This window comes from Balaenoptera physalus (genome assembly GCF_965194825.1).
Source record: "Balaenoptera physalus genome assembly, chromosome: Y".
Lineage (NCBI taxonomy): Eukaryota > Metazoa > Chordata > Mammalia > Artiodactyla > Balaenopteridae > Balaenoptera > Balaenoptera physalus.
In genome coordinates, this window is record NC_138904.1 from 17474626 (window position 1) to 17618804 (window position 144179).

Here is a 144179-nt window from a genome sequence, read left to right on the forward strand (position 1 = left end):
GGTTTTCTGCAGTGTATTATTGGTTATGTAACAGCGTTTTGTTTAACTTCCATGTGTGTGTATTATTTTCAGTTTTTTTTCTTTTAATTCCTATCTAGTTTCACAGCACTGTAGGTGGAAATTATACCTGATGCTATTCCAATTTTTTTAGTTTTCTAAGGCTTTATTTGTGTCCCTACATATGATATATCTTGATGAGTGTTTCATGAGTACCTGAGGAGAAAGTGTTTTCTGTTGTTTTGCAATAGAATGTGGTATACATATGAATGAAGTCCCTCCTGTTCAATGTGTCATTTAAAACTTATGTTTCCTGATTTTTTTTGTTTTTGGATCACCTGTCCATTGGTGGAAGTTGTTTGGTAATGTCCCCTACTCTTTTGGTGGTAGTGTCAAGTTCCCCTTTATGGCTGTTAGGATACATGTTATGTATTGAAGTGCTCCTCGGTTGGTTTCATAAGTATTCGCCTTTGCCATATCCTCTCCTTGGTTTGATCCCTTGATCAGTATGTAGTGTCCTTGTTTGTTTCTTGTAATAGTCTTTATCTTAAAGTCTATTTCGTCTGATATGAGAATTGTTACTCCAGGTTTCCCATGATTTCCATCTGCATGGAAAGTCTCTTGCCATCTCCTCACTTTCTGTCTGTATGTCTCCCTAGGTCTAAAGTGGGTGTCTTCTAGGCAGCACATATAATGGTCTTGATGTTGTTTTCCTTCACCGAGTCTATCTGTTGTAGTTGGAGCAATGAATCCATTTACATGTAAAGTTATTATTAATATGGATGTCCCCCTTACCGTTTTGTTAATTGTTTTTGGTTTGTTCTAGGAGGTCTTTTCTTTTCTTTGTGATTCCTGCCTAGAGAAGTTCTTTATCCTTTGTTATAAAGCTGTTGCGTGGTGCTGAATTCTCTTTCCGTATGTTTTTCTGTAAAGTTTTTCGTTTCTCCGTCCAATCTCAATGAGATTCTTGCTGAGAACGGTAACATCGGTAGTAGGTTTTTTTCCTTTCATCTCTTTAAATACGTATACTGCCACTACCTTCTCTCTGGCAGAATTTCTGCTGAAAGGTCAGCTGTTAACTTACGTGGATTCCCTTTTATGGTATATGCTGCTTTTCCCATGCTGCTTTTTACATGCTTTCTATGTATTTAGTTTCTAATAGTTTGATGAATATGTGTCTTGGCGTCTTTCTCCTTGGATTTATCCTGTATGGGACTCTCTGTGCCTCCTTGACTTGATTAACTCTTTCCTTTTCCATACTAGGGATGTTTTCAACTATAATCCCTTCAAATATATTCTCACGCCTTTTCTATTTTTCTTCTTCTTCTGAGACCCATATAATTCGAATGTTGGTGCATTTAATGTTGTCCCAAGGGTCGCTGAGACAGTCCTCCGTTCCTTTCTTTCTTTGTTCTTTATTTTGATCCGCAGTATTTATTTGAACTATTTTATCTTCCAGGCCACTTAACCGTTCTTCTGCCTCAGTTATTGTGCTAGTGATCCATGCTAGAGAATAATTATTTTCATATATTTTGTTCTTCATCATTGTTTGTTTGCTCTTCAGTTCTTGTCGACCCTTGTGAAACGTTTCTTGTATTTTCTCTGTCCTATTTCTACGATGTTGAATCGTCTTTCCTATCCCGATTCTGAATTCTTTTTCAGGTAGACTGCCTATTTCGTCTTCATTTGTTAGGTCTTGTGCGTTTTGACTTTGCTGCTTCGTCTGCTGTGTGTTTTTTGGTCTCCTCATTTTGCTTAACTTACTGTGCTTGGGGTTCCTTTTCACAGGCGTCATGCCCGTAGTTACTGTCGTTTTTGGTGTCTGCCTCAGCGGCTAAGGTTTGTTCAGTGGGTTCTGTATGCTTCTTGGTTGAGGGGAGTTGTGCTTGTGTTCTGGAAAATGAGGCTGGATCTTTTCTTTCTGGTGGGCACTTCCACGTCTGATGGTGTGTAGTTTGGTGCCTCCGTCCTTATTATGATTTAAGGCATCCTCTCTGATAACGGATGGGGCTGTTTCTCTCTTGCTCATTGTTTGGCATACGGTGTCCAGCACTGTAGCTTGCTGGTCACTGAATGAATGTGGGTCTTGTCCTTGAGAAGGAAATCTCTGGGAGATTTTCTCCGTTTGATATTATGTGGAGCTGTCAGGTCTCCTGTGGACCAGTGTCCTGAAGTTGGTTTTCCCACCTCAGATGCAGAGCACTGACTCCTGGTTATAGCACCTAGAGACTTTCATCCTCACAGCTCAGAATAAGTGGGAGAAGAAAGAGAAGGAAACAAAGAATGAGGATAAAGTAAAACAAAATAAAGTAAAATCAAATAAAATGAAGTTATTAAAATAAAAAATATTTATTATGAGAAAATTTTAAAAAGTAAAAAGAAAAACCAGCCACACAGAACTCTAGCACAAATGGTTAAAGCTAAGCTATACAGACAAAATCGCACACAGCAGCATACACCTCCACAGACACAAAAAGTGTAAAACTAGAAAGAATAATATATCTTTGCTCACAAAGTCCACCTCGTCAATTTTGGGCTGATTCATTGTGTATTCAGGTGTTCCACAGATGCGGGGTAGTTCACGTTGAATGTGCAGATTTCATCCACTCTTCCTGCGGCTGCTGGGAGAGATTTCCCTTTGGCTTCTTTTTTCACACAGCTGTCCTTTTACAGTTGCATTTGCTTCATCCAATAGTTTTGTGTGGTCGTATTTTCTTTGTCACTTTTTCCCAGTTATTTTTGATCCCATTGGGTTTTCTGCAGTGAATTCTTGGTTATGTAACAGGGTTTTCTTTAGCTTCCCCGTGTTTGTATTATTTACAGGGTTTTTTTCCTTTTAATTCCTATCTAGTTTCATAGCACTGTGGGCGGAAAGTATACCTAGTACTGTTTTAATTTTCTTAATTTTCTAAGGCTTTATTTGTGGTCCTACATATAATATATCTTGGAGAATGTTCCATGAATACCTGAGAAAAAAGTGTTTTCTGTTGTTTTGCAATAGAATGTAGTATACATATGAATGAAGTCCCTCCTGTTCAATGTGTCATTTAAAACTTATGTTTCCTGATTTTTTTTCAGTTTGGATGATCCGTCCATTGGTGGAAGTGGGGTGATAATGTCCCCTAGTCTTTTGGTGGTACTGTCAAGTTCCGCTTTATGGCTGTTAGGATACATGTTATGTATTGAAGTGCTCCTCGGTTGGGTTCATAAGTATTCGCATTTGTCATATCCTCTCCTTGGTTTGATCCCTTGATCAGTATGTAGTGTCCTTGTTTGTTTCTTGTAATAGTGTGTATCTTAAAGTCTATTTCGTCTGATATGAGAATTGTTACTCCAGGTTTCCCATGATTTCCATCTGCATGGAATGTCTCTTGCCATTTCCGCACGTACTGTCTGTATGTCTCCCTAGGTCTAAAGTGGTCTCTTCTAGGCAGCACATATAATGGTCTTGATGTTGTTTTCCTTCAGCGAGTCTATCTGTTGTAGTTGGAGCAATGAATCCATTTACATGTAAGGTTATTATTAATATGGATGTCCCCCTTACCGTTTTGTTAATTGTTTTTGGTTTGTTCTAGGAGGTCTTTTCTTTTCTTTGTGATTGCTGCCTAGAGAAGTTCTTTATCCTTTGTTATAAAGCTGTTGCGTGGTGCTGAATTCTCTTTCCGTATGTTTTTCTGTAAAGTTTTTCATTCCTCCGTCCAATCTCAATGAGATTCTTGCTGAGAACGGTAACATCGGTTGTAGGTTTTTTTTCCTTTCATCTCTTTAAATACGTATACTGCCACTCCCTTCTCTCTGGCAGAATTTCTGCTGAAAGGTCAGCTGTTAACTTACGTGGATTCCCTTGTATGGTATATGCTGCTTTTCCCATGCTGCTTTTTACATGCTTTCTATGTAGTTAGTTTCTTATAGTTTGATGAATATGTGTCTTGGCGTGTTTCTCCTTGGATTTATCCTGTATGGGACTCTCTGTGCTTCCTGGACTTGATTAACTCTTTCCTTTCCCATACTAGGGATGTTTTCAACTATAATCTCTACAAATATATTCTCACGCCTTTTCTATTTCTCTTCTTCTTCTGAGACCCATATAATTCGAATGTTGGTGCATTTAATGTTGTCCCAAGGGTCGCTGAGACGGTCCTCCGTTCCTTTCTTTATTGTTCTTTATTTTGATCCGCAGTATTTATTTGAACTATTTTATCTTCCAGGCCACTCAACCGTTCTTCTGCCTCAGTTATTGTGCTAGTGATCCATGCTAGAGAATAATTATTTTCATTTATTGTGTTCTTCATCATTGTTTGTTTGCTCTTCAGTTCTTGTCGACCCTTGTGAAACGTTTCTTCTATTTTCTCTCTCCTATTTCTAGGATGTTGAATCGTCTTTCCTATCATGATTCTGAATTCTTTTTCGGGTAGACTGCTTATTTCCTCTTCATTTGTTAGGTCTGGTGCGTTTTGACCTTGCTGCTTCGTCTGCTGTGTGTTTTTTGGTCTCCTCATTTTGCTTAACTTACTGTGCTTGGTGTTCCTTTTCACAGGCGTCATGCCCGTAGTTACTGTTGTTTTTGGTGTCTGCCTCAGCGGCTAAGGTTTGTTCAGGGGGTTCTGTATGCTTCTTGGTTGAGGGGAGTTGTGCTTGTGTTCTGGAAGATGAGGCTGGATCTTTTCTTTCTGGTGGGCACTTCCACGTCTGGTGGTGTGTATTTTGGTGCCTCCGTCCTTATTATGATTTAAGGCATCCTCTCTGATAACGGATGGGGCTGTGTCTGTCTTGCTCATTGTTTTGGCATACGGTGTCCAGCACTGTAGCTTGCTGGTCACTGAATGAATGTGGGTCTTGTCCTTGAGAAGGAAATCTCTGGGAGATTTTCTCCGTTTGATATTTTGTGGAGCTGTCAGGTCTCCTGTGGACCAGTGTCCTGAAGTTGGTTTTCCCACCTCAGATGCAGAGCACTGACTCCAGGTTAGAGCGCCTAGACACTTTCATCCTCACAGCTCAGAATAAGTGGGAGAAGAAAGAGAAGGAAACAAAGAATAAGGATAAAGTAAAACAAAATAAAGTAAAATCAAATAAAATGAAGTGATTAAAATAAAAAATATTTACTACGAGAAAATTTTAAAAAGTAAATAGAAAAACCAGCCACACAGAACTCTAGCACAAATGGTTAAAGCTAAGCTATACTGACAAAATCGCAAACAGCAGCATACACCTCCACAGTCACAAAAAGTGAAAAACTAAAAAGAATAATATATCTTTGCTCACAAAGTCCACCTCGTCAATTTTGGGCTGATTCATTGTGTATTCAGGTGTTCCACAGATGCGGGGTACTTCACGTTGAATGTGCAGATTTCATCCACTCTTCCTGCGGCTGCTGGGAGAGATTTCCCTTTGGCTTCTTTTTTCGCACAGCTGTCCTTTTACAGTTGCATTTGCTTCATCCCATAGTTTTGGGTGGTCGTATTTTCTTTGTCACTTTTTCCCAGGTATTTTTGATCCCATCTTGGTTTTCTGCAGTGAATTCTTGGTTATGTAACAGCGTTTTCTTTAGCTTCCTTGTGTTTGTATTATTTACAGGTTTTTTTACCTTTTAATTCCTATCTAGTTTCATAGCACTGTGGGTGGAAAGTATACCTGATACTGTTTCAATTTTCTTAATTTTCTAAGGCTTTATTTGTGGTCCTACATATAATATATCTTGGAGAATGTTCCATGAGCACCTAAGGAAGAAGTGTTTTCTGTAGTTTTGCAATAGAATGTGGTATACATATGAATGAAGTCCCTCCTGTTCAATGTGTCATTTAAAACTTATGTTTCCTGATTTTTTTTTCATTTTGGATGATCCGTCCATTGGTGGAAGTGGGGTGGTAATGTCCCCTAGTCTTTTGGTGGTACTGTGAAGTTCCGCTTTATGGCTGTTAGGATACATGTTATGTATTGAGGTGCTCCTCGGTTGGGTTCATAAGTATTCGCATTTGTCATATCCTCTCTTTGGTTTGATCCCTTGATCAGTATGTAGTGTCCTTGTTTGTTTCTTGTAATAGTCTTTATCTTAAAGTCTATTTCGTTTGATATGAGAATTGTAACTCCAGGTTTCCTATGATTTCCATCTGCATGGAATGTCTCTTGCCATCTCCTCACTTTCTGTCTGTATGTCTCCCTAGGTCTAAAGTGGGTCTCTTCTAGGCAGCACATATAATGGTCTTTATGTTGTTTCCCTTCAGCGAGTCTATCTGTTGTAGTTGGGGCAATGAATCAATTTACATGTAAAGTTATTATTAATATGGATGTCCCCCTTACCGTTTTGTTAATTGTTTTTGGTTTGTTCTTGGAGGTCTTTTCTTTTCTTTGTGATTCCTGCCTAGAGAAGTTCTTTATCCTTTGTTATAAAGCTGTTGCGTGGTGCTGAATTCTCTTTCCTTATGTTTTTCGGTAAAGTTTTTCGTTTCTCCGTCCAATCTCAATGAGATTCTTGCTGAGAACAGTAACATCTGTTGTAGGTTTTTTTCCTTTCATCTCTTTAAATACGTATACTGCCACTCCCTTCTCTCTGGCAGAATTTCTGCTGAAAGGTCTGCTGTTAACTTACGTGGATTCCCTTGTATGGTATATGCTGCTTTTCCCATGCTGCTTTTTACATGCTTTCTATGTATTTAGTTTCTAATAGTTTGATGAATATGTGTCTTGGCGTGTTTCTCCTTGGATTTATCCTGTATGGGACTCTCTGTGCTTCCTTGACTTGATTAACTCTTTCCTTTCCCATACTAGGGATGTTTTCAACTATAATCCCATTAAATATATTCTCACGCCTTTTCTATTTCTCTTCTTCTTCTCAGACCCATATAATTCGAATGTTGGTGCATTTAATGTTGTCCCAAGGGTCGCTGAGACCGTCCTCCATTCCTTTCTTTCTTTGTTCTTTGTTTTGATCCGCAGTATTTATTTGAACTATTTTATCTTCCAGGCCACTTAACCGTTCTTCTGCCTCAGTTATTGTGCTAGTGATCCATGCTAGAGAATAATTATTTTCATTTATTGTGTTCTTCATCATTGTTTGTTTGCTCCTCAGTTCTTGTCGACCCTTGTGAAACGTTTCTTGTATTTTCTCTCTCCTATTTCTAAGATGTTGAATCGTCTTTCCTATCATGATTCTGAATTCTTTTTCGGGTAGACTGCCTATTTCATCTTCATTTTTAGGTCTGGTGCGTTTTAACCTTGCTGTTTCGTCTGCTGTGTGTTTTTTGGTCTCCTCATTTTGCTTAAATTACTGTGCTTGGTGTTCCTTTTCACAGGCGTCATGCCCTTAGTTACTGTTGTTTTTGGTGTCTGCCTCAGCAGCTAAGGTTTGTTCAGTGGGTTCTGTATGCTTCTTGGTTGAGGGGAGCTGTGCTTGTGTTCTGGAAGATGAGGCTGGATCTTTTCTTTCTGGTGGGCACTTCCACGTCTGGTGGTGTGTATTTTGCTGCCTCCGTCCTTATTATGATTTAAGGGATCCTCTCTGATAACGGATTGGGCTGTTTCTGTCTTGCTCATTGTTTGGCATACGGTGTCCAGCACTGTAGCTTGCTGGTCACTGAATGAATGAGGGTCTTGGCCTTGAGAAGGAAATCTCTGGGAGATTTTCTCCGTTTGATATTATGTGGAGCTGTCAGGTCTCCTGTGGATCAATGTCCTGAAGTTGGTTTTCCCACCTCTGATGCAGAGAACTAACACCTGGTTAGAGCACCTGGAGACTTTCATCCTCACAGCTCAGAATAAGTGGGAGAAGTAAGAGAAGGAAACAAAGAATGAGGATAAAGTAAAACAAAATAAAGTAAAATCAAATAAAATGAAGTTATTAAAATAAAAAATATTTATTACGAGAAAATTTTAAAAAGTAAAAAGAAAAACCAGCCACACAGAACTCTAGCACAAATTGTTAAAGCTAAGCTATACAGACAAAATCGAAAACAGCAGCATACACCTCCACAGTCACAAAAAGTTAAAAACTAGAAAGAATAATATATCTTTGCTCACAAAGTCCACCTCGTCAATTTTGGGCTGATTCATTGTGTATTCTGGTGTTCCACAGATGCGGGGTTCTTCACGTTGAATGTGCAGATTTCATCCACTCTTCCTGCGGCTGCTGGGAGAGATTTCCCTTTGGCTTCTTTTTTCGCACAGCTGTCCTTTTACAGTTGCATTTGCTTCATCCCATAGTTTTGGGTGGTCGTATTTTCTTTGTCACTTTTTCCCAGGTATTTTTGATCCCATCTTGGTTTTCTGCAGTGAATTCTTGGTTATGTAAAAGCGTTTTCTTTAGCTTCCTTGTGTTTGTATTATTTACAGGTTTTTTTTCCTTTTAATTCCTATCTAGTTTCATAGCACTGTGGGTGGAAAGTATACCTGATACTGTTCAATTTTCTTACTTTTCTAAGACTTTATTTGTGGTCCTACATATAATATATCTTGGAGAATGTTCCATGAGCACCTGAGGAAGAAGTGTTTTCTGTTGCTTAGCAATAGAATGTGGTATACATATGAATGAAGTCCCTCCTGTTCAATGTGGCATTTAAAACTTATGTTTCCTGATTTTTTTTCAGTTTGGATGATCCGTCCATTGGTGGAAGTGGGGTGGTAATGTCCGCTAGTCTTTGGTGGTACTGTGAAGTTCCGCTTAATGGCTGTTAGGATACATGTTATGTATTGAAGTGCTCCTCCGTTGGGTTCATAAGTATTCGCATTTGTCATATCCTCTTCTTGGTTTGATCCCTTGATCAGTATGTAGTGTCCTTGTTTGTTTCTTGTAATAGTCTTTATCTTAAAGTCTATTTCGTCTGATATGAGAATTGTAACTCCAGGTTTCCTCTGATTTCCATCTGCATGGAATGTCTCTTGCCATCTCCTCACTTTCTGTCTGTATGTCTCCGTAGGTCTAAAGTGGGTCTCTTCTAGGCAGCACAGATAATATTCTTGATGTTGTTTTCCTTCAGCGAGTCTATCTGTTGTAGTTGGAGCAATGAATCCATTTACATGTAAGGTTATTATTAATATGGATGTCCCCCTTACCGTTTTGTTAATTGTTTTTGGTTTGTTCTAGGAGGTCTTTTCTTTTCTTTTTGATTCCTGCCTAGACATGTGCTTTATCCTTTGTTATAAAGCTGTTGCGTGGTGCTGAATTCTCTTTCCGTATGTTTTTCTGTACAGTTTTTCGTTTCTCCGTCCAATCTCAATGAGATTCTTGCTGAGAACGTTAACATCGGCTGTAGGTTTTTTTCCTTTCATCTCTTTAAATACGTATACTGCCACTCCCTTCTCTCTGGCAGAATTTCTGCTGAAAGGTCAGCTGTTATCTTACGTGGATTCCCTTGTATGGTATATGCTGCTTTTCCCATGCTGCTTTTTACATGCTTTCTATGTATTTAGTTTTTAATAGTTTGATGAATATGTGTCTTGGCGTGTTTCTCCTTGGATTTATCCTGTATGGGACTCTCTGTGCTTCCTTGACTTGATTAACTCTTTCCTTTCCCATACTAGGGATGTTTTCAACTATAATCCCTTCAAATATATTCTCACGCCTTTTCTATTTCTCTTCTTCTTCTGAGACCCATAAAATTCGAATGTTGGTGCATTTAATGTTGTCCCAAGGGTCGCTGAGACGGTCCTCCGTTAATTTCTTTCTTTGTTCTTTATTTTGATCCGCAGTATTTATTTGAACTATTTTATCTTCCAGGCCACTTAACCGTTCTTCTGCCTCAGTTATTGCGCTAGTCATCCATGCTAGACAATAATTATTTTCATTTATTGTGTTCTTGATCATTGTTTATTTGCTCTTCAGTTCTTGTCGACCCTTGTGAAACGTTTCTTGTATTTTCTCTCTCCTATTTCTACGATGTTGAATCGTCTTTCCTATCATGATTCTGAATTCTTTTTCGGGTAGACTGCCTATTTCCTCTTCATTTGTTAGGTCTGGTGCGTTTTGACCTTGCTGCTTCGTCTGCTGTGTGTTTTTTGGTCTCCTCATTTTGCTTAAGTTACTGTGCTTGCGGTTCCTTTTCACAGGCGTCATGCCCGTAGTTATTGTTGTTTTTGGTGTCTGCCTCAGCGGCTAAGGTTTGTTCAGTGGGTTCTGTATGCTTCTTGGATGAGGGGAGTTGTGCTTGTGTTCTGGAAGATGAGGCTTGATCTTTTCTTTCTGGTGGGCACTTCCACGTCTGGTGGTGTGTATTTTGGTGCTTCCGTCCTTATTATGATTTAAGGCATCCTCTCTGATAACGGATGGGGCTGTTTCTGTCTTGCTCATTGTTTTGGCATACGGTGTCCAGCACTGTAGCTTGCTGGTCACTGAATGAATGTGGGTCTTGTCCTTGAGAAGGAAATCTCTGGGAGATTTTCTCCGTTTGATATTATGTGGAGCTGTCAGGTCTCCTCTGGACCAGTGTCCTGAAGTTGGTTTTCCCACCTCAGATGCAGAGCACAGACTCCAGGTTAGAGCGCCTAGACACTTTCATCCTCACAGCTCAGAATAAGTGGGAGAAGAAAGAGAAGGAAACAAAGTATGAGGATAAAGTAAAACAAAATAAAGTAAAATCAAATAAAATGAAGTTATTAAAATAAAAAATACTTATTACGAGAAAATTTTAAAAAGTAAAAAGAAAAACCAGCCACACAGAACTCTAGCACAAATGGTTAAAGCTAAGCTATACAGACAAAATCGCACACAGCAGCATACACCTACACAGACACAAAAAGTGAAAAACTAGAAAGAATAATATATCTTTGCTCACAAAGATCACCTCGTCATTTTTGGGCTGATTCATTGTGTATTCAGGTGTTCCAGAGATGCGGGGTACTTCACATTGAATGTGCAGATTTCATCCACTCTTCCTGCGGCTGCTGGGAGAGATTTCCCTTTGGCTTCTTTTTTCGCACAGCTGTCCTTTTACAGTTGCATTTGCTTCATCCCATAAATTTGGGTGGTGGTATTTTCATTGTCACCTTTTCCCAGGTATTTTTGATCCCATCTCGGTTTTCTGCAGTGAATTCTTGGTTATGTAACAGCGTTTTCTTTAGCTTCCCCGTGTTTGTATTATTTACAGGGTTTTTTTCCTTTTAATTCCTATCTAGTTTCATAGCACTGTGGGCGGAAAGTATACCTAGTACTGTTTCAATTTTCTTAATTTTCTAAGGCTTTATTTGTGGTCCTACATATAATATATCTTAGAGAATGTTCCATTAATACCTGAGAAAAAAGTGTTTTCTGTTGTTTTGCAATAGAATGTGGTATACATATGAATGAAGACCCTCCTGTTCAATGTGGCATTTAAAACTTATGTTTCCTGATTTTTTTTCAGTTTGGATGATCCTTCCTTTGGTGGAAGTGGGGTGGTAATGTCCCCTAGTCTTTTGGTGGTACTGTGAAGTTCCGCTTTATGGCTGTTAGGATACATGTTATGTATTGAGGTGCTCCTCGGTTGGGTTCATAAGTATTCGCATTTGTCATATCCTCTCCTTGGTTTGATCCCTTGATCAGTATGTAGTTTCCTTGTTTGTTTCTTGTAATAGTCTTTATCTTAAAGTCTATTTCGTCTGATATGAGAATTGTAACTCCAGGTTTCCTCTGATTTCCATCTGCATGGAATGTCTCTTGCCATCTCCTCACTTTCTGTCTGTATGTCTCCGTAGGTCTAAAGTGGGTCTCTTCTAGGCAGCACATATAATGGTCTTGATGTTGTTTTCCTTCAGCGAGTCTATCTGTTGTAGTTGGAGCAATGAATCCATTTACATGTAAGGTTATTATTAATATGGATGTCCCCCTTACCAGTTTGTTAATTGTTTTTGGTTTGTTCTAGGAGGTCTTTTCTTTTCTTTGTGATTCCTGCCTAGAGAAGTTCTTTATCCTTTGTTATAAAGCTGTTGCGTGGTGCTGAATTCTCTTTCCGTATGTTTTTCTGTAAAGTTTTTCCTTTCTCCGTCCAATCTCAATGACATTCTTGCAGAGAACAGTAACATCGGTTGTAGGTTTTTTTCCTTTCATCTCTTTAAATACGTATACTGCCACTCCCTTCTCTCTGGCAGAATTTCTGCTGAAAGGTCAGCTGTTAACTTACGTGGATTCCCTTTTATGGTATATGCTGCTTTTCCCATGCTGCTTTTTACATGCTTTCTATGTATTTAGTTTCTAATAGTTTGAAGAATATGTGTCTTGGTGTGTTTCTCCTTGGATTTATCCTGTATGGGACTCTCTGTGCTTCCTTGACTTGATTAACTCTTTCCTTTCCCATACTAGGGATGTTTTCAACTATAATCCCTTCCAATATATTCTCACGCCTTTTCTATTTCTCTTCTTCTTCTGAGACCCATATAATTCGAATGTTGGTGCATTTAATGTTGTCCCAAGGGTCGCTGAGACGGTCCTCCGTTAATTTCTTTCTTTGTTCTTTATTTTGATCCGCAGTATTTATTTGAACTATTTTATCTTCCAGGCCACTTAACCGTTCTTCTGCCTCAGTTATTGCGCTAGTGATCCATGCTAGACAATAATTATTTTCATTTATTGTGTTCTTCATCATTGTTTGTTTGCTCTTCAGTTCTTGTCGACCCTTGTGAAACGTTTCTTGTATTTTCTCTGTCCTATTTCTATGATGTTGAATCGTCTTTCCTATCATGATTCTGAATTCTTTTTCGGGTAGACTGCCTATTTCCTCTTCATTTGTTAAGTCTGGCGCGTTTTGACCTTGCTGCTTCGTCTGCTGTGTGTTTTTTGGTCTCCTCATTTTGCTTAACTTACTGTGCTTGGTGTTCCTTTTCACAGGCGTCATGCCCGTAGTTACTGTTGTTTTTGGTGTCTGCCTCAGTGGCTAAGGTTTGTTCAGTGGGTTCTGTATGCTTCTTGGTTGAGGGGAGTTGTGCTTGTGTTCTGGAAGATGAGGCTTGATCTTTTCTTTCTGGTGGGCACTTCCACGTCTGGTGGTGTGTATTTTGGTGCCTCCGTCCTTATTATGATTTAAGGCATCCTCTCTGATAACGGATGGGGCTGTTTCTGTCTTGCTCATTGTTTGGCATACGGTGTCCAGCACTGTAGCTTGCTGGTCACTGAATGAATGTGGGTCTTGTCCTAGAGAAGCAAATCTCTGGGAGATTTTCTCCGTTTGATATTATGTGGAGCTGTCAGGTCTCCTGTGGATCAATGTCCTGAAGTTGGCTTTCCCACCTCAGATGCAGAGCACTAACTCCTGGTTGGAGCACCTAGAGTCTTTCATCCTCACAGCTCAGAATAAGTGGGAGAAGAAAGAGAAGGAAACAAAGAATGAGGATAAAATAAAACAAAATAAAGTAAAATCAAATAAAATGAAGTGATTAAAATAAAAAATATTTATTATGAGAAAATTTTAAAAAGTAAAAAGAAAAACCAGCCACACAAAACTCTAGCACAAATTGTTAAAGCTAAGCTATACAGACAAAATCGCAAACAGCAGCATACACCTCCACAGTCACAAAAAGTGAAAAACTAGAAAGAATAATATATCTTTGCTCACAAAGTCCACCTCGTCAATTTTGGGCTGATTCATTGTGTATTCAGGTGTTCCACAGATGCGGGGTACTTCACGTTGAATGTGCAGATTTCATCCACTCTTCCTGCGGCTGCTGGGAGAGATTTCCCTTTGGCTTCTTTTTTCGCACAGCTGTCCTTTTACAGTTGCATTTGCTTCATCCCATAGTTTTGGGTGGTCGTATTTTCTTTGTCACTTTTTCCGAGGTATTTTTGATCCCATCTTGGTTTTCTGCAGTGAATTCTTGGTTATGTAAAAGCGTTTTCTTTAGCTTCCCCATGTTTGTTTTATTTACAGGTTTTTTTTACCTTTTAATTCCTATCTAGTTTCATAGCACTGTGGGTGGAAAGTATACCTGATACTGTTTCAATTTTCTTAATTTTCTAAGGCTTTATTTGTGGTCCTACACATAATATATCTTGGAGAATGTTCCATGAGCACCTAAGGAAGAAGTGTTTTCTGTTGTTTTGCAATAGAATGTGGTATACATATGAATGAAGTCCCTCCTGTTCAATGTGTCATTTAAAACTTATGTTTCCTGAATTTTTTTCAGTTTGGATGATCCGTCCTTTGGTGGAAGTGGGGTGATAATGTCCCCTAGGCTTTTGGTGGTACTGTGAAGTTCTGCTATATGGCTGTTAGGATACATGTTATGTATTGAAGTGCTCCTCGGTTGGGTTCATAAGTATTCGCATTTGTCATATCCTCTCCTTGGTTTGATCCCTTGATTAGTATGTAGTGTCCTTGTTTGTTTCTTGTAATAGTGTGTATCTTAAAGTCTATTTCGTGTGATATGAGAATTGTTACTCCAGGTTTCCCATGATTTCCATCTGCATGGAATGTCTCTTGCCATCTCCGCACTTTCTGTCTGTATGTCTCCCTAGGTCTAAAGTGGTCTCTTCTAGGCAGCACATATAATGGTCTTGATGTTGTTTTCCTTCAGCGAGTCTATCTGTTGTAGTTGGAGCAATGAATCCTTTTACATGTAAGGTTATTATTAATATGGATGTCCCCCTTACCGTTTTGTTAATTGTTTTTGGTTTGTTCTAGGAGGTCTTTTCTTTTCTTTGTGATTCCTGCCTAGAGAAGTTCTTTATCCTTTGTTATAAAGCTGTTGCGTGGTGCTGAATTCTCTTTCCGTTTGTTTTTCTGTAAAGTTTTTCGTTTCTCCGTCCAATCTCAATGAGATTCTTGCTGAGAACAGTAACATCGGTTGTAGGTTTTTTTCCTTTCATCTCTTTAAATATGTATACTGCCACTCCCTTCTCTCTGGCAGAATTTCTGCTGAAAGGTCAGCTGTTAACTTACGTGGATTCCCTTGTATGGTATAAACTGCTTTTCTCATGCTGCTTTTTACATGCTTTCTAAGTATTTAGTTTCTAATAGTTTGATGAATATGTGTCTTGGCGTGTTTCTCCTTGGATTTATCCTGTATGGGACTCTCTGTGCTTCCTTGACTTGATTAACTCTTTCCTTTCCCATACTAGGGATGTTTTCAACTATAATCCCTTCCAATATATTCTCACGCCTTTTCTATTTCTCTTCTTCTTCTGAGACCCATATAATTCGAATGTTGGTGCATTTAATGTTGTCCCAAGGGTCGCTGAGACGGTCCTCCGTTCCTTTCTTTCTTTGTTCTTTATTTTGATCCGCAGTATTTATTTGAACTATTTTATCTTCCAGGCCACTTAACCGTTCTTCTGCCTCAGTTATTGTGCTAGTGATCCATGCTAGAGAATAATTATTTTCCTTTATTGTGTTCTTCATCATTGTTTGTTTGCTCTTCAGTTCTTGTCGACCCTTGTGAAACGTATCTTGTATTTTCTCTCTCCTATTTCTACGATGTTGAATCGTCTTTCCTATCATGATTCTGAATTCTTTTTTGGGTTGACTGCCTATTTCCTCTTCATTTGTTAGGTCTGGTGCGTTTTGACCTTGCTGCTTCGTCTGCTGTGTGTTTTTTGGTCTCCTCATTTTGCTTAAGTTTCTGTGCTTGGGGTTCCTTTTCACAGGCGTCATGCCCGTAGTTATTGTTGTTTTTGGTGTCTGCCTCAGCGGCTAAGGTTTGTTCAGTGGGTTCTGTATGCTTCTTGGATGAGGGGAGTTGTGCTTGTGTTCTGGAAGTTGAGGCTTGATCTTTTCTTTCTGGTGGGCACTTCCACGTCTGGTGGTGTGTATTTTGGTGCTTCCGTCCTTATTATGATTTAAGGCATCCTCTCTGATAACGGATGGGGCTGTTTCTGTCTTGCTCATTGTTTGGCATACGGTGTCCAGCACTGTAGCTTGCTGGTCACTGAATGAATGTGGGTCTTGGCCTTGAGAATGAAATCTCTGGGAGATTTTCTCCGTTTGATATTATGTGGAGCTGTCAGGTCTCCTGTGGACTTGTGTCCTGAAGTTGGTTTTCGCACCTCAGATGCAGAGCACTGACTCCAGGTTAGAGCGCCTAGAAACTTTCATCCTCACAGCTCAGTATAAGTGGGAGAAGAAAGAGAAGGAAACAAAGAATGTGGATAATGTAAAACAAAATAATGTAAAATCAAATAAAATGAAGTTATTAAAATAAAAAAATATTTACTACGAGAAAATTTTAAAAAGTAAATAGAAAAACCAGCCACACAGAACTCTAGCACAAATGGTTAAAGCTAAGCTATACAGACAAAATCGCAAACAGCAGCATACACCTCCACAGTCACAAAAAGTGAAAAACTAGGAAGAATAGTATATCTTTGCTCACAAAGTCCACTTCGTCAATTTTGGGCTGATTCATTGTGTATTCAGGTGTTCCACAGATGCGGGGTACTTCACGTTGAATGTGCAAATTTCATCCACTCTTCCTGCGGCTGCTGGGAGAGATTTCCCTTTGGCTTCTTTTTTCGCACAGCTGTCCTTTTACAGTTGCATTTGCTTCATCCCATAGTTTTGGGTGGTCGTATTTTCTTTGTCACTTTTTCCCAGGTATTTTTGATCCCATCTTGGTTTTCTGCAGTGAATTCTTGGTTATGTAACAGCGTTTTCTTTAGCTTCCCCGTGTTTGTATTATTTACAGGTTTTTTTCCCTTTTAATTCCTATCTAGTTTCATAGCACTGTGGGTGGAAAATATACCTGATACTGTTTCAACTTCCTTAATTTTCTAAGGCTGTATTTGTAGTCCTACATATAATATTTCTTGGAGAATGGTCCATGAGCACCTGCGGCAGAAGTGTTTTCTGTTGTTTTGCAATAGAATGTGGTATACATATGAATGAAGTCCCTCCTGTTCAATGTGTCATTTAAAACTTATGTTTCCTGATTGTTTTTCAGTTTGGATGATCCGTCCATTGGTGGAAGTGGGGTGGTAATTTCCCCTAGTCTTTTGGTGGTACTGTGAAGTTCTGCTTTATGTCTGTTAGGATACATGTTATGTATTGAAGTGCTCCTCGGTTGGGTTCATAAGTGTTCGCATTTGTCATAGCCTCTCTTTGGTTTGATCCCTTGATCAGTATGTAGTGTCCTTGTTTGTTTCTTGTAATAGTGTGTATCTTAAAGTCTATTTCGTCTTATATGAGAATTGTTACTCAGGTTTCCCATGATTTCCATCTGCATGGAATGTCTCTTGCTATCTCCGCACTTTCTGTCTGTATGTCTCCCGAGGTCTAAAGTGGGTCTCTTCTAGGCAGCACATATAATAGTCTTGATGTTGTTTTCCTTCAGCGAGTCTATCTGTTGTAGTTGGAGCAATGAATCCATTTACATGTAAGGTTATTATTAATATCGATGTCCCCCTTACCGTATTGTTAATTGTTTTTGGTTTGTTCTAGGAGGTCTTTTGTTTTCTTTGTGATTCCTGCCTGGAGAAGTTCTTTATCCTTTGTTATAAAGCTGTTGCGTGGTGCTGAATTCTCTTTCCATATGTTTTTCTGTAAAGTTTTTCGTTTCTCCGTCCAATCTCAATGAGATTCTTGCTGAGAACGGTAACATCGGCTGTAGGTTTTTTTTCCTTTCATCTCTTTAAATTCGTACACTGCCACTCCCTTCTCTCTGGCAGAATTTCTGCTGAAAGGTCAGCTGTTAACTTACGTGGATTCCCTTGTATGGTATATGCTGCTTTTCCCATGCTGCTTTTTACATGCTTTCTATGTATTTAGTTTCCAATAGTTTGATGAATATGTGTCTTGGCGTGTTTCTCCTTGGATTTATCCTGTATGGGACTCTATGTGCTTCCTTGACTTGATTAACTCTTTCCTTTCCCATACTAGGGATGTTTTCAACTATAATCCCTTCAAATATATTCTCACGCCTTTTCTATTTCTCTTCTTCTTCTGAGACCCATATAATTCGAATGTTGGTGCATTTAATGTTGTCCCAAGGGTCGCTGAGACGGTCTTCCGTTCTTTTCTTTCTTTGTTCTTTATTTTGATCCGCAGTATTTATTTGAACTATTTTATCTTCCAGGCCAATTAACCGTTCTTCTGCCTCAGTTATTGTGCTAGTGATCCATGCTAGAGAATAATTATTTTCATTTATTGTGTTCTTCATCATTGTTTGTTTGTTCTTCAGTTCTTGTCGACCCTTGTGAAACGTTTCTTGTATTTTCTCTCTCCTATTTCCACGACGTTCAATCGTCTTTCCTATCATTATTTTGAATTCTTCTTCGGGTAGACTGCCTATTTCCTCTTCATTTGTTAGGTCTGGTGCGTTTTGACCTTGCTTCTTCGTCTGCTGTGTGTGTTTTGGTCTCCTCATTTTGCTTAACTTACTGTGCTTGGGCTTCCTTTTCACAGGCGGCATGCCCGTAGTTATTGTTGTTTTTGGTGTCTCTCCCCAGCGGCTAAGGTTTGTTCAGTGGGTTCTGTATGCTTCTTGGTTGAGGGGAGTTGTGCTTGTGTTCTGGAAGATGAGGCTGGTTCTTTTCTTTCTGGTGGGCACTTCTACGTCTGCTGGTGTGTATTTTGGTGCCTCCGTCCTTAGTATGATTTAAGGCATCCTCTCTGATAACGATTGGGGCTGTTTCTGTCTTGCTCATTGTTTGGCATACGGTGTCCAGCACTGTAGCTTGCTGGTCACTGAATGAATGTGGGTCTTGGCCTTGAGAAGGAAATCTCTGGGAGATTTTCTGCATTTGATATTATGTGGAGCTGTCAGGTCTCCTGTTGACCAGTGTCCTGAAGTTGGTTTTCCCACCTCAGATGCAGAGCACTGACTCCTGGTTAGAGCACCTAGAGACTTTCATCCTCACAGCTCAGAATAAGTGGGAGAAGAAAGAGAAGGAAACAAAGAATGAGGATAAAATAAAACAAAATAAAGTAAAATCAAATAAAATGAAGTTATTAAAATAAAAAATATTTATTACAAGAAAATTTTAAAACGTAAAAAAGAAACAGCCACACAGAACTCTAGCACAAATTGATAAAGCTTAGCTATACAGACAAAATGACTCACAGTAGCATACACCTACACACTCACAAAAAGTGAAAAAGTGGAAAAAACTAATATATCTATGCTCACAAAGTCCACCTCCTCAATTTTGGACTGATTCATTGTTCTATTCAGGTGTTCCAGAGATGCGGGGTACTTGACGTTGAATGTCGAGATTTCATCCACTCTTCGTGGGCGTGCTGGGAGAGATAATCTTTTCGCTTCTTTGCTCACACAGCTCTGCTTTTAGAGTTGCATTTGTTTCATTCCATAGATTTGGGTGGTGCTACTTTGATTTTCAATTTTTCCCAGGTATTTGTGACCCCATCTTTGTTTTGTGCTGTGTATTCTTTGTTATGTAACAGCGTTTTGTTTAGCTTCTATGTGTTTGTATTGTTTATAGTTTTTTTTTCTTTTAATTCCTATCTAGTTTCATAGCACTGTAGGCGGAAATTATACCTGATGCTATTTCAATTTTCTTAGTTTTCTAAGGCTTTATTTGTGACCCTACATATGATATATCTTGGAGAGTGTTTCATTAGTACCCGAGGAGAAAGTGTTTTCTGTAGTTTTGCAATAGAATGCTGTATACATATGAATGAATTCCCTCTTGTTCAAAGAGTCATTGAAAGCTTATGTTTCCTGATTTAGTTTCATTTCAGATGATCTATCCTTTGGTGATTGTGGGGTGGTAATGTCCCCTACTCTTATGGTTTTACTGTGAAGTTCCGCTTTATGGTTGTTAGGATATACCTTATGTATTGAAGTGCTCCTCGGTTGGGTTCATAAGTAAATGCATTTCTTATATCCTCTCCTTGATTTGATCCTTTGATCAGTGTGTAGTGTCCTTGTTTGTTTCTTGAAATAGTCTTTATCTTAAAGTCTATTTCTTGTGATATGAGAATTGTAACTCCAGGTTTCCTTTGATTTCCATTTGTATGGAATGTCTCTTGCCATTTCCTCACTTTCAGTCTGTATGTCTCCCTAGGTCTAAAGTGGTTCTCTTCTAGGCAGCATATATAATGGGTTTGTTGTTTTATCCCTTCAACCAGTTTATCTGTTGTGGTTGGAGCAATGAATCCATTTACATGTAAGGTAATGATCAATATGGATGTTCCTCTTACCGTTTTGTTAATTGTTTTTGGTTTGTTCTGGGAGGCCTTTTTTTCCCTTGTGATTCCTGCCTAGAGAAGTTCCTTTATACTTTGTTATAAATTTGTTGTTGGTGCTGTACTCTTTTTCCGTTTGTTTTTCTGTAAAGTTTTTAGTTTCTCCTTCCAATCTCAATGAGATTCTTGCTGAAAAAGTAACATCGGTAGTAGGTTTTTTCCTTTCATCTCTTGAAATACGTATACTGGCACTCCCTTCTCTCTTGCAGAATTTCTGCTGAAAGGTCAGCTGTTAACTTACGTGGATTCCCTTGTATGGTATATGCTGCTTTTCCCATGCTGCTTTTTACATGTTTCCCATGCATTTAGTTTGTAATACTTTGATGAATACGTGTCTTGGCGTGTTTCTCCTTGGATTTATCCTGTATGGGACTCTCTGTGCTTCCTGGACTTGATTAACTCTTTCCTTTACCTTACTAGGGAAGTTTTCAACGATAATCTCTTCAAATATATTCTCACGCCTTTTCTATTTCTCTTCGTCTTCTGAGACCCATATAATTCGAATGTTGGTGCGTTTAATGTTGTCCCAAGTGTCGCTGAGACTGTCCTCCGTTCCTTTCTTTCTTTTTTCTTATTTTTCCTGCAGTATTTATTTGAACTATTTTATCTTCCAGGCCACTTAACCATTCTTCTGCCCCAGTTATTGTGTTAGTGATCCTTGCTAGAGAATAATTATTTTCATTTATTTTGTTCTTCATCATTGTTTGTTTGCTCTTCAGTTCTTGTCGTCCCTTGTGAAACCTTTCTTGTATATACTCTCTTCTATCTCCACGATGTTGAATCGCCTTTCCTATCATTATTCTGAATTCTTTTTCGGGTAGCCTGACTATTTCCTCTTCATTTGTTAGGTCTGGTGCATTTTGACCTTGCTATTTCGTCTCCTGTGTGTTTTTTGGCCACCTCATTTTGCTTACCTTACTGTGCTTGGGGTTCCTTTTCACAGGCGGCATGCCCATAGTTATTGCTGTTTGGTGTCTGTCCCCAGGGGCTAAGGTTTGTTCAGTGGGTTCTGAATGCCTCTTGGTTGAGGGGAGTTGTGCTTGTGTTCTGGAAATTGAGGCTGGATCTTTTCTTTCTGGTGGGCACTTCCACGTCTGATGGTGTTTATTTTGGTGTCTCCGTCCTTATTATGATTTAAGGCATCCTCTCTGATAAAAGATGGGGCTGTGTTTCTGTCTTGCTCATTGTTTGGCATAAGGTGTCCAGCACTGTAGACTTCTGGTCACGGAGTGAATGTGCCTCTTGCCGTTAAGAAATAAATCTCTGGGAATTTATCTCCCTTTGATATTATGTGGAGCTGTCAGGTCTTCTGTGCACCAGTGTCTTGAAGTTTTCTCTTCCACCTCAGATGCACAACACCGACTCCTGGCTGGAGCACCAAGAGACATGCATCCTCCCGGCTCAGAAAAAGTGGGAGAGGAAAGAGAAGGAAACAAAGAATGCAGATAAAATAAAAAAAAAAGTAAAATAAAATAAAATGATGTTATTAAAATAAAAAATATGTATCAAGAGAAAATTTTAAAAACTAAAGAAACATAAGAGACGGACAGAACTCCAGCACAAATGGTTAAAGCTACGCTATACAGACAAAATCGCAAACAGCAGCATACACCTCCACAGTCACAAAAAGTGAAAAACGGGAAAGAATAATATATCTTTGCTCACAAAGTCCACCTCGTCAATTTTGGGCTGATTCATTGTGGATTCAGGTGTTCCACAGATGCGGGGTACTTCACGTTGAATGTGCAGATTTCATCCACTCTTCCTGCGGCTGCTGAGAGAGATTTCCCTTTGGCTTCTTTTTTTGCACAGCTCTCCTTTTACAGTTGCATTTGCTTCATTCCATAGTTTTGGGTGGTCGTATTTTCATTGTCACTTTTTCCCAGGTATTTTTGATCCCATCTTGGTTTTCTGCAGTGAATTCTTGGTTATGTAACAGCCTTTTCTTTACCTTCCCCGTGTTTGTATTATTTACAGGTTTTTTTTTCCTTTTAATTCCTATCTAGCTTCATAGCACTGTGGGCGGAAAGTATACCTGATACTGTTTCAATTTTCTTAATTTTCTAAGGCTTTATTTGTGGTCCTACATATAATATATCTTGGAGAATGTTCCATGAGCACCTGAGGAAAGAGTGTTTTCTGTTGTTTTGCAAGAGAATGTGGTATACATATGAATGAAGTCCCTCTTTTTCAATGTTTCATTTAAAACTTATTTTTCCTGATTTTTATTCATTTTGGATGATCTGTCTATTGGTGGAAGAGGGGTGGTAAAGTCCCCTACTCTTTTGGTGGTACTGTCAAGTTCCCCTTTATGACTGTTAGGATACATATTATGTATTGAAGCGCTCCTCGGTTGGGTTCATAAATATTCACATTTGTCATATCCTCTCCTTGGTTTGATCCCTTGATCAGTATGTAGTGTCCTTGTTTGTTTCTTGTAATAGTCTTTATCTTAAAGTCTATTTCGTCTGATATGAGAATTGTAACTCCAGGTTTCCTTTGATTTCCATTTGCATGGAATGTCTCTTGCCATCTCCTCACTTTCAGTCTGTATATCTCCTTAGGTCTAAAGTGGGTCTCTTCTAGGCAGCACATATAATGGTCTTGATGTTGTATCCCTTCAGCGAGTCTATCTTTTGTAGTTGGAGCAATGAATCCATTTACATGTAAGGTTATTATTAATATGAATGTTCCTCTTACCGTTTTGTTAATTGTTTTTGGTTTGTTGTAGGAGGTCTTTTATTTTCTTTGTGATTCCTGCCTAGAGAAGTTCCATTATCCTTTGTTATAAAGCTGTTGCGTGGTGCTGAATTCTCTTGCCGTTTCTTTTTCTGTAAAGTTTTTAGTTTCTCCGTCCAATCTCAGTGAGATTCTTGCTGAGAACAGTAACATTGGTTGTAGGTTTTTTTCCTTTCATCTCTTTAAATACGTATACTGCCACTCCCTTCTCTCTGGCATAATTTCTGCTGAAAGGTCAGCTGTTAACTTACGTGGTTTCCCTTGTGTGGTATATTCTGCTTGTCCCATGCTTTCTAGGTATTTAGTTTCTAATAGTTTGATGAATACGTGTCTTGCCGTGTTTCTCCTTGGATTTATCCTGTATGGGACTCTCTGTGCTTCCTTGACTTGATTAACTCTTTCCTTTCCCAAAGTGGGAAGTTTTCAACTATAGTCTCTTCAAATATATTCTCATGCCTTTCGGATTTCAATTCTTCTTCTGAGGCCCATATAATTCGAATGTCGGTTCGTTTAATGTTGTCCCAAGTGTCGCTGAGACTGTCCTCCGTTCCTTTCTTTGTTTTATCTTAGTTTGCCCCACAGTATTTATTTGAACTATTTAATTTCCAAGCCAGTTAACCGTTCTTCTGCCTCAGTTATTGTGCTAGTGATCTATGCTAGAGAATAATTATTTCCATTTATTGGGTTCTTCCTCATTGTTTCTTTGCTCTTCAGTTCTTGTCGACCCTTGTGAAACGTTTGTTGTATTTTCTCTCTCCTATTTGCAAGATGTGGAGTCGTCTTTTCTACCATTATTCTCAACACTTTTTCAGGTAGACTGCCTATTTCCTCTTCATTTGTTAGGTCTGGTGCGTTTTGACCTTGCTGCTTTGTCTGTTGTGTGTGTTTTGGTCTCCTCATTTTGCTTAACTTACTGTGCTTGGGGTTCCTTTTCACAGGCGTCACGCCAGTAGTCATTGTTGTTTTTGGTGTCTGTCCCCAGCAGCTACGGTTTGTTCAGTGGGTTCTGAATGCTTCTTGGTTGAGGGGAGTTGTGCTTGTGTTCTGGAAGATGAGGCTGGATCTTTTCTTTCTGGTGGGTACTTCAACGTCTGGTGGTGTGTATTTTGGTGCCTCCGTCCTTATTATGATTTAAGGCATCCTCTCTGATAACGGATGGGGCTGTTTCTGTCTTGCTCATTGTTTGGCATACGGTGTCCAGCACTGTAGCTTGCTGGTCACTAAGTGAATGTAGGTCTTGGCCTTGAGAAGGATATCTCTGGGAGATTTTCTCCATTTGATATTATGTGGAGCTGTCAGGTCTCCTGTGGACCAGTGTCCTGAAGTTGGTTTTCCCACCTCAGATGCAGAGCACTGACTCCTGGTTAGAGCACCTAGAGACGTTCATCCTCACAGCTCAGAATAAGTGGAAGAAGAAAGAGAAGGATACAAAGAATGAGGATAATATAAACAAAATAAAATAAAATCAAATAAAATGAAGTTATTAAAATAAAAAATATTTATTACGAGAAAATTTTAAAAAGTAAAAAAAAAAACAGCCATACAGAACTCTAGCACAAATGGTTAAAGCTTAGCTATACAGACAAAATGACTCACAGCGGCATACACCTACACATTCACAAAAAGTGAAAAAGTGGAAAAACTAATATATCTATGCTCACAAAGTCCACCTCCTCAATTTGGGACTGATTCATTGTTCTATTCAGGTGTTCCAGAGATGTGGGATACTTCACGTTGAATGTGGAGATTTCATCCACTCTTCCTGCGGGTGCTTGGAGAGATTACCTTTTCACTTCTTTGCTCGCACAGCTCTGCTTTTAGAGTTGCATTTGTTTCATTCCATAGATTTGGGTGGTCCTATTTTCATTTTCAATTTTTCCCAGGTATTTGTGATCCCATCTTGGTTGTCTGCAGTGTATTCTTGGTTATGTAACAGCATTTTGTTTAGCTTCCATGTGTTTATATTATTTACAGTTATTTTTCTTTTAATTGCTATCTAGTTTCATAGCATTGTAGATGGAAATTATACCTGATGTTATTTAAATTTTCTTAGTTTTCTAAGGCTTTATTTGTGACCCTACATATGATATGTCTTGGAGAGTGTTTCATGAGTACCTGAGGAGAAAGTGTTTTCCGTTGTTTTGCAATAGAATGTTGTATACATATGAATGAATTCCCTCTTGTTCAACGCGTCATTGAAAGCTTATGTTTCCTGATTTAGTTTCATTTCAGATGATCTATCCTTTGGTGATTGTGGGGTGGTAATGTCCCCTACTCTTATGGTTTTACTGTCAAGTTCCGCTTTATGGCTGTTAGGATATACCTTATATATTGAAGTGCTCCTCGGTTGGGTTCATAAGTAAATGCATTTCTTATATCCTCTCCTTGCTTTGATCCCTTGATCAGTGTGTAGTGTCCTTGTTTGTTTTTTGAAATAGTCTTTATCTTAAAGTTTATTTCTTCTGATATGAGAATTGTAACTTCAGGTTTCCTTTGATTTCCATTTGCATGGAATGTCTCTTGCCATCTCCTCACTTTCAGTCTGTATGTCTCCCTAGGTCTAAAGTGGATCTCTTCTAGGCAGCATGTATAATGGGCTTGTTGTTGTATCCCTTCAAAAAGTTTATCTGTTGTGGTTGGAGCAATGAATCCATTTACATGTAAGGTAATGATCAATATGGATGTTCCTCTTACCGTTTTGTTAATTGTTTTTGGTTTGTTCTGGGAGGTCTTTTTTTCCCTTGTGATTCCTGCCTAGGGAAGTTCCTTTATACTTTGTTATAAATTTGTTGTTGGTGCTGAACTCTTTTTCCGTTTGTTTTTCTGTAAAGTTTTTAGTTTCTCCTTCCAATCTCAATGAGATTCTTGCTGAAAAAGTAACATCGGTAGTAGGTTTTTCCTTTCATCTCTTGAAATACGTATACTGGCACTCCCTTCTCTCTTGCAGAATTTCTGCTGAAAGGTCAGCTGTTAACTTACGTGGATTCCCTTGTATGGTATATGCTGCTTTTCCCATGCTGCTTTTTACATGTTTCCTATGCATTTAGTTTTTAATAGTTTGATGAATACGTGTCTTGGCGTGTTTCTCCTTGGTTTTATCCTGTATGGGACTCTCTGTGCTTCCTGGATTTGATTAACTCTTTCCTTTCCCTTACTAGGGAAGTTTTCAACGATAATCTCTTCAAATATATTCTCACGCCTTTTCTATTTCTCTTCTTCTTCTGAGACCCATATAATTCGAATGTTGGTGCGTTTAATGTTGTCCCAAGGGTCGCTGAGACTGTCCTCCGTTCCTTTCTTTCTTTTTTCTTATTTTTCCTGCAGTATTTATTTGAACTATTTTATCTTCCAGGCCACTTAACCGTTCTTCTGCCCCAGTTATTGTGTTAGTGATCCTTGCTAGAGAATAATTATTTTCATTTATTTTGTTCTTCATCATTGTTTGTTTGCTCTTCAGTTCTTGTCGTCCCTTGTGAAACCTTTCTTGTATATACTCTCTTCTATCTCCACGATGTTGAATCGCCTTTCCTATCATTATTCTGAATTATTTTTCGAGTAGCCTGACTATTTCCTCTTCATTTGTTAGGTCTGGTGCATTTTGACCTTGCTATTTCTCGTCCTGTGTGTTTTTTGGCCACCTCATTTTGCTTACCTTACTGTGCTTGGGGTTCCTTTTCACAGGCGGCATGCCCATAGTTATTGCTGTTTGGTGTCTGTCCCCAGGGGCTAAGGTTTGTTCAGTGGGTTCTGAATGCTCCTTGGTTGAGGGGAGTTGTGCTTGTGTTCTGGAAAATGAGGCTGGATCTTTTCTTTCTGGTGGGCACTTCCACGTCTGGTGGTGTTTATTTTGGTGTCTCCGTCCTTATTATGATTTAAGGCATCCTCTCTGATAACAGATGGGGCTGTGTTTCTGTCTTGCTCATTGTTTGGCATACGGTGTCCAGCACTGTAGACTTCTGGTCAAGGAGTGAATGTGCCTCTTGCCGTTAAGAAAGAAATCTCTGGGAATTTTTCTCCCTTTGATATTATGTGGAGCTGTCAGGTCTTCTGTGCACCAGTGTCTTGAAGTTTTCTCTTCCACCTCAGATGCACAACACCGACTCCTCGCCGGAGCACCAAGAGACATGCATCCGCCCGGCTCAGAAAAAGTGGGAAAGGAAAGAGAAGGAAACAAAGAATGCAGATAAAATAGAAAAAATAAAGTAAAATAAAATAAAATGAAGTTATTAAAATAAAAAATATGTATCAAGAGAAAATTTTAAAAACTAAAGAAACATAAGAGACGGACAGAACTCCTGCACAAATGGTTAAAGCTATTCTATACAGACAAAATCGCAAACAGCAGCATACACCTCCACAGTCACAAAAAGTGAAAAACGGGAAAGAATAATATATCTTTGCTCACAAAGTCCACCTCGTCAATTTTGGGCTGATTCATTGTGGATTCAGGTGTTCCACAGATGCGGGGTACTTCACGTTGAATGTGCAGATTTCATCCATTCTTCCTGCGGCTGCTGAGAGAGATTTCCCTTTGGCTTCTTTTTTCGCACAGCTCTCCTTTTACAGTTGCATTTGCTTCATTCCATAGTTTTGGGTGGTCGTATTTTCATTGTCACTTTTTCCCAGGTATTTTTGATCCCATCTTGGTTTTCTGCAGTGAATTCTTGGTTATGTAACAGCCTTTTCTTTACCTTCCCCGTATTTGTATTATTTACAGTTTTTTTTCCTTTTAATTCCTATCTAGCTTCATAGCACTGTGGGCGGAAAGTATACCTGATACTGTTTCAATTTTCTTAATTTTCTAAGGCTTTATTTGTGGTCCTACATATAATATAACTTGGAGAATGTTCCATGAGCACCTGAGGAAAAAGTGTTTTCTGTTGTTTTGCAAGAGAATGTGGTATACATATGAATGAAGTCCCTCTTTTTCAATGTTTCATTTAAAACTTATGTTTCCTGATTTTTATTCATTTTGGATGATCTGTCTATTGGTGGAAGAGGGGTGGTAAAGTCCCCTACTCTTTTGGTGGTACTGTCAAGTTCCCCTTTATGACTGTTAGGATACATGTTATGTATTGAAGCGCTCCTCGGTTGGGTTCATAAATATTCACATTTGTCATATCCTCTCCTTGGTTTGATCCCTTGATCAGTATGTAGTGTCCTTGTTTGTTTCTTGTAATAGTCTTTATCTTAAAGTCTATTTCGTCTGATATGAGAATTGTAACTCCAGGTTTCCTTTGATTTTCATTTGCATGGAATGTCTCTTGCCATCTCCTCACTTTCAGTCTGTATGTCTCCTTAGGTCTAAAGTGGGTCTCTTCTAGGCAGCACATATAATGGTCTTGATGTTGTATCCCTTCAGTGATTCTATCTTTTGTAGTTGGGGCAATGAATCCATTTACATGTAAGGTTATTATTAATATGAATGTTTCTCTTACCGTTTTGTTAATTGTTTTTGGTTCGTTCTAGGAGGTCTTTTCTTTCCTTTGTGATTCCTGCCTAGAGAAGTTCCTTTATCCTTTGTTATAAAGCTGTTGCGTGGTGCTGAATTCTCTTGCCGTTTCTTTTTCTGTAAAGTTTTTAGTTTCTCCGTCCAATCTCAGTGAGATTCTTGCTAAGAACAGTAACATTGGTTGTAGGTTTTTTTTCCTTTCATCTCTTTAAATACGTATACTGCCACTCCCTTTTCTCTGGCATAATTTCTGCTGAAAGGTCAGCTGTTAACTTACGTGGGTTCCCTTGTGTGGTATATGCTGCTTTTCCCATGCTTTCTAGGTATTTAGTTTCTAATAGTTTGATGAATACGTTTCTTGCCGTGTTTCTCCTTGGATTTATCCTGTATGGGACTTTCTGTGCTTCCTGGACTTGATTAACTCTTTCCTTTCCCAAAGTGGGAAGTTTTCAACTATAATCTCTTCAAATATATTCTCACGCCTTTCGGATTTCAATTCTCCTTCTGAGACCCATATAATTCGAATGTTGGTTCGTTTAATGTTGTCCCAAGTGTCGCTGAGACTGTCCTCCGTTCCTTTCTTTGTTTTTTCTTATTTTGCCCCACAGTATTTATTTGAACTATTTAATTTCCAAGCCAGTTAACCGTTCTTCTGCCTCAGTTATTGTGCTAGGGATCCATGATAGAGAATAATTATTTCCATTTATTGTGTTCTTCCTCGTTATTTCTTTGCTCTTCAGTTCTTGTCGACCCTTGTGAAACGTTTCTTGTATTTTCTCTCTCCTATTTGCAAGATGTTGAGTCGTCTTTTCTACCATTATTCTCAACACTTTTTCAGGTAGACTGCCTATTTCCTCTTCATTTGTTAAGTCTGGTGCGTTTTGACCTTGCTGCTTCGTCTGTTGTGTGTGTTTTGGTCTCCTCATTTTGCTTAAATTACTGTGCTTGGGGTTCCTTTTCACAGGCGTCATGCCAGTAGTCATTGTTGTTTTTGATGTCTGTCCCCAGCAGCTACGGTTTGTTCAGTGGGTTCTGAATGCTTCTTGGTTGAGGGGAGTTGTGCTTGTGTTCTGGAAGATGAGGCTGGATCTTTTCTTTCTGGTGGGCAAGTCCACGTCTGGTGGTGTGTATTTTGGTGCCTCCGTCCTTATTATGATTTAAGGCATCCTCTCTGATAACGGATGGGGCTGTTTCTGTCTTGCTCATTGTTTGGCATACGGTGTCCAGCACTGTACCTTGCTGGTCACTGAGTGAATGTAGGTCTTGGCCTTGAGAAGGAAATCTCTGGGAGATTTTCTCCATTTGATATTATGTGGAGCTGTCAGGTCTCCTGTGGACCAGTGTCCTGCAGTTGGTTTTCCCACCTCAGATGCAGAGCTCTGACTCCTGGTTAGAGCACCTAGAGACGTTCATCCTCACAGCTCAGAATAAGTGGGAGAAGAAAGAGAAGGAAACAAAGTAGGAGGATAAAATAAAACAAAATAAAGTAAAATCAAATAAAATGAACTTATTAAAATAAACATATTTATTATGAGATAATTTTAAAAACTAAAAACAAAAACAGCCACACAAAACTCTAGAAAAAATGCTTAAAGCTTATGTATACAGACAAAATGACTCACAGCGGCATACCCCTACACATTCACAAAAAGTGAAAAAGTGGAAAAACTAATATATCTATGCTCACAAGTCCACCTCCTCAATTTTAGACTGATTCATTGTTCTATTCAGGTGTTCCAGAGATGCGGGGTACTTGAAGTTGAATGTGGAGATTTCATCCACTCTTCGTGCGGGTCCTGGGAGAGATTACCTTTTCGCTTCTTTGCTCGCAGAGGTCTGCTTTTTGTTTCATTCCACAGATTTGGTTGATCCTATTTTCATTTTCAATTTTTCCCAGGTATTTGTGATCCCATCTTGGTTTTCTGCAGTGTATTCTTGGTTATATAACAGCGTTTTGTTCAGCTTCCATGTGTTTGTATTATTTACAGTTTTTTTTTTTAATTCCTATCTACTTTCATAGCACAGTAGGCGGAAATTATACCTGATGCTATTTCAATTTTCTTAGTTTTCTAAGGCTTTATGTGTGATCCTACATATGATATAATTTGGAGAATGTTTCATGAGCACCTGAGGAGAAAGTGTTTTTTGTTGTTTTGTAATAGAATGTTGTATACTTATGAATGAATTCCCTCTTTTTCAACGTGTCATTGAAAGCTTATATTTCCTGGTTTAGTTTCATTTTGGATGATCTATCCATTGGTGATTGTGGGGTGGTAATGTGTCCTTCACTTATGGTTTTACTGTCAAGTGCCGCTTTATGGCTGTTAGGATATACCTTATTTATTGAAGTGCTCCTCGGTTGGGTTCATAAGTATTTGCATTTCTGATATCCCCACCTTGGTTTGTTCCCTTGATCAGTGTGTAATGTCCTTGTTTGTTTCTTGTAATAGTGTTTATCTTAAAGTCTATTTCTTCTGATATAAGAATTGTAATTCCAGGTTTCATTTGATTTCCATTTTAATGGAATGTCTCTTGCCATATCCTCTTTCAGTGTGTATGTCTCCCTAGGTCTAAAGTGGATCTCTTGTAGGCAACATATATAAGGGGCTTGTTGTTTTATCCCTTCAGCCAGTTTATCGGTTGTGGTTGGAGCAATGAATCCATTTACATGTAAGGTAATTATCAATATGGATGTTCATCTTCCCGTTTTGTTAATTGTTTTTGGTTTTTTCTAGGAGGTCTTTTCTTTTCTTTGTGATTCCTGCCTAGAGAAGTTCCTGTACCCTTTGTTATAAAGCTGTTGTTGGTGGTGAATTCTTTTTCCGTTTGTTTTTCTGTAAAGTTTTTAGTTTCTCCATCCAATCTTAATGAGATTGTTGCTGAAAATAGTAACAGTGGTAATAGGTTTTTTCCTTTCATCTCTTTAAATACGTATAGTGCCACTCCCTTCTCTCTTGCAGAATTTGTGCTGAAAGATCAGCTGTTAACTTACGTGGATACCTTTGAATGGTATATGGTGCCTTTCCCATGCTGCTTTTTACATGTTTCCTATACATTTAGATTGTAATAGTTTGATGAATACATGTCTTGGCGTGTTTCTCCTTGGATTTATCCTGCAGGGGACTCTCTGTGCTTCCTGGACTTGATTAACTCTTTCCTTTCCCATACTAGGGAAGTTTTCAACTATAATCTCTTCAAATATATTCTCACGCCTTTTCTATTTCTCTTCTTCTTCTGAGATCCACATAATTCGAATGCTGGTGCATTTAATGTTGTCCCAAGGATCGCTGAGACTGTCCTCCTTTCCTTTCTTTGTTTTTTTTCTTATTTTGACCCGCAGTATTTATTTGAACTATTTTATCTTCCAGGCCACTTAACTGTTCTTCTGCCTCAGTTATTGTGCTAGTGATCCATGCTAGAGGATAATTATTTTCATTTATTGTGTTCTTCATCACTGTTTGTTTGTTCTTCAGTTCTTGTCGACCCTTGTGAAACGTTTCTTGTATTTTCTCTCTGCTATTTCCACGATGTTGAATCGTCTTTCCTATCATTATTCAGAATTCTTTTTCGGGTAGACTGCCTACTTCCTCTTCATTTGTTAGGTCTGGTGCGTTTTGACCTTGCTGCTTCGTCGACGTGTCTTTTTTGATCTCCTCATTTTGCTTAACTTACTGGGCTTGTGGTTCCTTTTCACAGGCGTCATGCCCGTAGTTATTGTTGTTTTTGGTGTCTGTCCCAAGCGGCTTAGGTTTGTTTAGTGGGTTGTGTAGGCTTCTTCGTGGAGGGGAGTTATGCTTGTGTTCTTTTGAATGAGGTTGGATCCTGTCTTTGTGGTGGGCATTTCCACAACTGCTGGTGTGTATTTTGGTGCCTCCGTCCTTATGATGATTTAAGGCATCCTCTCTGATAACGGATGGAACTGTTTCTGTCTTGCTCATTGTTTGGCATACGGTGTCCAGCACTGTTGCTTACTGGTCACTGAGTGAATGTGGATTTTGGCGTTGAGAAAGAAATCTCTGGGAGATTTTCTCCATTTGATATTATGTGAAGCTGTCAGGTCTCCTGTGCCCCAGTGTCCTGAACTTGGTTTTCCCTCCTCAGATGCAGAGCTCTGACACCTGTTTAGAACACCTAGAGACATTCATCCTCACAGCTCAGAAAAAGTGGGAGAGAAAAGAGAAGGAAACAAAGAATGAGGATAAAATAAAACAAAATAAAGTAAAATCAAATAAAATGAAGTTATTAAAATGAAAAATATGTATTAAGAGAAAATTTTAAAAATTAAAAAGAAAAGCAGTCACACAGAACTCTAGCACAAATGGTTAAAGCTTAGCTCTACAGACAAAATGACTCACGGCGGCATACACCTACACATTCACAAAAAGTGAAAAAGTGGAAAAACTAATATATGTATGCTCACAAAGTCCACCTCCTCAATTTTGGACTGATTCATTGTTCTATTCAGGTGTTCCAGAGATGCGGGGTACTTCACGTTGAATGTGGAGATTTCATCCACTCTTCGTGCGGGTGCTGGGAGAGATTACTTTTTCGCTTCTTTGCTCGCACAGCTCTGCTTTTAGAGTTGCATTTGTTTCATTCCATAGATTTGGGTGTTCCTATTTAATTTTCAATTTTTCCCAGGTATTTGTGATTCCATCTTAGTTTTCTACAGTGTGTTCTTGGTTATGTAACAGCGTTTTGTTTAGCTTCCATGTGTTTGTATTATTTACCGTTTTTTTTCTTTTAATTCCTATCTAGTTTCATAGCACTGTAGGCGGAAATTATACCAGATGCTATTTCAATTTTCTTAGATTTCTAAGGCTTTATGTGTGACCCTACATATGATATATCTTGGAGAGTGTTTCATGAGTACCTGAGGAGAGAGTGTTTTCTGTTGTTTTGCAATAGAATGTTGTATATTTATGAATGAATTCCCTCTTGTACAACGTGTCTTTGAAAGCTTATGTTTCCTAATTTAGTTTCATTTTGGATGATCTATCCATTGGTGATTGTGGGGTGGTAATGTCCCCTACTCTTATGGTTTTACTGTCAAGTTCCGATTTATGGCTGTTAGGATATACCTTATGTATTGAAGTGCTCCTCGGTTGGGTACATAAGTATTTGCATTTCTTAGATTCTCTCCTTGGTTTGATCCCTTGATCAGTGTGTAGTGTCCTTGTTTGTTTCTTGAAATAGTCTTTATCTTAAAGTCTATTTCTTCTGATATGAGAATTGTAACTCCAGGTTTCCTTTGATTTCCATGTGCATGGAAAGTCTCTTGCCATATCCTCAGTTTCAGCCTGTATCTATCCCTAGGTCTAAAATGGGTCTCTTCTAGGCAGCATATATAATGGGCTTGTTGTTGTATCCCTTCAGCCAGTTTATCTGTTGTGGTTGGAGCAATGAATCCATTTACATGTAAGGTAATTGCCAATATGGATGTTCCTCTTCCCATTTTGTTAATTGTTTTTGGTTTGTTCTAGGAGGTCTTTTCATGTCTTTGTGATTCCTGCCTAGAGAAGTTCCTTTATCCTTTGGTATAAAGCTGTTGCGTGGTGCTGAATTCTCTTTCCGTTTTTTTTTCTGTAAAGTTTTTAGTTTCTCTGTCCAATCTCAATGAGATTCTTGCTGAAAACAGTAACATTGGTTGTAGGTTTTTTTCCTTTCATCTCTTTCAATACGTATACTGCCACTTCCTTCTCTCTTGCAGAATTTCTGCTGAAAGGTCGGCTGTTAACTTACGTGGATTCCCTTGAATGGTAAATGGTGCTTTTCCCATGCTGCTTTTTACATGTTTCCTATACATTTAGAGTTTAATAGTTTGATGAATACGTGTCTTGGCGTGTTTCTCCTTGGAATTATCCTGTATGAGACTCTCTGTGCTTCCTGGACTTGATTACCTCTTTCCTTTCCCATACTAGGGAAGTTTTCAACTATAATCTCTTCAAATATATTCTCACGCCTTTTCTCTTTCTCTTCTTCTTCTGAGAGCCATATAATTCGAATGTTGGTGCATTTAATGTGGTCCCAAGGGTCGCTGAGACTGTCCTCCGTTCATTTCATTCTTTGTTCTTTATTTTGATCTGCAGTATTTATTTGAACTATTTTATCTTCCAGGCCACTTAACCGTTCTTGTGCCTCAGTTATTGTGCTAGTGATCCATGCTAGAGAATAATTATTTTCATTTATTGTGTTCTTCATCACTGTTTGTTTGCTCTTCAGTTCTTGTCGACCACTGTGAAACGTTTCCTGTATTTTTTCTCTCCTATTTCCACGAGGTTGAATCGTTTTTCCTATCATTATTCTGAATTCTTTTTCGGGTAGACTGCCTATTTCCTCTTCATTTGTTAGGTCTGGTGCGTTTTGACCTTGCTGCTTCGTCAGCTGTGTGTGTTTTGGTCTCCTAATTTTGGTTAACTTACTGTGCTTGGGGTTCCTTTTCACAGGCGTCATGCCCGTAGTTATTGTTGTTTTTGGTGTCTGTCCCAAGCGGCTTAGGTTTGTTAAGTGGGTTGTGTAGGCTTCTTCGTGGAGGGGAGTTATGCTTGTGTTCTTTTGAATGAGGCTGGATCCTGTCTTTCTGGTGGGCATTTCCACAACTGTTGGTGTGTATTTTGGTGCCTCCGTCCTTATGATGATTTAAGGCATCCTCTCTGATAACGGATGGGACTGTTTCTGTCTTGCTCATTGTTTGGCATACGGTGTCCTGCACTGTTGCTTACTGGTCACTGAGTGAATGTGGGTCTTGGCGTTGAGAAAGAAATCTCTGGGAGATTTTCTCCATTTGTTATTATGTGAAGCTGTCAGGTCTCCTGTGCCCTAGAGTCCTGAACTTGGTTTTCCCTCCTCAGATGCAGAGCTCTGACTCCTGGTTAGAGCACCTAGAGACATTCATCCTCACAGCTCAGAAAAAGTGGGAGAGAAAAGAGAAGGAAACAAAGAATGAGGATAAAATAAAACAAAATAAAGTAAAATCAAATAAAATGAAGTTATTAAAATGAAAAATATGTATTAAGAGAAAATTTTAAAAATTAAAAAGAAAAGCAGTCACACAGAACTCTAGCACAAATGGTTAAAGCTTAGCTCTACAGACAAAATGACTCACAGCGGCATACACCTACACATTCACAAAAAGTGAAAAAGTGGAAAAACTAATATATCTATGCTCACAAAGTCCACCTCCTCAATTTTGGACTGATTCATTGTTCTATTCAGGTGTTCCAGAGATGCGGGGTACTTCACGTTGAATGTGGAGATTTCATCCACTCTTCGTGCGGGTGCTGGGAGAGATTACTTTTTCGCTTCTTTGCTCGCACAGCTCTGCTTTTAGAGTTGCATTTGTTTCATTCCATAGATTTGGGTGTTCCTATTTACATTTTCAGTTTTTCCCAGGTATTTGTGATCCCATCTTAGTTTTCTACAGTGTATTCTTGGTTATGTAACAGCGTTTTGTTTAGCTTCCATGTGTTTGTATTATTTACAGTTTTTTTTCTTTTAATTCCTATCTACTTTCATAGCACTCTAGGCGGAAATTATACCTGATGCTATTTCAATTTTCTTAGATTTCTAAGGCTTTACGTGTGACCCTACATATGATATAACTTGGAGAGTGTTTCATGAGTACCTGAGGAGAGAGTGTTTTCTGTTGTTTTGCAATAGAAGGTTGTATATTTATGAATGAATTCCCTCTTGTCCAACGTGTCATTGAAAGCTTATGTTTCCTAATTTAGTTTCATTTTGGATGATCTATCCATTGGTGATTGTGGGGTGGTAATGTCCCCTACTCTTATGGTTTTACTGTCAAGTTCCGCTTTATGGCTGTTAGGATATACCTTATGTATTAAAGTGCTCCTCGGTTGGGTTCATAAGTTTTTGCATTTCTTATATCCTCTCCTTGGTTTGATCCCTTGATCAGTGTGTAGTGTCCTTGTTTGTTTCTTGAAATAGTCTTTATCTTAAAGTCTGTTTCTTCTGATATGAGAATTGTACCTCCAGGTTTCCTTTGATTTCCATGTGCATGGGATGTCTCTTGCCATAGCCTCAGTTTCAGTCTGTATCTATCCCTAGGTCTAAAATGGGTCTCTTCTAGGCAGCATATATAATGGGCTTGTTGTTGTATACCTTCAGCCAGTTTATCTGTTGTGGTTGGAGCAATGAATCCATTTACATGTAAGGTAATTGTCAATATGGATGTTCCTCTTCCCGTTTTGTTAATTGTTTTTGGTTTGTTCTAGGAGGTCTTTTCTTCTCTTTGTGTTTCCTGCCTAGAGAAGTTCCTTTATCCTTTGGTATAAAGCTGTTGCGTGGTGCTGAATTCTCTTTCCGTTTGTTTTTCTGTAAAGTTTTTAGTTTCTCTGTCCAATCTCAATGAGATTCTTGCGAAAACAGTAACATTGGTTGTAGGTTTTTTTCCTTTCATCTCTTTCAATACGTATACTGCCACTTCCTTCTCTCTTGCAGAATTTCTGCTGAAAGGTCGGCTGTTAACTTACGTGGATTCCCTTGAATGGTAAATGGTGCTTTTCCCATGCTGCTTTTTACATGATTCCTATACATTTAGAGTTTAATAGTTTGATGAATACGTGTCTTGGCGTGTTTCTCCTTGGAATTATCCTGTATGAGACTCTCTGTGCTTCCTGGACTTGATTACCTCTTTCCTTTCCCATACTAGGGAAGTTTTCAACTATAATCTCTTCAAATATATTCTCACGCCTTTTCTCTTTCTCTTCTTCTTCTGAGAGCCATATAATTCGAATGTTGGTGCATTTAATGTTGTCCCAAGGGTCGCTGAGACTGTCCTCCGTTCCTTTCATTCTTTGTTCTTTATTTTGATCCGCAGTATTTATTTGAAGTATTTTATCTTCCAGGCCACTTAACCGTTCTTGTGCCTCAGTTATTGTGCTAGTGATCCATGCTAGAGAATAATTATTTTCATTTATTGTGTTCTTCATCACTGTTTGTTTGCTCTTCAGTTCTTGTCGAACCTTGTGAAACGTTTCCTGTATTTTCTCTCTCCTATTTCCACGAGGTTGAATCGTTTTTCCTATCATTATTCTGAATTCTTTTTCGGGTAGACTGCCTATTTCCTCTTCATTTGTTAGGTCTGGTGCGTTTTGACCTTGCTGCTTCGTCAGCTGTGTGTTTTTTGGTCTCCTAATTTTGGTTAACTTACTGTGCTTGGGGTTCCTTTTCACAGGCGTCATGCCCGTAGTTATTGTTGTTTTTGGTGTCTGTCCCAAGCGGCTTAGGTTTGTTAAGTGGGTTGTGTAGGCTTCTTCGTGGAGGGGAGTTATGCTTGTGTTCTTTTGAATGAGGCTGGATCCTGTCTTTCTGGTGGGCATTTCCACAACTGCTGGTGTGTATTTTGGTGCCTCCGTCCTTATGATGATTTAAGGCATCCTCTCTGATAACGGATGGGACTGTTTCTGTCTTGCTCATTGTTTGGCATACGGTGTCCAGCACTGTTGCTTACTGGTCACTGAGTGAATGTGGGTCTTGGCGTTGAGAAAGAAATCTCTGGGAGATTTTCTCCATTTGATATTATGTGAAGCTGTCAGGTCTCCTGTGCCCCAGTGTCCTGAACTTGGTTTTCCCTCCTCAGATGCAGAGCTCTGACTCCTGGTTAGAGCACCTAGAGACATTCATCCTCACAGCTCAGAAAAAGTGGGAGAGAAAAGAGAAGGAAACAAAGAATGAGGAAAAAATAAAACAAAATAAAGTAAAATCAAATAAAATGAAGTTATTAAAATGAAAAATATGTATTAAGAGAAAATTTTAAAAATTAAAAAGAAAAGCAGTCACACAGAACTCTAGCACAAATGGTTAAAGCTTAGCTCTACAGACAAAATGACTCACAGCGGCATACACCTACACATTCACAAAAAGTGAAAAAGTGGAAAAACTAATATATCTATGCTCACAAAGTCCACCTCCTCAATTTTGGACTGATTCATTGTTCTATTCAGGTGTTCCAGAGATGCGGGGTACTTCACGTTGAATGTGGAGATTTCATCCACTCTTCGTGCGGGTGCTGGGAGAGATTACTTTTTCGCTTCTTTGCTCGCACAGCTCTGCTTTTAGAGTTGCATTTGTTTCATTCCATAGATTTGGGTGTTCCTATTTACATTTTCAATTTTTCCCAGGTATTTGTGATCCCATCTTAGTTTTCTACAGTGTATTCTTGGTTATGTAACAGCGTTTTGTTTAGCTTCCATGTGTTTGTATTATTTACAGTTTTTTTTCTTTTAATTCCTATCTACTTTCATAGCACTCTAGGCGGAAATTATACCTGATGCTATTTCAATTTTCTTAGATTTCTAAGGCTTTACGTGTGACCCTACATATGATATAACTTGGAGAGTGTTTCATGAGTACCTGAGGAGAGAGTGTTTTCTGTTGTTTTGCAATAGAAGGTTGTATATTTATGAATGAATTCCCTCTTGTCCAACGTGTCATTGAAAGCTTATGTTTCCTAATTTAGTTTCATTTTGGATGATCTATCCATTGGTGATTGTGGGGTGGTAATGTCCCCTACTCTTATGGTTTTACTGTCAAGTTCCGCTTTATGGCTGTTAGGATATACCTTATGTATTGAAGTGCTCCTCGGTTGGGTTCATAAGTATTTGCATTTCTTATATCCTCTCCTTGGTTTGATCCCTTGATCAGTGTGTAGTGTCCTTGTTTGTTTCTTGAAATAGTCTTTATCTTAAAGTCTGTTTCTTCTGATATGAGAATTGTACCTCCAGGTTTCCTTTGATTTCCATGTGCATGGGATGTCTCTTGCCATAGCCTCAGTTTCAGTCTGTATCTATCCCTAGGTCTAAAATGGGTCTCTTCTAGGCAGCATATATAATGGGCTTGTTGTTGTATACCTTCAGCCAGTTTATCTGTTGTGGTTGGAGCAATGAATCCATTTACATGTAAGGTAATTGCCAATATGGATGTTCCTCTTCCCGTTTTGTTAATTGTTTTTGGTTTGTTCTAGGAGGTCTTTTCTTGTCTTTGTGTTTCCTGCCTAGAGAAGTTCCTTTATCCTTTGGTATAAAGCTGTTGCGTGGTGCTGAATTCTCTTTCCGTTTGTTTTTCTGTAAAGTTTTTAGTTTCTCTGTCCAATCTCAATGAGATTCTTGCGAAAACAGTAACATTGGTTGTAGGTTTTTTTCCTTTCATCTCTTTTAATACGTATACTGCCACTTCCTTCTCTCTTGCAGAATTTCTGCTGAAAGGTCGGCTGTTAACTTACGTGGATTCCCTTGAATGGTAAATGGTGCTTTTCCCATGCTGCTTTTTACATGTTTCCTATACATTTAGAGTTTAATAGTTTGATGAATACGTGTCTTAGCGTGTTTCTCCTTGGAATTATCCTGTATGAGACTCTCTGTGCTTCCTGGACTTGATTACCTCTTTCCTTTCCCATACTAGGGAAGTTTTCAACTATAATCTCTTCAAATATATTCTCACGCCTTTTCTCTTTCTCTTCTTCTTCTGAGAGCCATATAATTCGAATGTTGGTGCATTTAATGTTGTCCCAAGGGTCGCTGAGACTGTCCTCCGTTCCTTTCATTCTTTGTTCTTTATTTTGATCCGCAGTATTTATTTGAACTATTTTATCTTCCAGGCCACTTAACCGTTCTTGTGCCTCAGTTATTGTGCTAGTGATCCATGCTAGAGAATAATTATTTTCATTTATTGTGTTCTTCATCACTGTTTGTTTGCTCTTCAGTTCTTGTCGAACCTTGTGAAACGTTTCCTGTATTTTCTCTCTCCTATTTCCACGAGGTTGAATCGTTTTTCCTATCATTATTCTGAATTCTTTTTCGGGTAGACTGCCTATTTCCTCTTCATTTGTTAGGTCTGGTGCGTTTTGACCTTGCTGCTTCGTCAGCTGTGTGTTTTTTGGTCTCCTAATTTTGGTTAACTTACTGTGCTTGGGGTTCCTTTTCACAGGCGTCATGCCCGTAGTTATTGTTGTTTTTGGTGTCTGTCCCAAGCGGCTTAGGTTTGTTAAGTGGGTTGTGTAGGCTTCTTCGTGGAGGGGAGTTATGCTTGTGTTCTTTTGAATGAGGCTGGATCCTGTCTTTCTGGTGGGCATTTCCACAACTGCTGGTGTGTATTTTGGTGCCTCCGTCCTTACGATGATTTAAGGCATCCTCTCTGATAACGGATGGGACTGTTTCTGTCTTGCTCATTGTTTGGCATACGGTGTCCAGCACTGTTGCTTACTGGTCACTGAGTGAATGTGGGTCTTGGCGTTGAGAAAGAAATCTCTGGGAGATTTTCTCCATTTGATATTATGTGAAGCTGTCAGGTCTCCTGTGCCCCAGTGTCCTGAACTTGGTTTTCCCTCCTCAGATGCAGAGCTCTGACTCCTGGTTAGAGCACCTAGAGACATTCATCCTCACAGCTCAGAAAAAGTGGGAGAGAAAAGAGAAGGAAACAAAGAATGAGGAAAAAATAAAACAAAATAAAGTAAAATCAAATAAAATGAAGTTATTAAAATGAAAAATATGTATTAAGAGAAAATTTTAAAAATTAAAAAGAAAAGCAGTCACACAGAACTCTAGCACAAATGGTTAAAGCTTAGCTCTACAGACAAAATGACTCACAGCGGCATACACCTACACATTCACAAAAAGTGAAAAAGTGGAAAAACTAATATATCTATGCTCACAAAGTCCACCTCCTCAATTTTGGACTGATTCATTGTTCTATTCAGGTGTTCCAGAGATGCGGGGTACTTCACGTTGAATGTGGAGATTTCATCCACTCTTCGTGCGGGTGCTGGGAGAGATTACTTTTTCGCTTCTTTGCTCGCACAGCTCTGCTTTTAGAGTTGCATTTGTTTCATTCCATAGATTTGGGTGTTCCTATTTACATTTTCAATTTTTCCCAGGTATTTGTGATCCCATCTTAGTTTTCTACAGTGTATTCTTGGTTATGTAACAGCGTTTTGTTTAGCTTCCATGTGTTTGTATTATTTACAGTTTTTTTTCTTTTAATTCCTATCTACTTTCATAGCACTCTAGGCGGAAATTATACCTGATGCTATTTCAATTTTCTTAGATTTCTAAGGCTTTATGTGTGACCCTACATATGATATAACTTGGAGAGTGTTTCATGAGTACCTGAGGAGAGAGTGTTTTCTGTCGTTTTGCAATAGAATGTTGTATATTTATGAATGAATTCCCTCTTGTCCAACGTGTCATTGAAAGCTTATGTTTCGTAATTTAGTTTCATTTTGGATGATCTATCCATTGGTGATTGTGGGGTGGTAATGTCCCCTACTCTTATGGTTTTACTGTCATGTTCCGCTTTATGGCTGTTAGGATATACCTTATGTATTGAAGTGCTCCTCGGTTGGGTTCATAAGTATTTGCATTTCTTAGATCCTCTCCTTGGTTTGATCCCTTGATCAGTGTGTAGTGTCCTTGTTTGTTTCTTGAAATAGTCTTTATCTTAAAGTCTATTTCTTCTGATATGAGAATTGTAACTCCAGGTTTCCTTTGATTTCCATGTGCATGGGATGTCTCTTGCCATAGCCTCAGTTTCAGTCTGTATCTATCCCTAGGTCTAAAATGGGTCTCTTCTAGGCAGCATATATAATGGGCTTGTTGTTGTATCCCTTCAGCCAGTTTATCTGTTGTGGTTGGAGCAATGAATCCATTTACATGTAAGGTAATTGTCAATATGGATGTTCCTCTTCCCGTTTTGTTAATTGTTTTTGGTTTGTTCTAGGAGGTCTTTTCTTGTCTTTGTGATTCCTGCCTAGAGAAGTTCCTTTATCCTTTGGTATAAAGCTGTTGCGTGGTGCTGAATTCTCTTTCCGTTTGTTTTTCTGTAAAGTTTTTAGTTTCTCTGTCCAATCTCAATGAGATTCTTGCGAAAACAGTAACATTGGTTGTAGGTTTTTTTCCTTTCATCTCTTTCAATACGTATACTGCCACTTCCTTCTCTCTTGCAGAATTTCTGCTGAAAGGTCGGCTGTTAACTTACGTGGATTCCCTTGAATGGTAAATGGTGCTTTTCCCATGCTGCTTTTTACATGATTCCTATACATTTAGAGTTTAATAGTTTGATGAATACGTGTCTTGGCGTGTTTCTCCTTGGAATTATCCTGTATGAGACTCTCTGTGCTTCCTGGACTTGATTACCTCTTTCCTTTCCCATACTAGGGAAGTTTTCAACTATAATCTCTTCAAATATATTCTCACGCCTTTTCTCTTTCTCTTCTTCTTCTGAGAGCCATATAATTCGAATGTTGGTGCATTTAATGTTGTCCCAAGGGTCGCTGAGACTGTCCTCCGTTCCTTTCATTCTTTGTTCTTTATTTTGATCCGCAGTATTTATTTGAACTATTTTATCTTCCAGGCCACTTAACCGTTCTTGTGCCTCAGTTATTGTGCTAGTGATCCATGCTAGAGAATAATTATTTTCATTTATTGTGTTCTTCATCACTGTTTCTTTGCTCTTCAGTTCTTGTCGACCACTGTGAAACGTTTCCTGTATTTTTTCTCTCCTAGTTCCACGAGGTTGAATCGTTTTTCCTATCATTATTCTGAATTCTTTTTCGGGTAGACTGCCTATTTCCTCTTCATTTGTTAGGTCTGGTGCGTTTTGACCTTGCTGCTTCGTCAGCTGTTTGTGTTTTGGTCTCCTAATTTTGGTTAACTTACTGTGCTTGGGGTTCCTTTTCACAGGCGTCATGCCCGTAGTTATTGTTGTTTTTGGTGTCTGTCCCAAGCGGCTTAGGTTTGTTAAGTGGGTTGTGTAGGCTTCTTCGTGGAGGGGAGTTATGCTTGTGTTCTTTTGAATGAGGCTGGATCCTGTCTTTCTGGTGGGCATTTCCACAACTGCTGGTGTGTATTTTGGTGCCTCCGTCCTTATGATGATTTAAGGCATCCTCTCTGATAACGGATGGGACTGTTTCTGTCTTGCTCATTGTTTGGCATACGGTGTCCTGCACTGTTGCTTACTGGTCACTGAGTGAATGTGGGTCTTGGCGTTGAGAAAGAAATCTCTGGGAGATTTTCTCCATTTGTTATTATGTGAAGCTGTCAGGTCTCCTGTGCCCCAGTGTCCTGAACTTGGTTTTCCCTCCTCAGATGCAGAGCTCTGACTCCTGGTTAGAGCACCTAGAGACATTCATCCTCACAGCTCAGAAAAAGTGGGAGAGAAAAGAGAAGGAAACAAAGAATGAGGATAAAATAAAACAAAATAAAGTAAAATCAAATAAAATGAAGTTATTAAAATGAAAAATATGTATTAAGAGAAAATTTTAAAAATTAAAAAGAAAAGCAGTCACACAGAACTCTAGCACAAATGGTTAAAGCTTAGCTCTACAGACAAAATGACTCACAGCGGCATACACCTACACATTCACAAAAAGTGAAAAAGTGGAAAAACTAACATATGTATGCTCACAAAGTCCACCTCCTCAATTTTGGACTGATTCATTGTTCTATTCAGGTGTTCCAGAGATGCGGGGTACTTCACGTTGAATGTGGAGATTTCATCCACTCTTCGTGCGGGTGCTGGGAGAGATTACTTTTTCGCTTCTTTGCTCGCACAGCTCTGCTTTTAGAGTTGCATTTGTTTCATTCCATAGATTTGGGTGTTCCTATTTACATTTTCAATTTTTCCCAGGTATTTGTGATCCCATCTTAGTTTTCTACAGTGTATTCTTGGTTATGTAACAGCGTTTTGTTTAGCTTCCATGTGTTTGTATTATTTACAGTTTTTTTTCTTTTAATTCCTATCTACTTTCATAGCACTCTAGGCGGAAATTATACCTGATGCTATTTCAATTTTCTTAGATTTCTAAGGCTTTACGTGTGACCCTACATATGATATAACTTGGAGAGTGTTTCATGAGTACCTGAGGAGAGAGTGTTTTCTGTTGTTTTGCAATAGAAGGTTGTATATTTATGAATGAATTCCCTCTTGTCCAACGTGTCATTGAAAGCTTATGTTTCCTAATTTAGTTTCATTTTGGATGATCTATCCATTGGTGATTGTGGGGTGGTAATGTCCCCTACTCTTATGGTTTTACTGTCAAGTTCCGCTTTATGGCTGTTAGGATATACCTTATGTATTAAAGTGCTCCTCGGTTGGGTTCATAAGTTTTTGCATTTCTTATATCCTCTCCTTGGTTTGATCCCTTGATCAGTGTGTAGTGTCCTTGTTTGTTTCTTGAAATAGTCTTTATCTTAAAGTCTGTTTCTTCTGATATGAGAATTGTACCTCCAGGTTTCCTTTGATTTCCATGTGCATGGGATGTCTCTTGCCATAGCCTCAGTTTCAGTCTGTATCTATCCCTAGGTCTAAAATGGGTCTCTTCTAGGCAGCATATATAATGGGCTTGTTGTTGTATCCCTTCAGCCAGTTTATCTGTTGTGGTTGGAGCAATGAATCCATTTACATGTAAGGTAATTGTCAATATGGATGTTCCTCTTCCCGTTTTGTTAATTGTTTTTGGTTTGTTCTAGGAGGTCTTTTCTTCTCTTTGTGTTTCCTGCCTAGAGAAGTTCCTTTATCCTTTGGTATAAAGCTGTTGCGTGGTGCTGAATTCTCTTTCCGTTTGTTTTTCTGTAAAGTTTTTAGTTTCTCTGTCCAATCTCAATGAGATTCTTGCGAAAACAGTAACATTGGTTGTAGGTTTTTTTCCTTTCATCTCTTTCAATACGTATACTGCCACTTCCTTCTCTCTTGCAGAATTTCTGCTGAAAGGTCGGCTGTTAACTTACGTGGATTCCCTTGAATGGTAAATGGTGCTTTTCCCATGCTGCTTTTTACATGATTCCTATACATTTAGAGTTTAATAGTTTGATGAATACGTGTCTTGGCGTGTTTCTCCTTGGAATTATCCTGTATGAGACTCTCTGTGCTTCCTGGACTTGATTACCTCTTTCCTTTCCCATACTAGGGAAGTTTTCAACTATAATCTCTTCAAATATATTCTCACGCCTTTTCTCTTTCTCTTCTTCTTCTGAGAGCCATATAATTCGAATGTTGGTGCATTTAATGTTGTCCCAAGGGTCGCTGAGACTGTCCTCCGTTCCTTTCATTCTTTGTTCTTTATTTTGATCCGCAGTATTTATTTGAACTATTTTATCTTCCAGGCCACTTAACCGTTCTTGTGCCTCAGTTATTGTGCTAGTGATCCATGCTAGAGAATAATTATTTTCATTTATTGTGTTCTTCATCACTGTTTCTTTGCTCTTCAGTTCTTGTCGACCACTGTGAAACGTTTCCTGTATTTTTTCTCTCCTAGTTCCACGAGGTTGAATCGTTTTTCCTATCATTATTCTGAATTCTTTTTCGGGTAGACTGCCTATTTCCTCTTCATTTGTTAGGTCTGGTGCGTTTTGACCTTGCTGCTTCGTCAGCTGTTTGTGTTTTGGTCTCCTAATTTTGGTTAACTTACTGTGCTTGGGGTTCCTTTTCACAGGCGTCATGCCCGTAGTTATTGTTGTTTTTGGTGTCTGTCCCAAGCGGCTTAGGTTTGTTAAGTGGGTTGTGTAGGCTTCTTCGTGGAGGGGAGTTATGCTTGTGTTCTTTTGAATGAGGCTGGATCCTGTCTTTCTGGTGGGCATTTCCACAACTGCTGGTGTGTATTTTGGTGCCTCCGTCCTTATGATGATTTAAGGCATCCTCTCTGATAACGGATGGGACTGTTTCTGTCTTGCTCATTGTTTGGCATACGGTGTCCTGCACTGTTGCTTACTGGTCACTGAGTGAATGTGGGTCTTGGCGTTGAGAAAGAAATCTCTGGGAGATTTTCTCCATTTGTTATTATGTGAAGCTGTCAGGTCTCCTGTGCCCCAGTGTCCTGAACTTGGTTTTCCCTCCTCAGATGCAGAGCTCTGACTCCTGGTTAGAGCACCTAGAGACATTCATCCTCACAGCTCAGAAAAAGTGGGAGAGAAAAGAGAAGGAAACAAAGAATGAGGATAAAATAAAACAAAATAAAGTAAAATCAAATAAAATGAAGTTATTAAAATGAAAAATATGTATTAAGAGAAAATTTTAAAAATTAAAAAGAAAAGCAGTCACACAGAACTCTAGCACAAATGGTTAAAGCTTAGCTCTACAGACAAAATGACTCACAGCGGCATACACCTACACATTCACAAAAAGTGAAAAAGTGGAAAAACTAACATATGTATGCTCACAAAGTCCACCTCCTCAATTTTGGACTGATTCATTGTTCTATTCAGGTGTTCCAGAGATGCGGGGTACTTCACGTTGAATGTGGAGATTTCATCCACTCTTCGTGCGGGTGCTGGGAGAGATTACTTTTTCGCTTCTTTGCTCGCACAGCTCTGCTTTTAGAGTTGCATTTGTTTCATTCCATAGATTTGGGTGTTCCTATTTACATTTTCAATTTTTCCCAGGTATTTGTGATCCCATCTTAGTTTTCTACAGTGTATTCTTGGTTATGTAACAGCGTTTTGTTTAGCTTCCATGTGTTTGTATTATTTACAGTTTTTTTTCTTTTAATTCCTATCTACTTTCATAGCACTCTAGGCGGAAATTATACCTGATGCTATTTCAATTTTCTTAGATTTCTAAGGCTTTACGTGTGACCCTACATATGATATAACTTGGAGAGTGTTTCATGAGTACCTGAGGAGAGAGTGTTTTCTGTTGTTTTGCAATAGAAGGTTGTATATTTATGAATGAATTCCCTCTTGTCCAACGTGTCATTGAAAGCTTATGTTTCCTAATTTAGTTTCATTTTGGATGATCTATCCATTGGTGATTGTGGGGTGGTAATGTCCCCTACTCTTATGGTTTTACTGTCAAGTTCCGCTTTATGGCTGTTAGGATATACCTTATGTATTAAAGTGCTCCTCGGTTGGGTTCATAAGTTTTTGCATTTCTTATATCCTCTCCTTGGTTTGATCCCTTGATCAGTGTGTAGTGTCCTTGTTTGTTTCTTGAAATAGTCTTTATCTTAAAGTCTGTTTCTTCTGATATGAGAATTGTAACTCCAGGTTTCCTTTGATTTCCATGTGCATGGGATGTCTCTTGCCATAGCCTCAGTTTCAGTCTGTATCTATCCCTAGGTCTAAAATGGGTCTCTTCTAGGCAGCATATATAATGGGCTTGTTGTTGTATACCTTCAGCCAGTTTATCTGTTGTGGTTGGAGCAATGAATCCATTTACATGTAAGGTAATTGTCAATATGGATGTTCTTCTTCCCGTTTTGTTAATTGTTTTTGGTTTGTTCTAGGAGGTCTTTTCTTGTCTTTGTGTTTCCTGCCTAGAGAAGTTCCTTTATCCTTTGGTATAAAGCTGTTGCGTGGTGCTGAATTCTCTTTCCGTTTGTTTTTCTGTAAAGTTTTTAGTTTCTCTGTCCAATCTCAATGAGATTCTTGCGAAAACAGTAAAATTGGTTGTAGGTTTTTTTCCTTTCAGCTCTTTCAATACGTATACTGCCACTTCCTTCTCTCTTGCAGAATTTCTGCTGAAAGGTCGGCTGTTAACTTACGTGGATTCCCTTGAATGGTAAATGGTGCTTTTCCCATGCTGCTTTTTACATGTTTCCTATACATTTAGAGTTTAATAGTTTGATGAATACGTGTCTTGGCGTGTTTCTCCTTGGAATTATCCTGTATGAGACTCTCTGTGCTTCCTGGACTTGATTACCTCTTTCCTTTCCCATACTAGGGAAGTTTTCAACTATAATCTCTTCAAATATATTCTCACGCCTTTTCTCTTTCTCTTCTTCTTCTGAGAGCCATATAATTCGAATGTTGGTGCATTTAATATTGTCCCAAGGGTCGCTGAGACTGTCCTCCGTTCCTTTCATTCTTTGTTCTTTATTTTGATCCGCAGTATTTATTTGAACTATTTTATCTTCCAGGCCACTTAACCGTTCTTGTGCCTCAGTTATTGTGCTAGTGATCCATGCTAGAGAATAATTATTTTCATTTATTGTGTTCTTCATCACTGTTTGTTTGCTCTTCAGTTCTTGTCGAACCTTGTGAAACGTTTCCTGTATTTTCTCTCTCCTATTTCCACGAGGTTGAATCGTTTTTCCTATCATTATTCTGAATTCTTTTTCGGCTAGACTGCCTATTTCCTCTTCATTTGTTAGGTCTGGTGCGTTTTGACCTTGCTGCTTCGTCAGCTGTGTGTTTTTTGGTCTCCTAATTTTGGTTAACTTACTGTGCTTGGGGTTCCTTTTCACAGGCGTCATGCCCGTAGTTATTGTTGTTTTTGGTGTCTGTCCCAAGCGGCTTAGGTTTGTTAAGTGGGTTGTGTAGGCTTCTTCGTGGAGGGGAGTTATGCTTGTGTTCTTTTGAATGAGGCTGGATCCTGTCTTTCTGGTGGGCATTTCCACAACTGCTAGTGTGTATTTTGGTGCCTCCGTCCTTATGATGATTTAAGGCATCCTCTCTGATAACGGATGGGACTGTTTCTGTCTTGCTCATTGTTTGGCATACGGTGTCCAGCACTGTTGCTTACTGGTCACTGAGTGAATGTGGGTCTTGGCGTTGAGAAAGAAATCTCTGGGAGATTTTCTCCATTTGATATTATGTGAAGCTGTCAGGTCTCCTGTGCCCCAGTGTCCTGAACTTGGTTTTCCCTCCTCAGATGCAGAGCTCTGACTCCTGGTTAGAGCACCTAGAGACATTCATCCTCACAGCTCAGAAAAAGTGGGAGAGAAAAGAGAAGGAAACAAAGAATGAGGATAAAATAAAACAAAATAAAGTAAAATCAAATAAAATGAAGTTATTAAAATGAAAAATATGTATTAAGAGAAAATTTTAAAAATTAAAAAGAAAAGCAGTCACACAGAACTCTAGCACAAATGGTTAAAGCTTAGCTCTACAGACAAAATGACTCACAGCGGCATACACCTACACATTCACAAAAAGTGAAAAAGTGGAAAAACTAATATATCTATGCTCACAAAGTCCACCTCCTCAATTTTGGACTGATTCATTGTTCTATTCAGGTGTTCCAGAGATGCGGGGTACTTCACGTTGAATGTGGAGATTTCATCCACTCTTCGTGCGGGTGCTGGGAGAGATTACTTTTTCGCTTCTTTGCTCGCACAGCTCTGCTTTTAGAGTTGCATTTGTTTCATTCCATAGATTTGGGTGTTCCTATTTACATTTTCAATTTTTCCCAGGTATTTGTGATCCCATCTTAGTTTTCTACAGTGTATTCTTGGTTATGTAACAGCGTTTTGTTTAGCTTCCATGTGTTTGTATTATTTACAGTTTTTTTTCTTTTAATTCCTATCTACTTTCATAGCACTCTAGGCGGAAATTATACCTGATGCTATTTCAATTTTCTTAGATTTCTAAGGCTTTATGTGTGACCCTACATATGATATAACTTGGAGAGTCTTTCATGAGTACCTGAGGAGAGAGTGTTTTCTGTCGTTTTGCAATAGAATGTTGTATATTTATGAATGAATTCCCTCTTGTCCAACGTGTCATTGAAAGCTTATGTTTCGTAATTTAGTTTCATTTTGGATGATCTATCCATTGGTGATTGTGGGGTGGTAATGTCCCCTACTCTTATGGTTTTACTGTCATGTTCCGCTTTATGGCTGTTAGGATATACCTTATGTATTGAAGTGCTCCTCGGTTGGGTTCATAAGTATTTGCATTTCTTATATCCTCTCCTTGGTTTGATCCCTTGATCAGTGTGTAGTGTCCTTGTTTGTTTCTTGAAATAGTCTTTATCTTAAAGTCTATTTCTTCTGATATGAGAATTGTAACTCCAGGTTTCCTTTGATTTCCATGTGCATGGGATGTCTCTTGCCATAGCCTCAGTTTCAGTCTGTATCTATCCCTAGGTCTAAAATGGGTCTCTTCTAGGCAGCATATATAATGGGCTTGTTGTTGTATCTCTTCAGCCAGTTTATCTGTTGTGGTTGGAGCAATGAATCCATTTACATGTAAGGTAATTGTCAATATGGATGTTCCTCTTCCCGTTTTGTTAATTGTTTTTGGTTTGTTCTAGGAGGTCTTTTCTTGTCTTTGTGATTCCTGCCTAGAGAAGTTCCTTTATCCTTTGGTATAAAGCTGTTGCGTGGTGCTGAATTCTCTTTCCGTTTGTTTTTCTGTAAAGTTTTTAGTTTCTCTGTCCAATCTCAATGAGATTCTTGCGAAAACAGTAACATTGGTTGTAGGTTTTTTTCCTTTCATCTCTTTCAATACGTATACTGCCACTTCCTTCTCTCTTGCAGAATTTCTGCTGAAAGGTCGGCTGTTAACTTACGTGGATTCCCTTGAATGGTAAATGGTGCTTTTCCCATGCTGCTTTTTACATGATTCCTATACATTTAGAGTTTAATAGTTTGATGAATACGTGTCTTGGCGTGTTTCTCCTTGGAATTATCCTGTATGAGACTCTCTGTGCTTCCTGGACTTGATTACCTCTTTCCTTTCCCATACTAGGGAAGTTTTCAACTATAATCTCTTCAAATATATTCTCACGCCTTTTCTCTTTCTCTTCTTCTTCTGAGAGCCATATAATTCGAATGTTGGTGCATTTAATGTTGTCCCAAGGGTCGCTGAGACTGTCCTCCGTTCCTTTCATTCTTTGTTCTTTATTTTGATCCGCAGTATTTATTTGAACTATTTTATCTTCCAGGCCACTTAACCGTTCTTGTGCCTCAGTTATTGTGCTAGTGATCCATGCTAGAGAATAATTATTTTCATTTATTGTGTTCTTCATCACTGTTTGTTTGCTCTTCAGTTCTTGTCGACCCCTGTGAAACGTTTCCTGTATTTTCTCTCTCCTATTTCCACGAGGTTGAATCGTTTTTCCTATCATTATTCTGAATTCTTTTTCGGGTAGACTGCCTATTTCCTCTTCATTTGTTAGGTCTGGTGCGTTTTGACCTTGCTGCTTCGTCAGCTGTGTGTGTTTTGGTCTCCTAATTTTGGTTAACTTACTGTGCTTGGGGTTCCTTTTCACAGGCGTCATGCCCGTAGTTATTGTTGTTTTTGGTGTCTGTCCCAAGCGGCTTAGGTTTGTTAAGTGGGTTGTGTAGGCTTCTTCGTGGAGGGGAGTTATGCTTGTGTTCTTTTGAATGAGGCTGGATCCTGTCTTTCTGGTGGGCATTTCCACAACTGCTTGTGTGTATTTTGGTGCCTCCGTCCTTATGATGATTTAAGGCATCCTCTCTGATAACGGATGGGACTGTTTCTGTCTTGCTCATTGTTTGGCATACGGTGTCCTGCACTGTTGCTTACTGGTCACTGAGTGAATGTGGGTCTTGGCGTTGAGAAAGAAATCTCTGGGAGATTTTCTCCATTTGTTATTATGTGAAGCTGTCAGGTCTCCTGTGCCCCAGTGTCCTGAACTTGGTTTTCCCTCCTCAGATGCAGAGCTCTGACTCCTGGTTAGAGCACCTAGAGACATTCATCCTCACAGCTCAGAAAAAGTGGGAGAGAAAAGAGAAGGAAACAAAGAATGAGGATAAAATAAAACAAAATAAAGTAAAATCAAATAAAATGAAGTTATTAAAATGAAAAATATGTATTAAGAGAAAATTTTAAAAATTAAAAAGAAAAGCAGTCACACAGAACTCTAGCACAAATGGTTAAAGCTTAGCTCTACAGACAAAATGACTCACAGCGGCATACACCTACACATTCACAAAAAGTGAAAAAGTGGAAAAACTAACATATGTATGCTCACAAAGTCCACCTCCTCAATTTTGGACTGATTCATTGTTCTATTCAGGTGTTCCAGAGATGCGGGGTACTTCACGTTGAATGTGGAGATTTCATCCACTCTTCGTGCGGGTGCTGGGAGAGATTACTTTTTCGCTTGTTTGCTCGCACAGCTCTGCTTTTAGAGTTGCATTTGTTTCATTCCATAGATTTGGGTGTTCCTATTTACATTTTCAATTTTTCCCAGGTATTTGTGATCCCATCTTAGTTTTCTACAGTGTATTCTTGGTTATGTAACAGCGTTTTGTTTAGCTTCCATGTGTTTGTATTATTTACAGTTTTTTTTCTTTTAATTCCTATCTACTTTCATAGCACTCTAGGCGGAAATTATACCTGATGCTATTTCAATTTTCTTAGATTTCTAAGGCTTTACGTGTGACCCTACATATGATATAACTTGGAGAGTGTTTCATGAGTACCTGAGGAGAGAGTGTTTTCTGTTGTTTTGCAATAGAAGGTTGTATATTTATGAATGAATTCCCTCTTGTCCAACGTGTCATTGAAAGCTTATGTTTCCTAATTTAGTTTCATTTTGGATGATCTATCCATTGGTGATTGTGGGGTGGTAATGTCCCCTACTCTTATGGTTTTACTGTCAAGTTCCGCTTTATGGCTGTTAGGATATACCTTATGTATTAAAGTGCTCCTCGGTTGGGTTCATAAGTTTTTGCATTTCTTATATCCTCTCCTTGGTTTGATCCCTTGATCAGTGTGTAGTGTCCTTGTTTGTTTCTTGAAATAGTCTTTATCTTAAAGTCTGTTTCTTCTGATATGAGAATTGTAACTCCAGGTTTCCTTTGATTTCCATGTGCATGGGATGTCTCTTGCCATAGCCTCAGTTTCAGTCTGTATCTATCCCTAGGTCTAAAATGGGTCTCTTCTAGGCAGCATATATAATGGGCTTGTTGTTGTATACCTTCAGCCAGTTTATCTGTTGTGGTTGGAGCAATGAATCCATTTACATGTAAGGTAATTGTCAATATGGATGTTCTTCTTCCCGTTTTGTTAATTGTTTTTGGTTTGTTCTAGGAGGTCTTTTCTTGTCTTTGTGTTTCCTGCCTAGAGAAGTTCCTTTATCCTTTGGTATAAAGCTGTTGCGTGGTGCTGAATTCTCTTTCCGTTTGTTTTTCTGTAAAGTTTTTAGTTTCTCTGTCCAATCTCAATGAGATTCTTGCGAAAACAGTAAAATTGGTTGTAGGTTTTTTTCCTTTCAGCTCTTTCAATACGTATACTGCCACTTCCTTCTCTCTTGCAGAATTTCTGCTGAAAGGTCGGCTGTTAACTTACGTGGATTCCCTTGAATGGTAAATGGTGCTTTTCCCATGCTGCTTTTTACATGTTTCCTATACATTTAGAGTTTAATAGTTTGATGAATACGTGTCTTGGCGTGTTTCTCCTTGGAATTATCCTGTATGAGACTCTCTGTGCTTCCTGGACTTGATTACCTCTTTCCTTTCCCATACTAGGGAAGTTTTCAACTATAATCTCTTCAAATATATTCTCACGCCTTTTCTCTTTCTCTTCTTCTTCTGAGAGCCATATAATTCGAATGTTGGTGCATTTAATGTTGTCCCAAGGGTCGCTGAGACTGTCCTCCGTTCCTTTCATTCTTTGTTCTTTATTTTGATCCGCAGTATTTATTTGAACTATTTTATCTTCCAGGCCACTTAACCGTTCTTGTGCCTCAGTTATTGTGCTAGTGATCCATGCTAGAGAATAATTATTTTCATTTATTGTGTTCTTCATCACTGTTTGTTTGCTCTTCAGTTCTTGTCGAACCTTGTGAAACGTTTCCTGTATTTTCTCTCTCCTATTTCCACGAGGTTGAATCGTTTTTCCTATCATTATTCTGAATTCTTTTTCGGCTAGACTGCCTATTTCCTCTTCATTTGTTAGGTCTGGTGCGTTTTGACCTTGCTGCTTCGTCAGCTGTGTGTTTTTTGGTCTCCTAATTTTGGTTAACTTACTGTGCTTGGGGTTCCTTTTCACAGGCGTCATGCCCGTAGTTATTGTTGTTTTTGGTGTCTGTCCCAAGCGGCTTAGGTTTGTTAAGTGGGTTGTGTAGGCTTCTTCGTGGAGGGGAGTTATGCTTGTGTTCTTTTGAATGAGGCTGGATCCTGTCTTTCTGGTGGGCATTTCCACAACTGCTAGTGTGTATTTTGGTGCCTCCGTCCTTATGATGATTTAAGGCATCCTCTCTGATAACGGATGGGACTGTTTCTGTCTTGCTCATTGTTTGGCATACGGTGTCCAGCACTGTTGCTTACTGGTCACTGAGTGAATGTGGGTCTTGGCGTTGAGAAAGAAATCTCTGGGAGATTTTCTCCATTTGATATTATGTGAAGCTGTCAGGTCTCCTGTGCCCCAGTGTCCTGAACTTGGTTTTCCCTCCTCAGATGCAGAGCTCTGACTCCTGGTTAGAGCACCTAGAGACATTCATCCTCACAGCTCAGAAAAAGTGGGAGAGAAAAGAGAAGGAAACAAAGAATGAGGATAAAATAAAACAAAATAAAGTAAAATCAAATAAAATGAAGTTATTAAAATGAAAAATATGTATTAAGAGAAAATTTTAAAAATTAAAAAGAAAAGCAGTCACACAGAACTCTAGCACAAATGGTTAAAGCTTAGCTCTACAGACAAAATGACTCACAGCGGCATACACCTACACATTCACAAAAAGTGAAAAAGTGGAAAAACTAATATATCTATGCTCACAAAGTCCACCTCCTCAATTTTGGACTGATTCATTGTTCTATTCAGGTGTTCCAGAGATGCGGGGTACTTCACGTTGAATGTGGAGATTTCATCCACTCTTCGTGCGGGTGCTGGGAGAGATTACTTTTTCGCTTCTTTGCTCGCACAGCTCTGCTTTTAGAGTTGCATTTGTTTCATTCCATAGATTTGGGTGTTCCTATTTACATTTTCAATTTTTCCCAGGTATTTGTGATCCCATCTTAGTTTTCTACAGTGTATTCTTGGTTATGTAACAGCGTTTTGTTTAGCTTCCATGTGTTTGTATTATTTACAGTTTTTTTTCTTTTAATTCCTATCTACTTTCATAGCACTCTAGGCGGAAATTATACCTGATGCTATTTCAATTTTCTTAGATTTCTAAGGCTTTACGTGTGACCCTACATATGATATAACTTGGAGAGTGTTTCATGAGTACCTGAGGAGAGAGTGTTTTCTGTTGTTTTGCAATAGAATGTTGTATATTTATGAATGAATTCCCTCTTGTCCAACGTGTCATTGAAAGCTTATGTTTCCTAATTTAGTTTCATTTTGGATGATCTATCCATTGGTGATTGTGGGGTGGTAATGTCCCCTACTCTTATGGTTTTACTGTCAAGTTCCGCTTTATGGCTGTTAGGATATACCTTATGTATTGAAGTGCTCCTCGGTTGGGTTCATAAGTATTTGCATTTCTTATATCCTCTCCTTGGTTTGATCCCTTGATCAGTGTGTAGTGTCCTTGTTTGTTTCTTGAAATAGTCTTTATCTTAAAGTCTGTTTCTTCTGATATGAGAATTGTACCTCCAGGTTTCCTTTGATTTCCATGTGCATGGGATATGTCTTGCCATAGCCTCAGTTTCAGTCTGTATCTATCCCTAGGTCTAAAATGGGTCTCTTCTAGGCAGCATATATAATGGGCTTGTTGTTGTATACCTTCAGCCAGTTTATCTGTTGTGGTTGGAGCAATGAATCCATTTACATGTAAGGTAATTGCCAATATGGATGTTCCTCTTCCCATTTTGTTAATTGTTTTTGGTTTGTTCTAGGAGGTCTTTTCTTGTCTTTGTGATTCCTGCCTAGAGAAGTTCCTTTATCCTTTGGTATAAAGCTGTTGCGTGGTGCTGAATTCTCTTTCCGTTTGTTTTTCTGTAAAGTTTTTAGTTTCTCTGTCCAATCTCAATGAGATTCTTGCGAAAACAGTAACATTGGTTGTAGGTTTTTTTCCTTTCAGCTCTTTCAATACGTATACTGCCACTTCCTTCTCTCTTGCAGAATTTCTGCTGAAAGGTCGGCTGTTAACTTACGTGGATTCCCTTGAATGGTAAATGGTGCTTTTCCCATGCTGCTTTTTACATGTTTCCTATACATTTAGAGTTTAATAGTTTGATGAATACGTGTCTTGGCGTGTTTCTCCTTGGAATTATCCTGTATGAGACTCTCTGTGCTTCCTGGACTTGATTACCTCTTTCCTTTCCCATACTAGGGAAGTTTTCAACTATAATCTCTTCAAATATATTCTCACGCCTTTTCTCTTTCTCTTCTTCTTCTGAGAGCCATATAATTCGAATGTTGGTGCATTTAATGTTGTCCCAAGGGTCGCTGAGACTGTCCTCCGTTCCTTTCATTCTTTGTTCTTTATTTTGATCCGCAGTATTTATTTGAACTATTTTATCTTCCAGGCCACTTAACCGTTCTTGTGCCTCAGTTATTGTGCTAGTGATCCATGCTAGAGAATAATTATTTTCATTTATTGTGTTCTTCATCACTGTTTGTTTGCTCTTCAGTTCTTGTCGAACCTTGTGAAACGTTTCCTGTATTTTCTCTCTCCTATTTCCACGAGGTTGAATCGTTTTTCCTATCATTATTCTGAATTCTTTTTCGGCTAGACTGCCTATTTCCTCTTCATTTGTTAGGTCTGGTGCGTTTTGACCTTGCTGCTTCGTCAGCTGTGTGTTTTTTGGTCTCCTAATTTTGGTTAACTTACTGTGCTTGGGGTTCCTTTTCACAGGCGTCATGCCCGTAGTTATTGTTGTTTTTGGTGTCTGTCCCAAGCGGCTTAGGTTTGTTAAGTGGGTTGTGTAGGCTTCTTCGTGGAGGGGAGTTATGCTTGTGTTCTTTTGAATGAGGCTGGATCCTGTCTTTCTGGTGGGCATTTCCACAACTGCTAGTGTGTATTTTGGTGCCTCCGTCCTTATGATGATTTAAGGCATCCTCTCTGATAACGGATGGGACTGTTTCTGTCTTGCTCATTGTTTGGCATACGGTGTCCAGCACTGTTGCTTACTGGTCACTGAGTGAATGTGGGTCTTGGCGTTGAGAAAGAAATCTCTGGGAGATTTTCTCCATTTGATATTATGTGAAGCTGTCAGGTCTCCTGTGCCCCAGTGTCCTGAACTTGGTTTTCCCTCCTCAGATGCAGAGCTCTGACTCCTGGTTAGAGCACCTAGAGACATTCATCCTCACAGCTCAGAAAAAGTGGGAGAGAAAAGAGAAGGAAACAAAGAATGAGGATAAAATAAAACAAAATAAAGTAAAATCAAATAAAATGAAGTTATTAAAATGAAAAATATGTATTAAGAGAAAATTTTAAAAATTAAAAAGAAAAGCAGTCACACAGAACTCTAGCACAAATGGTTAAAGCTTAGCTCTACAGACAAAATGACTCACAGCGGCATACACCTACACATTCACAAAAAGTGAAAAAGTGGAAAAACTAATATATCTATGCTCACAAAGTCCACCTCCTCAATTTTGGACTGATTCATCGTTCTATTCAGGTGTTCCAGAGATGCGGGGTACTTCACGTTGAATGTGGAGATTTCATCCACTCTTCGTGCGGGTGCTGGGAGAGATTACTTTTTCGCTTCTTTGCTCGCACAGCTCTGCTTTTAGAGTTGCATTTGTTTCATTCCATAGATTTGGGTGTTCCTATTTACATTTTCAATTTTTCCCAGGTATTTGTGATCCCATCTTAGTTTTCTACAGTGTATTCTTGGTTATGTAACAGCGTTTTGTTTAGCTTCCATGTGTTTGTATTATTTACAGTTTTTTTTCTTTTAATTCCTATCTACTTTCATAGCACTCTAGGCGGAAATTATACCTGATGCTATTTCAATTTTCTTAGATTTCTAAGGCTTTATGTGTGACCCTACATATGATATAACTTGGAGAGTCTTTCATGAGTACCTGAGGAGAGAGTGTTTTCTGTCGTTTTGCAATAGAATGTTGTATATTTATGAATGAATTCCCTCTTGTCCAACGTGTCATTGAAAGCTTATGTTTCGTAATTTAGTTTCATTTTGGATGATCTATCCATTGGTGATTGTGGGGTGGTAATGTCCCCTACTCTTATGGTTTTACTGTCATGTTCCGCTTTATGGCTGTTAGGATATACCTTATGTATTGAAGTGCTCCTCGGTTGGGTTCATAAGTATTTGCATTTCTTATATCCTCTCCTTGGTTTGATCCCTTGATCAGTGTGTAGTGTCCTTGTTTGTTTCTTGAAATAGTCTTTATCTTAAAGTCTATTTCTTCTGATATGAGAATTGTAACTCCAGGTTTCCTTTGATTTCCATGTGCATGGGATGTCTCTTGCCATAGCCTCAGTTTCAGTCTGTATCTATCCCTAGGTCTAAAATGGGTCTCTTCTAGGCAGCATATATAATGGGCTTGTTGTTGTATCCCTTCAGCCAGTTTATCTGTTGTGGTTGGAGCAATGAATCCATTTACATGTAAGGTAATTGTCAATATGGATGTTCCTCTTCCCGTTTTGTTAATTGTTTTTGGTTTGTTCTAGGAGGTCTTTTCTTGTCTTTGTGATTCCTGCCTAGAGAAGTTCCTTTATCCTTTGGTATAAAGCTGTTGCGTGGTGCTGAATTCTCTTTCCGTTTGTTTTTCTGTAAAGTTTTTAGTTTCTCTGTCCAATCTCAATGAGATTCTTGCGAAAACAGTAACATTGGTTGTAGGTTTTTTTCCTTTCATCTCTTTCAATACGTATACTGCCACTTCCTTCTCTCTTGCAGAATTTCTGCTGAAAGGTCGGCTGTTAACTTACGTGGATTCCCTTGAATGGTAAATGGTGCTTTTCCCATGCTGCTTTTTACATGATTCCTATACATTTAGAGTTTAATAGTTTGATGAATACGTGTCTTGGCGTGTTTCTCCTTGGAATTATCCTGTATGAGACTCTCTGTGCTTCCTGGACTTGATTACCTCTTTCCTTTCCCATACTAGGGAAGTTTTCAACTATAATCTCTTCAAATATATTCTCACGCCTTTTCTCTTTCTCTTCTTCTTCTGAGAGCCATATAATTCGAATGTTGGAGCATTTAATGTTGTCCCAAGGGTCGCTGAGACTGTCCTCCGTTCCTTTCATTCTTTGTTCTTTATTTTGATCCGCAGTATTTATTTGAACTATTTTATCTTCCAGGCCACTTAACCGTTCTTGTGCCTCAGTTATTGTGCTAGTGATCCATGCTAGAGAATAATTATTTTCATTTATTGTGTTCTTCATCACTGTTTGTTTGCTCTTCAGTTCTTGTCGACCCCTGTGAAACGTTTCCTGTATTTTCTCTCTCCTATTTCCACGAGGTTGAATCGTTTTTCCTATCATTATTCTGAATTCTTTTTCGGGTAGACTGCCTATTTCCTCTTCATTTGTTAGTTCTGGTGCGTTTTGACCTTGCTGCTTCGTCAGCTGTGTGTTTTTTGGTCTCCTAATTTTGGTTAACTTACTGTGCTTGGGGTTCCTTTTCACAGGCGTCATGCCCGTAGTTATTGTTGTTTTTGGTGTCTGTCCCAAGCGGCTTAGGTTTGTTAAGTGGGTTGTGTAGGCTTCTTCGTGGAGGGGAGTTATGCTTGTGTTCTTTTGAATGAGGCTGGATCCTGTCTTTCTGGTGGGCATTTCCACAACTGCTTGTGTGTATTTTGGTGCCTCCGTCCTTATGATGATTTAAGGCATCCTCTCTGATAACGGATGGGACTGTTTCTGTCTTGCTCATTGTTTGGCATACGGTGTCCAGCACTGTTGCTTACTGGTCACTGAGTGAATGTGGGTCTTGGCGTTGAGAAAGAAATCTCTGGGAGATTTTCTCCATTTGATATTATGTGAAGCTGTCAGGTCTCCTGTGCCCCAGTGTCCTGAACTTGGTTTTCCCTCCTCAGATGCAGAGCTCTGACTCCTGGTTAGAGCACCTAGAGACATTCATCCTCACAGCTCAGAAAAAGTGGGAGAGAAAAGAGAAGGAAACAAAGAATGAGGAAAAAATAAAACAAAATAAAGTAAAATCAAATAAAATGAAGTTATTAAAATGAAAAATATGTATTAAGAGAAAATTTTAAAAATTAAAAAGAAAAGCAGTCACACAGAACTCTAGCTCAAATGGTTAAAGCTTAGCTCTACAGACAAAATGACTCACAGCGGCATACACCTACACATTCACAAAAAGTGAAAAAGTGGAAAAACTAATATATCTATGCTCACAAAGTCCACCTCCTCAATTTTGGACTGATTCATTGTTCTATTCAGGTGTTCCAGAGATGCGGGGTACTTCACGTTGAATGTGGAGATTTCATCCACTCTTCGTGCGGGTGCTGGGAGAGATTACTTTTTCGCTTCTTTGCTCGCACAGCTCTGCTTTTAGAGTTGCATTTGTTTCATTCCATAGATTTGGGTGTTCCTATTTACATTTTCAATTTTTCCCAGGTATTTGTGATCCCATCTTAGTTTTCTACAGTGTATTCTTCGTTATGTAACAGCGTTTTGTTTAGCTTCCATGTGTTTGTATTATTTACAGTTTTTTTTCTTTTAATTCCTATCTACTTTCATAGCACTCTAGGCGGAAATTATACCTGATGCTATTTCAATTTTCTTAGATTTCTAAGGCTTTATGTGTGACCCTACATATGATATAACTTGGAGAGTCTTTCATGAGTACCTGAGGAGAGAGTGTTTTCTGTCGTTTTGCAATAGAATGTTGTATATTTATGAATGAATTCACTCTTGTTCAACGTGTCATTGAAAGCTTATGTTTCCTAATTTAGTTTCATTTTGGATGATCTATCCATTGGTGATTGTGGGGTGGTAATGTCCCCTACTCTTATGGTTTTACTGTCATGTTCCGCTTTATGGCTGTTAGGATATACCTTATGTATTGAAGTGCTCCTCGGTTGGGTTCATAAGTATTTGCATTTCTTATATCCTCTCCTTGGTTTGATCCCTTGATCAGTGTGTAGTGTCCTTGTTTGTTTCTTGAAATAGTCTTTATCTTAAAGTCTATTTCTTCTGATATGAGAATTGTACCTCCAGGTTTCCTTTGATTTCCATGTGCATGGGATGTCTCTTGCCATAGCCTCAGTTTCAGTCTGTATCTATCCCTAGGTCTAAAATGGGTCTCTTCTAGGCAGCATATATAATGGGCTTGTTGTTGTATCCCTTCAGCCAGTTTATCTGTTGTGGTTGGAGCAATGAATCCATTTACATGTAAGGTAATTGTCAATATGGATGTTCCTCTTCCCGTTTTGTTAATTGTTTTTGGTTTGTTCTAGGAGGTCTTTTCTTGTCTTTGTGATTCCTGCCTAGAGAAGTTCCTTTATCCTTTGGTATAAAGCTGTTGCGTGGTGCTGAATTCTCTTTCCGTTTGTTTTTCTGTAAAGTTTTTAGTTTCTCTGTCCAATCTCAATGAGATTCTTGCTGAAAACAGTAACATTGGTTGTAGGTTTTTTTCCTTTCATCTCTTTCAATACGTATACTGCCACTTCCTTCTCTCTTGCAGAATTTCTGCTGAAAGGTCGGCTGTTAACTTACGTGGATTCCCTTGAATGGTAAATGGTGCTTTTCCCATGCTGCTTTTTACATGTTTCCTATACATTTAGAGTTTAATAGTTTGATGAATACGTGTCTTGGCGTGTTTCTCCTTGGAATTATCCTGTATGAGACTCTCTGTGCTTCCTGGACTTGATTACCTCTTTCCTTTCCCATACTAGGGAAGTTTTCAACTATAATCTCTTCAAATATATTCTCACGCCTTTTCTCTTTCTCTTCTTCTTCTGAGAGCCATATAATTCGAATGTTGGTGCATTTAATGTTGTCCCAAGGGTCGCTGAGACTGTCCTCCGTTCCTTTCATTCTTTGTTCTTTATTTTGATCCGCAGTATTTATTTGAACTATTTTATCTTCCAGGCCACTTAACCGTTTTTGTGCCTCAGTTATTGTGCTAGTGATCCATGCTAGAGAATAATTATTTTCATTTATTGTGTTCTTCATCACTGTTTGTTTGCTCTTCAGTTCTTGTCGACCCCTGTGAAACGTTTCCTGTATTTTCTCTCTCCTATTTCCACGAGGTTGAATCGTTTTTCCTATCATTATTCTGAATTCTTTTTCGGCTAGACTGCCTATTTCCTCTTCATTTGTTAGGTCTGGTGCGTTTTGACCTTGCTGCTTCGTCAGCTGTGTGTTTTTTGGTCTCCTAATTTTGGTTAACTTACTGTGCTTGGGGTTCCTTTTCACAGGCGTCATGCCCGTAGTTATTGTTGTTTTTGGTGTCTGTCCCAAGCGGCTTAGGTTTCTTAAGTGGGTTGTGTAGGCTTCTTCGTGGAGGGGAGTTATGCTTGTGTTCTTTTGAATGAGGCTGGATCCTGTCTTTCTGGTGGGCATTTCCACAACTGCTGGTGTGTATTTTGGTGCCTCCGTCCTTATGATGATTTAAGGCATCCTCTCTGATAACGGATGGGACTGTTTCTGTCTTGCTCATTGTTTGGCATACGGTGTCCAGCACTGTTGCTTACTGGTCACTGAGTGAATGTGGGTCTTGGCGTTGAGAAAGAAATCTCTGGGAGATTTTCTCCATTTGATATTATGTGAAGCTGTCAGGTCTCCTGTGCCCCAGTGTCCTGAACTTGGTTTTCCCTCCTCAGATGCAGAGCTCTGACTCCTGGTTAGAGCACCTAGAGACATTCATCCTCATAACTCAGAAAAAGTGGGAGAGAAAAGAGAAGGAAACAAAGAATGAGGATAAAATAAAACAAAATAAAGTAAAATCAAATAAAATGAAGTTATTAAAATGAAAAATATGTATTAAGAGAAAATTTTAAAAATTAAAAAGAAAAGCAGTCACACAGAACTCTAGCACAAATGGTTAAAGCTTAGCTCTACAGACAAAATGACTCACAGCGGCATACACCTACACATTCACAAAAAGTGAAAAAGTGGAAAAACTAATATATCTATGCTCACAAAGTCCACCTCCTCAATTTTGGACTGATTCATTGTTCTATTCAGGTGTTCCAGAGATGCGGGGTACTTCACGTTGAATGTGGAGATTTCATCCACTCTTCGTGCGGGTGCTGGGAGAGATTACTTTTTCGCTTCTTTGCTCGCACAGCTCTGCTTTTAGAGTTGCATTTGTTTCATTCCATAGATTTGGGTGTTCCTATTTACATTTTCAATTTTTCCCAGGTATTTGTGATCCCATCTTAGTTTTCTACAGTGTATTCTTGGTTATGTAACAGCGTTTTGTTTAGCTTCCATGTGTTTGTATTATTTACAGTTTTTTTTCTTTTAATTCCTATCTACTTTCATAGCACTCTAGGCGGAAATTATACCTGATGCTATTTCAATTTTCTTAGATTTCTAAGGCTTTATGTGTGACCCTACATATGATATAACTTGGAGAGTCTTTCATGAGTACCTGAGGAGAGAGTGTTTTCTGTTGTTTTGCAATAGAATGTTGTATATTTATGAATGAATTCACTCTTGTTCAACGTGTCATTGAAAGCTTATGTTTCCTAATTTAGTTTCATTTTGGATGATCTATCCATTGGTGATTGTGGGGTGGTAATGTCCCCTACTCTTATGGTTTTACTGTCATGTTCCGCTTTATGGCTGTTAGGATATACCTTATGTATTGAAGTGCTCCTCGGTTGGGTTCATAAGTATTTGCATTTCTTATATCCTCTCCTTGGTTTGATCCCTTGATCAGTGTGTAGTGTCCTTGTTTGTTTCTTGAAATAGTCTTTATCTTAAAGTCTATTTCTTCTGATATGAGAATTGTACCTCCAGGTTTCCTTTGATTTCCATGTGCATGGGATGTCTCTTGCCATAGCCTCAGTTTCAGTCTGTATCTATCCCTAGGTCTAAAATGGGTCTCTTCTAGGCAGCATATATAATGGGCTTGTTGTTGTATCCCTTCAGCCAGTTTATCTGTTGTGGTTGGAGCAATGAATCCATTTACATGTAAGGTAATTGTCAATATGGATGTTCCTCTTCCCGTTTTGTTAATTGTTTTTGGTTTGTTCTAGGAGGTCTTTTCTTGTCTTTGTGATTCCTGCCTAGAGAAGTTCCTTTATCCTTTGGTATAAAGCTGTTGCGTGGTGCTGAATTCTCTTTCCGTTTGTTTTTCTGTAAAGTTTTTAGTTTCTCTGTCCAATCTCAATGAGATTCTTGCTGAAAACAGTAACATTGGTTGTAGGTTTTTTTCCTTTCATCTCTTTCAATACGTATACTGCCACTTCCTTCTCTCTTGCAGAATTTCTGCTGAAAGGTCGGCTGTTAACTTACGTGGATTCCCTTGAATGGTAAATGGTGCTTTTCCCATGCTGCTTTTTACATGTTTCCTATACATTTAGAGTTTAATAGTTTGATGAATACGTGTCTTGGCGTGTTTCTCCTTGGAATTATCCTGTATGAGACTCTCTGTGCTTCCTGGACTTGATTACCTCTTTCCTTTCCCATACTAGGGAAGTTTTCAACTATAATCTCTTCAAATATATTCTCACGCCTTTTCTCTTTCTCTTCTTCTTCTGAGAGCCATATAATTCGAATGTTGGTGCATTTAATGTTGTCCCAAGGGTCGCTGAGACTGTCCTCCGTTCCTTTCATTCTTTGTTCTTTATTTTGATCCGCAGTATTTATTTGAACTATTTTATCTTCCAGGCCACTTAACCGTTCTTGTGCCTCAGTTATTGTGCTAGTGATCCATGCTAGAGAATAATTATTTTCGTTTATTGTGTTCTTCATCACTGTTTGTTTGCTCTTCAGTTCTTGTCGACCCCTGTGAAACGTTTCCTGTATTTTCTCTCTCCTATTTCCACGAGGTTGAATCGTTTTTCCTATCATTATTCTGAATTCTTTTTCGGGTAGACTGCCTATTTCCTCTTCATTTGTTAGGTCTGGTGCGTTTTGACCTTGCTGCTTCGTCAGCTGTGTGTTTTTTGGTCTCCTAATTTTGGTTAACTTACTGTGCTTGGGGTTCCTTTTCACAGGCGTCATGCCCGTAGTTATTGTTGTTTTTGGTGTCTGTCCCAAGCGGCTTAGGTTTCTTAAGTGGGTTGTGTAGGCTTCTTCGTGGAGGGGAGTTATGCTTGTGTTCTTTTGAATGAGGCTGGATCCTGTCTTTCTGGTGGGCATTTCCACAACTGCTGGTGTGTATTTTGGTGCCTCCGTCCTTATGATGATTTAAGGCATCCTCTCTGATAACGGATGGGACTGTTTCTGTCTTGCTCATTGTTTGGCATACGGTGTCCAGCACTGTTGCTTACTGGTCACTGAGTGAATGTGGGTCTTGGCGTTGAGAAAGAAATCTCTGGGAGATTTTCTCCATTTGATATTATGTGAAGCTGTCAGGTCTCCTGTGCCCCAGTGTCCTGAACTTGGTTTTCCCTCCTCAGATGCAGAGCTCTGACTCCTGGTTAGAGCACCTAGAGACATTCATCCTCATAACTCAGAAAAAGTGGGAGAGAAAAGAGAAGGAAACAAAGAATGAGGATAAAATAAAACAAAATAAAGTAAAATCAAATAAAATGAAGTTATTAAAATGAAAAATATGTATTAAGAGAAAATTTTAAAAATTAAAAAGAAAAGCAGTCACACAGAACTCTAGCACAAATGGTTAAAGCTTAGCTCTACAGACAAAATGACTCACAGCGGCATACACCTACACATTCACAAAAAGTGAAAAAGTGGAAAAACTAATATATCTATGCTCACAAAGTCCACCTCCTCAATTTTGGACTGATTCATTGTTCTATTCAGGTGTTCCAGAGATGCGGGGTACTTCACGTTGAATGTGGAGATTTCATCCACTCTTCGTGCGGGTGCTGGGAGAGATTACTTTTTCGCTTCTTTGCTCGCACAGCTCTGCTTTTAGAGTTGCATTTGTTTCATTCCATAGATTTGGGTGTTCCTATTTACATTTTCAATTTTTCCCAGGTATTTGTGATCCCATCTTAGTTTTCTACAGTGTATTCTTGGTTATGTAACAGCGTTTTGTTTAGCTTCCATGTGTTTGTATTATTTACAGTTTTTTTTCTTTTAATTCCTATCTACTTTCATAGCACTCTAGGCGGAAATTATACCTGATGCTATTTCAATTTTCTTAGATTTCTAAGGCTTTATGTGTGACCCTACATATGATATAACTTGGAGAGTCTTTCATGAGTACCTGAGGAGAGAGTGTTTTCTGTTGTTTTGCAATAGAATGTTGTATATTTATGAATGAATTCACTCTTGTTCAACGTGTCATTGAAAGCTTATGTTTCCTAATTTAGTTTCATTTTGGATGATCTATCCATTGGTGATTGTGGGGTGGTAATGTACCCTACTCTTATGGTTTTACTGTCATGTTCCGCTTTATGGCTGTTAGGATATACCTTATGTATTGAAGTGCTCCTCGGTTGGGTTCATAAGTATTTGCATTTCTTATATCCTCTCCTTGGTTTGATCCCTTGATCAGTGTGTAGTGTCCTTGTTTGTTTCTTGAAATAGTCTTTATCTTAAAGTCTATTTCTTCTGATATGAGAATTGTACCTCCAGGTTTCCTTTGATTTCCATGTGCATGGGATGTCTCTTGCCATAGCCTCAGTTTCAGTCTGTATCTATCCCTAGGTCTAAAATGGGTCTCTTCTAGGCAGCATATATAATGGGCTTGTTGTTGTATCCCTTCAGCCAGTTTATCTGTTGTGGTTGGAGCAATGAATCCATTTACATGTAAGGTAATTGTCAATATGGATGTTCCTCTTCCCGTTTTGTTAATTGTTTTTGGTTTGTTCTAGGAGGTCTTTTCTTGTCTTTGTGATTCCTGCCTAGAGAAGTTCCTTTATCCTTTGGTATAAAGCTGTTGCGTGGTGCTGAATTCTCTTTCCGTTTGTTTTTCTGTAAAGTTTTTAGTTTCTCTGTCCAATCTCAGTGAGATTCTTGCTGAAAACAGTAACATTGGTTGTAGGTTTTTTTCCTTTCATCTCTTTCAATACGTATACTGCCACTTCCTTCTCTCTTGCAGAATTTCTGCTGAAAGGTCGGCTGTTAACTTACGTGGATTCCCTTGAATGGTAAATGGTGCTTTTCCCATGCTGCTTTTTACATGTTTCCTATACATTTAGAGTTTAATAGTTTGATGAATACGTGTCTTGGCGTGTTTCTCCTTGGAATTATCCTGTATGAGACTCTCTGTGCTTCCTGGACTTGATTACCTCTTTCCTTTCCCATACTAGGGAAGTTTTCAACTATAATCTCTTCAAATATATTCTCACGCCTTTTCTCTTTCTCTTCTTCTTCTGAGAGCCATATAATTCGAATGTTGGTGCATTTAATGTTGTCCCAAGGGTCGCTGAGACTGTCCTCCGTTCCTTTCATTCTTTGTTCTTTATTTTGATCCGCAGTATTTATTTGAACTATTTTATCTTCCAGGCCACTTAACCGTTTTTGTGCCTCAGTTATTGTGCTAGTGATCCATGCTAGAGAATAATTATTTTCATTTATTGTGTTCTTCATCACTGTTTGTTTGCTCTTCAGTTCTTGTCGACCCCTGTGAAACGTTTCCTGTATTTTCTCTCTCCTATTTCCACGAGGTTGAATCGTTTTTCCTATCATTATTCTGAATTCTTTTTCGGGTAGACTGCCTATTTCCTCTTCATTTGTTAGGTCTGGTGCGTTTTGACCTTGCTGCTTCGTCAGCTGTGTGTTTTTTGGTCTCCTAATTTTGGTTAACTTACTGTGCTTGGGGTTCCTTTTCACAGGCGTCATGCCCGTAGTTATTGTTGTTTTTGGTGTCTGTCCCAAGCGGCTTAGGTTTCTTAAGTGGGTTGTGTAGGCTTCTTCGTGGAGGGGAGTTATGCTTGTGTTCTTTTGAATGAGGCTGGATCCTGTCTTTCTGGTGGGCATTTCCACAACTGCTGGTGTGTATTTTGGTGCCTCCGTCCTTATGATGATTTAAGGCATCCTCTCTGATAACGGATGGGACTGTTTCTGTCTTGCTCATTGTTTGGCATACGGTGTCCAGCACTGTTGCTTACTGGTCACTGAGTGAATGTGGGTCTTGGCGTTGAGAAAGAAATCTCTGGGAGATTTTCTCCATTTGATATTATGTGAAGCTGTCAGGTCTCCTGTGCCCCAGTGTCCTGAACTTGGTTTTCCCTCCTCAGATGCAGAGCTCTGACTCCTGGTTAGAGCACCTAGAGACATTCATCCTCATAACTCAGAAAAAGTGGGAGAGAAAAGAGAAGGAAACAAAGAATGAGGATAAAATAAAACAAAATAAAGTAAAATCAAATAAAATGAAGTTATTAAAATGAAAAATATGTATTAAGAGAAAATTTTAAAAATTAAAAAGAAAAGCAGTCACACAGAACTCTAGCACAAATGGTTAAAGCTTAGCTCTACAGACAAAATGACTCACAGCGGCATACACCTACACATTCACAAAAAGTGAAAAAGTGGAAAAACTAATATATCTATGCTCACAAAGTCCACCTCCTCAATTTTGGACTGATTCATTGTTCTATTCAGGTGTTCCAGAGATGCGGGGTACTTCACGTTGAATGTGGAGATTTCATCCACTCTTCGTGCGGGTGCTGGGAGAGATTACTTTTTCGCTTCTTTGCTCGCACAGCTCTGCTTTTAGAGTTGCATTTGTTTCATTCCATAGATTTGGGTGTTCCTATTTACATTTTCAATTTTTCCCAGGTATTTGTGATCCCATCTTAGTTTTCTACAGTGTATTCTTGGTTATGTAACAGCGTTTTGTTTAGCTTCCATGTGTTTGTATTATTTACAGTTTTTTTTCTTTTAATTCCTATCTACTTTCATAGCACTCTAGGCGGAAATTATACCTGATGCTATTTCAATTTTCTTAGATTTCTAAGGCTTTATGTGTGACCCTACATATGATATAACTTGGAGAGTCTTTCATGAGTACCTGAGGAGAGAGTGTTTTCTGTTGTTTTGGAATAGAATGTTGTATATTTATGAATGAATTCACTCTTGTTCAACGTGTCATTGAAAGCTTATGTTTCCTAATTTAGTTTCATTTTGGATGATCTATCCATTGGTGATTGTGGGGTGGTAATGTCCCCTACTCTTATGGTTTTACTGTCATGTTCCGCTTTATGGCTGTTAGGATATACCTTATGTATTGAAGTGCTCCTCGGTTGGGTTCATAAGTATTTGCATTTCTTATATCCTCTCCTTGGTTTGATCCCTTGATCAGTGTGTAGTGTCCTTGTTTGTTTCTTGAAATAGTCTTTATCTTAAAGTCTATTTCTTCTGATATGAGAATTGTACCTCCAGGTTTCCTTTGATTTCCATGTGCATGGGATGTCTCTTGCCATAGCCTCAGTTTCAGTCTGTATCTATCCCTAGGTCTAAAATGGGTCTCTTCTAGGCAGCATATATAATGGGCTTGTTGTTGTATCCCTTCAGCCAGTTTATCTGTTGTGGTTGGAGCAATGAATCCATTTACATGTAAGGTAATTGTCAATATGGATGTTCCTCTTCCCGTTTTGTTAATTGTTTTTGGTTTGTTCTAGGAGGTCTTTTCTTGTCTTTGTGATTCCTGCCTAGAGAAGTTCCTTTATCCTTTGGTATAAAGCTGTTGCGTGGTGCTGAATTCTCTTTCCGTTTGTTTTTCTGTAAAGTTTTTAGTTTCTCTGTCCAATCTCAATGAGATTCTTGCTGAAAACAGTAACATTGGTTGTAGGTTTTTTTCCTTTCATCTCTTTCAATACGTATACTGCCACTTCCTTCTCTCTTGCAGAATTTCTGCTGAAAGGTCGGCTGTTAACTTACGTGGATTCCCTTGAATGGTAAATGGTGCTTTTCCCATGCTGCTTTTTACATGTTTCCTATACATTTAGAGTTTAATAGTTTGATGAATACGTGTCTTGGCGTGTTTCTCCTTGGAATTATCCTGTATGAGACTCTCTGTGCTTCCTGGACTTGATTACCTCTTTCCTTTCCCATACTAGGGAAGTTTTCAACTATAATCTCTTCAAATATATTCTCACGCCTTTTCTCTTTCTCTTCTTCTTCTGAGAGCCATATAATTCGAATGTTGGTGCATTTAATGTTGTCCCAAGGGTCGCTGAGACTGTCCTCCGTTCCTTTCATTCTTTGTTCTTTATTTTGATCCGCAGTATTTATTTGAACTATTTTATCTTCCAGGCCACTTAACCGTTCTTGTGCCTCAGTTATTGTGCTAGTGATCCATGCTAGAGAATAATTATTTTCATTTATTGTGTTCTTCATCACTGTTTGTTTGCTCTTCAGTTCTTGTCGACCCCTGTGAAACGTTTCCTGTATTTTCTCTCTCCTATTTCCACGAGGTTGAATCGTTTTTCCTATCATTATTCTGAATTCTTTTTCGGGTAGACTGCCTATTTCCTCTTCATTTGTTAGGTCTGGTGCGTTTTGACCTTGCTGCTTCGTCAGCTGTGTGTTTTTTGGTCTCCTAATTTTGGTTAACTTACTGTGCTTGGGGTTCCTTTTCACAGGCGTCATGCCCGTAGTTATTGTTGTTTTTGGTGTCTGTCCCAAGCGGCTTAGGTTTCTTAAGTGGGTTGTGTAGGCTTCTTCGTGGAGGGGAGTTATGCTTGTGTTCTTTTGAATGAGGCTGGATCCTGTCTTTCTGGTGGGCATTTCCACAACTGCTGGTGTGTATTTTGGTGCCTCCGTCCTTATGATGATTTAAGGCATCCTCTCTGATAACGGATGGGACTGTTTCTGTCTTGCTCATTGTTTGGCATACGGTGTCCAGCACTGTTGCTTACTGGTCACTGAGTGAATGTGGGTCTTGGCGTTGAGAAAGAAATCTCTGGGAGATTTTCTCCATTTGATATTATGTGAAGCTGTCAGGTCTCCTGTGCCCCAGTGTCCTGAACTTGGTTTTCCCTCCTCAGATGCAGAGCTCTGACTCCTGGTTAGAGCACCTAGAGACATTCATCCTCATAACTCAGAAAAAGTGGGAGAGAAAAGAGAAGGAAACAAAGAATGAGGATAAAATAAAACAAAATAAAGTAAAATCAAATAAAATGAAGTTATTAAAATGAAAAATATGTATTAAGAGAAAATTTTAAAAATTAAAAAGAAAAGCAGTCACACAGAACTCTAGCACAAATGGTTAAAGCTTAGCTCTACAGACAAAATGACTCACAGCGGCATACACCTACACATTCACAAAAAGTGAAAAAGTGGAAAAACTAATATATCTATGCTCACAAAGTCCACCTCCTCAATTTTGGACTGATTCATTCTTCTATTCAGGTGTTCCAGAGATGCGGGGTACTTCACGTTGAATGTGGAGATTTCATCCACTCTTCGTGCGGGTGCTGGGAGAGATTACTTTTTCGCTTCTTTGCTCGCACAGCTCTGCTTTTAGAGTTGCATTTGTTTCATTCCATAGATTTGGGTGTTCCTATTTACATTTTCAATTTTTCCCAGGTATTTGTGATCCCATCTTAGTTTTCTACAGTGTATTCTTGGTTATGTAACAGCGTTTTGTTTAGCTTCCATGTGTTTGTATTATTTACAGTCTTTTTTCTTTTAATACCTATCTACTTTCATAGCACTCTAGGCGGAAATTATACCTGATGCTATTTCAATTTTCTTAGATTTCTAAGGCTTTATGTGTGACCCTACATATGATATAACTTGGAGAGTCTTTCATGAGTACCTGAGGAGAGAGTGTTTTCTGTTGTTTTGCAATAGAATGTTGTATATTTATGAATGAATTCACTCTTGTTCAACGTGTCATTGAAAGCTTACGTTTCCTAATGTAGTTTCATTTTGGATGATCTATCCATTGGTGATTGTGGGGTGGTAATGTCCCCTACTCTTATGGTTTTACTGTCATGTTCCGCTTTATGGCTGTTAGGATATACCTTATGTATTGAAGTGCTCCTCGGTTGGGTTCATAAGTATTTGCATTTCTTATATCCTCTCCTTGGTTTGATCCCTTGATCAGTGTGTAGTGTCCTTGTTTGTTTCTTGAAATAGTCTTTATCTTAAAGTCTATTTCTTCTGATATGAGAATTGTACCTCCAGGTTTCCTTTGATTTCCATGTGCATGGGATGTCTCTTGCCATAGCCTCAGTTTCAGTCTGTATCTATCCCTAGGTCTAAAATGGGTCTCTTCTAGGCAGCATATATAATGGGCTTGGTGTTGTATCCCTTCAGCCAGTTTATCTGTTGTGGTTGGAGCAATGAATCCATTTACATGTAAGGTAATTGTCAATATGGATGTTCCTCTTCCCGTTTTGTTAATTGTTTTTGGTTTGTTCTAGGAGGTCTTTTCTTGTCTTTGTGATTCCTGCCTAGAGAAGTTCCTTTATCCTTTGGTATAAAGCTGTTGCGTGGTGCTGAATTCTCTTTTCGTTTGTTTTTCTGTAAAGTTTTTAGTTTCTCTGTCCAATCTCAATGAGATTCTTGCTGAAAACAGTAACATTGGTTGTAGGTTTTTTTCCTTTCATCTCTTTCAATACGTATACTGCCACTTCCTTCTCTCTTGGAGAATTTCTGCTGAAAGGTCGGCTGTTAACTTACGTGGATTCCCTTGAATGGTAAATGGTGCTTTTCCCATGCTGCTTTTTACATGTTTCCTATACATTTAGAGTTTAATAGTTTGATGAATACGTGTCTTGGCGTGTTTCTCCTTGGAATTATCCTGTATGAGACTCTCTGTGCTTCCTGGACTTGATTACCTCTTTCCTTTCCCATACTAGGGAAGTTTTCAACTATAATCTCTTCAAATATATTCTCACGCCTTTTCTCTTTCTCTTCTTCTTCTGAGAGCCATATAATTCGAATGTTGGTGCATTTAATGTTGTCCCAAGGGTCGCTGAGACTGTCCTCCGTTCCTTTCATTCTTTGTTCTTTATTTTGATCCGCAGTATTTATTTGAACTATTTTATCTTCCAGGCCACTTAACCTTTCTTGTGCCTCAGTTATTGTGCTAGTGATCCATGCTAGAGAATAATTATTTTCATTTATTGTGTTCTTCATCACTGTTTGTTTGCTCTTCAGTTCTTGTCGACCCCTGTGAAACGTTTCCTGTATTTTCTCTCTCCTATTTCCACGAGGTTGAATCGTTTTTCCTATCATTATTCTGAATTCTTTTTCGGGTAGACTGCCTATTTCCTCTTCATTTGTTAGGTCTGGTGCGTTTTGACCTTGCTGCTTCGTCAGCTGTGTGTTTTTTGGTCTCCTAATTTTGGTTAACTTACTGCGCTTGGGGTTCCTTTTCACAGGCGTCATGCCCGTAGTTATTGTTGTTTTTGGTGTCTGTCCCAAGCGGCTTAGGTTTGTTAAGTGGGTTGTGTAGGCTTCTTCGTGGAGGGGAGTTATGCTTGTGTTCTTTTGAATGAGGCTGGATCCTGTCTTTCTGGTGGGCATTTCCACAACTGCTGGTGTGTATTTTGGTGCCTCCGTCCTTATGATGATTTAAGGCATCCTCTCTGATAACGGATGGGACTGTTTCTGTCTTGCTCATTGTTTGGCATACGGTGTCCAGCACTGTTGCTTACTGGTCACTGAGTGAATGTGGGTCTTGGCGTTGAGAAAGAAATCTCTGGGAGATTTTCTCCATTTGATATTATGTGAAGCTGTCACGTCTCCTGTGCCCCAGTGTCCTGAACTTGGTTTTCCCTCCTCAGATGCAGAGCTCTGACTCCTGGTTAGAGCACCTAGAGACATTCATCCTCACAGCTCAGAAAAAGTGGGAGAGAAAAGAGAAGGAAACAAAGAATGAGGATAAAATAAAACAAAATAAAGTAAAATCAAATAAAATGAAGTTATTAAAATGAAAAATATGTATTAAGAGAAAATTTTAAAAATTAAAAAGAAAAGCAGTCACACAGAACTCTAGCACAAATGGTTAAAGCTTAGCCCTACAGACAAAATGACTCACAGCGGCATACACCTACACATTCACAAAAAGTGAAAAAGTGGAAAAACTAATATATCTATGCTCACAAAGTCCACCTCCTCAATTTTGGACTGATTCATTGTTCTATTCAGGTGTTCCAGAGATGCGGGGTACTTCACGTTGAATGTGGAGATTTCATCCACTCTTCGTGCGGGTGCTGGGAGAGATTACTTTTTCGCTTGTTTGCTCGCACAGCTCTGCTTTTAGAGTTGCATTTGTTTCACTCCATAGATTTGGGTGTTCCTATTTACATTTTCAATTTTTCCCAGGTATTTGTGATCCCATCTTAGTTTTCTACAGTGTATTCTTGGTTATGTAACAGCGTTTTGTTTAGCTTCCATGTGTTTGTATTATTTACAGTTTTTTTTCTTTTAATTCCTATCTAGTTTCATAGCACTCTAGGCAGAAAATATACCTGATGCTATTTCAATTTTCTTAGATTTCTAAGGCTTTATGTGTGACGCTACATATGATATAACGTGGAGAGTGTTTCATGAGTACCTGAGGAGAGAGTGTTTTCTGTTGTTTTGCAACAGAATGTTGTATATTTATGAATGAATTCCCGCTTGTCCGACGTGTCATTGAAAGATTATGTTTCCTAATTTAGTTTCATTTTGGATGATCTATCCATTGGTGATTGTGGGGTGGTAATGTCCCCTACTCTTATGGTTTTACTGTCAAGTTCCGCTTTATGTCTGTTAGGATATACCTTATGTATTGAAGTGCTCCTCGGTTGGGTTCATAAGTATTTGCATTTCTTATATCCTCTCCTTGGTTTGATCCCTTGATCAGTGTGTAGTGTCCTTGTTTGTTTCTTGAAATAGTCTTTAACTTAAAGTCTATTTCTTCTGATATGAGAATTGTACCTCCAGGTTTCCTTTGATTTCCATGTGCATGGGATGTCTCTTGCCATAGCCTCAGTTTCAGTCTGTATCTATCCCTAGGTCTAAAATGGGTCTCTTCTAGGCAGCATATATAATGGGCTTGTTGTTGTATCCCTTCAGCCAGTTTATCTGTTGTGGTTGGAGCAATGAATCCATTTACATGTAACGTAATTGTCAATATGGATGTTCCTCTTCCCGTTTTGTTAATTGTTTTTGGTTTGTTCTAGGAGGTCTTTTCTTGTCTTTGTGATTCCTGCCTAGAGAAGTTCCTTTATCCTTTGGTATAAAGCTGTTGCGTGGTGCTGATTTCTCTTTCCGTTTGTTTTTCTGTAAAGTTTTTAGTTTCTCTATCCAATCTCAATGAGATTCTTGCTGAAAACAGTAACATTGGTTGTAGGTTTTTTTCCTTTCATCCCTTTCAATACGTATACTGCCACTTCCTTCTCTCTTGCAGAATTTCTGCTGAAAGGTCGGCTGTTAACTTACGTGGATTCCCTTGAATGGTAAATGGTGCTTTTCCCATGCTGCTTTTTACATGTTTCCTATACATTTAGAGTTTAATAGTTTGATGAATACGTGTCTTGGCGTGTTTCTCCTTGGAATTATCCTGTATGAGACTCTCTGTGCTTCCTGGACTTGATTACCTCTTTCCTTTCCCATACTAGGGAAGTTTTCAACTATAATCTCTTCAAATATATTCTCACGCCTTTTCTCTTTCTCTTCTTCTTCTGAGAGCCATATAATTCGAATGTTGGTGCATTTAATGTTGTCCCAAGGGTCGCTGAGACTGTCCTCCGTTCCTTTCATTCTTTGTTCTTTATTTTGATCCGCAGTATTTATTTGAACTATTTTATCTTCCAGGCCTCTTAACCGTTCTTGTGCCTCAGTTATTGTGCTAGTGATCCATGCTAGAGAATAATTATTTTCGTTTATTGTGTTCTTCATCACTGTTTGTTTGCTCTTCAGTTCTTGTCGACCCCTGTGAAACGTTTCCTGTATTTTCTCTCTCCTATTTCCACGAGGTTGAATCGTTTTTCCTATCATTATTCTGAATTCTTTTTCGGGTAGACTGCCTATTTCCTATTCATTTGTTAGGTCTGGTGCGTTTTGACCTTGCTGCTTCGTCAGCTGTGTGTTTTTTGGTCTCCTAATTTTGGTTAACTTACTGTGCTTGGGGTTCCTTTTCACAGGCGTCATGCCCGTAGTTATTGTTGTTTTTGGTGTCTGTCCCAAGCGGCTTAGGTTTCTTAAGTGGGTTGTGTAGGCTTCTTCGTGGAGGGGAGTTATGCTTGTGTTCTTTTGAATGAGGCTGGATCCTGTCTTTCTGGTGGGCATTTCCACAACTGCTGGTGTGTATTTTGGTGCCTCCGTCCTTATGATGATTTAAGGCATCCTCTCTGATAACGGATGGGACTGTTTCTGTCTTGCTCATTGTTTGACATACGGTGTCCAGCACTGTTGCTTACTGGTCACTGAGTGAATGTGGGTCTTGGCGTTGAGAAAGAAATCTCTGGGAGATTTTCTCCATTTGATATTATGTGAAGCTGTCAGGTCTCCTGTGCCCCAGTGTCCTGAACTTGGTTTTCCCTCCTCAGATGCAGAGCTCTGACTCCTGGTTAGAGCACCTAGAGACATTCACCCTCACAGCTCAGAAAAAGTGGGAGAGAAAAGAGAAGGAAACAAAGAATGAGGATAAAATAAAACAAAATAAAGTAAAATCAAATAAAATGAAGTTATTAAAATGAAAAATATGTATTAAGAGAAAATTTTAAAAATTAAAAAGAAAAGCAGTCACACAGAACCCTAGCACAAATGGTTAAAGCTTAGCTCTACAGACAAAATGACTCACAGCGGCATACACCTACACATTTACAAAAAGTGAAAAAGTGGAAAGACTAATATATCTATGCTCACAAAGTCCACCTCCTCAATTTTGGACTGATTCATTGTTCTATTCAGGTGTTAAAGAGATGAGGGGTACTTCACGTTGAATGTGGAGATTTCATCCACTCTTCGTGCGGGTGCTGGGAGAGATTACTTTTTCGCTTCTTTGCTCGCACAGCTCTGCTTTTAGAGTTGCATTTGTTTCATTCCATAGATTTGGGTGTTCCTATTTACATTTTCAATTTTTCCCAGGTATTTGTGATCCCATCTTAGTTTTCTACAGTGTATTCTTGGTTATGTAACAGCGTTTTGTTTAGCTTCCATGTGTTTGTATTATTTACAGTTTTTTTTCTTTTAATTCCTATCTAGTTTCATAGCACTCTAGGCGGAAATTATACCAGATACTATTTCAATATTCTTAGATTTCTAAGGCTTTATGTGTGACACAACATATGATATAACGTGGAGAGTGTTTCATGAGTTCCTGAGGAGAGAGTGTTTTCTGTTGTTTTGCAATAGAATGTTGTATATTTATGAATGAATTCCCTCTTGTCCAACGTGTCATTGAAAGCTTATGTTCCCTAATTTAGTTTCATTTTGGATGATCTAACCATTGGTGATTGTGGGGTGGTAATGTCCCCTACTCTTATGGTTTTACTGTCATGTTCCGCTTTATGGCTGTTAGGATATACCTTATGTATTGAAGTGCTCCTCGGTTGGGTTCATAAGTATTTGCATTTCTTAGATCCTCTCCTTGGTTTGATCCCTTGATCAGTGTGTAGTGTCCTTGTTTGTTTCTTGAAATAGTCTTTATCTTAAAGTCTATTTCTTCTGATATGAGAATTGTAACTCCAGGTTTCCTTTGATTTCCATGTGCATGGGATGTCTCTTGCCATATCCTCAGTTTCAGTCTGTATCTATCCCTAGGTCTAAAATGGGTCTCTTCTAGGCAGCATATATAATGGGCTTGTTGTTGTATCCCTTCAGCCAGTTTATCTGTTGTGGTTGGAGCAATGAATCCATTTACATGTAAGGTAATTGTCAATATGGATGTTCCTCTTCCCGTTTTGTTAATTGTTTTTGGTTCGTTCTAGGAGGTCTTTTCTTGCCTTTGTGATTCCTGCCTAGAGAAGTTCCTTTATCCTTTGGTATAAAGCTGTTGCGTGGTGCTGAATTCTCTTTCCGTCGTTTTTTCTGTAAAGTTTTTAGTTTCTCTGTCCAATCTCAATGAGATTCTTGCTGAAAACAGTAACATTGGTTGTAGGTTTTTTTCCTTTCATCCCTTTCAATACGTATACTGCCACTTCCTTCTCTCTTGCAGAATTTCTGCTGAAAGGTCGGCTGTTAACTTACGTGGATTCCCTTGAATGGTAAATGGTGCTTTTCCCATGCTGCTTTTTACATGTTTCCTATACATTTAGAGTTTAATAGTTTGATGAATACGTGTCTTGGCGTGTTTCTCCTTGGAATTATCCTGTATGAGACTCTCTGTGCTTCCTGGACTTGATTACCTCTTTCCTTTCCCATACTAGGGAAGTTTTCAACTATAATCTCTTCAAATATATTCTCACGCCTTTTCTCTTTCTCTTCTTCTTCTGAGAGCCATATAATTCGAATGTTGGTGCATTTAATGTTGTCCCAAGGGTCGCTGAGACTGTCCTCCGTTCCTTTCATTCTTTGTTCTTTATTTTGATCCGCAGTATTTATTTGAACTATTTTATCTTCCAGGCCACTTAACCGTTCTTGTGCCTCAGTTATTGTGCTAGTGATCCATGCTAGAGAATAATTATTTTCGTTTATTGTGTTCTTCATCACTGTTTGTTTGCTTTTCAGTTCTTGTCGACCCTTGTGAAACATTTCCTGTATTTTCTCTCTCCTATTTCCACGAGGTTGAATCGTTTTTCCTATCATTATTCTGAATTCTTTTTCGGGTAGACTGCCTATTTCCTCTTCATTTGTTAGGTCTGGTGCGTTTTGACCTTGCTGCTTCGTCAGCTGTGTGTTTTTTGGTCTCCTAATTTTGGTTAACTTACTGTGCTTGGGGTTCCTTTTCACAGGCGTCATGCCCGTAGTTATTGTTGTTTTTGGTGTCTGTCCCAAGCGGCTTAGGTTTCTTAAGTGGGTTGTGTAGGCTTCTTCGTGGAGGGGAGTTATGCTTGTGTTCTTTTGAATGAGGCTGGATCCTGTCTTTCTGGTGGGCATTTCCACAACTGCTGGTGTGTATTTTGGTGCCTCCGTCCTTATGATGATTTAAGGCATCCTCTCTGATAACGGATGGGACTGTTTCTGTCTTGCTCATTGTTTGGCATACGGTGTCCAGCACTGTTGCTTACTGGTCACTGAGTGCATGTGGGTCTTGGCGTTGAGAAAGAAATCTCTGGGAGATTTTCTCCATTTGATATTATGTGAAGCTGTCAGGTCTCCTGTGCCCCAGTGTCCTGAACTTGGTTTTCCCTCCTCAGATGCAGAGCTCTGACTCCTGGTTAGAGCACCTAGAGACATTCATCCTCACAGCTCAGAAAAAGTGGGAGAGAAAAGAGAAGGAAACAAAGAATGAGGATAAAATAAAACAAAATAAAGTAAAATCAAATAAAATGAAGTTATTAAAATGAAAAATATGTATTAAGAGAAAATTTTAAAAATTAAAAAGAAAAGCAGTCACACAGAACTCTAGCACAAATGGTTAAAGCTTAGCTCTACAGACAAAATGACTCACAGCGGCATACACCTACACATTCACAAAAAGTGAAAAAGTGGAAAGACTAATATATCTATGCTCATAAAGTCCACCTCCTCAATTTTGGACTGATTCATTGTTCTATTCAGGTGTTCCAGAGATGCGTTGTACTTCATGTTGAATGTGGAGATTTCATCCACTCTTCGTGCGGGTGCTGGGAGAGATTACTTTTTCGCTTCTTTGCTCGCACAGCTCTGCTTTTAGAGTTGCATTTGTTTCATTCCATAGATTTGGGTGTTCCTATTTACATTTTCAATTTTTCCCAGGTATTTGTGATCCCATCTTAGTTTTCTACAGTGTATTCTTGGTTATGTAACAGCGTTTTGTTTAGCTTCCATGTGTTTGTATTATTTACAGTTTTTTTTCTTTTAATTCCAATCTAGTTTCATAGCACTGTAGGCGGAAATTATACCTGATGCTATTTCAATTTTCTTAGATTTCTAAGGCTTTATGTGTGACCCTACATATGATATAAGTTGGAGAGTGTTTCATGAGTACCTGAGGAGAGAGTGTTTTATGTTGTTTTGCAATAGAATGTTGTATATTTATGAATGAATTCCCTCTTGTCCAACGTGTCATTGAAAGCTTATGTTTCCTAATTTAGTTTCATTTTGGATGATCTATCCATTGGTGATTGTGGGGTGGTAATGTCCCCTACTCTTATGGTTTTACTGTCATGTTCCGCTTTATGGCTGTTAGGATATACCTTATGTATTGAAGTGCTCCTCGGTTGGGTTCATAAGTAATTGCATTTCTTAGATCCTCTCCTTGGTTTGATCCCTTGATCAGTGTGTAGTGTCCTTGTTTGTTTCTTGAAATAGTCTTTATCTTAAAGTCTATTTCTTCTGATATGAGAATTGTAACTCCAGGTTTCCTTTGATTTCCATGTGCATGGGATGTCTCTTGCCATATCCTCAGTTTCAGTCTGTATCTATCCCTAGGTCTAAAATGGGTCTCTTCTAGGCAGCATATATAATGGGCTTGTTGTTGTATCCCTTCAGCCAGTTTATCTGTTGTGGTTGGAGCAATGAATCCATTTACATGTAAGGTAATTGTCAATATGGATGTTCCTCTTCCCGTTTTGTTAATTGTTTTTGGTTCGTTCTAGGAGGTCTTTTCTTGCCTTTGTGATTCCTGCCTAGAGAAGTTCCTTTATCCTTTGGTATAAAGCTGTTGCGTGGTGCTGAATTCTCTTTCTGTCGTTTTTTCTGTAAAGTTTTTAGTTTCTCTGTCCAATCTCAATGAGATTCTTGCTGAAAACAGTAACATTGGTTGTAGGTTTTTTTCCTTTCATCCCTTTCAATACGTATACTGCCACTTCCTTCTCTCTTGCAGAATTTCTGCTGAAAGGTCGGCTGTTAACTTACGTGGATTCCCTTGAATGGTAAATGGTGCTTTTCCCATGCTGCTTTTTACATGTTTCCTATACATTTAGAGTTTAATAGTTTGATGAATACGTGTCTTGGCGTGTTTCTCCTTGGAATTATCCTGTATGAGACTCTCTGTGCTTCCTGGACTTGATTACCTCTTTCCTTTCCCATACTAGGGAAGTTTTCAACTATAATCTCTTCAAATATATTCTCACGCCTTTTCTCTTTCTCTTCTTCTTCTGAGAGCCATATAATTCGAATGTTGGTGCATTTAATGTTGTCCCAAGGGTCGCTGAGACTGTCCTCCGTTCCTTTCATTCTTTGTTCTTTATTTTGATCCGCAGTATTTATTTGAACTATTTTATCTTCCAGGCCACTTAACCGTTCTTGTGCCTCAGTTATTGTGCTAGTGATCCATGCTAGAGAATAATTATTTTCGTTTATTGTGTTCTTCATCACTGTTTGTTTGCTTTTCAGTTCTTGTCGACCCTTGTGAAACATTTCCTGTATTTTCTCTCTCCTATTTCCACGAGGTTGAATCGTTTTTCCTATCATTATTCTGAATTCTTTTTCGGGTAGACTGCCTATTTCCTCTTCATTTGTTAGGTCTGGTGCGTTTTGACCTTGCTGCTTCGTCAGCTGTGTGTTTTTTGGTCTCCTAATTTTGGTTAACTTACTGTGCTTGGGGTTCCTTTTCACAGGCGTCATGCCCGTAGTTATTGTTGTTTTTGGTGTCTGTCCCAAGCGGCTTAGGTTTCTTAAGTGGGTTGTGTAGGCTTCTTCGTGGAGGGGAGTTATGCTTGTGTTCTTTTGAATGAGGCTGGATCCTGTCTTTCTGGTGGGCATTTCCACAACTGCTGGTGTGTATTTTGGTGCCTCCGTCCTTATGATGATTTAAGGCATCCTCTCTGATAACGGATGGGACTGTTTCTGTCTTGCTCATTGTTTGGCATACGGTGTCCAGCACTGTTGCTTACTGGTCACTGAGTGCATGTGGGTCTTGGCGTTGAGAAAGAAATCTCTGGGAGATTTTCTCCATTTGATATTATGTGAAGCTGTCAGGTCTCCTGTGCCCCAGTGTCCTGAACTTGGTTTTCCCTCCTCAGATGCAGAGCTCTGACTCCTGGTTAGAGCACCTAGAGACATTCATCCTCACAGCTCAGAAAAAGTGGGAGAGAAAAGAGAAGGAAACAAAGAATGAGGATAAAATAAAACAAAATAAAGTAAAATCAAATAAAATGAAGTTATTAAAATGAAAAATATGTATTAAGAGAAAATTTTAAAAATTAAAAAGAAAAGCAGTCACACAGAACTCTAGCACAAATGGTTAAAGCTTATCTCTACAGACAAAATGACTCACAGCGGCATACACCTACACATTCACAAAAAGTGAAAAAGTGGAAAGACTAATATATCTATGCTCACAAAGTCCACCTCCTCAATTTTGGACTGATTCATTGTTCTATTCAGGTGTTCCAGAGATGCGGGGTACTTCACGTTGAATGTGGAGATTTCATCCACTCTTCGTGCGGGTGCTGGGAGAGATTACTTTTTCGCTTCTTTGCTCGCACAGCTCTGCTTTTAGAGTTGCATTTGTTTCATTCCATAGATTTGGGTGTTCCTATTTACATTTTCAATTTTTCCCAGGTATTTGTGATCCCATCTTAGTTTTCTACAGTGTATTCTTGGTTATGTAACAGCGTTTTGTTTAGCTTCCATGTGTTTGTATTATTTACAGTTTTTTTTCTTTTAATTCCAATCTAGTTTCATAGCACTGTAGGCGGAAATTATACCTGATGCTATTTCAATTTTCTTAGATTTCTAAGGCTTTATGTGTGACCCTACATATGATATAAGTTGGAGAGTGTTTCATGAGTACCTGAGGAGAGAGTGTTTTATGTTGTTTTGCAATAGAATGTTGTATATTTATGAATGAATTCCCTCTTGTCCAACGTGTCATTGAAAGCTTATGTTTCCTAATTTAGTTTCATTTTGGATGATCTATCCATTGGTGATTGTGGGGTGGTAATGTCCCCTACTCTTATGGTTTTACTGTCATGTTCCGCTTTATGGCTGTTAGGATATACCTTATGTATTGAAGTGCTCCTCGGTTGGGTTCATAAGTAATTGCATTTCTTAGATCCTCTCCTTGGTTTGATCCCTTGATCAGTGTGTAGTGTCCTTGTTTGTTTCTTGAAATAGTCTTTATCTTAAAGTGTATTTCTTCTGATATGAGAATTGTAACTCCAGGTTTCCTTTGATTTCCATGTGCATGGGATGTCTCTTGCCATATCCTCAGTTTCAGTCTGTATCTATCCCTAGGTCTAAAATGGGTCTCTTCTAGGCAGCATATATAATGGGCTTGTTGTTGTATCCCTTCAGCCAGTTTATCTGTTGTGGTTGGAGCAATGAATCCATTTACATGTAAGGTAATTGTCAATATGGATGTTCCTCTTCCCGTTTTGTTAATTGTTTTTGGTTTGTTCTAGGAGGTCTTTTCTTGTCTTTGTGATTCCTGCCTAGAGAAGTTCCTTTATCCTTTGGTATAAAGCTGTTGCGTGGTGCTGAATTCTCTTTCCGTTGGTTTTTCTGTAAAGTTTTTAGTTTCTCTGTCCAATCTCAATGAGATTCTTGCTGAAAACAGTAACATTGGTTGTAGGTTTTTTTCCTTTCATCCCTTTCAATACGTATACTGCCACTTCCTTCTCTCTTGCAGAATTTCTGCTGAAAGGTCGGCTGTTAACTTACGTGGATTCCCTTGAATGGTAAATGGTGCTTTTCCCATGCTGCTTTTTACATGTTTCCTATACATTTAGATTTTAATAGTTTGATGAATACGTGTCTTGGCGTGTTTCTCCTTGGAATTATCCTGTATGAGACTCTCTGTGCTTCCTGGACTTGATTACCTCTTTCCTTTCCCATACTAGGGAAGTTTTCAACTATAATCTCTTCAAATATATTCTCACGCCTTTTCTCTTTCTCTTCTTCTTCTGAGAGCCATATAATTCGAATGTTGGTGCATTTAATGTTGTCCCAAGGGTCGCTGAGACTGTCCTCCGTTCCTTTCATTCTTTGTTCTTTATTTTGATCCGCAGTATTTATTTGAACTATTTTATCTTCCAGGCCACTTAACCGTTCTTGTGCCTCAGTTATTGTGCTAGTGATCCATGCTAGAGAATAATTATTTTCGTTTATTGTGTTCTTCATCACTGTTTGTTTGCTCTTCAGTTCTTGTCGACCCCTGTGAAACGTTTCCTGTATTTTCTCTCTCCTATTTCCACGAGGTTGAATCGTTTTTCCTATCATTATTCTGAATTCTTTTTCGGGTAGACTGCCTATTTCCTCTTCATTTGTTAGGTCTGGTGCGTTTTGACCTTGCTGCTTCGTCAGCTGTGTGTTTTTTGGTCTCCTAATTTTGGTTAACTTACTGTGCTTGGGGTTCCTTTTCACAGGCGTCATGCCCGTAGTTATTGTTGTTTTTGGTGTCTGTCCCAAGCGGCTTAGGTTTCTTAAGTGGGTTGTGTAGGCTTCTTCGTGGAGGGGAGTTATGCTTGTGTTCTTTTGAATGAGGCTGGATCCTGTCTTTCTGGTGGGCATTTCCACAACTGCTGGTGTGTATTTTGGTGCCTCCGTCCTTATGATGATTTAAGGCATCCTCTCTGATAACGGATGGGACTGTTTCTGTCTTGCTCATTGTTTGGCATACGGTGTCCAGCACTGTTGCTTACTGGTCACTGAGTGAATGTGGGTCTTGGCGTTGAGAAAGAAATCTCTGGGAGATTTTCTCCATTTGATATTATGTGAAGCTGTCAGGTCTCCTGTGCCCCAGTGTCCTGAACTTGGTTTTCCCTCCTCAGATGCAGAGCTCTGACTCCTGGTTAGAGCACCTAGAGACATTCATCCTCACAGCTCAGAAAAAGTGGGAGAGAAAAGAGAAGGAAACAAAGAATGAGGATAAAATAAAACAAAATAAAGTAAAATCAAATAAAATGAAGTTATTAAAATGAAAAATATGTATTAAGAGAAAATTTTAAAAATTAAAAAGAAAAGCAGTCACACAGAACCCTAGCACAAATGGTTAAAGCTTAGCTCTACAGACAAAATGACTCACAGCGGCATACACCTACACATTTACAAAAAGTGAAAAAGTGGAAAGACTAATATATCTATGCTCACAAAGTCCACCTCCTCAATTTTGGACTGATTCATTGTTCTATTCAGGTGTTCCAGAGATGCGGGGTACTTCACGTTGAATGTGGAGATTTCATCCACTCTTCGTGCGGGTGCTGGGAGAGATTACTTTTTCGCTTCTTTGCTCGCACAGCTCTGCTTTTAGAGTTGCATTTGTTTCATTCCATAGATTTGGGTGTTCCTATTTACATTTTCAATTTTTCCCAGGTATTTGTGATCCCATCTTAGTTTTCTACAGTGTATTCTTGGTTATGTAACAGCGTTTTGTTTAGCTTCCATGTGTTTGTATTATTTACAGTTTTTTTTCTTTTAATTCCAATCTAGTTTCATAGCACTGTAGGCGGAAATTAAACCTGATGCTATTTCAATTTACTTAGATTTCTAAGGCTTTATGTGTGACCCTACATATGATATAAGTTGGAGAGTGTTTCATGTGTACCTGAGGAGAGAGTGTTTTCTGTTGTTTTGCAATAGAATGTTGTATATTTATGAATGAATTCCCTCTTGTCCAACGTGTCATTGAAAGCTTATGTTCCCTAATTTAGTTTCATTTTGGATGATCTATCCATTGGTGATTGTGGGGTGGTAATGTCCCCTACTCTTTTGGTTTTACTGTCATGTTCCGCTTTATGGCTGTTAGGATATACCTTATGTATTGAAGTGCTCCTCGGTTGGGTTCATAAGTAATTGCATTTCTTAGATCCTCTCCTTGGTTTGATCCCTTGATCAGTGTGTAGTGTCCTTGTTTGTTTCTTGAAATAGTCTTTATCTTAAAGTCTATTTCTTCTGATATGAGAATTGTAACTCCAGGTTTCCTTTGATTTCCATGTGCATGGAATGTCTCTTGCCATATCCTCAGTTTCAGTCTGTATCTATCCCTAGGTCTAAAATGGGTCTCTTCTAGGCAGCATATATAATGGGCTTGTTGTTGTATCCCTTCAGCCAGTTTATCTGTTGTGGTTGGAACAATGAATCCATTTACATGTAAGGTAATTGTCAATATGGATGTTCCTCTTCCCGTTTTGTTAATTGTTTTTGGTTCGTTCTAGGAGGTCTTTTCTTGCCTTTGTGATTCCTGCCTAGAGAAGTTACTTTATCCTTTGGTATAAAGCTGTTGCGTGGTGCTGAATTCTCTTTCCGTCGGTTTTTCTGTAAAGTTTTTAGTTTCTCTGTCCAATCTCAATGAGATTCTTGCTGAAAACAGTAACATTGGTTGTAGGTTTTTTTCCTTTCATCCCTTTCAATACGTATACTGCCACTTCCTTCTCTCTTGCAGAATTTCTGCTGAAAGGTCGGCTGTTAACTTACGTGGATTCCCTTGAATGGTAAATGGTGCTTTTCCCATGCTGCTTTTTACATGTTTCCTATACATTTAGATTTTAATAGTTTGATGAATACGTGTCTTGGCGTGTTTCTCCTTGGAATTATCCTGTATGAGACTCTCTGTGCTTCCTGGACTTGATTACCTCTTTCCTTTCCCATACTAGGGAAGTTTTCAACTATAATCAATTCAAATATATTCTCACGCCTTTTCTCTTTCTCTTCTTCTTCTGAGAGCCATATAATTCGAATGTTGGTGCATTTAATGTTGTCCCAAGGGTCGCTGAGACTGTCCTCCGTTCCTTTCATTCTTTGTTCTTTATTTTGATCCGCAGTATTTATTTGAACTATTTTATCTTCCAGGCCACTTAACCGTTCTTGTGCCTCAGTTATTGTGCTAGTGATCCATGCTAGAGAATAATTATTTTCGTTTATTGTGTTCTTCATCACTGTTTGTTTGCTCTTCAGTTCTTGTCGACCCCTGTGAAACGTTTCCTGTATTTTCTCTCTCCTATTTCCACGAGGTTGAATCGTTTTTCCTATCATTATTCTGAATTCTTTTTCGGGTAGACTGCCTATTTCCTCTTCATTTGTTAGGTCTGGTGCGTTTTGACCTTGCTGCTTCGTCAGCTGTGTGTTTTTTGGTCTCCTAATTTTGGTTAACTTACTGTGCTTGGGGTTCCTTTTCACAGGCGTCATGCCCGTAGTTATTGTTGTTTTTGGTGTCTGTCCCAAGCGGCTTAGGTTTGTTAAGTGGGTTGTGTAGGCTTCTTCGTGGAGGGGAGTTATGCTTGTGTTCTTTTGAATGAGGCTGGATCCTGTCTTTCTGGTGGGCATTTCCACAACTGCTGGTGTGTATTTTGGTGCCTCCGTCCTTATGATGATTTAAGGCATCCTCTCTGATAACGGATGGGACTGTTTCTGTCTTGCTCATTGTTTGGCATACGGTGTCCAGCACTGTTGCTTACTGGTCACTGAGTGAATGTGGGTCTTGGCGTTGAGAAAGAAATCTCTGGGAGATTTTCTCCATTTGATATTATGTGAAGCTGTCAGGTCTCCTGTGCCCCAGTGTCCTGAACTTGGTTTTCCCTCCTCAGATGCAGAGCTCTGACTCCTGGTTAGAGCACCTAGAGACATTCATCCTCACAGCTCAGAAAAAGTGGGAGAGAAAAGAGAAGGAAACAAAGAATGAGGATAAAATAAAACAAAATAAAGTAAAATCAAATAAAATGAAGTTATTAAAATGAAAAATATGTATTAAGAGAAAATTTTAAAAATTAAAAAGAAAAGCAGTCACACAGAACTCTAGCACAAATGGTTAAAGCTTAGCTCTACAGACAAAATGACTCACAGCGGCATACACCTACACATTCACAAAAAGTGAAAAAGTGGAAAGACTAATATATCTATGCTCACAAAGTCCACCTCCTCAATTTTGGACTGATTCATTGTTCTATTCAGGTGTTCCAGAGATGCGTTGTACTTCATGTTGAATGTGGAGATTTCATCCACTCTTCGTGCGGGTGCTGGGAGAGATTACTTTTTCGCTTCTTTGCTCGCACAGCTCTGCTTTTAGAGTTGCATTTGTTTCATTCCATAGATTTGGGTGTTCCTATTTACATTTTCAATTTTTCCCAGGTATTTGTGATCCCATCTTAGTTTTCTACAGTGTATTCTTGGTTATGTAACAGCGTTTTGTTTAGCTTCCATGTATTTGTATTATTTACAGTTTTTTTTCTTTTAATTCCAATCTAGTTTCATAGCACTGTAGGCGGAAATTATACCTGATGCTATTTCAATTTTCTTAGATTTCTAAGGCTTTATGTGTGACCCTACATATGATATAAGTTGGAGAGTGTTTCATGAGTACCTGAGGAGAGAGTGTTTTATGTTGTTTTGCAATAGAATGTTGTATATTTATGAATGAATTCCCTCTTGTCCAACGTGTCATTGAAAGTTTATGTTTCCTAATTTAGTTTCATTTTGGATGATCTATCCATTGGTGATTGTGGGGTGGTAATGTCCCCTACTCTTATGGTTTTACTGTCATGTTCCGCTTTATGGCTGTTAGGATATACCTTATGTATTGAAGTGCTCCTCGGTTGGGTTCATAAGTAATTGCATTTCTTAGATCCTCTCCTTGGTTTGATCCCTTGATCAGTGTGTAGTGTCCTTGTTTGTTTCTTGAAATAGTCTTTATCTTAAAGTCTATTTCTTCTGATATGAGAATTGTACCTCCAGGTTTCCTTTGATTTCCATGTGCATGGGATGTCTCTTGCCATAGCCTCAGTTTCAGTCTGTATCTATCCCTAGGTCTAAAATGGGTCTCTTCTAGGCAGCATATATAATGGGCTTGTTGTTGTATCCCTTCAGCCAGTTTATCTGTTGTGGTTGGAGCAATGAATCCATTTACATGTAAGGTAATTGTCAATATGGATGTTCCTCTTCCCGTTTTGTTAATTGTTTTTGGTTTGTTCTAGGAGGTCTTTTCTTGTCTTTGTGATTCCTGCCTAGAGAAGTTCCTTTATCCTTTGGTATAAAGCTGTTGCGTGGTGCTGAATTCTCTTTCCGTTTGTTTTTCTGTAAAGTTTTTAGTTTCTCTGTCCAATCTCAATGAGATTCTTGCTGAAAACAGTAACATTGGTTGTAGGTTTTTTTCCTTTCATCTCTTTCAATACGTATACTGCCACTTCCTTCTCTCTTGCAGAATTTCTGCTGAAAGGTCGGCTGTTAACTTACGTGGATTCCCTTGAATGGTAAATGGTGCTTTTCCCATGCTGCTTTTTACATGTTTCCTATACATTTAGAGTTTAATAGTTTGATGAATACGTGTCTTGGCGTGTTTCTCCTTGGAATTATCCTGTATGAGACTCTCTGTGCTTCCTGGACTTGATTACCTCTTTCCTTTCCCATACTAGGGAAGTTTTCAACTATAATCTCTTCAAATATATTCTCACGCCTTTTCTCTTTCTCTTCTTCTTCTGAGAGCCATATAATTCGAATGTTGGTGCATTTAATGTTGTCCCAAGGGTCGCTGAGACTGTCCTCCGTTCCTTTCATTCTTTGTTCTTTATTTTGATCCGCAGTATTTATTTGAACTATTTTATCTTCCAGGCCACTTAACCGTTTTTGTGCCTCAGTTATTGTGCTAGTGATCCATGCTAGAGAATAATTATTTTCATTTATTGTGTTCTTCATCACTGTTTGTTTGCTCTTCAGTTCTTGTCGACCCCTGTGAAACGTTTCCTGTATTTTCTCTCTCCTATTTCCACGAGGTTGAATCGTTTTTCCTATCATTATTCTGAATTCTTTTTCGGGTAGACTGCCTATTTCCTCTTCATTTGTTAGGTCTGGTGCGTTTTGACCTTGCTGCTTCGTCAGCTGTGTGTTTTTTGGTCTCCTAATTTTGGTTAACTTACTGTGCTTGGGGTTCCTTTTCACAGGCGTCATGCCCGTAGTTATTGTTGTTTTTGGTGTCTGTCCCAAGCGGCTTAGGTTTCTTAAGTGGGTTGTGTAGGCTTCTTCGTGGAGGGGAGTTATGCTTGTGTTCTTTTGAATGAGGCTGGATCCTGTCTTTCTGGTGGGCATTTCCACAACTGCTGGTGTGTATTTTGGTGCCTCCGTCCTTATGATGATTTAAGGCATCCTCTCTGATAACGGATGGGACTGTTTCTGTCTTGCTCATTGTTTGGCATACGGTGTCCAGCACTGTTGCTTACTGGTCACTGAGTGAATGTGGGTCTTGGCGTTGAGAAAGAAATCTCTGGGAGATTTTCTCCATTTGATATTATGTGAAGCTGTCAGGTCTCCTGTGCCCCAGTGTCCTGAACTTGGTTTTCCCTCCTCAGATGCAGAGCTCTGACTCCTGGTTAGAGCACCTAGAGACATTCATCCTCATAACTCAGAAAAAGTGGGAGAGAAAAGAGAAGGAAACAAAGAATGAGGATAAAATAAAACAAAATAAAGTAAAATCAAATAAAATGAAGTTATTAAAATGAAAAATATGTATTAAGAGAAAATTTTAAAAATTAAAAAGAAAAGCAGTCACACAGAACTCTAGCACAAATGGTTAAAGCTTAGCTCTACAGACAAAATGACTCACAGCGGCATACACCTACACATTCACAAAAAGTGAAAAAGTGGAAAAACTAATATATCTATGCTCACAAAGTCCACCTCCTCAATTTTGGACTGATTCATTGTTCTATTCAGGTGTTCCAGAGATGCGGGGTACTTCACGTTGAATGTGGAGATTTCATCCACTCTTCGTGCGGGTGCTGGGAGAGATTACTTTTTCGCTTCTTTGCTCGCACAGCTCTGCTTTTAGAGTTGCATTTGTTTCATTCCATAGATTTGGGTGTTCCTATTTACATTTTCAATTTTTCCCAGGTATTTGTGATCCCATCTTAGTTTTCTACAGTGTATTCTTGGTTATGTAACAGCGTTTTGTTTAGCTTCCATGTGTTTGTATTATTTACAGTTTTTTTTCTTTTAATTCCTATCTACTTTCATAGCACTCTAGGCGGAAATTATACCTGATGCTATTTCAATTTTCTTAGATTTCTAAGGCTTTATGTGTGACCCTACATATGATATAACTTGGAGAGTCTTTCATGAGTACCTGAGGAGAGAGTGTTTTCTGTTGTTTTGCAATAGAATGTTGTATATTTATGAATGAATTCACTCTTGTTCAACGTGTCATTGAAAGCTTATGTTTCCTAATTTAGTTTCATTTTGGATGATCTATCCATTGGTGATTGTGGGGTGGTAATGTCCCCTACTCTTATGGTTTTACTGTCATGTTCCGCTTTATGGCTGTTAGGATATACCTTATGTATTGAAGTGCTCCTCGGTTGGGTTCATAAGTATTTGCATTTCTTATATCCTCTCCTTGGTTTGATCCCTTGATCAGTGTGTAGTGTCCTTGTTTGTTTCTTGAAATAGTCTTTATCTTAAAGTCTATTTCTTCTGATATGAGAATTGTACCTCCAGGTTTCCTTTGATTTCCATGTGCATGGGATGTCTCTTGCCATAGCCTCAGTTTCAGTCTGTATCTATCCCTAGGTCTAAAATGGGTCTCTTCTAGGCAGCATATATAATGGGCTTGTTGTTGTATCCCTTCAGCCAGTTTATCTGTTGTGGTTGGAGCAATGAATCCATTTACATGTAAGGTAATTGTCAATATGGATGTTCCTCTTCCCGTTTTGTTAATTGTTTTTGGTTTGTTCTAGGAGGTCTTTTCTTGTCTTTGTGATTCCTGCCTAGAGAAGTTCCTTTATCCTTTGGTATAAAGCTGTTGCGTGGTGCTGAATTCTCTTTCCGTTTGTTTTTCTGTAAAGTTTTTAGTTTCTCTGTCCAATCTCAATGAGATTCTTGCTGAAAACAGTAACATTGGTTGTAGGTTTTTTTCCTTTCATCTCTTTCAATACGTATACTGCCACTTCCTTCTCTCTTGCAGAATTTCTGCTGAAAGGTCGGCTGTTAACTTACGTGGATTCCCTTGAATGGTAAATGGTGCTTTTCCCATGCTGCTTTTTACATGTTTCCTATACATTTAGAGTTTAATAGTTTGATGAATACGTGTCTTGGCGTGTTTCTCCTTGGAATTATCCTGTATGAGACTCTCTGTGCTTCCTGGACTTGATTACCTCTTTCCTTTCCCATACTAGGGAAGTTTTCAACTATAATCTCTTCAAATATATTCTCACGCCTTTTCTCTTTCTCTTCTTCTTCTGAGAGCCATATAATTCGAATGTTGGTGCATTTAATGTTGTCCCAAGGGTCGCTGAGACTGTCCTCCGTTCCTTTCATTCTTTGTTCTTTATTTTGATCCGCAGTATTTATTTGAACTATTTTATCTTCCAGGCCACTTAACCGTTCTTGTGCCTCAGTTATTGTGCTAGTGATCCATGCTAGAGAATAATTATTTTCGTTTATTGTGTTCTTCATCACTGTTTGTTTGCTCTTCAGTTCTTGTCGACCCCTGTGAAACGTTTCCTGTATTTTCTCTCTCCTATTTCCACGAGGTTGAATCGTTTTTCCTATCATTATTCTGAATTCTTTTTCGGGTAGACTGCCTATTTCCTCTTCATTTGTTAGGTCTGGTGCGTTTTGACCTTGCTGCTTCGTCAGCTGTGTGTTTTTTGGTCTCCTAATTTTGGTTAACTTACTGTGCTTGGGGTTCCTTTTCACAGGCGTCATGCCCGTAGTTATTGTTGTTTTTGGTGTCTGTCCCAAGCGGCTTAGGTTTCTTAAGTGGGTTGTGTAGGCTTCTTCGTGGAGGGGAGTTATGCTTGTGTTCTTTTGAATGAGGCTGGATCCTGTCTTTCTGGTGGGCATTTCCACAACTGCTGGTGTGTATTTTGGTGCCTCCGTCCTTATGATGATTTAAGGCATCCTCTCTGATAACGGATGGGACTGTTTCTGTCTTGCTCATTGTTTGGCATACGGTGTCCAGCACTGTTGCTTACTGGTCACTGAGTGAATGTGGGTCTTGGCGTTGAGAAAGAAATCTCTGGGAGATTTTCTCCATTTGATATTATGTGAAGCTGTCAGGTCTCCTGTGCCCCAGTGTCCTGAACTTGGTTTTCCCTCCTCAGATGCAGAGCTCTGACTCCTGGTTAGAGCACCTAGAGACATTCATCCTCATAACTCAGAAAAAGTGGGAGAGAAAAGAGAAGGAAACAAAGAATGAGGATAAAATAAAACAAAATAAAGTAAAATCAAATAAAATGAAGTTATTAAAATGAAAAATATGTATTAAGAGAAAATTTTAAAAATTAAAAAGAAAAGCAGTCACACAGAACTCTAGCACAAATGGTTAAAGCTTAGCTCTACAGACAAAATGACTCACAGCGGCATACACCTACACATTCACAAAAAGTGAAAAAGTGGAAAAACTAATATATCTATGCTCACAAAGTCCACCTCCTCAATTTTGGACTGATTCATTGTTCTATTCAGGTGTTCCAGAGATGCGGGGTACTTCACGTTGAATGTGGAGATTTCATCCACTCTTCGTGCGGGTGCTGGGAGAGATTACTTTTTCGCTTCTTTGCTCGCACAGCTCTGCTTTTAGAGTTGCATTTGTTTCATTCCATAGATTTGGGTGTTCCTATTTACATTTTCAATTTTTCCCAGGTATTTGTGATCCCATCTTAGTTTTCTACAGTGTATTCTTGGTTATGTAACAGCGTTTTGTTTAGCTTCCATGTGTTTGTATTATTTACAGTTTTTTTTCTTTTAATTCCTATCTACTTTCATAGCACTCTAGGCGGAAATTATACCTGATGCTATTTCAATTTTCTTAGATTTCTAAGGCTTTATGTGTGACCCTACATATGATATAACTTGGAGAGTCTTTCATGAGTACCTGAGGAGAGAGTGTTTTCTGTTGTTTTGCAATAGAATGTTGTATATTTATGAATGAATTCACTCTTGTTCAACGTGTCATTGAAAGCTTATGTTTCCTAATTTAGTTTCATTTTGGATGATCTATCCATTGGTGATTGTGGGGTGGTAATGTCCCCTACTCTTATGGTTTTACTGTCATGTTCCGCTTTATGGCTGTTAGGATATACCTTATGTATTGAAGTGCTCCTCGGTTGGGTTCATAAGTATTTGCATTTCTTATATCCTCTCCTTGGTTTGATCCCTTGATCAGTGTGTAGTGTCCTTGTTTGTTTCTTGAAATAGTCTTTATCTTAAAGTCTATTTCTTCTGATATGAGAATTGTACCTCCAGGTTTCCTTTGATTTCCATGTGCATGGGATGTCTCTTGCCATAGCCTCAGTTTCAGTCTGTATCTATCCCTAGGTCTAAAATGGGTCTCTTCTAGGCAGCATATATAATGGGCTTGTTGTTGTATCCCTTCAGCCAGTTTATCTGTTGTGGTTGGAGCAATGAATCCATTTACATGTAAGGTAATTGTCAATATGGATGTTCCTCTTCCCGTTTTGTTAATTGTTTTTGGTTTGTTCTAGGAGGTCTTTTCTTGTCTTTGTGATTCCTGCCTAGAGAAGTTCCTTTATCCTTTGGTATAAAGCTGTTGCGTGGTGCTGAATTCTCTTTCCGTTTGTTTTTCTGTAAAGTTTTTAGTTTCTCTGTCCAATCTCAATGAGATTCTTGCTGAAAACAGTAACATTGGTTGTAGGTTTTTTTCCTTTCATCTCTTTCAATACGTATACTGCCACTTCCTTCTCTCTTGCAGAATTTCTGCTGAAAGGTCGGCTGTTAACTTACGTGGATTCCCTTGAATGGTAAATGGTGCTTTTCCCATGCTGCTTTTTACATGTTTCCTATACATTTAGAGTTTAATAGTTTGATGAATACGTGTCTTGGCGTGTTTCTCCTTGGAATTATCCTGTATGAGACTCTCTGTGCTTCCTGGACTTGATTACCTCTTTCCTTTCCCATACTAGGGAAGTTTTCAACTATAATCTCTTCAAATATATTCTCACGCCTTTTCTCTTTCTCTTCTTCTTCTGAGAGCCATATAATTCGAATGTTGGTGCATTTAATGTTGTCCCAAGGGTCGCTGAGACTGTCCTCCGTTCCTTTCATTCTTTGTTCTTTATTTTGATCCGCAGTATTTATTTGAACTATTTTATCTTCCAGGCCACTTAACCGTTCTTGTGCCTCAGTTATTGTGCTAGTGATCCATGCTAGAGAATAATTATTTTCGTTTATTGTGTTCTTCATCACTGTTTGTTTGCTCTTCAGTTCTTGTCGACCCCTGTGAAACGTTTCCTGTATTTTCTCTCTCCTATTTCCACGAGGTTGAATCGTTTTTCCTATCATTATTCTGAATTCTTTTTCGGGTAGACTGCCTATTTCCTCTTCATTTGTTAGGTCTGGTGCGTTTTGACCTTGCTGCTTCGTCAGCTGTGTGTTTTTTGGTCTCCTAATTTTGGTTAACTTACTGTGCTTGGGGTTCCTTTTCACAGGCGTCATGCCCGTAGTTATTGTTGTTTTTGGTGTCTGTCCCAAGCGGCTTAGGTTTCTTAAGTGGGTTGTGTAGGCTTCTTCGTGGAGGGGAGTTATGCTTGTGTTCTTTTGAATGAGCCTGGATCCTGTCTTTCTGGTGGGCATTTCCACAACTGCTGGTGTGTATTTTGGTGCCTCCGTCCTTATGATGATTTAAGGCATCCTCTCTGATAACGGATGGGACTGTTTCTGTCTTGCTCATTGTTTGGCATACGGTGTCCAGCACTGTTGCTTACTGGTCACTGAGTGAATGTGGGTCTTGGCGTTGAGAAAGAAATCTCTGGGAGATTTTCTCCATTTGATATTATGTGAAGCTGTCAGGTCTCCTGTGCCCCAGTGTCCTGAACTTGGTTTTCCCTCCTCAGATGCAGAGCTCTGACTCCTGGTTAGAGCACCTAGAGACATTCATCCTCACAGCTCAGAAAAAGTGGGAGAGAAAAGAGAAGGAAACAAAGAATGAGGATAAAATAAAACAAAATAAAGTAAAATCAAATAAAATGAAGTTATTAAAATGAAAAATATGTATTAAGAGAAAATTTTAAAAATTAAAAAGAAAAGCAGTCACACAGAACCCTAGCACAAATGGTTAAAGCTTAGCTCTACAGACAAAATGACTCACAGCGGCATACACCTACACATTTACAAAAAGTGAAAAAGTGGAAAGACTAATATATCTATGCTCACAAAGTCCACCTCCTCAATTTTGGACTGATTCATTGTTCTATTCAGGTGTTCCAGAGATGCGGGGTACTTCACGTTGAATGTGGAGATTTCATCCACTCTTCGTGCGGGTGCTGGGAGAGATTACTTTTTCGCTTCTTTGCTCGCACAGCTCTGCTTTTAGAGTTGCATTTGTTTCATTCCATAGATTTGGGTGTTCCTATTTACATTTTCAATTTTTCCCAGGTATTTGTGATCCCATCTTAGTTTTCTACAGTGTATTCTTGGTTATGTAACAGCGTTTTGTTTAGCTTCCATGTGTTTGTATTATTTACAGTTTTTTTTCTTTTAATTCCAATCTAGTTTCATAGCACTGTAGGCGGAAATTAAACCTGATGCTATTTCAATTTACTTAGATTTCTAAGGCTTTATGTGTGACCCTACATATGATATAAGTTGGAGAGTGTTTCATGTGTACCTGAGGAGAGAGTGTTTTCTGTTGTTTTGCAATAGAATGTTGTATATTTATGAATGAATTCCCTCTTGTCCAACGTGTCATTGAAAGCTTATGTTCCCTAATTTAGTTTCATTTTGGATGATCTATCCATTGGTGATTGTGGGGTGGTAATGTCCCCTACTCTTTTGGTTTTACTGTCATGTTCCGCTTTATGGCTGTTAGGATATACCTTATGTATTGAAGTGCTCCTCGGTTGGGTTCATAAGTAATTGCATTTCTTAGATCCTCTCCTTGGTTTGATCCCTTGATCAGTGTGTAGTGTCCTTGTTTGTTTCTTGAAATAGTCTTTATCTTAAAGTCTATTTCTTCTGATATGAGAATTGTAACTCCAGGTTTCCTTTGATTTCCATGTGCATGGAATGTCTCTTGCCATATCCTCAGTTTCAGTCTGTATCTATCCCTAGGTCTAAAATGGGTCTCTTCTAGGCAGCATATATAATGGGCTTGTTGTTGTATCCCTTCAGCCAGTTTATCTGTTGTGGTTGGAACAATGAATCCATTTACATGTAAGGTAATTGTCAATATGGATGTTCCTCTTCCCGTTTTGTTAATTGTTTTTGGTTCGTTCTAGGAGGTCTTTTCTTGCCTTTGTGATTCCTGCCTAGAGAAGTTCCTTTATCCTTTGGTATAAAGCTGTTGCGTGGTGCTGAATTCTCTTTCCGTCGGTTTTTCTGTAAAGTTTTTAGTTTCTCTGTCCAATCTCAATGAGATTCTTGCTGAAAACAGTAACATTGGTTGTAGGTTTTTTTCCTTTCATCCCTTTCAATACGTATACTGCCACTTCCTTCTCTCTTGCAGAATTTCTGCTGAAAGGTCGGCTGTTAACTTACGTGGATTCCCTTGAATGGTAAATGGTGCTTTTCCCATGCTGCTTTTTACATGTTTCCTATACATTTAGATTTTAATAGTTTGATGAATACGTGTCTTGGCGTGTTTCTCCTTGGAATTATCCTGTATGAGACTCTCTGTGCTTCCTGGACTTGATTACCTCTTTCCTTTCCCATACTAGGGAAGTTTTCAACTATAATCAATTCAAATATATTCTCACGCCTTTTCTCTTTCTCTTCTTCTTCTGAGAGCCATATAATTCGAATGTTGGTGCATTTAATGTTGTCCCAAGGGTCGCTGAGACTGTCCTCCGTTCCTTTCATTCTTTGTTCTTTATTTTGATCCGCAGTATTTATTTGAACTATTTTATCTTCCAGGCCACTTAACCGTTCTTGTGCCTCAGTTATTGTGCTAGTGATCCATGCTAGAGAATAATTATTTTCGTTTATTGTGTTCTTCATCACTGTTTGTTTGCTCTTCAGTTCTTGTCGACCCCTGTGAAACGTTTCCTGTATTTTCTCTCTCCTATTTCCACGAGGTTGAATCGTTTTTCCTATCATTATTCTGAATTCTTTTTCGGGTAGACTGCCTATTTCCTCTTCATTTGTTAGGTCTGGTGCGTTTTGACCTTGCTGCTTCGTCAGCTGTGTGTTTTTTGGTCTCCTAATTTTGGTTAACTTACTGTGCTTGGGGTTCCTTTTCACAGGCGTCATGCCCGTAGTTATTGTTGTTTTTGGTGTCTGTCCCAAGCGGCTTAGGTTTCTTAAGTGGGTTGTGTAGGCTTCTTCGTGGAGGGGAGTTATGCTTGTGTTCTTTTGAATGAGGCTGGATCCTGTCTTTCTGGTGGGCATTTCCACAACTGCTGGTGTGTATTTTGGTGCCTCCGTCCTTATGATGATTTAAGGCATCCTCTCTGATAACGGATGGGACTGTTTCTGTCTTGCTCATTGTTTGGCATACGGTGTCCAGCACTGTTGCTTACTGGTCACTGAGTGAATGTGGGTCTTGGCGTTGAGAAAGAAATCTCTGGGAGATTTTCTCCATTTGATATTATGTGAAGCTGTCAGGTCTCCTGTGCCCCAGTGTCCTGAACTTGGTTTTCCCTCCTCAGATGCAGAGCTCTGACTCCTGGTTAGAGCACCTAGAGACATTCATCCTCACAGCTCAGAAAAAGTGGGAGAGAAGAGAGAAGGAAACAAAGAATGAGGATAAAATAAAACAAAATAAAGTAAAATCAAATAAAATGAAGTTATTAAAATGAAAAATATGTATTAAGAGAAAATTTTAAAAATTAAAAAGAAAAGCAGTCACACAGAACTCTAGCACAAATGGTTAAAGCTTAGCTCTACAGACAAAATGACTCACAGCGGCATACACCTACACATTCACAAAAAGTGAAAAAGTGGAAAGACTAATATATCTATGCTCACAAAGTCCACCTCCTCAATTTTGGACTGATTCATTGTTCTATTCAGGTGTTCCAGAGATGCGTTGTACTTCATGTTGAATGTGGAGATTTCATCCACTCTTCGTGCGGGTGCTGGGAGAGATTACTTTTTCGCTTCTTTGCTCGCACAGCTCTGCTTTTAGAGTTGCATTTGTTTCATTCCATAGATTTGGGTGTTCCTATTTACATTTTCAATTTTTCCCAGGTATTTGTGATCCCATCTTAGTTTTCTACAGTGTATTCTTGGTTATGTAACAGCGTTTTGTTTAGCTTCCATGTGTTTGTATTATTTACAGTTTTTTTTCTTTTAATTCCAATCTAGTTTCATAGCACTGTAGGCGGAAATTAAACCTGATGCTATTTCAATTTACTTAGATTTCTAAGGCTTTATGTGTGACCCTACATATGATATAAGTTGGAGAGTGTTTCATGTGTACCTGAGGAGAGAGTGTTTTCTGTTGTTTTGCAATAGAATGTTGTATATTTATGAATGAATTCCCTCTTGTCCAACGTGTCATTGAAAGCTTATGTTCCCTAATTTAGTTTCATTTTGGATGATCTATCCATTGGTGATTGTGGGGTGGTAATGTCCCCTACTCTTTTGGTTTTACTGTCATGTTCCGCTTTATGGCTGTTAGGATATACCTTATGTATTGAAGTGCTCCTCGGTTGGGTTCATAAGTAATTGCATTTCTTAGATCCTCTCCTTGGTTTGATCCCTTGATCAGTGTGTAGTGTCCTTGTTTGTTTCTTGAAATAGTCTTTATCTTAAAGTCTATTTCTTCTGATATGAGAATTGTAACTCCAGGTTTCCTTTGATTTCCATGTGCATGGAATGTCTCTTGCCATATCCTCAGTTTCAGTCTGTATCTATCCCTAGGTCTAAAATGGGTCTCTTCTAGGCAGCATATATAATGGGCTTGTTGTTGTATCCCTTCAGCCAGTTTATCTGTTGTGGTTGGAACAATGAATCCATTTACATGTAAGGTAATTGTCAATATGGATGTTCCTCTTCCCGTTTTGTTAATTGTTTTTGGTTCGTTCTAGGAGGTCTTTTCTTGCCTTTGTGATTCCTGCCTAGAGAAGTTCCTTTATCCTTTGGTATAAAGCTGTTGCGTGGTGCTGAATTCTCTTTCCGTCGGTTTTTCTGTAAAGTTTTTAGTTTCTCTGTCCAATCTCAATGAGATTCTTGCTGAAAACAGTAACATTGGTTGTAGGTTTTTTTCCTTTCATCCCTTTCAATACGTATACTGCCACTTCCTTCTCTCTTGCAGAATTTCTGCTGAAAGGTCGGCTGTTAACTTACGTGGATTCCCTTGAATGGTAAATGGTGCTTTTCCCATGCTGCTTTTTACATGTTTCCTATACATTTAGATTTTAATAGTTTGATGAATACGTGTCTTGGCGTGTTTCTCCTTGGAATTATCCTGTATGAGACTCTCTGTGCTTCCTGGACTTGATTACCTCTTTCCTTTCCCATACTAGGGAAGTTTTCAACTATAATCAATTCAAATATATTCTCACGCCTTTTCTCTTTCTCTTCTTCTTCTGAGAGCCATATAATTCGAATGTTGGTGCATTTAATGTTGTCCCAAGGGTCGCTGAGACTGTCCTCCGTTCCTTTCATTCTTTGTTCTTTATTTTGATCCGCAGTATTTATTTGAACTATTTTATCTTCCAGGCCACTTAACCGTTCTTGTGCCTCAGTTATTGTGCTAGTGATCCATGCTAGAGAATAATTATTTTCGTTTATTGTGTTCTTCATCACTGTTTGTTTGCTCTTCAGTTCTTGTCGACCCCTGTGAAACGTTTCCTGTATTTTCTCTCTCCTATTTCCACGAGGTTGAATCGTTTTTCCTATCATTATTCTGAATTCTTTTTCGGGTAGACTGCCTATTTCCTCTTCATTTGTTAGGTCTGGTGCGTTTTGACCTTGCTGCTTCGTCAGCTGTGTGTTTTTTGGTCTCCTAATTTTGGTTAACTTACTGTGCTTGGGGTTCCTTTTCACAGGCGTCATGCCCGTAGTTATTGTTGTTTTTGGTGTCTGTCCCAAGCGGCTTAGGTTTCTTAAGTGGGTTGTGTAGGCTTCTTCGTGGAGGGGAGTTATGCTTGTGTTCTTTTGAATGAGGCTGGATCCTGTCTTTCTGGTGGGCATTTCCACAACTGCTGGTGTGTATTTTGGTGCCTCCGTCCTTATGATGATTTAAGGCATCCTCTCTGATAACGGATGGGACTGTTTCTGTCTTGCTCATTGTTTGGCATACGGTGTCCAGCACTGTTGCTTACTGGTCACTGAGTGAATGTGGGTCTTGGCGTTGAGAAAGAAATCTCTGGGAGATTTTCTCCATTTGATATTATGTGAAGCTGTCAGGTCTCCTGTGCCCCAGTGTCCTGAACTTGGTTTTCCCTCCTCAGATGCAGAGCTCTGACTCCTGGTTAGAGCACCTAGAGACATTCATCCTCACAGCTCAGAAAAAGTGGGAGAGAAGAGGGAAGGAAACAAAGAATGAGGATAAAATAAAACAAAATAAAGTAAAATCAAATAAAATGAAGTTATTAAAATGAAAAATATGTATTAAGAGAAAATTTTAAAAATTAAAAAGAAAAACAGTCACACAGAACTCTAGCACAAATGGTTAAAGCTTAGCTCTACAGACAAAATGACTCACAGCGGCATACACCTACACATTCACAAAAAGTGAAAAAGTGGAAAGACTAATATATCTATGCTCACAAAGTCCACCTCCTCAATTTTGGACTGATTCATTGTTCTATTCAGGTGTTCCAGAGATGCGTTGTACTTCATGTTGAATGTGGAGATTTCATCCACTCTTCGTGCGGGTGCTGGGAGAGATTACTTTTTCGCTTCTTTGCTCGCACAGCTCTGCTTTTAGAGTTGCATTTGTTTCATTCCATAGATTTGGGTGTTCCTATTTACATTTTCAATTTTTCCCAGGTATTTGTGATCCCATCTTAGTTTTCTACAGTGTATTCTTGGTTATGTAACAGCGTTTTGTTTAGCTTCCATGTATTTGTATTATTTACAGTTTTTTTTCTTTTAATTCCAATCTAGTTTCATAGCACTGTAGGCGGAAATTATACCTGATGCTATTTCAATTTTCTTAGATTTCTAAGGCTTTATGTGTGACCCTACATATGATATAAGTTGGAGAGTGTTTCATGAGTACCTGAGGAGAGAGTGTTTTATGTTGTTTTGCAATAGAATGTTGTATATTTATGAATGAATTCCCTCTTGTCCAACGTGTCATTGAAAGTTTATGTTTCCTAATTTAGTTTCATTTTGGATGATCTATCCATTGGTGATTGTGGGGTGGTAATGTCCCCTACTCTTATGGTTTTACTGTCATGTTCCGCTTTATGGCTGTTAGGATATACCTTATGTATTGAAGTGCTCCTCGGTTGGGTTCATAAGTAATTGCATTTCTTAGATCCTCTCCTTGGTTTGATCCCTTGATCAGTGTGTAGTGTCCTTGTTTGTTTCTTGAAATAGTCTTTATCTTAAAGTGTATTTCTTCTGATATGAGAATTGTAACTCCAGGTTTCCTTTGATTTCCATGTGCATGGGATGTCTCTTGCCATATCCTCAGTTTCAGTCTGTATCTATCCCTAGGTCTAAAATGGGTCTCTTCTAGGCAGCATATATAATGGGCTTGTTGTTGTATCCCTTCAGCCAGTTTATCTGTTGTGGTTGGAGCAATGAATCCATTTACATGTAAGGTAATTGTCAATATGGATGTTCCTCTTCCCGTTTTGTTAATTGTTTTTGGTTTGTTCTAGGAGGTCTTTTCTTGTCTTTGTGATTCCTGCCTAGAGAAGTTCCTTTATCCTTTGGTATAAAGCTGTTGCGTGGTGCTGAATTCTCTTTCCGTTGGTTTTTCTGTAAAGTTTTTAGTTTCTCTGTCCAATCTCAATGAGATTCTTGCTGAAAACAGTAACATTGGTTGTAGGTTTTTTTCCTTTCATCCCTTTCAATACGTATACTGCCACTTCCTTCTCTCTTGCAGAATTTCTGCTGAAAGGTCGGCTGTTAACTTACGTGGATTCCCTTGAATGGTAAATGGTGCTTTTCCCATGCTGCTTTTTACATGTTTCCTATACATTTAGATTTTAATAGTTTGATGAATACGTGTCTTGGCGTGTTTCTCCTTGGAATTATCCTGTATGAGACTCTCTGTGCTTCCTGGACTTGATTACCTCTTTCCTTTCCCATACTAGGGAAGTTTTCAACTATAATCTCTTCAAATATATTCTCACGCCTTTTCTCTTTCTCTTCTTCTTCTGAGAGCCATATAATTCGAATGTTGGTGCATTTAATGTTGTCCCAAGGGTCGCTGAGACTGTCCTCCGTTCCTTTCATTCTTTGTTCTTTATTTTGATCCGCAGTATTTATTTGAACTATTTTATCTTCCAGGCCACTTAACCGTTCTTGTGCCTCAGTTATTGTGCTAGTGATCCATGCTAGAGAATAATTATTTTCGTTTATTGTGTTCTTCATCACTGTTTGTTTGCTCTTCAGTTCTTGTCGACCCCTGTGAAACGTTTCCTGTATTTTCTCTCTCCTATTTCCACGAGGTTGAATCGTTTTTCCTATCATTATTCTGAATTCTTTTTCGGGTAGACTGCCTATTTCCTCTTCATTTGTTAGGTCTGGTGCGTTTTGACCTTGCTGCTTCGTCAGCTGTGTGTTTTTTGGTCTCCTAATTTTGGTTAACTTACTGTGCTTGGGGTTCCTTTTCACAGGCGTCATGCCCGTAGTTATTGTTGTTTTTGGTGTCTGTCCCAAGCGGCTTAGGTTTCTTAAGTGGGTTGTGTAGGCTTCTTCGTGGAGGGGAGTTATGCTTGTGTTCTTTTGAATGAGGCTGGATCCTGTCTTTCTGGTGGGCATTTCCACAACTGCTGGTGTGTATTTTGGTGCCTCCGTCCTTATGATGATTTAAGGCATCCTCTCTGATAACGGATGGGACTGTTTCTGTCTTGCTCATTGTTTGGCATACGGTGTCCAGCACTGTTGCTTACTGGTCACTGAGTGAATGTGGGTCTTGGCGTTGAGAAAGAAATCTCTGGGAGATTTTCTCCATTTGATATTATGTGAAGCTGTCAGGTCTCCTGTGCCCCAGTGTCCTGAACTTGGTTTTCCCTCCTCAGATGCAGAGCTCTGACTCCTGGTTAGAGCACCTAGAGACATTCATCCTCACAGCTCAGAAAAAGTGGGAGAGAAGAGAGAAGGAAACAAAGAATGAGGATAAAATAAAACAAAATAAAGTAAAATCAAATAAAATGAAGTTATTAAAATGAAAAATATGTATTAAGAGAAAATTTTAAAAATTAAAAAGAAAAGCAGTCACACAGAACTCTAGCACAAATGGTTAAAGCTTAGCTCTACAGACAAAATGACTCACAGCGGCATACACCTACACATTCACAAAAAGTGAAAAAGTGGAAAGACTAATATATCTATGCTCACAAAGTCCACCTCCTCAATTTTGGACTGATTCATTGTTCTATTCAGGTGTTCCAGAGATGCGTTGTACTTCATGTTGAATGTGGAGATTTCATCCACTCTTCGTGCGGGTGCTGGGAGAGATTACTTTTTCGCTTCTTTGCTCGCACAGCTCTGCTTTTAGAGTTGCATTTGTTTCATTCCATAGATTTGGGTGTTCCTATTTACATTTTCAATTTTTCCCAGGTATTTGTGATCCCATCTTAGTTTTCTACAGTGTATTCTTGGTTATGTAACAGCGTTTTGTTTAGCTTCCATGTATTTGTATTATTTACAGTTTTTTTTCTTTTAATTCCAATCTAGTTTCATAGCACTGTAGGCGGAAATTATACCTGATGCTATTTCAATTTTCTTAGATTTCTAAGGCTTTATGTGTGACCCTACATATGATATAAGTTGGAGAGTGTTTCATGAGTACCTGAGGAGAGAGTGTTTTATGTTGTTTTGCAATAGAATGTTGTATATTTATGAATGAATTCCCTCTTGTCCAACGTGTCATTGAAAGTTTATGTTTCCTAATTTAGTTTCATTTTGGATGATCTATCCATTGGTGATTGTGGGGTGGTAATGTCCCCTACTCTTATGGTTTTACTGTCATGTTCCGCTTTATGGCTGTTAGGATATACCTTATGTATTGAAGTGCTCCTCGGTTGGGTTCATAAGTAATTGCATTTCTTAGATCCTCTCCTTGGTTTGATCCCTTGATCAGTGTGTAGTGTCCTTGTTTGTTTCTTGAAATAGTCTTTATCTTAAAGTGTATTTCTTCTGATATGAGAATTGTAACTCCAGGTTTCCTTTGATTTCCATGTGCATGGGATGTCTCTTGCCATATCCTCAGTTTCAGTCTGTATCTATCCCTAGGTCTAAAATGGGTCTCTTCTAGGCAGCATATATAATGGGCTTGTTGTTGTATCCCTTCAGCCAGTTTATCTGTTGTGGTTGGAGCAATGAATCCATTTACATGTAAGGTAATTGTCAATATGGATGTTCCTCTTCCCGTTTTGTTAATTGTTTTTGGTTTGTTCTAGGAGGTCTTTTCTTGTCTTTGTGATTCCTGCCTAGAGAAGTTCCTTTATCCTTTGGTATAAAGCTGTTGCGTGGTGCTGAATTCTCTTTCCGTTGGTTTTTCTGTAAAGTTTTTAGTTTCTCTGTCCAATCTCAATGAGATTCTTGCTGAAAACAGTAACATTGGTTGTAGGTTTTTTTCCTTTCATCCCTTTCAATACGTATACTGCCACTTCCTTCTCTCTTGCAGAATTTCTGCTGAAAGGTCGGCTGTTAACTTACGTGGATTCCCTTGAATGGTAAATGGTGCTTTTCCCATGCTGCTTTTTACATGTTTCCTATACATTTAGATTTTAATAGTTTGATGAATACGTGTCTTGGCGTGTTTCTCCTTGGAATTATCCTGTATGAGACTCTCTGTGCTTCCTGGACTTGATTACCTCTTTCCTTTCCCATACTAGGGAAGTTTTCAACTATAATCTCTTCAAATATATTCTCACGCCTTTTCTCTTTCTCTTCTTCTTCTGAGAGCCATATAATTCGAATGTTGGTGCATTTAATGTTGTCCCAAGGGTCGCTGAGACTGTCCTCCGTTCCTTTCATTCTTTGTTCTTTATTTTGATCCGCAGTATTTATTTGAACTATTTTATCTTCCAGGCCACTTAACCGTTCTTGTGCCTCAGTTATTGTGCTAGTGATCCATGCTAGAGAATAATTATTTTCGTTTATTGTGTTCTTCATCACTGTTTGTTTGCTCTTCAGTTCTTGTCGACCCCTGTGAAACGTTTCCTGTATTTTCTCTCTCCTATTTCCACGAGGTTGAATCGTTTTTCCTATCATTATTCTGAATTCTTTTTCGGGTAGACTGCCTATTTCCTCTTCATTTGTTAGGTCTGGTGCGTTTTGACCTTGCTGCTTCGTCAGCTGTGTGTTTTTTGGTCTCCTAATTTGGGTTAACTTACTGTGCTTGGGGTTCCTTTTCACAGGCGTCATGCCCGTAGTTATTGTTGTTTTTGGTGTCTGTCCCAAGCGGCTTAGGTTTGTTAAGTGGGTTGTGTAGGCTTCTTCGTGGAGGGGAGTTATGCTTGTGTTCTTTTGAATGAGGCTGGATCCTGTCTTTCTGGTGGGCATTTCCACAACTGCTGGTGTGTATTTTGGTGCCTCCGTCCTTATGATGATTTAAGGCATCCTCTCTGATAACGGATGGGACTGTTTCTGTCTTGCTCATTGTTTGGCATACGGTGTCCAGCACTGTTGCTTACTGGTCACTGAGTGAATGTGGGTCTTGGCGTTGAGAAAGAAATCTCTGGGAGATTTTCTCCATTTGATATTATGTGAAGCTGTCAGGTCTCCTGTGCCCCAGTGTCCTGAACTTGGTTTTCCCTCCTCAGATGCAGAGCTCTGACTCCTGGTTAGAGCACCTAGAGACATTCATCCTCACAGCTCAGAAAAAGTGGGAGAGAAAAGAGAAGGAAACAAAGAATGAGGATAAAATAAAACAAAATAAAGTAAAATCAAATAAAATGAAGTTATTAAAATGAAAAATATGTATTAAGAGAAAATTTTAAAAATTAAAAAGAAAAGCAGTCACACAGAACTCTAGCACAAATGGTTAAAGCTTAGCTCTACAGACAAAATGACTCACAGCGGCATACACCTACACATTTACAAAAAGTGAAAAAGTGGAAAGACTAATATATCTATGCTCACAAAGTCCACCTCCTCAATTTTGGACTGATTCATTGTTCTATTCAGGTGTTCCAGAGATGCGGGGTACTTCACGTTGAATGTGGAGATTTCATCCACTCTTCGTGCGGGTGCTGGGAGAGATTACTTTTTCGCTTCTTTGCTCGCACAGCTCTGCTTTTAGAGTTGCATTTGTTTCATTCCATAGATTTGGGTGTTCCTATTTACATTTTCAATTTTTCCCAGGTATTTGTGATCCCATCTTAGTTTTCTACAGTGTATTCTTGGTTATGTAACAGCGTTTTGTTTAGCTTCCATGTGTTTGTATTATTTACAGTTTTTTTTCTTTTAATTCCAATCTAGTTTCATAGCACTGTAGGCGGAAATTAAACCTGATGCTATTTCAATTTTCTTAGATTTCTAAGGCTTTATGTGTGACCCTACATATGATATAAGTTGGAGAGTGTTTCATGTGTACCTGAGGAGAGAGTGTTTTCTGTTGTTTTGCAATAGAATGTTGTATATTTATGAATGAATTCCCTCTTGTCCAACGTGTCATTGAAAGCTTATGTTTCCTAATTTAGTTTCATTTTGGATGATCTATCCATTGGTGATTGTGGGGTGGTAATGTCCCCTACTCTTTTGGTTTTACTGTCATGTTCCGCTTTATGGCTGTTAGGATATACCTTATGTATTGAAGTGCTCCTCGGTTGGGTTCATAAGTAATTGCATTTCTTAGATCCTCTCCTTGGTTTGATCCCTTGATCAGTGTGTAGTGTCCTTGTTTGTTTCTTGAAATAGTCTTTATCTTAAAGTCTATTTCTTCTGATATGAGAATTGTAACTCCAGGTTTCCTTTGATTTCCATGTGCATGGAATGTCTCTTGCCATATCCTCAGTTTCAGTCTGTATCTATCCCTAGGTCTAAAATGGGTCTCTTCTAGGCAGCATATATAATGGGCTTGTTGTTGTATCCCTTCAGCCAGTTTATCTGTTGTGGTTGGAAAAATGAATCCATTTACATGTAAGGTAATTGTCAATATGGATGTTCCTCTTCCCGTTTTGTTAATTGTTTTTGGTTTGTTCTAGGAGGTCTTTTCTTGTCTTTGTGATTCCTGCCTAGAGAAGTTCCTTTATCCTTTGGTATAAAGCTGTTGCGTGGTGCTGAATTCTCTTTCCGTTGGTTTTTCTGTAAAGTTTTTAGTTTCTCTGTCCAATCTCAATGAGATTCTTGCTGAAAACAGTAACATTGGTTGTAGGTTTTTTTCCTTTCATCCCTTTCAATACGTATACTGCCACTTCCTTCTCTCTTGCAGAATTTCTGCTGAAAGGTCGGCTGTTAACTTACGTGGATTCCCTTGAATGGTAAATGGTGCTTTTCCCATGCTGCTTTTTACATGTTTCCTATACATTTAGATTTTAATAGTTTGATGAATACGTGTCTTGGCGTGTTTCTCCTTGGAATTATCCTGTATGAGACTCTCTGTGCTTCCTGGACTTGATTACCTCTTTCCTTTCCCATACTAGGGAAGTTTTCAACTATAATCAATTCAAATATATTCTCACGCCTTTTCTCTTTCTCTTCTTCTTCTGAGAGCCATATAATTCGAATGTTGGTGCATTTAATGTTGTCCCAAGGGTCGCTGAGACTGTCCTCCGTTCCTTTCATTCTTTGTTCTTTATTTTGATCCGCAGTATTTATTTGAACTATTTTATCTTCCAGGCCACTTAACCGTTCTTGTGCCTCAGTTATTGTGCTAGTGATCCATGCTAGAGAATAATTATTTTCGTTTATTGTGTTCTTCATCACTGTTTGTTTGCTCTTCAGTTCTTGTCGACCCCTGTGAAACGTTTCCTGTATTTTCTCTCTCCTATTTCCACGAGGTTGAATCGTTTTTCCTATCATTATTCTGAATTCTTTTTCGGGTAGACTGCCTATTTCCTCTTCATTTGTTAGGTCTGGTGCGTTTTGACCTTGCTGCTTCGTCAGCTGTGTGTTTTTTGGTCTCCTAATTTGGGTTAACTTACTGTGCTTGGGGTTCCTTTTCACAGGCGTCATGCCCGTAGTTATTGTTGTTTTTGGTGTCTGTCCCAAGCGGCTTAGGTTTGTTAAGTGGGTTGTGTAGGCTTCTTCGTGGAGGGGAGTTATGCTTGTGTTCTTTTGAATGAGGCTGGATCCTGTCTTTCTGGTGGGCATTTCCACAACTGCTGGTGTGTATTTTGGTGCCTCCGTCCTTATGATGATTTAAGGCATCCTCTCTGATAACGGATGGGACTGTTTCTGTCTTGCTCATTGTTTGGCATACGGTGTCCAGCACTGTTGCTTACTGGTCACTGAGTGAATGTGGGTCTTGGCGTTGAGAAAGAAATCTCTGGGAGATTTTCTCCATTTGATATTATGTGAAGCTGTCAGGTCTCCTGTGCCCCAGTGTCCTGAACTTGGTTTTCCCTCCTCAGATGCAGAGCTCTGACTCCTGGTTAGAGCACCTAGAGACATTCATCCTCACAGCTCAGAAAAAGTGGGAGAGAAGAGAGAAGGAAACAAAGAATGAGGATAAAATAAAACAAAATAAAGTAAAATCAAATAAAATGAAGTTATTAAAATGAAAAATATGTATTAAGAGAAAATTTTAAAAATTAAAAAGAAAAGCAGTCACACAGAACTCTAGCACAAATGGTTAAAGCTTAGCTCTACAGACAAAATGACTCACAGCGGCATACACCTACACATTCACAAAAAGTGAAAAAGTGGAAAGACTAATATATCTATGCTCACAAAGTCCACCTCCTCAATTTTGGACTGATTCATTGTTCTATTCAGGTGTTCCAGAGATGCGTTGTACTTCATGTTGAATGTGGAGATTTCATCCACTCTTCGTGCGGGTGCTGGGAGAGATTACTTTTTCGCTTCTTTGCTCGCACAGCTCTGCTTTTAGAGTTGCATTTGTTTCATTCCATAGATTTGGGTGTTCCTATTTACATTTTCAATTTTTCCCAGGTATTTGTGATCCCATCTTAGTTTTCTACAGTGTATTCTTGGTTATGTAACAGCGTTTTGTTTAGCTTCCATGTGTTTGTATTATTTATAGTTTTTTTTCTTTTAATTCCAATCTAGTTTCATAGCACTGTAGGCGGAAATTATACCTGATGCTATTTCAATTTTCTTAGATTTCTAAGGCTTTATGTGTGACCCTACATATGATATAAGTTGGAGAGTGTTTCATGAGTACCTGAGGAGAGAGTGTTTTCTGTTGTTTTGCAATAGAATGTTGTATATTTATGAATGAATTCCCTCTTGTCCAACGTGTCATTGAAAGCTTATGTTTCCTAATTTAGTTTCATTTTGGATGATCTATCCATTGGTGATTGTGGGGTGGTAATGTCCCCTACTCTTATGGTTTTACTGTCATGTTCCGCTTTATGGCTGTTAGGATATACCTTATGTATTGAAGTGCTCCTCGGTTGGGTTCATAAGTAATTGCATTTCTTAGATCCTCTCCTTGGTTTGATCCCTTGATCAGTGTGTAGTGTCCTTGTTTGTTTCTTGAAATAGTCTTTATCTTAAAGTGTATTTCTTCTGATATGAGAATTGTAACTCCAGGTTTCCTTTGATTTCCATGTGCATGGGATGTCTCTTGCCATATCCTCAGTTTCAGTCTGTATCTATCCCTAGGTCTAAAATGGGTCTCTTCTAGGCAGCATATATAATGGGCTTGTTGTTGTATCCCTTCAGCCAGTTTATCTGTTGTGGTTGGAGCAATGAATCCATTTACATGTAAGGTAATTGTCAATATGGATGTTCCTCTTCCCGTTTTGTTAATTGTTTTTGGTTTGTTCTAGGAGGTCTTTTCTTGTCTTTGTGATTCCTGCCTAGAGAAGTTCCTTTATCCTTTGGTATAAAGCTGTTGCGTGGTGCTGAATTCTCTTTCCGTTGGTTTTTCTGTAAAGTTTTTAGTTTCTCTGTCCAATCTCAATGAGATTCTTGCTGAAAACAGTAACATTGGTTGTAGGTTTTTTTCCTTTCATCCCTTTCAATACGTATACTGCCACTTCCTTCTCTCTTGCAGAATTTCTGCTGAAAGGTCGGCTGTTAACTTACGTGGATTCCCTTGAATGGTAAATGGTGCTTTTCCCATGCTGCTTTTTACATGTTTCCTATACATTTAGATTTTAATAGTTTGATGAATACGTGTCTTGGCGTGTTTCTCCTTGGAATTATCCTGTATGAGACTCTCTGTGCTTCCTGGACTTGATTACCTCTTTCCTTTCCCATACTAGGGAAGTTTTCAACTATAATCTCTTCAAATATATTCTCACGCCTTTTCTCTTTCTCTTCTTCTTCTGAGAGCCATATAATTCGAATGTTGGTGCATTTAATGTTGTCCCAAGGGTCGCTGAGACTGTCCTCCGTTCCTTTCATTCTTTGTTCTTTATTTTGATCCGCAGTATTTATTTGAACTATTTTATCTTCCAGGCCACTTAACCGTTCTTGTGCCTCAGTTATTGTGCTAGTGATCCATGCTAGAGATTAATTATTTTCGTTTATTGTGTTCTTCATCACTGTTTGTTTGCTCTTCAGTTCTTGTCGACCCCTGTGAAACGTTTCCTGTATTTTCTCTCTCCTATTTCCACGAGGTTGAATCGTTTTTCCTATCGTTATTCTGAATTCTTTTTCGGGTAGACTGCCTATTTCCTCTTCATTTGTTAGGTCTGGTGCGTTTTGACCTTGCTGCTTCGTCAGCTGTGTGTTTTTTGGTCTCCTAATTTTGGTTAACTTACTGTGCTTGGGGTTCCTTTTCACAGGCGTCATGCCCGTAGTTATTGTTGTTTTTGGTGTCTGTCCCAAGCGGCTTAGGTTTCTTAAGTGGGTTGTGTAGGCTTCTTCGTGGAGGGGAGTTATGCTTGTGTTCTTTTGAATGAGCCTGGATCCTGTCTTTCTGGTGGGCATTTCCACAACTGCTGGTGTGTATTTTGGTGCCTCCGTCCTTATGATGATTTAAGGCATCCTCTCTGATAACGGATGGGACTGTTTCTGTCTTGCTCATTGTTTGGCATACGGTGTCCAGCACTGTTGCTTACTGGTCACTGAGTGAATGTGGGTCTTGGCGTTGAGAAAGAAATCTCTGGGAGATTTTCTCCATTTGATATTATGTGAAGCTGTCAGGTCTCCTGTGCCCCAGTGTCCTGAACTTGGTTTTCCCTCCTCAGATGCAGAGCTCTGACTCCTGGTTAGAGCACCTAGAGACATTCATCCTCACAGCTCAGAAAAAGTGGGAGAGAAAAGAGAAGGAAACAAAGAATGAGGATAAAATAAAACAAAATAAAGTAAAATCAAATAAAATGAAGTTATTAAAATGAAAAATATGTATTAAGAGAAAATTTTAAAAATTAAAAAGAAAAGCAGTCACACAGAACTCTAGCACAAATGGTTAAAGCTTAGCTCTACAGACAAAATGACTCACAGCGGCATACACCTACACATTTACAAAAAGTGAAAAAGTGGAAAGACTAATATATCTATGCTCACAAAGTCCACCTCCTCAATTTTGGACTGATTCATTGTTCTATTCAGGTGTTCCAGAGATGCGGGGTACTTCACGTTGAATGTGGAGATTTCATCCACTCTTCGTGCGGGTGCTGGGAGAGATTACTTTTTCGCTTCTTTGCTCGCACAGCTCTGCTTTTAGAGTTGCATTTGTTTCATTCCATAGATTTGGGTGTTCCTATTTACATTTTCAATTTTTCCCAGGTATTTGTGATCCCATCTTAGTTTTCTACAGTGTATTCTTGGTTATGTAACAGCGTTTTGTTTAGCTTCCATGTGTTTGTATTATTTACAGTTTTTTTTCTTTTAATTCCAATCTAGTTTCATAGCACTGTAGGCGGAAATTAAACCTGATGCTATTTCAATTTTCTTAGATTTCTAAGGCTTTATGTGTGACCCTACATATGATATAAGTTGGAGAGTGTTTCATGTGTACCTGAGGAGAGAGTGTTTTCTGTTGTTTTGCAATAGAATGTTGTATATTTATGAATGAATTCCCTCTTGTCCAACGTGTCATTGAAAGCTTATGTTTCCTAATTTAGTTTCATTTTGGATGATCTATCCATTGGTGATTGTGGGGTGGTAATGTCCCCTACTCTTTTGGTTTTACTGTCATGTTCCGCTTTATGGCTGTTAGGATATACCTTATGTATTGAAGTGCTCCTCGGTTGGGTTCATAAGTAATTGCATTTCTTAGATCCTCTCCTTGGTTTGATCCCTTGATCAGTGTGTAGTGTCCTTGTTTGTTTCTTGAAATAGTCTTTATCTTAAAGTCTATTTCTTCTGATATGAGAATTGTAACTCCAGGTTTCCTTTGATTTCCATGTGCATGGAATGTCTCTTGCCATATCCTCAGTTTCAGTCTGTATCTATCCCTAGGTCTAAAATGGGTCTCTTCTAGGCAGCATATATAATGGGCTTGTTGTTGTATCCCTTCAGCCAGTTTATCTGTTGTGGTTGGAACAATGAATCCATTTACATGTAAGGTAATTGTCAATATGGATGTTCCTCTTCCCGTTTTGTTAATTGTTTTTGGTTTGTTCTAGGAGGTCTTTTCTTGTCTTTGTGATTCCTGCCTAGAGAAGTTCCTTTATCCTTTGGTATAAAGCTGTTGCGTGGTGCTGAATTCTCTTTCCGTTGGTTTTTCTGTAAAGTTTTTAGTTTCTCTGTCCAATCTCAATGAGATTCTTGCTGAAAACAGTAACATTGGTTGTAGGTTTTTTTCCTTTCATCCCTTTCAATACGTATACTGCCACTTCCTTCTCTCTTGCAGAATTTCTGCTGAAAGGTCGGCTGTTAACTTACGTGGATTCCCTTGAATGGTAAATGGTGCTTTTCCCATGCTGCTTTTTACATGTTTCCTATACATTTAGATTTTAATAGTTTGATGAATACGTGTCTTGGCGTGTTTCTCCTTGGAATTATCCTGTATGAGACTCTCTGTGCTTCCTGGACTTGATTACCTCTTTCCTTTCCCATACTAGGGAAGTTTTCAACTATAATCAATTCAAATATATTCTCACGCCTTTTCTCTTTCTCTTCTTCTTCTGAGAGCCATATAATTCGAATGTTGGTGCATTTAATGTTGTCCCAAGGGTCGCTGAGACTGTCCTCCGTTCCTTTCATTCTTTGTTCTTTATTTTGATCCGCAGTATTTATTTGAACTATTTTATCTTCCAGGCCACTTAACCGTTCTTGTGCCTCAGTTATTGTGCTAGTGATCCATGCTAGAGAATAATTATTTTCGTTTATTGTGTTCTTCATCACTGTTTGTTTGCTCTTCAGTTCTTGTCGACCCCTGTGAAACGTTTCCTGTATTTTCTCTCTCCTATTTCCACGAGGTTGAATCGTTTTTCCTATCATTATTCTGAATTCTTTTTCGGGTAGACTGCCTATTTCCTCTTCATTTGTTAGGTCTGGTGCGTTTTGACCTTGCTGCTTCGTCAGCTGTGTGTTTTTTGGTCTCCTAATTTTGGTTAACTTACTGTGCTTGGGGTTCCTTTTCACAGGCGTCATGCCCGTAGTTATTGTTGTTTTTGGTGTCTGTCCCAAGCGGCTTAGGTTTGTTAAGTGGGTTGTGTAGGCTTCTTCGTGGAGGGGAGTTATGCTTGTGTTCTTTTGAATGAGGCTGGATCCTGTCTTTCTGGTGGGCATTTCCACAACTGCTGGTGTGTATTTTGGTGCTTCCGTCCTTATGATGATTTAAGGCATCCTCTCTGATAACGGATGGGACTGTTTCTGTCTTGCTCATTGTTTGGCATACGGTGTCCAGCACTGTTGCTTACTGGTCACTGAGTGAATGTGGGTCTTGGCGTTGAGAAAGAAATCTCTGGGAGATTTTCTCCATTTGATATTATGTGAAGCTGTCAGGTCTCCTGTGCCCCAGTGTCCTGAACTTGGTTTTCCCTCCTCAGATGCAGAGCTCTGACTCCTGGTTAGAGCACCTAGAGACATTCATCCTCACAGCTCAGAAAAAGTGGGAGAGAAAAGAGAAGGAAACAAAGAATGAGGATAAAATAAAACAAAATAAAGTAAAATCAAATAAAATGAAGTTATTAAAATGAAAAATATGTATTAAGAGAAAATTTTAAAAATTAAAAAGAAAAGCAGTCACACAGAACTCTAGCACAAATGGTTAAAGCTTAGCTCTACAGACAAAATGACTCACAGCGGCATACCCCTACACATTCACAAAAAGTGAAAAAGTGGAAAGACTAATATATCTATGCTCACAAAGTCCACCTCCTCAATTTTGGACTGATTCATTGTTCTATTCAGGTGTTCCAGAGATGCGTTGTACTTCATGTTGAATGTGGAGATTTCATCCACTCTTCGTGCGGGTGCTGGGAGAGATTACTTTTTCGCTTCTTTGCTCGCACAGCTCTGCTTTTAGAGTTGCATTTGTTTCATTCCATAGATTTGGGTGTTCCTATTTACATTTTCAATTTTTCCCAGGTATTTGTGATCCCATCTTAGTTTTCTACAGTGTATTCTTGGTTATGTAACAGCGTTTTGTTTAGCTTCCATGTGTTTGTATTATTTACAGTTTTTTTTCTTTTAATTCCAATCTAGTTTCATAGCACTGTAGGCGGAAATTATACCTGATGCTATTTCAATTTTCTTAGATTTCTAAGGCTTTATGTGTGACCCTACATATGATATAAGTTGGAGAGTGTTTCATGAGTACCTGAGGAGAGAGTGTTTTCTGTTGTTTTGCAATAGAATGTTGTATATTTATGAATGAATTCCCTCTTGTCCAACGTGTCATTGAAAGCTTATGTTTCCTAATTTAGTTTCATTTTGGATGATCTATCCATTGGTGATTGTGGGGTGGTAATGTCCCCTACTCTTATGGTTTTACTGTCATGTTCCGCTTTATGGCTGTTAGGATATACCTTATGTATTGAAGTGCTCCTCGGTTGGGTTCATAAGTAATTGCATTTCTTAGATCCTCTCCTTGGTTTGATCCCTTGATCAGTGTGTAGTGTCCTTGTTTGTTTCTTGAAATAGTCTTTATCTTAAAGTGTATTTCTTCTGATATGAGAATTGTAACTCCAGGTTTCCTTTGATTTCCATGTGCATGGGATGTCTCTTGCCATATCCTCAGTTTCAGTCTGTATCTATCCCTAGGTCTAAAATGGGTCTCTTCTAGGCAGCATATATAATGGGCTTGTTGTTGTATCCCTTCAGCCAGTTTATCTGTTGTGGTTGGAGCAATGAATCCATTTACATGTAAGGTAATTGTCAATATGGATGTTCCTCTTCCCGTTTTGTTAATTGTTTTTGGTTTGTTCTAGGAGGTCTTTTCTTGTCTTTGTGATTCCTGCCTAGAGAAGTTCCTTTATCCTTTGGTATAAAGCTGTTGCGTGGTGCTGAATTCTCTTTCCGTTGGTTTTTCTGTAAAGTTTTTAGTTTCTCTGTCCAATCTCAATGAGATTCTTGCTGAAAACAGTAACATTGGTTGTAGGTTTTTTTCCTTTCATCCCTTTCAATACGTATACTGCCACTTCCTTCTCTCTTGCAGAATTTCTGCTGAAAGGTCGGCTGTTAACTTACGTGGATTCCCTTGAATGGTAAATGGTGCTTTTCCCATGCTGCTTTTTACATGTTTCCTATACATTTAGATTTTAATAGTTTGATGAATACGTGTCTTGGCGTGTTTCTCCTTGGAATTATCCTGTATGAGACTCTCTGTGCTTCCTGGACTTGATTACCTCTTTCCTTTCCCATACTAGGGAAGTTTTCAACTATAATCTCTTCAAATATATTCTCACGCCTTTTCTCTTTCTCTTCTTCTTCTGAGAGCCATATAATTCGAATGTTGGTGCATTTAATGTTGTCCCAAGGGTCGCTGAGACTGTCCTCCGTTCCTTTCATTCTTTGTTCTTTATTTTGATCCGCAGTATTTATTTGAAGTATTTTATCTTCCAGGCCACTTAACCGTTCTTGTGCCTCAGTTATTGTGCTAGTGATCCATGCTAGAGATTAATTATTTTCGTTTATTGTGTTCTTCATCACTGTTTGTTTGCTCTTCAGTTCTTGTCGACCCCTGTGAAACGTTTCCTGTATTTTCTCTCTCCTATTTCCACGAGGTTGAATCGTTTTTCCTATCGTTATTCTGAATTCTTTTTCGGGTAGACTGCCTATTTCCTCTTCATTTGTTAGGTCTGGTGCGTTTTGACCTTGCTGCTTCGTCAGCTGTGTGTTTTTTGGTCTCCTAATTTTGGTTAACTTACTGTGCTTGGGGTTCCTTTTCACAGGCGTCATGCCCGTAGTTATTGTTGTTTTTGGTGTCTGTCCCAAGCGGCTTAGGTTTCTTAAGTGGGTTGTGTAGGCTTCTTCGTGGAGGGGAGTTATGCTTGTGTTCTTTTGAATGAGCCTGGATCCTGTCTTTCTGGTGGGCATTTCCACAACTGCTGGTGTGTATTTTGGTGCCTCCGTCCTTATGATGATTTAAGGCATCCTCTCTGATAACGGATGGGACTGTTTCTGTCTTGCTCATTGTTTGGCATACGGTGTCCAGCACTGTTGCTTACTGGTCACTGAGTGAATGTGGGTCTTGGCGTTGAGAAAGAAATCTCTGGGAGATTTTCTCCATTTGATATTATGTGAAGCTGTCAGGTCTCCTGTGCCCCAGTGTCCTGAACTTGGTTTTCCCTCCTCAGATGCAGAGCTCTGACTCCTGGTTAGAGCACCTAGAGACATTCATCCTCACAGCTCAGAAAAAGTGGGAGAGAAAAGAGAAGGAAACAAAGAATGAGGATAAAATAAAACAAAATAAAGTAAAATCAAATAAAATGAAGTTATTAAAATGAAAAATATGTATTAAGAGAAAATTTTAAAAATTAAAAAGAAAAGCAGTCACACAGAACTCTAGCACAAATGGTTAAAGCTTAGCTCTACAGACAAAATGACTCACAGCGGCATACACCTACACATTTACAAAAAGTGAAAAAGTGGAAAGACTAATATATCTATGCTCACAAAGTCCACCTCCTCAATTTTGGACTGATTCATTGTTCTATTCAGGTGTTCCAGAGATGCGGGGTACTTCACGTTGAATGTGGAGATTTCATCCACTCTTCGTGCGGGTGCTGGGAGAGATTACTTTTTCGCTTCTTTGCTCGCACAGCTCTGCTTTTAGAGTTGCATTTGTTTCATTCCATAGATTTGGGTGTTCCTATTTACATTTTCAATTTTTCCCAGGTATTTGTGATCCCATCTTAGTTTTCTACAGTGTATTCTTGGTTATGTAACAGCGTTTTGTTTAGCTTCCATGTGTTTGTATTATTTACAGTTTTTTTTCTTTTAATTCCAATCTAGTTTCATAGCACTGTAGGCGGAAATTAAACCTGATGCTATTTCAATTTTCTTAGATTTCTAAGGCTTTATGTGTGACCCTACATATGATATAAGTTGGAGAGTGTTTCATGTGTACCTGAGGAGAGAGTGTTTTCTGTTGTTTTGCAATAGAATGTTGTATATTTATGAATGAATTCCCTCTTGTCCAACGTGTCATTGAAAGCTTATGTTTCCTAATTTAGTTTCATTTTGGATGATCTATCCATTGGTGATTGTGGGGTGGTAATGTCCCCTACTCTTTTGGTTTTACTGTCATGTTCCGCTTTATGGCTGTTAGGATATACCTTATGTATTGAAGTGCTCCTCGGTTGGGTTCATAAGTAATTGCATTTCTTAGATCCTCTCCTTGGTTTGATCCCTTGATCAGTGTGTAGTGTCCTTGTTTGTTTCTTGAAATAGTCTTTATCTTAAAGTCTATTTCTTCTGATATGAGAATTGTAACTCCAGGTTTCCTTTGATTTCCATGTGCATGGAATGTCTCTTGCCATATCCTCAGTTTCAGTCTGTATCTATCCCTAGGTCTAAAATGGGTCTCTTCTAGGCAGCATATATAATGGGCTTGTTGTTGTATCCCTTCAGCCAGTTTATCTGTTGTGGTTGGAACAATGAATCCATTTACATGTAAGGTAATTGTCAATATGGATGTTCCTCTTCCCGTTTTGTTAATTGTTTTTGGTTTGTTCTAGGAGGTCTTTTCTTGTCTTTGTGATTCCTGCCTAGAGAAGTTCCTTTATCCTTTGGTATAAAGCTGTTGCGTGGTGCTGAATTCTCTTTCCGTTGGTTTTTCTGTAAAGTTTTTAGTTTCTCTGTCCAATCTCAATGAGATTCTTGCTGAAAACAGTAACATTGGTTGTAGGTTTTTTTCCTTTCATCCCTTTCAATACGTATACTGCCACTTCCTTCTCTCTTGCAGAATTTCTGCTGAAAGGTCGGCTGTTAACTTACGTGGATTCCCTTGAATGGTAAATGGTGCTTTTCCCATGCTGCTTTTTACATGTTTCCTATACATTTAGATTTTAATAGTTTGATGAATACGTGTCTTGGCGTGTTTCTCCTTGGAATTATCCTGTATGAGACTCTCTGTGCTTCCTGGACTTGATTACCTCTTTCCTTTCCCATACTAGGGAAGTTTTCAACTATAATCAATTCAAATATATTCTCACGCCTTTTCTCTTTCTCTTCTTCTTCTGAGAGCCATATAATTCGAATGTTGGTGCATTTAATGTTGTCCCAAGGGTCGCTGAGACTGTCCTCCGTTCCTTTCATTCTTTGTTCTTTATTTTGATCCGCAGTATTTATTTGAACTATTTTATCTTCCAGGCCACTTAACCGTTCTTGTGCCTCAGTTATTGTGCTAGTGATCCATGCTAGAGAATAATTATTTTCGTTTATTGTGTTCTTCATCACTGTTTGTTTGCTCTTCAGTTCTTGTCGACCCCTGTGAAACGTTTCCTGTATTTTCTCTCTCCTATTTCCACGAGGTTGAATCGTTTTTCCTATCATTATTCTGAATTCTTTTTCGGGTAGACTGCCTATTTCCTCTTCATTTGTTAGGTCTGGTGCGTTTTGACCTTGCTGCTTCGTCAGCTGTGTGTTTTTTGGTCTCCTAATTTGGGTTAACTTACTGTGCTTGGGGTTCCTTTTCACAGGCGTCATGCCCGTAGTTATTGTTGTTTTTGGTGTCTGTCCCAAGCGGCTTAGGTTTGTTAAGTGGGTTGTGTAGGCTTCTTCGTGGAGGGGAGTTATGCTTGTGTTCTTTTGAATGAGGCTGGATCCTGTCTTTCTGGTGGGCATTTCCACAACTGCTGGTGTGTATTTTGGTGCCTCCGTCCTTATGATGATTTAAGGCATCCTCTCTGATAACGGATGGGACTGTTTCTGTCTTGCTCATTGTTTGGCATACGGTGTCCAGCACTGTTGCTTACTGGTCACTGAGTGAATGTGGGTCTTGGCGTTGAGAAAGAAATCTCTGGGAGATTTTCTCCATTTGATATTATGTGAAGCTGTCAGGTCTCCTGTGCCCCAGTGTCCTGAACTTGGTTTTCCCTCCTCAGATGCAGAGCTCTGACTCCTGGTTAGAGCACCTAGAGACATTCATCCTCACAGCTCAGAAAAAGTGGGAGAGAAAAGAGAAGGAAACAAAGAATGAGGATAAAATAAAACAAAATAAAGTAAAATCAAATAAAATGAAGTTATTAAAATGAAAAATATGTATTAAGAGAAAATTTTAAAAATTAAAAAGAAAAGCAGTCACACAGAACTCTAGCACAAATGGTTAAAGCTTAGCTCTACAGACAAAATGACTCACAGCGGCATACACCTACACATTCACAAAAAGTGAAAAAGTGGAAAAACTAATATATCTAGGCTCACAAAGTCCACCTCCTCAATTTTGGACTGATTCATTGTTCTATTCAGGTGTTCCAGAGATGCGGGGTACTTCACGTTGAATGTGGAGATTTCATCCACTCTTCGTGCGGGTGCTGGGAGAGATTACTTTTTCGCTTCTTTGCTCGCACAGCTCTGCTTTTAGAGTTGCATTTGTTTCATTCCATAGATTTGGGTGTTCCTATTTACATTTTCAATTTTTCCCAGGTATTTGTGATCCCATCTTAGTTTTCTACAGTGTATTCTTGGTTATGTAACAGCGTTTTGTTTAGCTTCCATGTGTTTGTATTATTTACAGTTTTTTTTCTTTTAATTCCAATCTAGTTTCATAGCACTGTAGGCGGAAATTATACCTGATGCTATTTCAATTTTCTTAGATTTCTAAGGCTTTATGTGTGACCCTACATATGATATAAGTTGGAGAGTGTTTCATGAGTACCTGAGGAGAGAGTGTTTTATGTTGTTTTGCAATAGAATGTTGTATATTTATGAATGAATTCCCTCTTGTCCAACGTGTCATTGAAAGCTTATGTTTCCTAATTTAGTTTCATTTTGGATGATCTATCCATTGGTGATTGTGGGGTGGTAATGTCCCCTACTCTTATGGTTTTACTGTCATGTTCCGCTTTATGGCTGTTAGGATATACCTTATGTATTGAAGTGCTCCTCGGTTGGGTTCATAAGTAATTGCATTTCTTAGATCCTCTCCTTGGTTTGATCCCTTGATCAGTGTGTAGTGTCCTTGTTTGTTTCTTGAAATAGTCTTTATCTTAAAGTGTATTTCTTCTGATATGAGAATTGTAACTCCAGGTTTCCTTTGATTTCCATGTGCATGGGATGTCTCTTGCCATATCCTCAGTTTCAGTCTGTATCTATCCCTAGGTCTAAAATGGGTCTCTTCTAGGCAGCATATATAATGGGCTTGTTGTTGTATCCCTTCAGCCAGTTTATCTGTTGTGGTTGGAGCAATGAATCCATTTACATGTAAGGTAATTGTCAATATGGATGTTCCTCTTCCCGTTTTGTTAATTGTTTTTGGTTTGTTCTAGGAGGTCTTTTCTTGTCTTTGTGATTCCTGCCTAGAGAAGTTCCTTTATCCTTTGGTATAAAGCTGTTGCGTGGTGCTGAATTCTCTTTCCGTTGGTTTTTCTGTAAAGTTTTTAGTTTCTCTGTCCAATCTCAATGAGATTCTTGCTGAAAACAGTAACATTGGTTGTAGGTTTTTTTCCTTTCATCCCTTTCAATACGTATACTGCCACTTCCTTCTCTCTTGCAGAATTTCTGCTGAAAGGTCGGCTGTTAACTTACGTGGATTCCCTTGAATGGTAAATGGTGCTTTTCCCATGCTGCTTTTTACATGTTTCCTATACATTTAGATTTTAATAGTTTGATGAATACGTGTCTTGGCGTGTTTCTCCTTGGAATTATCCTGTATGAGACTCTCTGTGCTTCCTGGACTTGATTACCTCTTTCCTTTCCCATACTAGGGAAGTTTTCAACTATAATCTCTTCAAATATATTCTCACGCCTTTTCTCTTTCTCTTCTTCTTCTGAGAGCCATATAATTCGAATGTTGGTGCATTTAATGTTGTCCCAAGGGTCGCTGAGACTGTCCTCCGTTCCTTTCATTCTTTGTTCTTTATTTTGATCCGCAGTATTTATTTGAACTATTTTATCTTCCAGGCCACTTAACCGTTCTTGTGCCTCAGTTATTGTGCTAGTGATCCATGCTAGAGATTAATTATTTTCGTTTATTGTGTTCTTCATCACTGTTTGTTTGCTCTTCAGTTCTTGTCGACCCCTGTGAAACGTTTCCTGTATTTTCTCTCTCCTATTTCCACGAGGTTGAATCGTTTTTCCTATCGTTATTCTGAATTCTTTTTCGGGTAGACTGCCTATTTCCTCTTCATTTGTTAGGTCTGGTGCGTTTTGACCTTGCTGCTTCGTCAGCTGTGTGTTTTTTGGTCTCCTAATTTTGGTTAACTTACTGTGCTTGGGGTTCCTTTTCACAGGCGTCATGCCCGTAGTTATTGTTGTTTTTGGTGTCTGTCCCAAGCGGCTTAGGTTTCTTAAGTGGGTTGTGTAGGCTTCTTCGTGGAGGGGAGTTATGCTTGTGTTCTTTTGAATGAGCCTGGATCCTGTCTTTCTGGTGGGCATTTCCACAACTGCTGGTGTGTATTTTGGTGCCTCCGTCCTTATGATGATTTAAGGCATCCTCTCTGATAACGGATGGGACTGTTTCTGTCTTGCTCATTGTTTGGCATACGGTGTCCAGCACTGTTGCTTACTGGTCACTGAGTGAATGTGGGTCTTGGCGTTGAGAAAGAAATCTCTGGGAGATTTTCTCCATTTGATATTATGTGAAGCTGTCAGGTCTCCTGTGCCCCAGTGTCCTGAACTTGGTTTTCCCTCCTCAGATGCAGAGCTCTGACTCCTGGTTAGAGCACCTAGAGACATTCATCCTCACAGCTCAGAAAAAGTGGGAGAGAAAAGAGAAGGAAACAAAGAATGAGGATAAAATAAAACAAAATAAAGTAAAATCAAATAAAATGAAGTTATTAAAATGAAAAATATGTATTAAGAGAAAATTTTAAAAATTAAAAAGAAAAGCAGTCACACAGAACTCTAGCACAAATGGTTAAAGCTTAGCTCTACAGACAAAATGACTCACAGCGGCATACACCTACACATTTACAAAAAGTGAAAAAGTGGAAAGACTAATATATCTATGCTCACAAAGTCCACCTCCTCAATTTTGGACTGATTCATTGTTCTATTCAGGTGTTCCAGAGATGCGGGGTACTTCACGTTGAATGTGGAGATTTCATCCACTCTTCGTGCGGGTGCTGGGAGAGATTACTTTTTCGCTTCTTTGCTCGCACAGCTCTGCTTTTAGAGTTGCATTTGTTTCATTCCATAGATTTGGGTGTTCCTATTTACATTTTCAATTTTTCCCAGGTATTTGTGATCCCATCTTAGTTTTCTACAGTGTATTCTTGGTTATGTAACAGCGTTTTGTTTAGCTTCCATGTGTTTGTATTATTTACAGTTTTTTTTCTTTTAATTCCAATCTAGTTTCATACCACTGTAGGCGGAAATTAAACCTGATGCTATTTCAATTTTCTTAGATTTCTAAGGCTTTATGTGTGACCCTACATATGATATAAGTTGGAGAGTGTTTCATGTGTACCTGAGGAGAGAGTGTTTTCTGTTGTTTTGCAATAGAATGTTGTATATTTATGAATGAATTCCCTCTTGTCCAACGTGTCATTGAAAGCTTATGTTTCCTAATTTAGTTTCATTTTGGATGATCTATCCATTGGTGATTGTGGGGTGGTAATGTCCCCTACTCTTTTGGTTTTACTGTCATGTTCCGCTTTATGGCTGTTAGGATATACCTTATGTATTGAAGTGCTCCTCGGTTGGGTTCATAAGTAATTGCATTTCTTAGATCCTCTCCTTGGTTTGATCCCTTGATCAGTGTGTAGTGTCCTTGTTTGTTTCTTGAAATAGTCTTTATCTTAAAGTCTATTTCTTCTGATATGAGAATTGTAACTCCAGGTTTCCTTTGATTTCCATGTGCATGGAATGTCTCTTGCCATATCCTCAGTTTCAGTCTGTATCTATCCCTAGGTCTAAAATGGGTCTCTTCTAGGCAGCATATATAATGGGCTTGTTGTTGTATCCCTTCAGCCAGTTTATCTGTTGTGGTTGGAACAATGAATCCATTTACATGTAAGGTAATTGTCAATATGGATGTTCCTCTTCCCGTTTTGTTAATTGTTTTTGGTTTGTTCTAGGAGGTCTTTTCTTGTCTTTGTGATTCCTGCCTAGAGAAGTTCCTTTATCCTTTGGTATAAAGCTGTTGCGTGGTGCTGAATTCTCTTTCCGTTGGTTTTTCTGTAAAGTTTTTAGTTTCTCTGTCCAATCTCAATGAGATTCTTGCTGAAAACAGTAACATTGGTTGTAGGTTTTTTTCCTTTCATCCCTTTCAATACGTATACTGCCACTTCCTTCTCTCTTGCAGAATTTCTGCTGAAAGGTCGGCTGTTAACTTACGTGGATTCCCTTGAATGGTAAATGGTGCTTTTCCCATGCTGCTTTTTACATGTTTCCTATACATTTAGATTTTAATAGTTTGATGAATACGTGTCTTGGCGTGTTTCTCCTTGGAATTATCCTGTATGAGACTCTCTGTGCTTCCTGGACTTGATTACCTCTTTCCTTTCCCATACTAGGGAAGTTTTCAACTATAATCAATTCAAATATATTCTCACGCCTTTTCTCTTTCTCTTCTTCTTCTGAGAGCCATATAATTCGAATGTTGGTGCATTTAATGTTGTCCCAAGGGTCGCTGAGACTGTCCTCCGTTCCTTTCATTCTTTGTTCTTTATTTTGATCCGCAGTATTTATTTGAACTATTTTATCTTCCAGGCCACTTAACCGTTCTTGTGCCTCAGTTATTGTGCTAGTGATCCATGCTAGAGAATAATTATTTTCGTTTATTGTGTTCTTCATCACTGTTTGTTTGCTCTTCAGTTCTTGTCGACCCCTGTGAAACGTTTCCTGTATTTTCTCTCTCCTATTTCCACGAGGTTGAATCGTTTTTCCTATCATTATTCTGAATTCTTTTTCGGGTAGACTGCCTATTTCCTCTTCATTTGTTAGGTCTGGTGCGTTTTGACCTTGCTGCTTCGTCAGCTGTGTGTTTTTTGGTCTCCTAATTTGGGTTAACTTACTGTGCTTGGGGTTCCTTTTCACAGGCGTCATGCCCGTAGTTATTGTTGTTTTTGGTGTCTGTCCCAAGCGGCTTAGGTTTGTTAAGTGGGTTGTGTAGGCTTCTTCGTGGAGGGGAGTTATGCTTGTGTTCTTTTGAATGAGGCTGGATCCTGTCTTTCTGGTGGGCATTTCCACAACTGCTGGTGTGTATTTTGGTGCCTCCGTCCTTATGATGATTTAAGGCATCCTCTCTGATAACGGATGGGACTGTTTCTGTCTTGCTCATTGTTTGGCATACGGTGTCCAGCACTGTTGCTTACTGGTCACTGAGTGAATGTGGGTCTTGGCGTTGAGAAAGAAATCTCTGGGAGATTTTCTCCATTTGATATTATGTGAAGCTGTCAGGTCTCCTGTGCCCCAGTGTCCTGAACTTGGTTTTCCCTCCTCAGATGCAGAGCTCTGACTCCTGGTTAGAGCACCTAGAGACATTCATCCTCACAGCTCAGAAAAAGTGGGAGAGAAAAGAGAAGGAAACAAAGAATGAGGATAAAATAAAACAAAATAAAGTAAAATCAAATAAAATGAAGTTATTAAAATGAAAAATATGTATTAAGAGAAAATTTTAAAAATTAAAAAGAAAAGCAGTCACACAGAACTCTAGCACAAATGGTTAAAGCTTAGCTCTACAGACAAAATGACTCACAGCGGCATACACCTACACATTCACAAAAAGTGAAAAAGTGGAAAAACTAATATATCTAGGCTCACAAAGTCCACCTCCTCAATTTTGGACTGATTCATTGTTCTATTCAGGTGTTCCAGAGATGCGGGGTACTTCACGTTGAATGTGGAGATTTCATCCACTCTTCGTGCGGGTGCTGGGAGAGATTACTTTTTCGCTTCTTTGCTCGCACAGCTCTGCTTTTAGAGTTGCATTTGTTTCATTCCATAGATTTGGGTGTTCCTATTTACATTTTCAATTTTTCCCAGGTATTTGTGATCCCATCTTAGTTTTCTACAGTGTATTCTTGGTTATGTAACAGCGTTTTGTTTAGCTTCCATGTGTTTGTATTATTTACAGTTTTTTTTCTTTTAATTCCTATCTAGTTTCATAGCACTCTAGGCGGAAATTATACCTGATGCTATTTCAATATTCTTAGATTTCTAAGGCTTTATGTGTGACCCTACATATGATATAACTTGGAGAGTGTTTCATGAGTACCTGAGGAGAGAGTGTTTTCTGTTGTTTTGCAATAGAATGTTGTATATTTATGAATGAATTCACTCTTGTCCAACGTGTCATTGAAAGCTTATGTTTCCTAATTTAGTTTCATTTTGGATGATCTATCCATTGGTGATTGTGGGGTGGTAATGTCCCCTACTCTTTTGGTTTTACTGTCATGTTCCGCTTTATGGCTGTTAGGATATACCTTATGTATTGAAGTGCTCCTCGGTTGGGTTCATAAGTAATTGCATTTCTTAGATCCTCTCCTTGGTTTGATCCCTTGATCAGTGTGTAGTGTCCTTGTTTGTTTCTTGAAATAGTCTTTATCTTAAAGTCTATTTCTTCTGATATGAGAATTGTAACTCCAGGTTTCCTTTGATTTCCATGTGCATGGAATGTCTCTTGCCATATCCTCAGTTTCAGTCTGTATCTATCCCTAGGTCTAAAATGGGTCTCTTCTAGGCAGCATATATAATGGGCTTGTTGTTGTATCCCTTCAGCCAGTTTATCTGTTGTGGTTGGAACAATGAATCCATTTACATGTAAGGTAATTGTCAATATGGATGTTCCTCTTCCCGTTTTGTTAATTGTTTTTGGTTTGTTCTAGGAGGTCTTTTCTTGTCTTTGTGATTCCTGCCTAGAGAAGTTCCTTTATCCTTTGGTATAAAGCTGTTGCGTGGTGCTGAATTCTCTTTCCGTTGGTTTTTCTGTAAAGTTTTTAGTTTCTCTGTCCAATCTCAATGAGATTCTTGCTGAAAACAGTAACATTGGTTGTAGGTTTTTTTCCTTTCATCCCTTTCAATACGTATACTGCCACTTCCTTCTCTCTTGCAGAATTTCTGCTGAAAGGTCGGCTGTTAACTTACGTGGATTCCCTTGAATGGTAAATGGTGCTTTTCCCATGCTGCTTTTTACATGTTTCCTATACATTTAGATTTTAATAGTTTGATGAATACGTGTCTTGGCGTGTTTCTCCTTGGAATTATCCTGTATGAGACTCTCTGTGCTTCCTGGACTTGATTACCTCTTTCCTTTCCCATACTAGGGAAGTTTTCAACTATAATCAATTCAAATATATTCTCACGCCTTTTCTCTTTCTCTTCTTCTTCTGAGAGCCATATAATTCGAATGTTGGTGCATTTAATGTTGTCCCAAGGGTCGCTGAGACTGTCCTCCGTTCCTTTCATTCTTTGTTCTTTATTTTGATCCGCAGTATTTATTTGAACTATTTTATCTTCCAGGCCACTTAACCGTTCTTGTGCCTCAGTTATTGTGCTAGTGATCCATGCTAGAGAATAATTATTTTCGTTTATTGTGTTCTTCATCACTGTTTGTTTGCTCTTCAGTTCTTGTCGACCCCTGTGAAACGTTTCCTGTATTTTCTCTCTCCTATTTCCACGAGGTTGAATCGTTTTTCCTATCATTATTCTGAATTCTTTTTCGGGTAGACTGCCTATTTCCTCTTCATTTGTTAGGTCTGGTGCGTTTTGACCTTGCTGCTTCGTCAGCTGTGTGTTTTTTGGTCTCCTAATTTGGGTTAACTTACTGTGCTCGGGGTTCCTTTTCACAGGCGTCATGCCCGTAGTTATTGTTGTTTTTGGTGTCTGTCCCAAGCGGCTTAGGTTTCTTAAGTGGGTTGTGTAGGCTTCTTCGTGGAGGGGAGTTATGCTTGTGTTCTTTTGAATGAGGCTGGATCCTGTCTTTCTGGTGGGCATTTCCACAACTGCTGGTGTGTATTTTGGTGCCTCCGTCCTTATGATGATTTAAGGCATCCTCTCTGATAACGGATGGGACTGTTTCTGTCTTGCTCATTGTTTGGCATACGGTGTCCAGCACTGTTGCTTACTGGTCACTGAGTGAATGTGGGTCTTGGCGTTGAGAAAGAAATCTCTGGGAGATTTTCTCCATTTGATATTATGTGAAGCTGTCAGGTCTCCTGTGCCCCAGTGTCCTGAACTTGGTTTTCCCTCCTCAGATGCAGAGCTCTGACTCCTGGTTAGAGCACCTAGAGACATTCATCCTCACAGCTCAGAAAAAGTGGGAGAGAAAAGAGAAGGAAACAAAGAATGAGGATAAAATAAAACAAAATAAAGTAAAATCAAATAAAATGAAGTTATTAAAATGAAAAATATGTATTAAGAGAAAATTTTAAAAATTAAAAAGAAAAGCAGTCACACAGAACTCTAGCACAAATGGTTAAAGCTTAGCTCTACAGACAAAATGACTCACAGCGGCATACACCTACACATTCACAAAAAGTGAAAAAGTGGAAAAACTAATATATCTATGCTCACAAAGTCCACCTCCTCAATTTTGGACTGATTCATTGTTCTATTCAGGTGTTCCAGAGATGCGTTGTACTTCACGTTGAATGTGGAGATTTCATCCACTCTTCGTGCGGGTGCTGGGAGAGATTACTTTTTCGCTTCTTTGCTCGCACAGCTCTGCTTTTAGAGTTGCATTTGTTTCATTCCATAGATTTGGGTGTTCCTATTTACATTTTCAATTTTTCCCAGGTATTTGTGATCCCATCTTAGTTTTCTACAGTGTATTCTTGGTTATGTAACAGCGTTTTGTTTAGCTTCCATGTGTTTGTATTATTTACAGTTTTTTTTCTTTTAATTCCAATCTAGTTTCATAGCACTGTAGGCGGAAATTATACCTGATGCTATTTCAATTTTCTTAGATTTCTAAGGCTTTATGTGTGACCCTACATATGATATAAGTTGGAGAGTGTTTCATGAGTACCTGAGGAGAGAGTGTTTTCTGTCGTTTTGCAATAGAATGTTGTATATTTATGAATGAATTCACTCTTGTCCAACGTGTCATTGAAAGCTTATGTTTCCTAATTTAGTTTCATTTTGGATGATCTATCCATTGGTGATTGTGGGGTGGTAATGTCCCCTACTCTTATGGTTTTACTGTCATGTTCCGCTTTATGGCTGTTAGGATATACCTTATGTATTGAAGTGCTCCTCGGTTGGGTTCATAAGTAATTGCATTTCTTAGATCCTCTCCTTGGTTTGATCCCTTGATCAGTGTGTAGTGTCCTTGTTTGTTTCTTGAAATAGTCTTTATCTTAAAGTCTATTTCTTCTGATATGAGAATTGTAACTCCAGGTTTCCTTTGATTTCCATGTGCATGGAATGTCTCTTGCCATATCCTCAGTTTCAGTCTGTATCTATCCCTAGGTCTAAAATGGGTCTCTTCTAGGCAGCATATATAATGGGCTTGTTGTTGTATCCCTTCAGCCAGTTTATCTGTTGTGGTTGGAGCAATGAATCCATTTACATGTAAGGTAATTGTCAATATGGATGTTCCTCTTCCCGTTTTGTTAATTGTTTTTCGTTCGTTCTAGGAGGTCTTTTCTTGCCTTTGTGATTCCTGCCTAGAGAAGTTCCTTTATCCTTTGGTATAAAGCTGTTGCGTGGTGCTGAATTCTCTTTCCGTCGTTTTTTCTGTAAAGTTTTTAGTTTCTCTGTCCAATCTCAATGAGATTCTTGCTGAAAACAGTAACATTGGTTGTAGGTTTTTTTCCTTTCATCCCTTTCAATACGTATACTGCCACTTCCTTCTCTCTTGCAGAATTTCTGCTGAAAGGTCGGCTGTTAACTTACGTGGATTCCCTTGAATGGTAAATGGTGCTTTTCCCATGCTGCTTTTTACATGTTTCCTATACATTTAGATTTTAATAGTTTGATGAATACGTGTCTTGGCGTGTTTCTCCTTGGAATTATCCTGTATGAGACTCTCTGTGCTTCCTGGACTTGATTACCTCTTTCCTTTCCCATACTAGGGAAGTTTTCAACTATAATCTCTTCAAATATATTCTCACGCCTTTTCTCTTTCTCTTCTTCTTCTGAGAGCCATATAATTCGAATGTTGGTGCATTTAATGTTGTCCCAAGGGTCGCTGAGACTGTCCTCCGTTCCTTTCATTCTTTGTTCTTTATTTTGATCCGCAGTATTTATTTGAACTATTTTATCTTCCAGGCCACTTAACCGTTCTTGTGCCTCAGTTATTGTGCTAGTGATCCATGCTAGAGAATAATTATTTTCGTTTATTGTGTTCTTCATCACTGTTTGTTTGCTCTTCAGTTCTTGTCGACCCTTGTGAAACGTTTCCTGTATTTTCTCTCTCCTATTTCCACGAGGTTGAATCGTTTTTCCTATCATTATTCTGAATTCTTTTTCGGGTAGACTGCCTATTTCCTCTTCATTTGTTAGGTCTGGTGCGTTTTGACCTTGCTGCTTCGTCAGCTGTGTGTTTTTTGGTCTCCTAATTTTGGTTAACTTACTGTGCTTGGGGTTCCTTTTCACAGGCGTCATGCCCGTAGTTATTGTTGTTTTTGTTGTCTGTCCCAAGCGGCTTAGGTTTCTTAAGTGGGTTGTGTAGGCTTCTTCGTGGAGGGGAGTTATGCTTGTGTTCTTTTGAATGAGGCTGGATCCTGTCTTTCTGGTGGGCATTTCCACAACTGCTGGTGTGTATTTTGGTGCCTCCGTCCTTATGATGATTTAAGGCATCCTCTCTGATAACGGATGGGACTGTTTCTGTCTTGCTCATTGTTTGGCATACGGTGTCCAGCACTGTTGCTTACTGGTCACTGAGTGAATGTGGGTCTTGGCGTTGAGAAAGAAATCTCTGGGAGATTTTCTCCATTTGATATTATGTGAAGCTGTCAGGTCTCCTGTGCCCCAGTGTCCTGAACTTGGTTTTCCCTCCTCAGATGCAGAGCTCTGACTCCTGGTTAGAGCACCTAGAGACATTCATCCTCACAGCTCAGAAAAAGTGGGAGAGAAAAGAGAAGGAAACAAAGAATGAGGATAAAATAAAACAAAATAAAGTAAAATCAAATAAAATGAAGTTATTAAAATGAAAAATATGTATTAAGAGAAAATTTTAAAAATTAAAAAGAAAAGCAGTCACACAGAACTCTAGCACAAATGGTTAAAGCTTAGCTCTACAGACAAAATGACTCACAGCGGCATACACCTACACATTCACAAAAAGTGAAAAAGTGGAAAAACTAATATATCTATGCTCACAAAGTCCACCTCCTCAATTTTGGACTGATTCATTGTTCTATTCAGGTGTTCCAGAGATGCGGGGTACTTCACGTTGAATGTGGAGATTTCATCCACTCTTCGTGCGGGTGCTGGGAGAGATTACTTTTTCGCTTCTTTGCTCGCACAGCTCTGCTTTTAGAGTTGCATTTGTTTCATTCCATAGATTTGGGTGTTCCTATTTACATTTTCAATTTTTCCCAGGTATTTGTGATCCCATCTTAGTTTTCTACAGTGTATTCTTGGTTATGTAACAGCGTTTTGTTTAGCTTCCATGTGTTTGTATTATTTACAGTTTTTTTTTTCTTTTAATTCCTATCTAGTTTCATAGCACTCTAGGCGGAAATTATACCTGATGCTATTTCAATTTTCTTAGATTTCTAAGGCTTTATGTGTGACCCTACATATGATATATCTTGGAGAGTGTTTCATGAGTACCTGAGGAGAGAGTGTTTTCTGTCGTTTTGCAATAGAATGTTGTATATTTATGAATGAATTCACTCTTGTCCAACGTGTCATTGAAAGCTTATGTTTCCTAATTTAGTTTCATTTTGGATGATCTATCCATTGGTGATTGTGGGGTGGTAATGTCCCCTACTCTTATGGTTTTACTGTCATGTTCCGCTTTATGGCTGTTAGGATATACCTTATGTATTGAAGTGCTCCTCGGTTGGGTTCATAAGTAATTGCATTTCTTAGATCCTCTCCTTGGTTTGATCCCTTGATCAGTGTGTAGTGTCCTTGTTTGTTTCTTGAAATAGTCTTTATCTTAAAGTCTATTTCTTCTGATATGAGAATTGTAACTCCAGGTTTCCTTTGATTTCCATGTGCATGGAATGTCTCTTGCCATATCCTCAGTTTCAGTCTGTATCTATCCCTAGGTCTAAAATGGGTCTCTTCTAGGCAGCATATATAATGGGCTTGTTGTTGTATCCCTTCAGCCAGTTTATCTGTTGTGGTTGGAGCAATGAATCCATTTACATGTAAGGTAATTGTCAATATGGATGTTCCTCTTCCCGTTTTGTTAATTGTTTTTCGTTCGTTCTAGGAGGTCTTTTCTTGCCTTTGTGATTCCTGCCTAGAGAAGTTCCTTTATCCTTTGGTATAAAGCTGTTGCGTGGTGCTGAATTCTCTTTCCGTCGTTTTTTCTGTAAAGTTTTTAGTTTCTCTGTCCAATCTCAATGAGATTCTTGCTGAAAACAGTAACATTGGTTGTAGGTTTTTTTCCTTTCATCCCTTTCAATACGTATACTGCCACTTCCTTCTCTCTTGCAGAATTTCTGCTGAAAGGTCGGCTGTTAACTTACGTGGATTCCCTTGAATGGTAAATGGTGCTTTTCCCATGCTGCTTTTTACATGTTTCCTATACATTTAGATTTTAATAGTTTGATGAATACGTGTCTTGGCGTGTTTCTCCTTGGAATTATCCTGTATGAGACTCTCTGTGCTTCCTGGACTTGATTACCTCTTTCCTTTCCCATACTAGGGAAGTTTTCAACTATAATCTCTTCAAATATATTCTCACGCCTTTTCTCTTTCTCTTCTTCTTCTGAGAGCCATATAATTCGAATGTTGGTGCATTTAATGTTGTCCCAAGGGTCGCTGAGACTGTCCTCCGTTCCTTTCATTCTTTGTTCTTTATTTTGATCTGCAGTATTTATTTGAACTATTTTATCTTCCAGGCCACTTAACCGTTCTTGTGCCTCAGTTATTGTGCTAGTGATCCATGCTAGAGAATAATTATTTTCGTTTATTGTGTTCTTCATCACTGTTTGTTTGCTCTTCAGTTCTTGTCGACCCTTGTGAAACGTTTCCTGTATTTTCTCTCTCCTATTTCCACGAGGTTGAATCGTTTTTCCTATCATTATTCTGAATTCTTTTTCGGGTAGACTGCCTATTTCCTCTTCATTTGTTAGGTCTGGTGCGTTTTGACCTTGCTGCTTCGTCAGCTGTGTGTTTTTTGGTCTCCTAATTTTGGTTAACTTACTGTGCTTGGGGTTCCTTTTCACAGGCGTCATGCCCGTAGTTATTGTTGTTTTTGTTGTCTGTCCCAAGCGGCTTAGGTTTCTTAAGTGGGTTGTGTAGGCTTCTTCGTGGAGGGGAGTTATGCTTGTGTTCTTTTGAATGAGGCTGGATCCTGTCTTTCTGGTGGGCATTTCCACAACTGCTGGTGTGTATTTTGGTGCCTCCGTCCTTATGATGATTTAAGGCATCCTCTCTGATAACGGATGGGACTGTTTCTGTCTTGCTCATTGTTTGGCATACGGTGTCCAGCACTGTTGCTTACTGGTCACTGAGTGAATGTGGGTCTTGGCGTTGAGAAAGAAATCTCTGGGAGATTTTCTCCATTTGATATTATGTGAAGCTGTCAGGTCTCCTGTGCCCCAGTGTCCTGAACTTGGTTTTCCCTCCTCAGATGCAGAGCTCTGACTCCTGGTTAGAGCACCTAGAGACATTCATCCTCACAGCTCAGAAAAAGTGGGAGAGAAGGAAACAAAGAATGAGGATAAAATAAAACAAAATAAAGTAAAATCAAATAAAATGAAGTTATTAAAATGAAAAATATGTATTAAGAGAAAATTTTAAAAATTAAAAAGAAAAGCAGTCACACAGAACTCTAGCACAAATGGTTAAAGCTTATCTCTACAGACAAAATGACTCACAGCGGCATACACCTACACATTCACAAAAAGTGAAAAAGTGGAAAAACTAATATATCTATGCTCACAAAGTCCACCTCCTCAATTTTGGACTGATTCATTGTTCTATTCAGGTGTTCCAGAGATGCGGGGTACTTCACGTTGAATGTGGAGATTTCATCCACTCTTCGTGCGGGTGCTGGGAGAGATTACTTTTTCGCTTCTTTGCTCGCACAGCTCTGCTTTTAGAGTTGCATTTGTTTCATTCCATAGATTTGGGTGTTCCTATTTACATTTTCAATTTTTCCCAGGTATTTGTGATCCCATCTTAGTTTTCTACAGTGTATTCTTGGTTATGTAACAGCGTTTTGTTTAGCTTCCATGTGTTTGTATTATTTACAGTTTTTTTTTTCTTTTAATTCCTATCTAGTTTCATAGCACTCTAGGCGGAAATTATACCTGATGCTATTTCAATTTTCTTAGATTTCTAAGGCTTTATGTGTGACCCTACATATGATATATCTTGGAGAGTGTTTCATGAGTACCTGAGGAGAGAGTGTTTTCTGTCGTTTTGCAATAGAATGTTGTATATTTATGAATGAATTCACTCTTGTCCAACGTGTCATTGAAAGCTTATGTTTCCTAATTTAGTTTCATTTTGGATGATCTATCCATTGGTGATTGTGGGGTGGTAATGTCCCCTACTCTTATGGTTTTACTGTCATGTTCCGCTTTATGGCTGTTAGGATATACCTTATGTATTGAAGTGCTCCTCGGTTGGGTTCATAAGTATTTGCATTTCTTAGATCCTCTCCTTGGTTTGATCCCTTGATCAGTGTGTAGTGTCCTTGTTTGTTTCTTGAAATAGTCTTTATCTTAAAGTCTATTTCTTCTGATATGAGAATTGTAACTCCAGGTTTCCTTTGATTTCCATGTGCATGGGATGTCTCTTGCCATAGCCTCAGTTTCAGTCTGTATCTATCCCTAGGTCTAAAATGGGTCTCTTCTAGGCAGCATATATAATGGGCTTGTTGTTGTATCCCTTCAGCCAGTTTATCTGTTGTGGTTGGAGCAATGAATCCATTTACATGTAAGGTAATTGTCAATATGGATGTTCCTCTTCCCGTTTTGTTAATTGTTTTTGGTTTGTTCTAGGAGGTCTTTTCTTGTCTTTGTGATTCCTGCCTAGAGAAGTTCCTTTATCCTTTGGTATAAAGCTGTTGCGTGGTGCTGAATTCTCTTTCCGTTGGTTTTTCTGTAAAGTTTTTAGTTTCTCTGTCCAATCTCAATGAGATTCTTGCTGAAAACAGTAACATTGGTTGTAGGTTTTTTTCCTTTCATCCCTTTCAATACGTATACTGCCACTTCCTTCTCTCTTGCAGAATTTCTGCTGAAAGGTCGGCTGTTAACTTACGTGGATTCCCTTGAATGGTAAATGGTGCTTTTCCCATGCTGCTTTTTACATGTTTCCTATACATTTAGATTTTAATAGTTTGATGAATACGTGTCTTGGCGTGTTTCTCCTTGGAATTATCCTGTATGAGACTCTCTGTGCTTCCTGGACTTGATTACCTCTTTCCTTTCCCATACTAGGGAAGTTTTCAACTATAATCTCTTCAAATATATTCTCACGCCTTTTCTCTTTCTCTTCTTCTTCTGAGAGCCATATAATTCGAATGTTGGTGCATTTAATGTTGTCCCAAGGGTCGCTGAGACTGTCCTCCGTTCCTTTCATTCTTTGTTCTTTATTTTGATCCGCAGTATTTATTTGAACTATTTTATCTTCCAGGCCACTTAACCGTTCTTGTGCCTCAGTTATTGTGCTAGTGATCCATGCTAGAGAATAATTATTTTCGTTTATTGTGTTCTTCATCACTGTTTGTTTGCTCTTCAGTTCTTGTCGACCCCTGTGAAACGTTTCCTGTATTTTCTCTCTCCTATTTCCACGAGGTTGAATCGTTTTTCCTATCATTATTCTGAATTCTTTTTCGGGTAGACTGCCTATTTCCTCTTCATTTGTTAGGTCTGGTGCGTTTTGACCTTGCTGCTTCGTCAGCTGTGTGTTTTTTGGTCTCCTAATTTTGGTTAACTTACTGTGCTTGGGGTTCCTTTTCACAGGCGTCATGCCCGTAGTTATTGTTGTTTTTGGTGTCTGTCCCAAGCGGCTTAGGTTTGTTAAGTGGGTTGTGTAGGCTTCTTCGTGGAGGGGAGTTATGCTTGTGTTCTTTTGAATGAGGCTGGATCCTGTCTTTCTGGTGGGCATTTCCACAACTGCTGGTGTGTATTTTGGTGCCTCCGTCCTTATGATGATTTAAGGCATCCTCTCTGATAACGGATGGGACTGTTTCTGTCTTGCTCATTGTTTGGCATACGGTGTCCAGCACTGTTGCTTACTGGTCACTGAGTGAATGTGGGTCTTGGCGTTGAGAAAGAAATCTCTGGGAGATTTTCTCCATTTGATATTATGTGAAGCTGTCAGGTCTCCTGTGCCCCAGTGTCCTGAACTTGGTTTTCCCTCCTCAGATGCAGAGCTCTGACTCCTGGTTAGAGCACCTAGAGACATTCATCCTCACAGCTCAGAAAAAGTGGGAGAGAAAAGAGAAGGAAACAAAGAATGAGGATAAAATAAAACAAAATAAAGTAAAATCAAATAAAATGAAGTTATTAAAATGAAAAATATGTATTAAGAGAAAATTTTAAAAATTAAAAAGAAAAGCAGTCACACAGAACTCTAGCACAAATGGTTAAAGCTTATCTCTACAGACAAAATGACTCACAGCGGCATACACCTACAAATTCACAAAAAGTGAAAAAGTGGAAAAACTAATATATCTATGCTCACAAAGTCCACCTCCTCAATTTTGGACTGATTCATTGTTCTATTCAGGTGTTCCAGAGATGCGGGGTACTTCACGTTGAATGTGGAGATTTCATCCACTCTTCGTGCGGGTGCTGGGAGAGATTACTTTTTCGCTTCTTTGCTCGCACAGCTCTGCTTTTAGAGTTGCATTTGTTTCATTCCATAGATTTGGGTGTTCCTATTTACATTTTCAATTTTTCCCAGGTATTTGTGATCCCATCTTAGTTTTCTACAGTGTATTCTTGGTTATGTAACAGCGTTTTGTTTAGCTTCCATGTGTTTGTATTATTTACAGTTTTTTTTTTCTTTTAATTCCTATCTAGTTTCATAGCACTCTAGGCGGAAATTATACCTGATGCTATTTCAATTTTCTTAGATTTCTAAGGCTTTATGTGTGACCCTACATATGATATATCTTGGAGAGTGTTTCATGAGTACCTGAGGAGAGAGTGTTTTCTGTCGTTTTGCAATAGAATGTTGTATATTTATGAATGAATTCACTCTTGTCCAACGTGTCATTGAAAGCTTATGTTTCCTAATTTAGTTTCATTTTGGATGATCTATCCATTGGTGATTGTGGGGTGGTAATGTCCCCTACTCTTATGGTTTTACTGTCATGTTCCGCTTTATGGCTGTTAGGATATACCTTATGTATTGAAGTGCTCCTCGGTTGGGTTCATAAGTATTTGCATTTCTTAGATCCTCTCCTTGGTTTGATCCCTTGATCAGTGTGTAGTGTCCTTGTTTGTTTCTTGAAATAGTCTTTATCTTAAAGTCTATTTCTTCTGATATGAGAATTGTAACACCAGGTTTCCTTTGATTTCCATGTGCATGGGATGTCTCTTGCCATAGCCTCAGTTTCAGTCTGTATCTATCCCTAGGTCTAAAATGGGTCTCTTCTAGGCAGCATATATAATGGGCTTGTTGTTGTATCCCTTCAGCCAGTTTATCTGTTGTGGTTGGAGCAATGAATCCATTTACATGTAAGGTAATTGTCAATATGGATGTTCCTCTTCCCGTTTTGTTAATTGTTTTTGGTTTGTTCTAGGAGGTCTTTTCTTGTCTTTGTGATTCCTGCCTAGAGAAGTTCCTTTATCCTTTGGTATAAAGCTGTTGCGTGGTGCTGAATTCTCTTTCCGTTGGTTTTTCTGTAAAGTTTTTAGTTTCTCTGTCCAATCTCAATGAGATTCTTGCTGAAAACAGTAACATTGGTTGTAGGTTTTTTTCCTTTCATCCCTTTCAATACGTATACTGCCACTTCCTTCTCTCTTGCAGAATTTCTGCTGAAAGGTCGGCTGTTAACTTACGTGGATTCCCTTGAATGGTAAATGGTGCTTTTCCCATGCTGCTTTTTACATGTTTCCTATACATTTAGATTTTAATAGTTTGATGAATACGTGTCTTGGCGTGTTTCTCCTTGGAATTATCCTGTATGAGACTCTCTGTGCTTCCTGGACTTGATTACCTCTTTCCTTTCCCATACTAGGGAAGTTTTCAACTATAATCTCTTCAAATATATTCTCACGCCTTTTCTCTTTCTCTTCTTCTTCTGAGAGCCATATAATTCGAATGTTGGTGCATTTAATGTTGTCCCAAGGGTCGCTGAGACTGTCCTCCGTTCCTTTCATTCTTTGTTCTTTATTTTGATCCGCAGTATTTATTTGAACTATTTTATCTTCCAGGCCACTTAACCGTTCTTGTGCCTCAGTTATTGTGCTAGTGATCCATGCTAGAGAATAATTATTTTCGTTTATTGTGTTCTTCATCACTGTTTGTTTGCTCTTCAGTTCTTGTCGACCCCTGTGAAACGTTTCCTGTATTTTCTCTCTCCTATTTCCACGAGGTTGAATCGTTTTTCCTATCATTATTCTGAATTCTTTTTCGGGTAGACTGCCTATTTCCTCTTCATTTGTTAGGTCTGGTGCGTTTTGACCTTGCTGCTTCGTCAGCTGTGTGTTTTTTGGTCTCCTAATTTTGGTTAACTTACTGTGCTTGGGGTTCCTTTTCACAGGCGTCATGCCCGTAGTTATTGTTGTTTTTGGTGTCTGTCCCAAGCGGCTTAGGTTTCTTAAGTGGGTTGTGTAGGCTTCTTCGTGGAGGGGAGTTATGCTTGTGTTCTTTTGAATGAGGCTGGATCCTGTCTTTCTGGTGGGCATTTCCACAACTGCTGGTGTGTATTTTGGTGCCTCCGTCCTTATGATGATTTAAGGCATCCTCTCTGATAACGGATGGGACTGTTTCTGTCTTGCTCATTGTTTGGCATACGGTGTCCAGCACTGTTGCTTACTGGTCACTGAGTGAATGTGGGTCTTGGCGTTGAGAAAGAAATCTCTGGGAGATTTTCTCCATTTGATATTATGTGAAGCTGTCAGGTCTCCTGTGCCCCAGTGTCCTGAACTTGGTTTTCCCTCCTCAGATGCAGAGCTCTGACTCCTGGTTAGAGCACCTAGAGACATTCATCCTCACAGCTCAGAAAAAGTGGGAGAGAAAAGAGAAGGAAACAAAGAATGAGGATAAAATAAAACAAAATAAAGTAAAATCAAATAAAATGAAGTTATTAAAATGAAAAATATGTATTAAGAGAAAATTTTAAAAATTAAAAAGAAAAGCAGTCACACAGAACTCTAGCACAAATGGTTAAAGCTTATCTCTACAGACAAAATGACTCACAGCGGCATACACCTACACATTCACAAAAAGTGAAAAAGTGGAAAAACTAATATATCTATGCTCACAAAGTCCACCTCCTCAATTTTGGACTGATTCATTGTTCTATTCAGGTGTTCCAGAGATGCGGGGTACTTCACGTTGAATGTGGAGATTTCATCCACTCTTCGTGCGGGTGCTGGGAGAGATTACTTTTTCGCTTCTTTGCTCGCACAGCTCTGCTTTTAGAGTTGCATTTGTTTCATTCCATAGATTTGGGTGTTCCTATTTACATTTTCAATTTTTCCCAGGTATTTGTGATCCCATCTTAGTTTTCTACAGTGTATTCTTGGTTATGTAACAGCGTTTTGTTTAGCTTCCATGTGTTTGTATTATTTACAGTTTTTTTTTTCTTTTAATTCCTATCTAGTTTCATAGCACTCTAGGCGGAAATTATACCTGATGCTATTTCAATTTTCTTAGATTTCTAAGGCTTTATGTGTGACCCTACATATGATATATCTTGGAGAGTGTTTCATGAGTACCTGAGGAGAGAGTGTTTTCTGTCGTTTTGCAATAGAATGTTGTATATTTATGAATGAATTCACTCTTGTCCAACGTGTCATTGAAAGCTTATGTTTCCTAATTTAGTTTCATTTTGGATGATCTATCCATTGGTGATTGTGGGGTGGTAATGTCCCCTACTCTTATGGTTTTACTGTCATGTTCCGCTTTATGGCTGTTAGGATATACCTTATGTATTGAAGTGCTCCTCGGTTGGGTTCATAAGTATTTGCATTTCTTAGATCCTCTCCTTGGTTTGATCCCTTGATCAGTGTGTAGTGTCCTTGTTTGTTTCTTGAAATAGTCTTTATCTTAAAGTCTACTTCTTCTGATATGAGAATTGTAACTCCAGGTTTCCTTTGATTTCCATGTGCATGGGATGTCTCTTGCCATATCCTCAGTTTCAGTCTGTATCTATCCCTAGGTCTAAAATGGGTCTCTTCTAGGCAGCATATATAATGGGCTTGTTGTTGTATCCCTTCAGCCAGTTTATCTGTTGTGGTTGGAGCAATGAATCCATTTACATGTAAGGTAATTGTCAATATGGATGTTCCTCTTCCCGTTTTGTTAATTGTTTTTGGTTTGTTCTAGGAGGTCTTTTCTTGTCTTTGTGATTCCTGCCTAGAGAAGTTCCTTTATCCTTTGGTGTAAAGCTGTTGCGTGGTGCTGAATTCTCTTTCCGTTGGTTTTTCTGTAAAGTTTTTAGTTTCTCTGTCCAATCTCAATGAGATTCTTGCTGAAAACAGTAACATTGGTTGTAGGTTTTTTTCCTTTCATCCCTTTCAATACGTATACTGCCACTTCCTTCTCTCTTGCAGAATTTCTGCTGAAAGGTCGGCTGTTAACTTACGTGGATTCCCTTGAATGGTAAATGGTGCTTTTCCCATGCTGCTTTTTACATGTTTCCTATACATTTAGATTTTAATAGTTTGATGAATACGTGTCTTGGCGTGTTTCTCCTTGGAATTATCCTGTATGAGACTCTCTGTGCTTCCTGGACTTGATTACCTCTTTCCTTTCCCATACTAGGGAAGTTTTCAACTATAATCTCTTCAAATATATTCTCACGCCTTTTCTCTTTCTCTTCTTCTTCTGAGAGCCATATAATTCGAATGTTGGTGCATTTAATGTTGTCCCAAGGGTCGCTGAGACTGTCCTCCGTTCCTTTCATTCTTTGTTCTTTATTTTGATCCGCAGTATTTATTTGAACTATTTTATCTTCCAGGCCACTTAACCGTTCTTGTGCCTCAGTTATTGTGCTAGTGATCCATGCTAGAGAATAATTATTTTCATTTATTGTGTTCTTCATCACTGTTTGTTTGCGCTTCAGTTCTTGTCGACCCCTGTGAAACGTTTCCTGTATTTTCTCTCTCCTATTTCCACGAGGTTGCATCGTTTTTCCTATCATTATTCTGAATTCTTTTTCGGGTAGACTGCCTATTTCCTCTTCATTTGTTAGGTCTGGTGCGTTTTGACCTTGCTGCTTCGTCAGCTGTGTGTTTTTTGGTCTCCTAATTTTGGTTAACTTACTGTGCTTGGGGTTCCTTTTCACAGGCGTCATGCCCGTAGTTATTGTTGTTTTTGGTGTCTGTCCCAAGCGGCTTAGGTTTCTTAAGTGGGTTGTGTAGGCTTCTTCGTGGAGGGGAGTTATGCTTGTGTTCTTTTGAATGAGGCTGGATCCTGTCTTTCTGGTGGGCATTTCCACAACTGCTGGTGTGTATTTTGGTGCCTCCGTCCTTATGATGATTTAAGGCATCCTCTCTGATAACGGATGGGACTGTTTCTGTCTTGCTCATTGTTTGGCATACGGTGTCCAGCACTGTTGCTTACTGGTCACTGAGTGAATGTGGGTCTTGGCGTTGAGAAAGAAATCTCTGGGTGATTTTCTCCATTTGATATTATGTGAAGCTGTCAGGTCTCCTGTGCCCCAGTGTCCTGAACTTGGTTTTCCCTCCTCAGATGCAGAGCTCTGACTCCTGGTTAGAGCACCTAGAGACATTCATCCTCACAGCTCAGAAAAAGTGGGAGAGAAAAGAGAAGGAAACAAAGAATGAGGATAAAATAAAACAAAATAAAGTAAAATCAAATAAAATGAAGTTATTAAAATGAAAAATATGTATTAAGAGAAAATTTTAAAAATTAAAAAGAAAAGCAGTCACACAGAACTCTAGCACAAATGGTTAAAGCTTATCTCTACAGACAAAATGACTCACAGCGGCATACACCTACACATTCACAAAAAGTGAAAAAGTGGAAAAACTAATATATCTATGCTCACAAAGTCCACCTCCTCAATTTTGGACTGATTCATTGTTCTATTCAGGTGTTCCAGAGATGCGGGGTACTTCACGTTGAATGTGGAGATTTCATCCACTCTTCGTGCGGGTGCTGGGAGAGATTACTTTTTCGCTTCTTTGCTCGCACAGCTCTGCTTTTAGAGTTGCATTTGTTTCATTCCATAGATTTGGGTGTTCCTATTTACATTTTCAATTTTTCCCAGGTATTTGTGATCCCATCTTAGTTTTCTACAGTGTATTCTTGGTTATGTAACAGCGTTTTGTTTAGCTTCCATGTGTTTGTATTATTTACAGTTTTTTTTTTCTTTTAATTCCTATCTAGTTTCATAGCACTCTAGGCGGAAATTATACCTGATGCTATTTCAATTTTCTTAGATTTCTAAGGCTTTATGTGTGACCCTACATATGATATATCTTGGAGAGTGTTTCATGAGTACCTGAGGAGAGAGTGTTTTCTGTCGTTTTGCAATAGAATGTTGTATATTTATGAATGAATTCACTCTTGTCCAACGTGTCATTGAAAGCTTATGTTTCCTAATTTAGTTTCATTTTGGATGATCTATCCATTGGTGATTGTGGGGTGGTAATGTCCCCTACTCTTATGGTTTTACTGTCATGTTCCGCTTTATGGCTGTTAGGATATACCTTATGTATTGAAGTGCTCCTCGGTTGGGTTCATAAGTATTTGCATTTCTTAGATCCTCTCCTTGGTTTGATCCCTTGATCAGTGTGTAGTGTCCTTGTTTGTTTCTTGAAATAGTCTTTATCTTAAAGTCTATTTCTTCTGATATGAGAATTGTAACTCCAGGTTTCCTTTGATTTCCATGTGCATGGGATGTCTCTTGCCATAGCCTCAGTTTCAGTCTGTATCTATCCCTAGGTCTAAAATGGGTCTCTTCTAGGCAGCATATATAATGGGCTTGTTGTTGTATCCCTTCAGCCAGTTTATCTGTTGTGGTTGGAGCAATGAATCCATTTACATGTAAGGTAATTGTCAATATGGATGTTCCTCTTCCCGTTTTGTTAATTGTTTTTGGTTTGTTCTAGGAGGTCTTTTCTTGTCTTTGTGATTCCTGCCTAGAGAAGTTCCTTTATCCTTTGGTATAAAGCTGTTGCGTGGTGCTGAATTTTCTTTCCGTTGGTTTTTCTGTAAAGTTTTTAGTTTCTCTGTCCAATCTCAATGAGATTCTTGCTGAAAACAGTAACATTGGTTGTAGGTTTTTTTCCTTTCATCCCTTTCAATACGTATACTGCCACTTCCTTCTCTCTTGCAGAATTTCTGCTGAAAGGTCGGCTGTTAACTTACGTGGATTCCCTTGAATGGTAAATGGTGCTTTTCCCATGCTGCTTTTTACATGTTTCCTATACATTTAGATTTTAATAGTTTGATGAATACGTGTCTTGGCGTGTTTCTCCTTGGAATTA